This window comes from Alligator mississippiensis, chromosome 11, assembly GCF_030867095.1.
Source record: "Alligator mississippiensis isolate rAllMis1 chromosome 11, rAllMis1, whole genome shotgun sequence".
NCBI classification, from domain to species: Eukaryota; Metazoa; Chordata; order Crocodylia; family Alligatoridae; genus Alligator; species Alligator mississippiensis.
This window is the reverse complement of record NC_081834.1, coordinates 27,735,089-27,849,405: the sequence shown is the minus strand read 5'-3', so window position 1 is coordinate 27,849,405 and position 114,317 is coordinate 27,735,089. Positions and strand designations below refer to the sequence as shown.

The 114,317-nt window shown below is 46.6% G+C and overlaps 2 protein-coding genes across 5 annotated transcripts; both read right to left on the bottom strand.

The window, feature by feature from the left end:
- Positions 1 to 41,568: 41,568 nt before the first annotated feature.
- LOC102566050 (mucin-2) lies at positions 41,569 to 56,924 on the bottom strand. Of its 2 annotated transcripts, XM_014606114.3 has the most exons (13): positions 56,814 to 56,923; positions 50,286 to 54,590; positions 49,439 to 49,497; positions 48,445 to 48,602; positions 47,032 to 47,153; positions 46,528 to 46,586; positions 45,442 to 45,578; positions 45,224 to 45,348; positions 44,543 to 44,601; positions 43,964 to 44,118; positions 43,340 to 43,446; positions 42,601 to 42,723; positions 41,569 to 41,879 (listed from the first exon to the last, which is right to left on the bottom strand). In XM_014606114.3, exons 1-13 carry the CDS (start codon positions 56,829 to 56,831, stop codon positions 41,829 to 41,831), a joined length of 5,478 nt encoding a protein of 1,825 aa, XP_014461600.2. In that variant the 5' UTR covers positions 56,832 to 56,923; the 3' UTR covers positions 41,569 to 41,828. The 2 variants fall into 2 exon arrangements, with proteins under 2 accessions (XP_014461600.2, XP_059570719.1); XM_059714736.1 differs by lacking the exon at positions 50,286 to 54,590 and having other exon boundaries at positions 56,814 to 56,924.
- Positions 56,925 to 65,858: 8,934 nt separating this feature from the next.
- On the bottom strand, positions 65,859 to 91,421 carry C11H15orf39 (chromosome 11 C15orf39 homolog). 3 transcript variants are annotated; one of them, XM_006265439.4, is made up of 4 exons: positions 91,133 to 91,421; positions 76,194 to 79,662; positions 70,904 to 70,937; positions 69,348 to 69,438 (listed from the first exon to the last, which is right to left on the bottom strand). In XM_006265439.4, the coding sequence occupies exons 2-4, from the start codon at positions 79,600 to 79,602 to the stop codon at positions 69,435 to 69,437; spliced, it is 3,447 nt and encodes a 1,148-aa protein (XP_006265501.2). In that variant the 5' UTR covers positions 79,603 to 79,662; positions 91,133 to 91,421; the 3' UTR covers positions 69,348 to 69,434. The 3 variants fall into 3 exon arrangements, with proteins under 3 accessions (XP_014461537.2, XP_059570718.1, XP_006265501.2); XM_014606051.3 differs by lacking the exon at positions 70,904 to 70,937 and having other exon boundaries at positions 65,859 to 69,438; XM_059714735.1 differs by lacking the exon at positions 91,133 to 91,421 and having other exon boundaries at positions 65,859 to 69,438; positions 76,194 to 76,282.
- Between the last annotated feature and the right edge of the window lie 22,896 nt (positions 91,422 to 114,317).

Genomic DNA, 114,317 nt, shown 5'->3' with positions numbered 1-114,317 from the left:
CTACACGTTGACGCATTTTCGGATTGTCTCTTACTGTTTCACTCACCTCCAAGAATGGACCAGCCAATTTGGAGCAAGTAACAACTGGCTTGAACCTTTGTCCAACATTCAGAATGAACCTGAATTGAACTAATTTTTATTTTTTTAATGAATTTTTGCACATCAAGATAATGAACTAGAAATGCACCAGCTCCTCTGAGAACGGCTATTTGCAGAGGTATTGCTTGTAGGTTTTAAGAAGCACTGATAATCTCTTGCTAGGAATCCTCTCCTGCACACTTAGCAGCATGGAAGATATGGAGATTTCACCTGCTGCCATAGCTGTATCCAGTTTAATCTTGTGTAGGTCAGTGAAGGCCAATCTTTTTGGCAGACAACCTTTTCCCAGACAATCCCCAGCTGCCACTTCAATCCCCTTTTACTGCCCAATCTGCTGTTCTGCTTTCTGGTTTCCTGACCCCTCCCCAGTCTGCTGTATGCCACATACAGAGTTTGCTCATGTCACTCATACCCTTGGGTGGCCACCCCAGTATCGGCAATGTGGTGAAATCAGGTTGACCTGGTGACCATAACCAGTTGCTCTTCTGGTTCCTCTTAGGTAGCTAGCAGTTCAGCATTGGCATAGAGAACTGAGACAAAAGAATGGTATGGAAAAAACTCAAAGTTTCTTTGTTGCTTATAGCAGGTAAGAAATTCTTCCATATAAACAAGTATTTTGTTAGAAGTTCCATCAAAGGAACATAGGACTGGCCAAACAGGATGAAATCAATGGCCCATCTAGTTCAAACTCTTGTCTTGGGGAGTGCCTAGCACCAGAGGGCAGGCCAGGCCAGCATAAACTCCCTTGTATACAATGCAGCATATCTACACTGGGGCCTTGCACTGGCATAGCTACTTCAGTGAATAAACACAGCCTAAACATGGGTTAGTGCAGTACAGCGAGGACCTAAGCCTGAGGCATGAGAGGTATTTCATTCAGCAGTCTTATGCTACACAATTCTGAGGGGTGGAGAAAAAGCACTCATTTACTGGGAGGTTCCTCTGAAACGTGACTGATGTGTCCCACAACCCATGATCCCTACACACAGTGTTCTTTTCATTCCGATTCACAGTCATTGGATAGACTGCTCTCCTGAGCATTACTTTCTAATGCAGTTGCCACGGCTGGAGAAATTGAATCCAAGTGGAAAGTCCTGCAGAATCCTCATGGATTCATAGATGTTAGGGGCAGTTTAAGGTTTAATTATGCTGTCTTGCAGACACTTCTGGACGCTTCAGGACACTGCTGATAGCAGTGCTGGACTTTATTTCTTCACATTAATTGCATGTGTAGATGCACTCACTGGCCACATCCAGACAAGCGTGGATGTTTAGTTTCCAGGGGACAAGTAGCTGCAGCACGCTTTGCACCACCACTACTCGTCCCTGGGGAACACCTGTGCCGCGTGCACTTTGATGCATGGCAAGTTACCCTGGGTGGGGTAGGGGAAGCTGGGGCCAGCACTGGGCTGGACCCAGCAGCCTTACCCAGGGTCCTGGGGGCCTTTTGGGGCTGTAGCAACAGTGATTCGGCCACATGGAGCCTGGCCAGCAGCCAGAACATGGCTCTGGGCAGCCTGACTCCACTTTTGAGTGGCATGCACTGACTGTGCATGCGCTGCTCCACTTCTTTTTCCTACAGATATCCAGGGGTAAAAAAAAGCCCACGGAAATAAAAGTGGAGCAGTGCACGCATGGGCAGCATACCCTTGGAGTACGGAGAACATCTAAATGCATGGTATGTGGCACCGCAGATGTGTTTATGGCGCCACATACCACACAGACATGCTCGTCTGGACACAGCCATTGAGTCCACACTTGCCTACCTCTATTGGTGTCGATAGAGTTAACGCTGATTTACACCAATCTAAGTGACAGGAGAATCAAGACCCAAGGTACAAACTTGGCTCAGCTGGGCCAGGTTACACCCACCTGTAGATCTGTCCCCAACACTTAAATTAGCCTCTCTTGCACTCAATAGAGTGAAAAAAGAAAAAGCAATAGCCAGGCAATACTTTGTTTAGATGATGTTCAATCATCATTAAACTGCTTTGCATCTAATAGGTCTTCTAAGAGTTGTAGCTGCAGAAGCAAATTCCTGTGACCACTGCAACAGGTAATAATAGATCAACTACTTTATTCATCTTGGGATGCTAAGACTTCCGAATCAGACAGGAATATATGGCTTCCTTAAAAGACAACAGATATAATTTATACATATCTTGTGATGTTTATATGTAGAAGTCACTGGGGAAGTCCCAGCTTTTTGCCTTTGTGCTGAGTGATCCATATACATACTGACTCATTTTCAATATCAGAAGAACCCACTGTTCTTATATATTACCATGATTATTTTCCTCCTCAGGCCTGAAAGAATGCTTTGCATTTATGAGCTTGTCTAAATTTATCTCAGCTGTGCATTTGGTCCAAGAAAAGATATCAACCAAAAAAATCCTTTTCTTACAAAGTTAAAAAATATTTCCTGTATGCACAAGCTGGGATATTGGTGCCTATAGAAGTTTGGTGTCTAAACCTCAGTGAAATTTCTATTGTCCAACCACCCCTAGCCTCACTTGGCAAATCCTTGCGGTAAATCTTCCTAGTTCAATGAAGCACACATTACCAAATCTGGATACGCAGAAAAAATACAAAGGAATACTATTTTTCTAAAGGAAGTGATAGTAAATGTTGACAAGCAACAACGTAGGCCACTATATTTTTCACTGTGTTTTTTATGAGTTAAAGAATGGCCTACTTTACTTAATAGTGATATTATATAAGTAACAAATATGTTGACCTGATTATTATAGAATATTTCCATATCTGGCTTTTACAGATAAACTCACAAATACTTCTGGAACATTAACACCCAGTGACAGTTTATCAAGTACACTACCCACCACAGTGAAATCATCTTTAAACACTTCATTATTATCATCAACTACAAATATCTCTAATGAAACAAAATCACAGATAGGGTTGGAATCTACTTCTGTTACAGTAGGCTCAAATGCATCAATGCCACAAGAACCTTACAACCATGATAATGTCTACAAATGGTTCTTCAATGAGTACATCAACCTTACAATCTGCTTTCAACACAACCCTGACTGCAGCCACAACAGGCAATGGAATTTCATCATCATTTCCAGCTGCAGACACAGCCTCTACATTATCTGTAAACAGCTCAGCATTTGGAACAGATACATCCTTCAGAGCTGTTTCTTCCAATGTAGCTCGATCTGGCACAACAGACGTTGCAGCACATGTAACAGACATGACATCTGGATCTCCTACTCCTGCAATAACATCTCATGATAAAAGTACATCTGTTCCTAATGTGACAAATGAAACTATATCCACTGCCCCGTCTGCTTCAAGTTTATTCAGTCCAGCAATTTCACCACTCACTGGCATATTAGATTCTATTTTATCCTCATCAGGAACCGCCCTATCTTCAACCAATGCAGCATCAGGGTCAAATAGGTCTTTATCCATTGCAACCTTTTCAAAGTATGCTTCATGGGCATCCCAGGTTCCATCATTAGCTACTAAAATGTCTCTGTCTGGATCTGAAAATACAACTTCCGCTTCTCCAGAAGGTTCAGTTTCAGGGCCTTTAACTACTACTGCCACACCATCACTGCAAGATGCAAGTACATTTAGTACCAGAGCTGCATCTAGTATACTATCTGGAACAAATAGGCTTAGCGACACTCCATCAACAGATATGGATAGAGCATCTATATTTGTTCCTACATCTGGATCCACAGCATCTTTGAGTATGATTTCTGAAGGATCTTCTTCAGGAGTGGGACCAGAAACCTTAACAAGTTCAACATCTGCATCCATGACTATTATAATATCAGAATCTTTAGTAAAAGTTACAAACACACATAATAGTGCACAGATTACTAGTGCAGACTCTCAAACAAGTGGAACACCAATCATTGTATCAACCTCAGCACTTGCTCCAAGCACTTTGAACACTACCACATCAGTAGTTGCTGGAGAATTCAACTCCTCAACATCTGGGTCATACACAAGAGTATCCACAATGTTTTCAAACAATTCAGCATCTGAAGCAAATACTACTTTTTCTGGAGTGGTATCAGCAACACCACCATCTACACAAAATTTCACATCTGGAGTTTTTACTATTGGTTCAATGTTATCATTAGCTAGTACACATAGATCTAATACCATAAACATCTCTATTATGACATCCAGAGGAACTGACTCTTCACTGACTAAAACATCCTCAGAGTCTCTCCCTTCAAATATACTGCAAACTAGTACATCAGCAACACCTGGCGTACTACATTCTCCCACTAGGTCAGCATCCACAGTATCTTCAAACAACATAACACCTGACATAGACAGGCATTCTGCTTCTAGTCCTGCTCCTGAAGAATTAATAACTTCTTCAAGAAGTACAGCCATGTCAGAACCCATGGATGAGTCATTTAACTCTGGATCCATGTCTTCTGTATCCATAGCACCTTCAGCAAATGCAACATCCAAAGCAACAGTATTTCCTATGAGTGCCATACCTTCTGGAACTGGAGCCACAATGTTGTCCTCTACAAGTTTAGTGCATGGCTCTTCCGCTCATGCTGTGATGTCATCATCACAACCCAAAATGAGAACTTTTGCTATTGCAGTCACTTCTAGTAGAAACTCCATAGCCACTGGCTCTTACACCAAAGCATCCTTACTGTCAGCTAGTACAACTTCCATTGGTGCTTCATTCATAACACAAGAACCCTCGGCCCCATCAACTATAGCCACAACTGATTTTCTTGGGGAAGCTACAGACAAAGCAACATCTACAATTACTGCCACATCTTTATATCTGCCAGTTTCTTCAGTCCCCATATTCACCAGTCCCTCTGCCACTTCCGCTGCTAACAATTTTGGAAGTCTGCCTTCCAGTACCCCTCCAGCAAAGGTCACTTCACTTTCACTGGTTCCTGCTACTACTGAATCAGAAAGCATAATTCATGCATCTCAGCCCTTGAGCTTCAGAATTATTAATGAGGAGTTCATTGAGAAACTCAGAGATCCTTTGTCACCTGAGTACAGAAGACTAAGTAAAAAGATTGAAGACAATGTAAGTACTTGCCAACGAAGGTTAGGAGATCAAGTGGATCTAGAGCTGAGCTGATTATATACAGAATTGCAAGCACAGAGAAATGCTTCCCTAGGATGAAAGTTTGCATGTTACAGGTGCTTTCAAAAACAAAGCTGCTCCCAACAACCCAGCTCTTCTCCAGTCCCCTGCAAAATCCCACAACCTAAATCCCTTTTCCAGGACAGCGCCTACCTTTTCACCCCTTGCCAAGAAAGTGTCACTGGCCTATCCAATAGGTTACACCCACTCTAACTTTTGCCCATCTTCCTTGCTGACCTCCAGATGTGCCCTTTCCCACTGCCAGATTCTGGCCAAGTGGCTGAGTCGAGAACCAGTGAGCCAGCAGGCATATGCTGAAAGGGTATTAGTGCAAGGTTCCTCTTTGATATCTGAAAGTGCTGTGGAATAGGAATATGAGACTGTAGGTAGGAGCTAGCAGGTATCATCACAAAGATAAATCCCACTTGACTATTTAGCTCAGTGCTTCCCAAAATGTGGATTGCACCTCCCTGGGCGAGTGTGAAAGGTTCCTAGTGGAGGCAAATGCAAATCACTGGCAATTGCCCCCCACCCATTTCAGCCATTGCTATGCTGTAGTACAGGAGTGGGCAATTATTTTGGGCAGAGGGCTGCTTCCTGAGTTTTGGCAAGCCATTGAGGGCTGCATTACAGGTAGCTCAGGGCAGATGAATACTAATTTTCTAAATTTTTGAGGGACCCCGCAGGCCAGATAGAATGGCCTGGCGGACCACATTTGGCCCCCGGGCTGCATTTTGCCCACCCCTGCTCTAGTACTTCAGCTGCTGCCACCACCATCATCTCCTTCACTCCAGATCTCATCTCCCGCCTGCTCTCCCCACTTCAGCCACCACTGCCACTTTCTCTACTGACGAATTCCCTGGCTGGCCATTACTGCTGATTTCCCTGCTGCCAGTGCTGCTGGTGAGGGGAATCACTGACAAGAGGGGACAAGGGAAGTGGTGGTGGCTGAAGTAGGGGAGCACAGGAGAAGTGGTAGTACGGAAAGCAGCAGCGGCAGCTGATACATAGGGTGCAAGAATGTCTGACTTTCCCAAGGTAGAGCACAAACACACAAGGTCAAGGGAAAGCTGATTTAGCTGGCAGCATTATTTAAAGTCTTGAACACTTTGTGACACCATTTGAAAGACTTTAGGAAACTTTTGTTAAAAATCCCCTCAGGCAATGGCTGGAGATCACAGATCTCCCTTCCATGAAATCACTGGCTTGTTTCTATACCAAAGACCTTATCAGCAGTTCTGTTGTTGTGGTCACTGAGAGCAGGATTGTAACTACACTGCTGTACTCTGGGCTTGCTCATTGCAAACCAGTGTTTATTCATACAAGGCTTTTTTTGCTAAGTTGTGATTGAATATGCCTATGAACAGTGAAGGTTAAAGGACACTTTTTTTCTTTGCCTCCATAGCTTACACCCATCTACAAGAGCAAGTTCCATAACTGTGAGAAAGTAGTAGTGTATGCCTTCAGGTAAGCACTGGATATGTTCTGTGAAGAGCTCTCCATTATAAGCTGGGGCAATGGCTGTGTGGAGATGAACCATAAAAATAATGAACCAAAACAACCTCAGCTGTATACCTGGCAGTACTTTTTCTCTTTGTTATCAGTAGTTTTCTAGTAGCACCCAGAATTCCCATCTGGACCCTGCTGTACTAGAGAATGTGTTGCACATAAAAGACAGACCCTGCTCCAAAAAGATTATGATTAAATAAAAAAATAAATTATTATTCCTTTGGGGAAGTGAGAAAGAGAAATACATGAAAGAGTCCAACCCCTCTAAGAAGGTTTATGAGGATTGTCAAGGTAGTTTAGAATCATAGAAGAACAGAAACTTAGGGCTGGAAGGGACCTCAGGAAGTCATCTAGTCCAACCCCCTGCTCAAAATAGGATCATCCCCAACTAGAACATCACAGCCATGGCTTTGTCTAGCTGGGTCTTAAAAACCTCCAAGGATATAGATCCCACAACCTCTCTGGGTAATCTGTTCCAGTGCCTTACTACTTTCCTAGGGAGAAAGTTTTTCCTAATACCTAACCTAAACTTCCTTTGCTACAACTTGAGACCATTGCTCCTTGTTCTATCACCGTCCACCATGGAGAACAGTCTAGTTCCATCCTCCTTGGAACCACTCTTCAGGTTGTTGAAGGCAGGGTTTGAATTACACTTTGACTCTTGTGGGGGTCTGCAAAAAAAAATTGGACTGCCCATCATGATGCCCTAATAAAATCAGAAACCTCCCAGGTTATGATTTTCAAATCTTATACAGGGGGCTCTCCTCTCTTATTTCATAGTTTCATAGTAGCTAGGATCAGGAGGGACCTGAACAGATCATCTAGCCTGACCCCCTGCCACAGGCAGGAATGAATGCTGGGTTCACAAGACCCCAGACAGGTGATCATCCAATCTCCTCTTGAATATGCCCAAGGTAGGGGCGAGGACCACTTCCCTGGGAAGCTGGTTACAGATTTTGGACACCCTAACTGTAAAATATTGCCTTCTGATCTCTAACCTAAACCATTGTTCCTTGTCACCTCAGGTGGTGCTGGGGAGAAAAGAGCTCTGCCAATTTGCTGTTGATCCCCCATGATGAGCTTGTAGGCAGCCACCAGGTCCCCCCTCAGTCACCTCTTGCTGAGGCTGAATAGGTTCAGGTCCTTCAGTCTCTCCTCACAGGGCCCGTCCCGCTGCCCTCCCACCAAGCGGGTGGCCCTCCTCTGAACCCTCTCCAGGCTGGCCACATCCCTTTTGAAGTGTGGTGCCCAGTACTGGACGCAGTACTCCAACTGCGGCCTGATCAAAGTCGCATAGAGGGGGAGTATCACCTCTCCAGACTGGCCCGAGATGCTCCCCTGGATGCATGACAAGGTATGGCTGGCCTTGCCGGCTGCAGTCTGGCATTGGTGGCTCATGTTCATCTTGGAGTCAATAACGACTCCGATATCCCTTTCCACCTCTGTGCTTTCAAGATGGGAACTCCCCAGCCTGTATGGGGGGAGTGTTAGCCCCCCCAAGCTCTCACATAATTTGAACCCTGGTTGAAGCCTGCTATCAAATCCCCCCTCAGTCTTCTCTTCTCCAGACTAAATAAGCCCAGTTCCCTCAGCCTTTCCTCATAAGTCATGTGCCCCAGCCCCCGAACCATATTTGTTGCCTTCCACTGGACTCTCTCCCATTTGTCCACATCCTTTCTGTAGTGGGTTGCCCAAAACTGGATTTGGCCTCATCAGTGTCAAACAGAAAGGAAGAATCACTTCCCTCAGTCTGTTGGCAAAACTGCTACTAATACAACCCAGTATGCCATTAGCCTTCTTGGCTAGGGACAGACATTCAAAAAGCCTGGGCCTGAATTGATTCAATCTTTGCATGTTAGTCTAACCTGCAAAGCTTGAACTGATTTGGAGGTAGAGAGACATCCTTTTTCATTCTAGAAATGCAAGCACATGCCTGCAGTGACTCAGGCTAGAAGCTGGGGGGTGTTAAAGCAGCCCTCCCTTCCCTTCTACAATGCTGAGCTGAGAGGAGCATGGTCAGGCCCCTACAGGATGCTGTGATTAGGGAGGGCTTTCCGCCTTTCCTCCCTCCACACCTTGCTGTTGATAACAGAGCATTGAGTTAAGTAGCAGGGAGTTTTACACAGGGAGTTGTTAGTATTTATCAGTCCAACAAACAAAACAAAGCCTCTCTCATTCATTCAAGCTCTTCTAAAACAACTTTTTCTAAGGAAGGAACAGAGGGACATTACCAGATACATGTTGATTGTTTCAAAAAAGCCCTAAGCCAACACTGTCCTGTCCTATCTCCCACAGCACGGGCTATAGCCAGCATGTAGTATGCTAGCTAATGCTGAGAGGTGTCTGTGTAAGGCAGAGGGGTGGGGGAAATTCCTGCTTGAGCAGAGGGTGGTGAGGGGGGAAACAGGAAGAAGCCAGGCAGACCCCACTGTACCTGCAAGCTCTGTTGAATCTGCACCCAGGGAGATGAGAGGAGGAGCCAGCCCTGCTGGGCTGGAGCAGAGAGCAGAACTCCACCCAACAAATCATGCTGGGATGCTGGGGGACTCTGGTTTAACTTAAACCAAGAGGGGGTCTGAGACAGACATTGAATTAACTGGTTTGACCAAAATCAGTTAAGTCTGGTACTACATTCAACCAGGTTTATCTCAAACTGGTTTCAGCCATTTTCAAAATGGTTTATGTGCACTGAAGATTTGCTCTGTTACAGGTTTAAACCAGTTTCTGATCTCTTAAACTGGTTTATGTGTAATGTCTGTCCCTAGCCCTTCACAACAAGGCCACATTGTTGGATCATATTCGGCTTATTGTCTACTGTTACCCCTAGGACCTTTTCTGTAGAGCTGCTGCCCAGGCAGTCAGTCCCCAGTCTGTACTGGTACATGGGATTGTTCCATCCTAAGCATAGGATTATGTGCTTGTCCTTACTGAACTTCATGAGATTTCTTTTGGTCCAGTCCTCCAGTTTGTCTAGGTCTCTCTGAATCCTAGCGCTACCCTCCAGCCCCAATGGAGTGGTAGGTTGAAACTAGCTAGCTGTTTAATAGCTGAGTTTTTCCAAATATTCTAAACTCCACTTACTTATCTGGCTGGTCTCAAATATTTCAAGTACCTGCTGCTAGTGTGGGGTTGTCTTCATTGCAGGGAGATGGGAGGGATGGGCCGAAGTCCAGCTGGGTTTGGTTATTCCCCTCCACATGATCGTACAGACAAACAACAGGGCTGGAGTTGAAGATGTATGGGCTAATTATCTGACAATGAAACTTGTAATTATGCAGCTAAGTGGGGGTGGATCCGCATGCGTTAAGGCACAAAGCTGATCAGTGATCACAGCAAGGGGTCGAAAAGGAACATTTCTCTGGATGCAGCCCTTTAAGACTGACAGCAAAATAGAGGGAAGGGAGAGAGTACTTGATATGGGGCACTTCATAGGGACTGGCAAGTACCAGGACTCTGAGTTTGACCCAGCCTGGGAAATCCTGTGTGGTGGCATATATAACCCATTGTTTTCCCTTCCCAGTCCTGGCTCTGTGATCGTCAATGCTACAGCTGTGTTTAAACACAACACAACTGTCCCATCCACATCTGATATGGTCCGTGCTTTATACAGCAAGTTGATGCACACAGGGATGATGCTAGGGGATTTCTCCTTGAATGGTGACAGCATTCAGTCTACGGGTAAGTCCTGGGATATTTTTTCTAAAGTGGGAGATACCATGCACTGGTTACTGCTACCAGCCGGTCAGATGGTATATTGTCAAAAGGCATATTGCCCAGCTGCAACTGCAGCAAACCAAACAAGAAGGAGATGTGTGGGCAGCATTTTGCATAATGTTATCTGATCCTGATCTTGCATGTATATGAGTGTAAAACAGTAGCAAATCTGTTGAAGCCCAAGGCGTTACAGTTTTAAAAGTAGTAACAGTGAGAGGAGTGGGTTGTGGAGAGTCCAATGAATGGAACAAAACTGAGTGGGAAGGAGTCTAGGGTAGAGACACAGTGTGAGAATATTTTAGTCTGCTTCCTAGACATGCCTCCAGGTCAAGGAAGGAGGAGAAGCTGTAGAATTTGATTCTTTACCACTAGCACTTTTCCACAGGCTGCTTTATCAGTGTTGCCTGTTTGTTGCTGTGGATAAAGGCACATCAGTAAGGAAAATCAGGGCACATTGTAACAGAGCTTTGCACATGAAATGCATGTGATACCTCTTTCTCCACCTCCTAGGCTCCACTGTCAAAAGACTGGACCCCATGATAATCAATGTCAACCTCCAAATTAAAGACATTTTCCCTTCATCCATCCTAAACCTTAACTCCATCGATACTCTGAAGAATCAAATGGTGAAGTGGGTAAGTTTACCCCCTTATCAACCAAGGAGAAGCTGGTTGGGAGAGGAGGAGGAATGAGGAGAGATGGCAGGAAGGGACACAAGATCCTCAGACCAAGGAGGTAGACAGATTCTGCACCACTGCTTGCACTGAGTTGAATGATGCAGTGCTGGGAGTCCCAAGGGGATGTAGCAGTTTTGACACCCGGCTCCAGGCATCTCATTTAGAATTCCTCCTCCTTTACTTTCTGTACATGCTTCCATGCGGGAAGAGTGTGGGTGACAGTCTCTTTGAAGATATGTGTTTTAAGAATATATTTGGTAACCGTGTTGGTCTGAGACAAAAAGAAATGCTAACCTCTAGTCTAGAACTAAAAAGGTATAATCTCTGAACCTTTATTAGACCAACTAAGAAATCTCAAAAAAAATAATCTTTTTCTGCAAGCTTTTGGGTGTGCACACCCTTTCTCAGGCTCAGGGAAAATTAAAGATGGTAAAAAGTCCCCATGGGACTCCCCATAGGTAGAAAATAAACTTCATTTTTGCACAGAGGAAGCTGAAGGTAGCAGTCTGTTCCTCTGGGTCTTCCATCTCAGACTTCCACCTTAAGCTTCCTCTGTGTGTGCTTAAAAGTGTGTGTGTGCTCAAAAGCTTGCAGAAAAGATATTTTCTTTGTTATTTCTTAGTTGGTCTGACAAAAAGTATAATCTCTGAACTAAGAGTTTTAGAGTTTTGTATTTCTTTTCATGTTTTAAGAAGGAACTTGAAGAAAGCCTGGTGCAGGTGGGTCTACATATATATATGGCTGTATGAAGAAAGAGCAGCAAGGAGGGAAAGACAGGGGTAATTAGCCAGGAGGCTTAGACAGAGAAAAAGGGGGAACAAGAGTAAGAGCTGGAACTTGGCTGGGCAGGATGTGACAGACAGGGAGAACAGCAGCAGTGGTCCAGGTGGGAGATATCACATATACAGCTTCATAGCATCTTGTATTTGATTCCAGCTTTCGGGATCTCTGGAGAACGCACTGAACGGCACACTGGAAGCAGTACCTAAAATGATCTTCAGGTAGGCTTTTCAGATCACACCTCAGGCCCTGATCTTCCCATGATCTTGGACTATACCACTCACAATAAAGACAGGAAAGGCCTATGCCAAAGCTTGTTAACAGTAATATTAAGCAGGTTTGGGATCAGGCCCTAAAGGCAGAATGGGATGGACCACCAACACTCAGCACTGGCTTAACTCTGTTTCAGTATAATTCAGGGGAGACCATTGCCTTGAAGGGCAGCAGGTCTAGGTCCATGCTAGTGCTCTTGAAAATCCCACCCTCCATCTTCACCAAACCCAGGGAGGGAATCTCTTAGCTTCCACCCTTCCTCTGTGGGGATGGTGCTCTCTGTCTCTCTTCACCGAGGCAATGTCTTCTCCCTAATATGCCAACTTAAATCTGAAGCAACACTACTGACTTAAATGAAAAGGAATGGCATGCTTTGATGATGGAGAAAGCCATGAAGGTGAACACTGGATTAGACATCATGGTTTTCAACCCTTCCTTTCTTCTCCCACCCCATACCCCCTCCTATTCCCCCAGAGGGTAAGGAAGCCTCTGGCTTTTGAAAAGAGGTGACAGTAGAGGGTTCTATGTTGGTGGTGCATGTGGGAGAGATGTAGGTAGGAAATGATTTAGGCTAATGCAGCCCATTCTCCTTTTGCTGTCTTATGGTTAAGAAGGACTGGTGTCAATCAAGGGTGGGTGGGGGTGTTTAGAAAGCACCAGCCCAACACAGGGCTTCCATTCCTTTGGACCTTAGCTGTTCAATATGTGTACATAGTGAGGACAACCAGTTCACAGGACATAACAGATTACTACTGTTACTAGCTAATTGAGCTATACTTTTTAGCTCAAGTATCAGAGGTCTATGTTATGGATCTGAAAAAGCTGAATCCAAACTCATGGGTGCCCCATCCTACCACTGCAGCACAAATGCTGACAGGTAGCTGCTGGCAGGGCTCACTCATAAGAGTTGTCTGAGATTCCTGAGGTCCCTACTGATTCTCACTATTCCATTGCAGTGAAAACAACCAATGGATTCAGATCCAGGCAGTCTTTGTGTTCAACAGCACCAGCTTTCTGAACCTCACCCAGATACTAGATCAGGCTTGGCAAGACAAAGGGAAAGTGCAATACACCATCATGCCGCTCAGTCTGGAAGTCAATGGTGAGTGCCAAGACCAGGGGTCCTCCCAGGAAGGAACACACTGCTTAGAAAGAGGATGACTAGGGATACATTAACCAGCAGCTCCACAAGGGTCAGGGGCCTGGGAACTCCTGCAACATTAACCTCCTATCTTAACCCATTTGGCTAATAGATCAGCTTGGAAACCTTCTTAGGAGATGTTTAGGGCTGGCTGGTTGGAACAACAAAGAAATGGTTGTTCTCTCCTTGCATGGAGGTTTCATATCCAACTGAAATCACATGCAAATGGGGAAGCACTGAGAATGAGCAAGTCGAATTCTCTGGTCCAGCCAAACTGCACTGAAGACAGCAACAGATATAAAGGCTGAGAGAAAAATGGCTTTAGGGCATGTTTGTGGTTCTGATCTCACAGCCAGTTAGTCATTGGGCCCTTACCTACTTTAACATAAAGCAGTCTCAAGTTGCTGTTCTTTATGTGTAGTATCTTAAGGCCTATAGGGGCCATTCCAGCAGCTGTGGAGTCATGGAGCTTAGAGACATCCTTTTTTTCTAACTGCACTCCTTGGGCTAGCTACTGGGTTATACAGGAAAAGGTTGTACAAGAGCTTCAACATCAACCCTACACATTTGGTGCTCCCAGATGCTGGAGGAATCTTCTGCTAGTGAGCAGAAATAGGTTTAGGCTTTCTTTGTGCTATTCGCATGGCATATAGTCTGGCAGGCATTGGATTTGGTCTGGCTTAGTTCATCTTTTTCAAACCTCAGGCTGTATTTGGGTGAAGATGCATACTGGTGACTTGGTTCTTATTTTACTTTTGGAGACATGTCAGATACTAACCAGGTCACATTTTCCTTTTTTTAACTTAGACAGAAAAGAGCACCAGAATCCCCCAGCACTGCATGCAAAGGCTGTTAGGGCTGAGGACAGAAGGGGAATGTTAGCTCTTTCTTGGGACAGCCATAAATCAGACTTGCTCATCAGACTGTGAAAACACATTCTAGTCTGGCCTATAATTATGGTTAATCTCCTGATTTCCACCCCCCCCCCCCACCCCTTATTTCACAGTGTGGTAAAAATATGTTATAATCTAGTCATCATGATTTTTGCAATAACGTTTGTGTAACAGCTGTGTGGTAAAAATATCTCATGATCCCTTGTGCAAGCTGCACAAGGCCTCATGGCTGAGTTATGGGCTGCTTTTGGGCTGCTTTTTCTCTTTTTCTTCCTACAGTAGATAAACCTTAAACCTTGTCATAATAAAGAACAGTCCGGATAACGCTCGATAAGGCTCAAGGCTTCCTGTTAAAACACAAAGATTAATGCTTGCCCTGCACATAAATTAACCATCATCCTTGTCCAATGCGCTAAAGTTACACTAAGATACAAGGTTACTAAAAGACATTAATTTTGCTGCAATTCTGTCTTAGAACTATGAATGTACTAAGCTTTGCCAAGAAGTATAACCAATCACGTATCGCTACGCTAAAACCCTATGTTTATCTAAGCTATAAAAGTGGAACCTCGAGCACGACTCGGGGTCGACTCTGCTTTGGGCGACTCAGCCCCTCTGTCGATCTGTTTGCGCAAACAATAAACTCGAGATGGACCTAGCCTGAGTGTGTGTGACTCTCTCCTTGAGGTGAATTGGAAAAAGCCTCCAGGGGCACGAAACTAGCAGTTTGTGCAACAACAGGACAGAAAAAACTATTTGACCACTTTGATGTAGCTTTAAAAATTCTGAACAGGACTTCTACCCCAGATCTGGAAGACAAATCTAGCAGTGATTATAGGACCCTGAGTAAGGCCATAGAGGATTCAGTAAGTAGATATCTCTGAACATATATAACATCTACCATCACAAGCAGGGATGATCCATAAAGCCTGGGCCTGGGATCTTCTACCAGATCAGCTCTAGGAGGAGCTTCATTTTCTGGTAGCAGTGGAAAGTTATTACCTATACGTGGCTAGTCACTTGAAGAGCAAATGACTTGCACTTTGCCAGTTTGTTACACACACACAACCAATTTCGTTATTTATTGCTGAAGACAGACGAGTTGTAATGGGGTTGGAAAAGTCCTAGTAGAACCGGAGAACAATATCAAGTTAAGGATAGAACATAGATTTTTCAGGGTATTGCCTTCCACCCCCGTGAACCAGGATGGGATTTGTCTATACTATATTACAGACAGCTTTGGGTAGTCTAGTTTTAAAGTCTGGGGCTGAGACAGCACAATAGGGCCCTGATCTCACCTTATGGGTGCTACCATAAAATGTTTAAGGCCAGGTTCTGCTCCACCTCTTAGAAACTTCAGTGTGAGTTTATTCCACTCTGCTCAAGTCCCTAGGGAAACATTCCTACACCTATTTTGGAACATCCCATCATCTGACCCCTAAGCCAGACAAAAGCAGACTCAGAAGGGTGCCCACATGGATATCTGAGTTCACTTTGGTGCCTAACAGGGGGAACAAGATCTGGCCCATAGTACTCTGAATGTAATTTAAAAGTTCAGTCTCTGAACTCCAGCTGAGATTATCCAAACTGATGTCACTGGTGAGTGCCAGCCTCTTTCTTTCTTTAACATTCCCAGACTTATCCTGTGTTTTTTCCTACAGCTAAAGGAAACGTTTGCAAGCCAGAAGCTGGTAGAGCCTATTGTCAGCAGCTTTCAGTGAATACAAACTTCTTTGTGTCACCCTCATCCCTCGTTTAAGAAAACCCTAACACAACATCTCATGTCCATCTAGAAAACTGCAGTCTGATTTTGTTTTCACTAAAAGTCAATTTATTGCTGATGAGCAATTCCAGACAGGTTGCCCTGAGAACTGAAGTGCTTTGTTCATGCATAGGCTAGGCAAGGCCCAGCAACAGGCCCCAGGTAGTAAGAGGAGATTCAGTAGTTCAAAATTGATTTCAAAAGCCTCTTCAGCCCAGGTTCAGCAGTGCTGCTCCTGTTCCCCTAATGGCAGCACAGATGCATTGTGGGATCCATCCCTGAGGTCTTGCCCAGAAGCTAGCACATTCGTATGTCTGCCTTTCAGCATGCGCATCCTTTCTGAAAAATCCTCTTTGCGAAGGCCTTCAGTTGCCCCACTGACACAAGCCCTCTGTGGAGATGCGTGGACAAGAACTGGAAAATGGAGGCCTCTGATTAAATTAGTATTTGGTCGTTAAAATCCCAAATCAGTGTTACATTAAGTCCTGCCAGCCCACCCTCTTGGTACCAATTGATTTTTGACTCTAGTGCTATGTAGCAGCGTACTGTATCAAAGGTGATCAGGAATGCTTTGTAACAGACTCAGAATGACTGACAAAGGGTCTCAAGGTCTGCTGGATGCATCTGGGCATGCTGGCAGTCTGCATGGTACAGACCCCATAGACACTCGGGGTGGGTGCTTCAGGGCCTGTCTCTATCTCGGTTGTTGTAAGGCAGTAGCTGGGAAGATGAGGGATGAACCTATCTAGAAGGCTCCCCTCCTGACTCCAGCTCCACTGTGAACTATGGGCCTTGTCCACCTGCTCCCACTGTGTGCACCAGAGACTAGCAGTTAGGGCCACTCCTAAGCCCCACACGCTGCCTAAGTGGCTCAGACCAGATCTGAGTGCTCTCTTTCAGTTCCCCTCTTGGGAGTTACTCTGAGCCCTCTACAATGCCCCTTCGCTGGTCACTGGCACATCCCGTTGGGAGCCACTGAGTGGACCTAACTTGCTGGCACAGAGCTGAGGTCAGGACATGCCTTAAGTGTTGGCTTATTCTTTTCCTTTCCTCACAGGAATAGATACAACTTCATTGTTGCCAACACAGATCTGTACTTTCCTCCAGGGATCATAAGTGAAACCTTGGTGAGACAACAAATAATAGAAAATCTGGACAAATTTCAGAGCAGGCACGTGATGCTGGATCCGGACTCAATCAGGAATGGTTTGTGTTGGCTGAGAGACCAATGGCTGAAGGAGGAGACAGAGAAAAAAGATGAGCCAAAGAGCTGAGATTAGGGTTGTGCAAATAAATAGTTTTTCTTGTGCTTGCTGGCTGAATCACAAATAATGCTTTTGAGTAAAAAAGAATGTTTGGCTTTTGTGGGGAGGGCTATTATTTTATTTTATTTTTACTTAAGATGCTGGAAAAATCAAGATGTTTTGCTTTGAAAATATTGAAGCATTTTAATATTTTATTTTGGGGGGAGTATTTTGTTGGCCAAAACTAGTCACCCACTTTAACACAAATTTGCAAATAGTTTTGATTGATTCAGATCTATATTTTTCAGATGAATAAGGTATAAGACCAAGTATTTTTGCCCAGATCTGAGGCATAACTGTATAGAGGCAGAAGACAGAGTAGACTTACAGACTAGCTAGATCAGAGATTTAGTATCTCTGGCAGGATCCAGACATGTAGGTACATGTGGTTTGTAGCACCACAAACCACACACTTTGCATGTTCAACCATGCTTGGCACTACTAATTCGCAGCACCAGGGCAAAATTTGCTACTGGCTAGCCCTGAGCTGAGGCACCCAGCACATGGAGCAGCAGCACAATGTGTCCCACTGCAAGGCACACAGGCAGGGGCATGCACTGCAGCACAAAGTAGCAGCACAAATTTGTGCTACTACTGTTCGTGCTGCTGCAAATGCATATCCCTGCTCGTGTGGACATGGCCTCTGATTTAGTCTATAAGGTGCAAATCTACCCTGCCTTTATAGAGTTATGAGAAATAGTCAGTCACGTTAGTGAAGTTAGGCAGAAGGCAGGGTAGAGCCTGGCTCCTATAGAAGTGGCCCATATAGAAGATGAGCACCTCTCTAACCTGATTTGTTATAAATGGTCCATCTGTGCTGTTTTTTGCTTTTTGCAGTGAATGTGCACATCTCCTTCACTATCCTCAGTGAATTCTACACTGCTGTCCTCGCCAATACATCTTCATCCACATGGGGAGGCTTGAAAGAGAAAGCTGTTAACTGGGTACATACAGACAGACTCATGAGCTACTTCAGTAACTCAGTCTCATCCTACTGTCTTTCAGGCCACTCCCTCAAGAGAGCTCAATTAGCAAAGGTGAAGGTTAGCATGCTTCCTTTCTCTATCACAGGATCTAACCTTTGCTAACCTTCACCTTTGCTAATTGAGCTCTCTCAACCCTCTCCAGACATTGCATTCCCACCCGAGTCTGATAACTGAACAGTAATAGCTGTTACTACCCTTCTTGGCCCTGGAAAGGCTACCAAAAGCCAAGGGATCATGAGTTATTTAGAAAGGGAAGCTTTGCTCCTCAATATCATAATGTGTAAATTGTCCTTCAGCATCAGAGATAGACAGGCCAGAACAAGGGTGCTGAGACCAAGCTAGGAGGAAACACTTGCTGTGACTGTGGGGATCTTATATGGGAACTGGACAAGCCTGGAGGAGGGGTCAGAGCATGAGAAAAAAATATTGTTTCTGGATGGTGCATTTACCTTACCCACAGCCTGTATGTTTTTCTTCCAGCTGCCCAGCAGCCCATGCTCTTTCCTATTTGATCTAGTCCTCCTCCAAGTGTTCTCTCTGCAGGTTTGCCATGCAAGAGGACCAAGAGGAACCAACAGATTTTTTTTACCCCTTCTCCAGGTTACACCAGTCTTGTCCAGCTCATATAAGCAAGATTTGAGGCAGGATGCTAATGTCTCCTTCAGGTACGTACAGTTTAGAAATGACTATCAAATCCCAGGCTTGCTCTCCCTTTCCAATGGATTCCACTAAGAAAAAGAAAAACAATCAGCAGTTATTATGCTTTTCCACACTAACATAATGTTCTCCCATTCCAAGTATAAGGAGAGACTGAGGTGGCTCAGGTCCAGATCCTCAAAGGTATTATGGACACAACTCTCATTGAGATCAGTGGAAGGTAAATGACTAAGTACATTTGAGGGATTTAGGCTTCAGCATGCATGAAAAATGACTTCTCAGTACCAGTCACTGAAGGTCACAAACCTGTTACTTCTCTGCCTTCCTAGTCCCTTCATATTGAGAATATTGGCAGTCATTCCACAAAATGAGGAATTACTCATGACATTCCAGACCTGAGCACTTGGGCTAGGAAAAATGTCCCTATGTAAAGTAAGATTTAAATATGATAGGGGACTTGATCCAGGTGAGTTGACCAAGGTAGTGCCCTGACTGCAGGTGAGGGAATGAATCGACAATGACCATATCAATACACTGACAATAAATGTATTGATACAGTTTGAACTAATTCAAAGGTACTAAATAACAGTGCCTATTGCATGCTTCACATGTGTGCAACATAAGTAACAGCACTGATACTGAGCCCGCTGCAGTGATGACACTGCATAAATGCAATGATATTGTATGATTTGATCCACAAGTACTCTATAGATGCTTTTGCTAGTGAGAAAGCACTGGAGGGACTGATATTGGTGCACTGCTGCTAGTGGTGGATTCTCTTGTATTCTGCTTGTCCCTTCTGAATATGTGGATAGCAGTTACTGACTGCTGGTCCTCGCTCAGCTGAAGCAGCCATCAGGATCTTGCGCAGGAGTAAAAAAGAACTTGTGTGCACTGATCAGTTTCTTTGCTGCTTCTTCACAGTAATGATGAGCAATGGGTTGGAGTGTCCATGATATACAAGTTACGCAGCACCTCTGATGTGAGTAATAAGGATACAGCAAATTTTCTGTCAGAGAAAGTTGATCCTCAGATTCGTAAATCTAGCATTACTGTAAATGGTGAGTCTGGGAGACACGGGGTTCCTCTGAGATGCTAAGGAGAGAAAAGGCAATGGCAGTCTGGGTTCAGAGTGCAGTCATTTAATTATAGAACCAAAGTGGCTTATGGTATCCTGCAAGCAAGGGACTCACTTAATGAGTGAGCAAAGGTCCATCATGTGCCAATAAGAGAGAAAAAAAGTTTCATAGTAGCTAGGGTCAGGAGGGACCTGAACAGATCATCTAGCCTGACCCCCTGCCACAGGCAGGAATGAATGCTGGGTTCACAAGACCCCAGACAGGTGATCATCCAACCTCCTCTTGAATTTGCCCAAGGTAGGGGCGAGGACCACTTCCCTGGGAAGTCGGTTCCAGATTTTGGCCACCCTAACTGTAAAATATTGCCTTCTGATCTCTAACCTAAACCTATTCTCCATCAGCTTATTACCATTGTTCCTCGTCACCCCAGGTGGTGCTGGGGAGAAAAGGGCTCTACCTATTTACTGTTGATCTCCCCTGATGAGTTTGTAGGCAGCCACCAGGTCCCCCCTCAGCCTCCTCTTGCTGAGGCTGAACAGGTTCAGGTCCCTCAGTCTCTCCTCGTAGGGCCTGTCCTGCTGCCCTCTCACCAAATGGGTGGCCCTCCTCTGAACCCTCTCCAGGCTGGCCACATCCCTTTTGAAGTGCGGCGCCCAGTACTGGACGCAGTACTCCAACTGCGACCTGACCAAAGTCACATAGAGGGGGAGTATCACCTCTCTGGACCGGCTTGAGCTGCATCTTTGGATGCATGACAAGGTATGGCTGGCCTTGCTGGCTGCGGTCTGGCATTGGCGGCTCATGTTCATCTTGGAGTCAATAATGACTCCGAGATCCCTTTCCGCCTCTGTGCTTTCAAGAAGGGAACGCCCCAGCCTGTATGTATGCTGTGGATTCCTTCTCCCAAGGTGCAACACCCTGCATTTGTCTACGTTGAACCCCATCCTATTCTCATCTTCTCACTTTTGTAGTCTGTCTAAATCTAGTTGCAGCCTCTCTCTCCCTTCAAGTGTGTCCACCTCGCCCCACATCTTAGTGTCATCAGCAAACTTGGACAGCGTGCTTTCCACCCCCTCGTCCAAGTCGCTGATGAAGATGTTAAACAATGCGGGCCCAAGGACTGAGCCCTGGGGTACCCCACTGCTCACATCTCACCACTGCTGACAGTTCTCACCCTGTGAACTGTGATCAAGTTCAGACCTTTGTGGCAGTGGAGAGGCAGCATTGTATCAAAACCATAGCTCAAGCTTTCATCTAGCATTGTCTGTCTCCAGTCAAGGCCACGTGCAGTTCCCCTGTTAACAGAGACTGGGGAGTAGGGACTGGCTGAGCCTTGGGCTGCCTCCGAGATTTGTAAGTAGAGTCTTGAAGAATATCTGAGGGGGGTAGTCCACCTCGCTGACCTAGAATGGCTCCAGAACCAGGAGAACCCCATACAAAGGCAAGTCTAGTTTTGAGTTTGTTTCTAAAAACCACACAACAATAGCATCTCCTGTGGTGCTCATAATAGTATTGTGCATTTACAAAGCTCTTTGCAAATGCTGGCTTAGCCTTACAACAGCAGTGTTGCTGTAGAAGACCACAGTGTCTACTTGTGACCACATTGCTCCTCAGCTCATGAGTGATTCCTGCTAAGACCCCAGTCAGGTGCAAAAGGTCCTTCACAACTTTCAAGCAGGAGGCTTCCTGCACAACTGTCAAGTCACTTATAGGAAATCAGAACAACAGTTTACCTCAAGCCTATTTTCCCTCAGGGAGGCTTGGCAAATAGGACCCTCTAACCAGTTCCTGATCCCAGCTGGGCTTTTCTCACACAGCAAGATCTGGGGGTTTCTATTCCTTCCTAGCCAGCCCAAACAAGCTAAGCTCTCCCCTTTCAATTCTTCTCTCCAAGCCTGACACCAATCATTGGGCAGGACTGATCAAGTTTGCAGCAGCTGGCCGAAGTTTTCCTGTACAGTTCAGGGCTTGCAGGGCTCATCACATTCTTACATACCCTTAAGGATACTGAGACATAGTGTGATCTCTGAGCTTCCATCAGGCAGATAGGACAGATCCTCCTTCCACTGGAAATGATTCCCCTTCAAAAGCAGGGAGTGGGGGATTGGCTTTCACCTGTATCCCTGGTCTGTCCTCCAATGACCAGGCATGGCCTCTGATCTCCACTCTCTTATAGTTGGCCTATTCAGTCTCACATATCAGAATTAAACAAACCAAAAACTCAATCTTACACTGAACAATTTTCCTTCCATTGTTCAGGTGAAAAAGCTGATCTGACCCTCTACAACTTCACCCTAAGGATCTTAGACCGGATGTTTTCAGAGTCTCTGAATAATAAAATCAACAAGGACTTCCTGGATCTTCAAAGAGCAGTAACCCGTGGGGTAGGGAGCACCATATCTGTATTTTCAGTGGGGATTCCCATATTTAAAGTGCATGCACATTAGCCAGACCATGAATTTGCCTTTTATTCCTTGTGTTTCAGCTGACAAAGATCCTTAACAAAACTGACCTGTTCGCAGAAGTGGTAGTGGAGCAGTTCACGTGAGTTGTCCTTCAGAATCAGAGACAGACAGGACAGAACAAGGGTACTGAGATCAGGCTAGGAGAAAACACTTGCTGTGACTGTAGGGATGTTATGTGGGAATTAAAGAGGCCTGGAGGAGAGGTCAGAGCATGAGAAAAAATATTCTCTTCTACATTACAGTTAGAGGACTGAACATATAGAGGACTGAACATATAGAGACTTCAGTGTCACAGTGGATCCTTTCATGGGGAGCAGAGAGCCTTGTCAAAGCCATGAGAATGGTTGGATTTTCACATATAAGGCTTAATGTCATATCAGGCTGCCAGTTCTACTCCCAAACTCTCAGATTTGTATATAGCAATTCATCTGCCCCTATGTACTTGTCTGCCAAAATGAGAGCTCAGCAATGGAGCTGAATCTGCCATAAGAACTGGTTTCCAGAATACAATACAGTGAAATAACTCTGCAGAAGTAAAGATGCGTGGCTACTTAATATCTCCAGTTTCTTCACTTGTGATTTTTGCTTCTTGTGGCTTATTGCTCAGGAAAGAACCCCCTAGCATGATGAGAGTCAGGTTAATAGAAAAGAAGCCAGAGATGCCAAATCATTAAATAATACATAAATTATGGCCTGTTCAGCACTGTTTTTCTTATTAAGCGTTTTCCTTCATCTGTGCAGGCCAGGATCAGTTATCGCAACCATCACACCAACATATTTCCAACCATCCCCAACAGAATCCAGCATCCAGGACCTGATATTCCATCACCAAAATATCTTGAAGGAGGAAGGCCTCACTATAGACCCCAACTCTGTTCTAGGTAAAAACACAAAGGGAACGAAGGGGTTTGGGATTGAGAATGGGCTATGGAAACTTTCATAGCTGGGTTACTAGTTCAAATCCATCCCAAGGTGGCAGCTTCTTAGTTGGCTGCTCTAGCCAAGGAGCAGGGAGACAAGGCTAGTGGTTGTCATAGGACTGTCATCTGCAAAAGAACCGTGGGGATAAATAGACCTTGAACTGTGAAGACTCTACCACTGCCAGTTCTTATGTTTATTGTCTTGACTTAGCTCCCGACTCCCAGATTGGGGTCAACTCCCCCACTCCAGGAGGGCTTCATACCACTGTCCTGCCTCCTATGGTAGATACTACCATCTGGGCAGACAAGTGATGGCATGTACAACTTCCCACACCCTTACGTTGTTAGCCCTTGAAGAACATGTATGTAGACATTTGTGTAACTCAAGGTGGAAAAGCATGAATCCTTGTTCCTGTCTGGTAGCTGGCCCATTTAAGAGTGCAAAAGTTTAACTGCCAGCTAATGGAGTTATTCCTTTAGCTTATGTGGAAAAGGCTCTACTTTTTAGAGCTAGTATCAGGTTAGAGTGTTAGCAACTCATAAGAGGTTAGTTATAGTCGTGTGCACATCACTGAAGCATGTGTTTTGCAAATCATGCTCTAAATGCCACTGTAGACCAAGCACTATTTTGCTAGTAACTTGGCATACAATGAATTTGGCCCCTGCTGACTGCCTGGATACAACCCAGATTAATGGTGGCATAGAATACAGAAAAGACCTGCTAAAAGGAGCAGTGAATATTTCATGCTTTCTTGTTTTAAACACAGGTGCTCCCTCATTGCCTACAGTGCCTCCGACAGAAAGAAGTTTTCCAAGCTATGCCATTGCCATCATAGTACTCTGCATCTTGCTGATCATTGCTGTTCCAGTCGGGATTCTCTTGGTGAGTCATGGAATGCCATTTTGGTCAGCCAGCTATTAATGCAGCCTGGTCATCCAGTCAGGATGTACAAACTCTTCCTCAAGCAGAACTAAAATGAGAGGCAGGCCTTGCATTCAGAAAGTAAAGACAAGTCAAAGGCCTCAAATCAGACCCACTATCTCCCTTTTTCCCTTGTCGGCTAGCTTCTTAAAATCTCTCCTGAATAAACTTGACTTTCTAAATGAGGGAGACTAAACTTCCCAACCATTGAAGAGAAAAAAAGAAACAGACTTCACTCCTGAATCACTAGGGTCATCTTCCTTGATGTTGACCTGGGAAAGATTTTGCTTCACTCCAAATGTGGAAAGGGTCTGATCTTTTCAAACAAAACCAAAAAGCTTCATTTAAAAAGAAGGATGAAGAGATTATATGGGTCTTCCCAACCCTCATGGCATATGTCACGCCTTCATTTCCAGGCTAAGAAAACTGACAATTACAGGAGGTTTACCAGTAGAGGGGCCCCACGAACACCTTATGAAAGACAAGACAGTGCCCCTCAATACAAGGTAAGACCTCCTCTCCCTTATACACTGCTCTTTGCTTGCTTGTTGTTTCTCTCCATTGGGGTAGTTTAAGGCTCCCAATTCCAACCTGCTGTCCAAAATTCTCTGGCAATGAATAAATGGAAGCCCAAGAATATGGGAAAAATATAGCGATCAGCCTACACACAATCCCATGTCCACTGTGGGTACATAATATGGGTTGAGCATACTCAGGATTGCTATCTAAAGAGTTTCTGCTTCCCCCAAGAGGTGCCTGATGCTTGGCAAGAGTTAGTACAAAAAGTGCCAGAAACTTTCTTGATTAATTGGCTTGGAATTTGTCAGAGTCCATCCCATCACCCTTCCTGGGCCCTCCACCATATAAGAAGCCGAGCCCAAGCTCACACTGCAGCAGGGAAGGGGTCCCCTCATTGTTCCACCTGCAAGGATATGTCTGAGAGCAGTACAATGGTGCCTTGTCTTTCTCTGTTGCTCATGGCACAGAGACAATGGGACCAGGAGCTAATTTCATGTGTTGATTTTTGCTGTTCAAACAGTGTAGATTAAATATTAAAGATCAAATTTCAATGGAGCAGCTCCAAAGTGCCCTATTCACTCCAGACAGATGCTCAGCAAATATGATGATCCATTTTAGTAGTTACTAAAGAAGCAGCTGTTCACATTTACCAGGGTCTTGTTGAAACAGTTGGTTCTACATTGGGCTACAATCAATATGGGGTGAGAGGGGTCATTACACAAGCCAAGCAGGCATTTAAATGCTAGAAGCTATTCAGATAGTCACAGATGGAAAGCAATGGGCCAAGTCCAAGCTGCATAAGTCAGGAATGCTTTGTAGACAGCAGTGAACCTATACCTGTATACATATGCTGAGAGTCTGGCTTCATACTACTTTAGACTCAGTGCCTTGCCAGTGAAGGTTTTTTCATGCTGACAAGCTATGTGCTTCTTCTCTGCGGACATAGCAGTTGAGTTCAGCCTTTCATATCAATTGGTTATTTTGGTGTCCACTCAAACTAGTGCATCACTTGCAGCAGTAGGGTCTTCCACAGCTGTTACATAGGTTATATCATGTCCAACCAGTTCTGAGCTTAACATTTGTATCACATGCCATAAACTACACACAGCATCTTGATGGAGCTAGGGATGATCAATTTGGTTTGGCCAAACCAGAAGCCCAAAGCTTTTTTGTTGCTTGAAGTTTGGTTAGAAAAAAAGCTGATCTATTTTTAAAGTTTTCTAGAGCTGCTGTTGGATCAATTTCTGTCCATCTGTCTGAGCTTGTGTGCAGTGTTCCCCATCAGCCTGTTAGATGTCTTTCACATTTGTTTTGGACTGTTTTATCCTCTGTAGTTCAATGACTGCAACTTTTTGCCAGAGGTGGTTGCCTTTCAGCAATGGATGACATCAAATTGCCAAGAGCTCTAGGATGTTGAGCAGCAAACATCTGTTTTCTAAACATGTCAATTGTTACCAACTGCCTCATTGTTATGTGGTTTCTATCTGAGCCTAATGCATAGATCACATTTATCCCTGCAGATTCACTTGGATAAGCTCCTGAATTAACCTGTCCCCAGAAACATGAGGTCATGAAACCAAGGCCAGATGCAGCAAGAAACAATGAACCATACAAAAAAGACATACCAAGGCAAACACTAGACATTATGAATACTACCGGCTGGTGAAAAGCTCAGCTCAGCTCAGCTGGATGGACCCAGCCATCTTGCTCTCTGATTTACAACAGGGCAGATCTTCACCATGGAATAGGAGACCTGAAAGGGTGCATGGCAGGTGAGGTCAGGGGGAAGGAAAGACATGCACTATGACAGACAGGGTATCCAACCATATTAAGAACACTGAGGCCCCTCCAGATATCCACAGCAGCAAAGCAAGTTGCTGCTGAAACCCAGCCAGGCTTCCCCTAAACACATGTACACTTTATTCACATCCAGGGAAACATGCATCCTCACTCCCCACCCCCCACAATCACATGGCTTCAGGGAGCCTCAGCCAGCACTCCCAGGGGTGCAGCCTGTTCCTGGTAGCACAGGTTTCCCAGCAGAGGATGGAAACAAGGTAGAGATGAGGCACCATGCCAGTGCTCAGGCCTCACCAAAGGCTCTCTCTTATCATCATGAACCCCAGGCAGTTTTTACCAGGTGCTGATGGGCTGTTTGCACTGAACTTCCACCTCTCCTTTGCTATAAACCTGCTGGTCTCACCGTTGCTGTCTTGCATACTGTATACATAGACTTGACCTTCTGCCTTTCCCCTTCTCCATTGCTTTAGTAATATCAACTGTTATGCTATCCTATCACTCCTTCTCACCCAGACTACCAGCTTTTCCTGCATAATGAAACACAAAGCATTGTGGGACTTAAAAGCTATGACCAATCATTCACCTCAACCCTGTGCTGCGGTTGGCACCCCCTCTCCTTACCCCCAGTTTATGTTTTATCTTTCTAGGGCATACATTTTTCAGAGCAGGGACAATCGATTTGAACTAAATAGAGTAGGACTTTTAGCTTTTCATAAGACTTCAAGCAAGGCTCTCCAGCTAATCTTCCCTGCTAGAATAGGCTGGTTTTGGGGGGGATGCTGGGACTAAGTCCCATCTATAATTCCAGACACGTTAGCACCCCTGTGTGATATGTACAATGTAGCTGTTATACAGCAGTCTGTAGTGGCAACTTCTGCTGCTGGAGGACATCTGGTGAGACCAGCATTTCTTCAGCCCCCGGGGCAATCTGGTAGTTGTAATGCTATGTAGAGGCCACTGAAAACCACTGAAAAACTTCCCCTGACAGCTCCTGGAGTGACAGCAGCACAGGATGCACATTTGTTAGGGGTAGGCTCAGAATAAACCCCCAGACTAGGGACAGACATTACACATAAACCAATTTAAGTGATCAGAAACTGGTTTAAACCTGCAACAGAATGTAAGCTCAGTGCACATAAACCAGTTTCAAAATGGCTGAAACTGGTTTAAAATAAACCTGTTTAAATGTAGTATCAGACTTAACTGATTTGGGTCAGGTCAGTTTATGCAATGTCTGTCCTAGACCCCTTCCTGGTTTAAGTTAAACCAGAGTCCCCCAGCATCCCAGATGCTTTGCAGCTCTGGGTGGGGCTGTCTGTTCCAGAGAGCAGAGCTGGCTAGCCTCCCTGCTCCCTGGCCAGAGCTCTGGTAGAGACTGCAGGTACAGTGGGGCCTGCCTGGCTTTCCCCTGCCCACCTCCCCCTTGCTGCTCAAGTAGGGATCCCCCTCTCCCTTCCTCTCATTTCCCACAGCATGGACCCCAGCCCCACTGACCCTCAGAAGTAGTCTTTCTGAACTATAAGAAGGCCTTTGACACTGTCTTTCACCCCATCCTCATCAATAAATTAAGTGACTGCGGCATTGATGCCTGCACAGTTGGATGGGTAAAAAATTGGCTGATGGGGCGCACCCAGAAAGTAGTGGTGGACAGGTTGTACTCAACCTGGTGAAATGTGAGCAGTGGGGTACCCCAGGGCTCGGTCCTCGGGCCTGCACTGTTTAACGTCTTCATCAGTGACTTGGACGAGGGGGTGGAAAGCATGCTGTCCAAATTTGCTGATGACACTAAGATGTGGGGCGAGGTGGACACACTTGAAGGGAGAGAGAGGCTGCAACTAGATTTAGACAGACTACAAAAGTGGGCAGATGAGAATAGGATGGGGGTCAACGTAGACAAATGCAGGGGGCTGCACCTTGGGAGAAGGAATCCACAGCATACATACAGGCTGGGGAGCACCCTTCTTGAAAGCACAGAAGCGGAAAGGGATCTTGGAGTCATTATTGACTCCAAGATGAATGAGCCACCAATGCCAGACTGCAGCCAGCAAGGCCAGCCATACTTCATCATGCATCCAAAGTTGCATCTCAAGCCAGTGCAGAGAGGTGATACTCCCCCTCTATACGACTTTGTTCAGGCCGCAGTTGGAGTACTGTGTCCAGTACTGGGCGCCGCACTTCAAAAGGGATGTGGCCAGCCTGGAGAGGGTTCAGAGGAGGGTCACCCGCTTGGTGAGAGGGCAGCAGGACAGGCCCTACGAGGGGAGACTGAGGGACCTGAACCTGTTCAGCCTCAGCAAGAGGAGACTGAGGGGGGACCTGGTGGCTGCCTACAAACTCATCAGGGGAGATCAACAGTAAATAGGTAGAGCCCTTTTCTCCCCAGCACCACCTGGGGTGACTTGAAACAGTGGTCATAAGCTGATGGAGAATAGGTTTAGGTTAGAGATCAGAAGGCAATATTTTACAGTTAGGGTGGCCAAAATCTGGAACCAACTTCCCAGGGAAATGGTCCTCGCCGCTACCTTGGGCAAATTCAAGAGGAGGTTGGATGATCACCTGTCTGGGGTCTTGTGAACCCAGCATTCATTCCTGCCTGTGGCAGGGGGTCAGGCTAGATGATCTGTTCAGGTCCCTCCTGACCCTAGCTACTATGAAACTATGTGGTATGCTAGCTAATGCTAAGGTGCATCTGTATGTGTGTCTCCAATTTCACTGGGACAGGCAGACAGAACAATATTGGCTTTTTGGAGCTAATCAACAGATCAGCTAGTAATGTCCCTCAGTTCCTTCCTTGGAAAAAGCTGTTTAAGAAGAGCTTGAACTAATGAGAGAGACTTTTGTTTTGTTGATGGGCTGATAAACAAAGATAAACCCTGCTGGCTTGCTTGCCTGTCAGTTTGCTTCAGACAGTATGAAAAAGCAGGGAGAGAGAAATTGAAAAGCTCCATATCATCAACAGATGCATGCACTGCACACACCCGCTTTGCCTCAGAGTGCTAGCCCGGGGCTGTGGTCCAGCAACACTGTCACCCCTTGAGCAGGGAAGAGCCTGGGATAGTGCAGGCAGGGTGGGAATTTACACCCCTCCCTAATCAGAGAGCCTGGCCTGGGCCTGGCCACACACCCCCAGCTCAGCATTGTAGAAGGGAGGGGCGGGCTACTCTAGCACCCCCCAGCTTCTAGCCTGAGCCACTGCAGGCATGTGCCTGCATTTCTTCAGTCCAGAGGGGATGTCTGGATGGTTACAAACCAGTTCAGCCTAGCCAGGTTAGACTAACTGGCAAAGGTTGAATCAATTCAGGCTCAGCATTTTTGAATGTCTGTCCTTAGCCCCAGAGACCAGACACACAGATCCTTCTGCTACAGCCATGGAAACACAAGACTAGGAGAGACCCCCCAGGGCAGTCTCCAGTCCTCTGCTGTCACAGGCAACACATTTAAAGGTACAGCCATTTTTCACCCCAGGAGTCAAACGCATAACCTTTAATATGAAAAGCAAGAGCCATGGGCCCATGCCACCAAGTCAGACCTTCCTCAAGGACTTTGTTCCTGCTTCTGCAGGACCCCACAACAGTTGGGTGGAGCAAGATTATGACTGAGAGGGAGGGAAGGGAATGTCCTACCCCGGACGCTGGGTTGAATGCAAGGATTTTCTGAGCATGGAAGGGAGGAGTTTGAAAAAAAAGCACTGAGAGTGGCTTCATGGTTCATAGATTTCATAGACATTAGGGCTGGAAGGGACCTTATGAGATCATCAGGTCCAACCCCCTGTCCAAGGGGCAGGAAGTCAGCTGTGGGGCAGATGACCCCAGCAAGATAAACATCCAGGCCTTTCTTGAAGGTATCCAAAGTAGGTGCTTGCACCACTTCTGGGGAAGTCTATTTCAGACTCTGGAGACTCAAATGGTAAAGACGATTTTTCTTATGTCCAGTCTAAAACAGTCTTCCAGCAGTCTGTGACTGTCGGACCTCATCTTCCCTTGGGATGCCCTGGTGAACAGACATTCTCCCAGTTCCTGGTGCACACCCCTTATATACTTATAGGCTGCCACCAAGTCCCCCTTGAACCTTCACTTCTCCAGGCGGAAGAGTCCTATGCCTCTCAGCCTCTCCTCATAAGGCCTGTTCTCTTGGCCTCTAATCATGCACATGGCTCTCCTCTGGACTCCCTCAAGCTTCTCCACATCTTTTCTAAAGTGTGGAGCCCAGAACTGGATGCAGTATCCTAGCTGCTGCCTCACCAAGGCTGAGTAAAGTGGGAGGATGACTTCTTGGGTTTTGCTTGAGATGCCAGTTAGTCTAACCTGGCTAGATGCAAGCCAAAGTTTTATTTGCTTTGCCAGCTGAATGTCCAGCTTCTTTCCAGAAGTCCCTGCCATACAAGGCGGCCTGGTTTAAGGGTGCTTGGACTGTGGGCCACACTGTTCCTATACTTTCTTCATAGCATTTTGCCGCTCCAAGTGACTGAGGAGTTCTTCAGGGAGCAAACCCATCTGTCTAAGCCAGCAGGATAAGCCACCTGCTTATCAATTCAGCCTTGGGTTTTTTTACTGTGTCTACTTAGTCTCAGAGAGAGAGAATTGAGATTGATCACAAAGGTGTTTAAAACACCTGAAAGCTCCTGTCCAAGACCAAGACTGCCTGTGTCACAGAAAGCAAACACAAAATACAAAAGCAGAAAGGTGGCAGATGCCTTTGATATTAGATAAACTGGGTGATTATTTCTTAAAGAGCTATATTAAGTTACACCTACTGTATTCTTCCCATTCAGTTTGTGTTTTCACAAGCAGAGCTAATAGGCTGTAGTTTTTAGTTCATGACAACAGTTTGTAGGTGCTGTCACACTGCTGTGCCATGCCATCACTTCTTAGATACTGGGACTATTAGCTCTTTCATCTGGAATCTCAATGCCCCTTTCCTATACTTCTCCCCATGTGCTGCATGTCTCCAAATAAAATTACCTGACTAATACACAGCAGTTTGTAGCATATTTGGTATTGGGGCCATCAGATTTGACTGCACTGATCAGGGTAGAAGTAGAGCAGGTCACTTTATGGTAGTCTTCCTGGAATGGCAGCAGCACTTTTGTTCTAATAACTGGCATGAAGCTTGAACATTTAAGAACTGAGGCCTGCATCCTCAGAAGTATTTAAGCACCGTAACGTCCACTAATGGTTTATTAGAATAACCATGTTGACCAAGCATTTGGAGCTCTCACCTGCACTGATTTCCAGTTCTGGTAGTTGATCCTGTTGTGAGAAGGTCCAGCTCAGGGGAAATACTGCCAGATTACTGAGATAAGGATAGTTATTGATGTAACAGTCTGGGCTAATCCAAAAAACAAGTGCAGTTAGAGGTACTCTCCTACAGGGGGGAAGATGGAATTTCCCATTGTACCCTGGGGACCAGAAATAAATCTCAGTGGTAACTGGTGAGGGTTTGGTTTGAGTTCGCTGGGTAGGCAGAGCCAGAGCCATGCACACATGAATTCACTGAGGAGCCAGCTTCATATTAACAACAGAGATCTAACTAGCTGTTTGCTGTTTTGATGAGTGTTATAGCCCATACTGGGAAATGATTTATATTATGATAAAACATTTTTACAGAGTGCAAATTGGATTTGCTAACTAACTCTTAATGCTAGGTCTTCCTCAGGTCAGCTGTTACCCTGGACAGTCTCTCAGATGAGGATACTTTGGTATACTTCACTTAAAACTGCAGCAATCTCTAGTCAACCACTGATCAACTGGGTGTAGCGATAATCACTCCAGACGTACTGCATACAGTACACCCACGCAGTCTTGTAAACTGTGAATCTAGACCAGTCTCAGGGTCCAGCAGCTCTAGCAAGAAATAACACAAGCCCAGAAGATTTTTTACTTCATTAACTACTAATCATGAGCAGCTCTCAGTTCTTTAGTGCAGCAAATGCAGTTATCACATTTTGCTTCATTCTCTAAGAAATAAAGCTGCTCTTCTCCTCAGGCACTCTCAGGAAAGGGGCTCCTTGAAGTGTTTGGTGTGAAGGAGACTATTTCAAAATATCCAGAGCAATTACTTAAAAGCTTTTCAAGCTCCATCAGGCTTAAGGAAGAGAAACATGCGCATAACATTAGGTAGTTAAGAATCCAAGCTTTGGTTGCTTAAGGTCTCACAGAAAAGACTGTAGATGCAACAAAATGCCTTTCACTTAACTTGTTAAAGACTATACAGAAAAAAAGCTTTCTGGAATGAAAGCTCACCTGGCCACACAGCTAATCACAGTCTCCAGTAACACTTCTGATCCTATCGTGTCTTCACTAGATTCAAGATCTCCACAACTTCTCAATCAGTTTAATATATCCTCACTCCAGGCCTTATGGGAAAGGACCACTCCCTGATCTCCATTGGCTATTTGCTAAATAGCTTTCCAAGTGACTTCAAGGCATACCCTGCTGGGTATGGAGAGGGGCTTAAGAGTGTCTCTTGCTTACATGAGTAGTAATTTATTATCGATGCACAATCATGGCATCCTACAGATAGCTTCATGGAGGTAGGAGGCAATACAAGGGTTTGTTGTGCTGCATAAAAGAGACTGAGATGATGGTGTGAGGGGGTAACCCTGCTGAGACAGCTTCACTCTTGTGAATGTTTTATGGCTTCAGTTCTGGCTGTTAAATAAGTACTGCTCCCTACTCCTCCCTGAAGAGGCTGTTTCAGGTAGAAGAGAATGAAGCCAGCATAAATGCCCTTGCTCACAAACAAAGGTGTCAGAAACATGTACTAGGCTAGTAATTACATAGCCACTCAGAGCTTCGGGATGGAGAGGTGCGCAATGCATCCATCCCTGGGTGGTACTGCCTTCAGCTCCATTTCCCATCTCGTAGAATGACTCAGCTTGTGATTAGGGTAATATGTAACAATGCAAATTAACTTTCCAGACTGATAGTCTATGGAAACAAACTCATACTTCCCCTCTTTCCTTCAAGAACTTTGTTTCTGGGGATTGAGTCATGCATTGGGTTCACTTACACATGAAGGACAAAGGCCACTCAGACTAGCACACAGCCTCCTCAGTTGTTGGCCGGGAAGTCCTGGAGTGGAAAGGTGACTTGAGTGCCTTCCCCTTCATTTTTGCACTGCTGGGTTCACCTCCACATGCGACAGCGTAACTGAAAACAGGAACTCCGCTACACTGGATAGAGGAGACTGCCTCTGCCTTTTCATGAGGTCCAAGGCGGTACATGTACGAGGTTGGGGGGGAGCTTCCAACTGGCAGTGGAGGGGCCACTGTGCTAAGAGGGAATCTTATGGGGGAAGAGGCCTCCCTTTGGGGAGAGGAGAAGGGGATCCACCACAATTATAATCAGGCTGCAACATCAAAAGGTAAAACCTTGAAAGCAAAACAACATAAGAACATAGTAATGTCAATGAGCAATATACATCGACCCTCATCAAAACGGAATCGGAGGAGGAGAAAGTAGAAGGATTGTGGGTTAGGTTACATGGAGGTCAAGGAGAAAGGGACTTGGTGGTAGGGGTCTGCTACAAACCCCCACACCAAGGGGAAGAACTAGATTCGGGGCTCCTGAGGCAACTCTTGGAGACCATAAAAACTAGGGAGGTGGTAGTCATGGGGGACCTAAACTACCCAGACATCTGCTGAGAGATGCAGACAGCAAAGTCCCACTGTTCACGCAGGTTCCTATCCTGTATATAGGACCTCCACCTGACGCAGGACGTACATGGTCCCACTAGGGGGAATGCCTTACTGGACCTGGTATTGGCAACGGGGGATGACATGGTAGGGGACCTAAAGATCAGTAGTCACCTGGGGGACAGCGATCACCAAATAATAGAATTCATCATAAGACATCAAGTGGGAAAGGTAACTAGTAGGGTGAAAGTGCTAGACTTTAGGAAAGCTGATTTCAATGAACTCAGGCATTTAATCAAGGACGCACTGCAGTGTAAGCGTTTTGAAGAGATGGGAGCCCAGGAAGGGTGGCTGTGCCTTAAGGAAACGATCCTTCGGGCACAGAGGGAGACGATCCCGATGCGGGGAAAAAGGGGGAAAGGGGCCAAGAGGCTTCCTTGGCTGACTAGAGAAATCCAGAGCAGCCTACGGGCTAAAAGGGGGGCATATAAAAAGTGGAAATGGGGAGAGATTACTAAAGAGGAGTATACCTCCTCTGCTCACTCTTGTAGGGAGGCAGTTAGACAGGCCAAAGCTACCATGGAGCTGAGGATGGCATCCCAAATAAAGGATAGCAAAAAAAAAAATGGTTTTTAGATATATAGGGAGTAAAAGGAAGGCCCAGGGAGGAATAGGACCTCTGCTAAAGGGGCAGAAGCAATTGGTGACAGACAGGGGGGACAAGGCTGAACTCCTCAATGAGTTCTTTGCCTCAGTGTTCCTAAGTGAGGGGCACAACAAGTCTCTCACTGGGATTGTGGAGAGGGAGCAGCAGGGCGCCAGACTACCATGCGTAGACCCTGAGATGGTGCAGAGTCACTTGGAGGAACTGGACGCGTTTAAGTCGGCAGGCCCAGATGAGCTCCATCCGAGGGTGCTGAAGGCACTGGCTGACGTCATTACGCAGCCACTGGCAGGAGTATTTGAGCACTCACAGCGCACAGGCCAGGTCCCAGAGGACTGGAAAAGGGCCAATGTGGTCCCCATTTTCTAGAAGGGGAGGAAGGAGGACCCTGGCAACTATAGGCCAGTCAGTCTCACCTCCATCCTTGGCAAAGTCTTTGAAAAAAATTATCAAGGCTCACATTTGCGAGACCCCGGCAGGAAAAATTTTGCTGAGGGTAAACCAGCACGGGTTCATAGCAGGCAGATCATGCCTGACTAATCTAGTCTCTTTTTATGACCAGGTTACAAAACACCTGGATGCAGGAGTAGGGGTTGACGTTGTTTACTTAGACTTCAAGAAGGCCTTCGATATAGTATCCCACACCATACAGGTGAACAAGATAATAGGCTGTGATTTAGATGACTACACAGTCCGGTGGGTGGCGAATTGGCTAGAGGGTCGTACCCAGAGAGTCGTGGTGGATGGGTCGGTATTGACCTGGAAGGGTGTGGGCAGTGGGGTCCCGCAGGGCTCGGTCCTTGGACCGATACTCTTCAATGTCTTCATCAGCGACTTGGACGAGGGAGTGAAGTGTACTCTGTCCAAGTCTGTGGATGACACAAAACTGTGGGGAGAAGTGGACACGCTGGAGAGCAGGGAACAACTACAAGCAGACCTGGACAGGTTGGACATGTGGGTGGAAAACAACAGAATGCAATTCAACAAGGAGAAATGCAAAGTGCTACACCTAGGGAGGAAAAATGTCCAGCATACCTACTGCCTAGGAAATGACCTGCTGGGTGGCACGGAAGCGGAAAGGGATCTTGGAGTCCTAGCGGACTCCAAGATGAACATGAGTCGGCAGTGTGACGAAGCCATCAGAAAAGCTAATGGCACTTTATCGTGCATCAGCAGATGCATGACGAACAGATCCAAGGAGGTGATACTTCCCCTCTATCGGGCGCTGGTCAGACCGCAGTTGGAGTACTACGTGCAATTTTGGGCGCTGCACTTCAAGAGGGATGTGGATAACCTGGAGAGGGTCCAGAGAAGGGCCACTCGTATAGTTAAGAGCTTGCAGGCCAAGCCCTATGAGGAGAGACTGGGGCACCTGGACCTTTTCAGCCTCCGGAAGAGAAGGTTGAGAGGCGACCTTGTGGCTGCCTATAAGTTCATCATGGGGGCACAGAAGGGAATTGGTGAGGCTTTACTCACCAAGGTGCCCCCAGAGGTTACTAGAAATAATGGCCATAAGCTAGCAGAGAGCAGATTTAGACTAAACATCAGGAAGAACTTCTTCACAGTTCGAGTAGCCAAAGTCTGGAACGGGCTCCCAAGGGAGGTTGTGCTCTCCCCTACCCTGGGGGTCTTCAAGAGGAGGTTAGATAGGCATCTACCTGGGGTCATCTAAACCCAGCACTCTTTCCTGCCTATGCAGGGGGTCGGACTCGATGATCTATTGAGGTCCCTTCTGACCCTAGCGTCTATGAACCTATGAATAATGGCACACAGCCCACAGCAGCAGGCCCCTGCTCTTTCCTCAGTAGAGGATGGGGCCTGGAGCTTCTCAGTCAGGGCTTGCTTACCCTTATACCCAAGGAGCAAGGTCTGACCCCCCCCATTCTTCCCATCTATACTGTTACAGGCATCCCCTTTTTACCCCCACTTAGGACTTATCTAGTAAAGGGGGTACATACATAGATGGTGTGGGAGAGGAAGGTATATCTGGGATAGGGGTGCAAAACTTCAGGCCATTCTATCCACAAAGGTGCTCTCTCACTAGGTCTCTGAACACAGAGCAGAGGTCATCAGCCATGTTAGCCTGAAGTCAGGCAGAAGGTAGGGCAGGGTGGCACTGTAGAGATTAACTGGTTCACAGAGGCATGAGGAGAACAGACGAGCAGAAAGATCTATGGAAAGGAAAGAGACAAGGGAAAGGGACTCCACTAAGGAAGGGGATAAGTAGGATGATTAAATTATTTAACCAGTTAAAACCTGGACAGACACTGGAGTAAACAGCTAGTCTGGTAATTAGTCAAGAAGTCAGTGGAGGAATGCTAAATTCTTTGGACATCATTGACCTTAGAGCAACTGTCCTTAAACCAAGAACTTAAAACAAACCTGAAAGCAAAACTGCAGAACAAGAAATCATTTAGATAGGATTACATTAACCTAGGACTCAACAGGGAGGAGGGATACTTATCCATTATCCAGACTAGGTAACACCTGGAGGACACCAGAGTAAACTGCCTTGCTCAAGTCAACAGATCTAATGGTTCCATTTATTATCTCTCTCAATATCCCCTGCCCACGTCCCTTTTCCTTCTGTATAGGTTCTTTGCTTTCTAGCAGTCCATTCCTAGCATCTGACAAAGCAGGTTGTTGCCTGAAAAGACCTCATTCATCTGAGGCAGCTGGCATCTTAGTATAGAAACATGAACTCAAATTCAGCAATTTTTCCCCATTTTCTTGTAGGCAACATAAAAGGTAGGGCTAGACACTACTCTGCTTCACCAGTGCTTGCAGACAGTCTTTGTAAATATTAAGGGTAAGTTTTGGGGCATAGCAACTACACTTTAGGTTTTAATGGTCTTGCTGAGCATTGCAGAATAAGTTGGCATCCCCTTAGGGGCCACAGACATTTTCATGCTGTAGTCTGCAGACCTCAACTATGTTAAGAAAGAAACTTCCCCACTCCAACCAAGGGGTGGGGGTGGGAATATTGTAATTAAACAAAAAGCCTGATGTGTTGCCAACACATGGTACTGTGTCACTGTGATTAAATAAAGTTTTAGCAATATGTAATGCAAGGCCAGAACATGATAGCTTAAACGGCTTGGCATTTAAATAAGTTATGTTTATATCAAGTACTAACAGCATTATATTAATAGTAATATAGTTAACATAAATGTTTACACACACACATTATGTTATCAAGCTGTGAACTTTTTATATAGTATGTTAATAATAGTAGTGTGATTGATTAAACATTATATACACTTCTCAGTCATTTGAAGTGTGCCCTTGTAAGCAAGAGAAGGTTTGCTAAGGTGCTGAATATGCAAGTTACTAGACAATGAACTGATTAATGGATGATTAAAGAACCAGTCTGTGACCAGGTAAAAAGGAAATAAGCTAAGCAACAGGGTAAAAGAAAAATTCTGCATGTCCTGCATTTTAGCCTAAACAACTTTCAAGGCTGACTTTTATGACAGGAATGACCTTGAGCTGAAACAAAAAATATGAGAAACAACATCTGGATAGAGAAGTGTGGATAAAAAAAAACCCCACCTCAACTTTAAACAAAGACTTAAAATCCCTATAAAAAGTAGGATGCAGCAATGCCAGAGTGAAAAATCCACACTCTGCAGCCTCTACTAGAGTACAGATGCGTCTGTTCATCCCTGCTCCCATCACCCTCAATGAGCCTGGGATGGCCACCCACTGCTACTATTAAGCAAGTAAGCTGGTAACTGTAACATCACCATAAAGTGTGTTTGTCTATGTAAATAATCACTATTTGTTTTTGTGTTTGTCTCTGCAAAGTCTTTGTATGTTTTTGTTCTATGTAATCAATAAATGCAGCACTTTGCTTTATCCCCCCCTCATAAGGTCTTGCTCGTAATTTAAGCAGTTGGCAATTTGTATAACAACTGCATGCCACGTTGAATGCAGTTAGCAAGATAGCAGCTTCCACAAGCAGGGAGAACTTGGGCTGGAAATAGCAGTTCAAGGCTAGGCTGCAAGTTAAGCAAGGCTTGTTGGTTTTTCATTAACAGTAGGTGATGCTCTGTACCACTGCTGCTTCTCTTCATTGTGCACGCTGTTCTTCTTATTGATGGAAGTAAGAGGAGGCCAGAAGGTAGCAATACAGCAGGGTACCTATGCTCATCCAGCACAAGTGCTACCTCAAAAGAAGTTCCTACCTACCACATTTACTCAAGTCCAAGATAACCCCAAATTTGTTATCATTTTCCAGGTACAGAATGCAAGTATTGGAAAGCTGTCTTGATTTCATGCTCCCCAACCCCACAGTAGGGAAAGCATGCAACCACCTTGGCCTCAGCCCTACCTATTTCTTCCCCCAGCAGCCTTCCTGTCTCTTCCAACAACCTACAGCTGTTCTTCTCCCCTTGGCCCCCCAATTTCTGCTTTCCCCCCCTTACCTGTCAGATGCTTTTCAGGCTCCATTCCCTCCCCAGAGCACAGCACAGAAGCATAACCCATGCCAGCTATGCAGCAGTATCAGCACTGCAAATTGTCTGGGGAGGAGACAGTTTCCACATACTCCAAGACCAGGAAGGAATCCAGCCCAAGCTGCAGCCAAGCTGTATCCGACAGGAAGATTGGAGGCAGAAGCTGCAGAGAGCAAGACAAGGGGAGGCAGGCAGCTGTTGGGGGTCCATCTCTGGCCCCATCCTAGGCTTGGAGCCAGGAATCAGAGCTGCAGGTGCTCTCTGTCCTCCCTTATCCCCATCGCAGCTTTATATGCAAGGGACTCACCCTACTCCTCAGCATGCTGTTGGGGGGGGGGGGGGGGGGGAAAAAGGATAACCCCCTCAGAAAACTTTAGATGTAAAGTATGGCACTCTTGCTGTATGATTCAACCTCCTCACCTACCTCTAGCAAGGATGCTGTTGTACACAAGACTCCAATGAGCATAAGCCAAATGAATTTTATTTTCAAGTGGTTCCAAATAAAAGGAGTGACATCCAATACAAAAAATACACTTTAAAATTAGCTACCACAAATACATTCTTTTTTTTTTTTTAAATGTACATATTAAACTATTTTGTTGCCAAGTTGCTTGCGTGACCTCAGCTGGGTGGGGAGGGGGAAGAAAATAGAAAGAGGAGGAAATAGCCATCTTCCAAAAAGTTTGGGGGTAGGGAAGAAAGGGTCCTACACTAGAAACTAGTGTTCTTGAATATGAGCCAGCTCAACCCAACTGCCTGGCCCTCCTTCCTCTATTTTCCTACCTGTAATGAGGGAGGAAATTTAAAAAAAAAAAAAAAAAAATCACCCCTCAGATCTTTTAGGGAAAGGCAGTCTTCCCTAGAATCCAGCCATGCTGATACCATGTGGTTGCAGAGGAGACTCATGCTGGTATTTGTTAAACTGCAGTAGCACCGTGTATGGCCCAGAAAACTACTTCCATGTTGGTACTACTACTACTACTACTGAGTAGACAGAGCACAAAAGCTAGTTCTTTAAGAGAGCTCCTCAGCATCCCAAGGTAGTTTATAAACTGAATAAGAGTCACCTTTACTGAAGCTCAGATTCAAGTTAGATTCAGCCATCTTGGTACATGCTCTTCCATACTACATGAATCCCAGATTGGAGGCTTGCCCAGGTGTAGTCAGCCAAGGAAACATGGCCATCAGGTGGGGAAGAGGATGAGTATTAGCTTGTAGTGGGAGCAACTACCACTTTGCACTGAGTGGATGACTTGTGCTCTAAGCATGTGGACAAAACAACCAAAAAAAAACAACCCACAAGACACCCATAGATAAGCTTCCCCAAGTCTGTATTAACAGTAGACTTTCTGCCTCAGTTAAAGAGGAAGGTCACCAGCTGACATGGAGGAGCCACCAGTTCTGACTATAGGGGACACCTATACAGCAAAACAAAAAAACAGTAGTACCCCCAGCTGTAGAAGCCCTGTGATAACTGTTGGTTCCCATTTTGGAAGAGCCAAGTAGGAAGGTCCTCTGAAACAGTCAGTCAATGCCCCACTGTAGCCAAGGATGAAGCTATTGTTTGAGAGTCAATCAAGTTTATTCACACTAAATGCCAACAGAAGTTCTAGCAAATGCTGTCTGTAGTCTGGCATAAGTGGTTACATCATTGTAAGAGACTCAACAACTTTCTCCTCATTGGAGATGGACAGTAGCACCACTGGACTTAAAGTCCCTTACCACTGAGCAAAAGCTTTATGAGCCTTCTCAGTGGCAGCAACATCTGTTCCAAGAAGCAAGTTGACACCAGCGATAAACACTAAACAGCAAACTAAAGTGCAATAGGAAGAATGAATTAAAAAAAAAAAAAAGCACAATTCTCTCTTAAAAGTTATACCCATAATAAAACTCTGCCATCCCATGATGGGGGGAGGAGGAGGAGGAAATTTGCTTGGTTCTGTGAGAACTTATCCAGCTTCATTGGCAAAGTATGGAGACCAGAACTGGCTTTGTGTCAAGAAACTGGTGATCAAGAGTTCAGTCCCATGGAGAACCTACCTCCTTGCTGTTTTGGAAAGGGGCACCTAGTCCTCCGCCTTACACATTTTGTGCATCCCCCAGAGTGATCAAGCCTGTACTACAAGAGCAGTGTTCCTCAGAAGCAAGGGGGAAGACAACTAAGACAGATTTCCCTTTGGTATGTTGGGGAAGAGGGAGAAAAAAAAAAAAAAAAAAAAAAAAAAAAAAAAGAGAAAAAAAAAAATCCAGTTGCAGCTAGTTTCACAGTTCTATAGTGTAGGCAGCATTTATTCATGGTGCAGACAGGTAATTGCTCTTTCATACATCCACAAATTAAAGTACCAAGGACAGTACCAAAGTTAACCAAGTGAGAGGTTGCCTCCACTCAGATACCTTCTTGAGGAACAAGCGCTTTGAAGACTCCCAGAGCAGGTTGAAAGACTTGTATGCTGCATCTTCAGTCTCTGGCACTTTGTTTTCCTGGGGCATACGAACATCTGCCATGACCCTGCAGTTCAGATAAGAGTCTAAGTCATCTCACCTGTTTGGTCTGCCTGGGTTTATAGACACCCCCAGCCTCATTCTAGTCTGTTGGACAGCAAAAGGTCAATCCTGCTGTAGCTCTAGAAAGGGCAAGCCTCCTGTGGAAGGGGCAGTTTCCTACAAGCTAACAGAGATACTACATGCATTAGAACAATTGGTCCATGCCCTACCAAGCAGATATGCAAGTTTAACACCCCCCCCCAAAAAAACAACCAACCACAAACAAAAAAAACAACAACATTGCAAATGCCTCTTAATGCTCCAGGAAGAAATGGAGGAGTTTGTTAGCGTTACATAGCTCTAGATCTTGGCTTGATGTTGGGATACTACAGGTCTTCCCATTTTAGAGGGGGAAAGACTGCACAAGGCAGGAGATTTGTTAGTAGCTTCCAATAAGAGTACTGGATGAGTTTCAGATACTTACAGCTCGTAGAAGGTCAAGTAGGTGTTAGATTGAAATTGCAATGGCTTTTCTTGCATCTACAGTTACAAGGCAAATTTGGAAAGCCCAAAGTTGAGAGGAGATAGGCCAGTTTACCTTTTTCCTGCCCAGCTCCTAGGATCCTACCAGAAGGATATGGCTCCAATCCAGAGTTCACTGCTACCAAACCTCCACAAAAATCACAGCTCTATAAATACTACACAGAAGTCCAAGGCTACACAGAAGCCCTTCCCATGTCACTTGCCTCTGGAGTGGTAGAGGAGAATCCTGGACGGTCCATTTCAAAAGTTTGCACTCCTGCTTCAGGATCTTTCCTGCTTCCTATTTTGATCTGGTCACGCCAGCCAAAAACTTTGGGCTTTAGACACTGTCAGAACAAAATGGCAGAGATCTTTCCCAGCATATTGGAGACCAGCGATGTACCATGGGTCTCCAGGACCCAGTGCTTGCATTTGTGTCCCCTCTCCTCCCCCATCCTTCTCATAGCAAGGAGGTCACATCATGTGATAAGAAATCTGAAAGGCCTGACTGGTGCCACCCTCAAGCTTGGCCCCCTCATTGGTCTGCTGCTGCTGAAGACTGGAGTTCCAGTTACTGGAACAGGATCCGTGCCTGGGCAAAGTGGTTCCCACTCTGACCTATACCCTTCTGTAGGCCCCTCAAGTTAGTGGGGCAGATTTCTAGATAAGTTTCCCATTTCTATGTGCAACCTTTGCACCAGGAGCAGTTCACTGCCTGGCAATTGGGACTGCATGCACATAGTCCATACACCCACTTTACTGCTAGATTAAAGCCCATTTCTAGGAGTCTTCATTAATATCAGCTCATTTTTATTCAAGTTGCTCAAGAATGCCATGAGCCAGAATCATTGGTTACCCCACTACAGTGGACCCCATGACTTGTAGTACAACAATGCTTGGTAGCACAGGTTCAGCTTGCGACTCAGAAGAGATGTCAATGGAACATACTGCTTTACATCTTACCAGCAGAGAGAGGATGACAGCTAGAACAACAAGCGTGCACACAACAATGATTGCCACTCCATATCCAGGAAGGCTTGGATACACAAGAGGCGGTTCCAGCTGGCTGTCTAGAATGAAGGGCCACAGTTAGACACAGCAGAGCCAGATTTTTTTGATCTCTCCTCAAATGAAGGCTCTTAGTTTGTTTAGCCACCTGTTAGAGGGCATTAAAGAATCTTTCCTTATGGGTGCACACTTTATTCTGCAATTCCCCACCTTCCTGGTTGTCATTTCTTCACTCCACACCAAGCCTCATCCACAGGTACAGGATGCACAAAAACCAATAATTCCATTTCGGTAGGCCAAAGCTTCCAGCAGGATTTTGTGCAGTGGTAACTAGATATGTGAAGCTTCAGACAAAACCCAAATTCATCTTCCTCTGCCAAGACGAGAGCAATCATTCTTTTGCAAGTGAATGCAGTAGTTAAGGTCTTTTGCCTCTGAGAGGAGAGGAGCTATGGATTTTGTTCCTACCATTTAGTGCACCAACACAGGAAGCCTCACACTGGAGGTTCATTTCAGTGTTTGGTTTTGGCTAGGGCAGACCCCAGTAGTCTTCCACCTAGATCCCTAGGGCAATCCTACCTGCCACAATAAAAGAGTATGGGTCCACCTGGAAGTGCGACCCAGCCAAGGCATCATTTGGACCAACTGAATCAACAAGAGTCTTAAGGACATCCATGCTGGAGGGAGCAGAGGGCTGGAATATCACATCACCATGACACATCAGGGAGCCACTTCTGCAAGAAAGGAGTAATAGCAGGTTTTCCAGTATTCAACAGACAATGGCAGTCACCCAGATGACATAGCCACAGGTCTGGCTAAAGTTCTGAATTGCTCTTTTCAAGAAGTCCCAGTCAGACAGGGGCTATGAGACTAGCCATGTAGTCCCCTTCACTGGGAAGGCCTGTCAGCTGCTTATTGAAGCAGAGTATATGAGTGGGAAACTCTTGGAGCAAAGGAGGAAATGTTTCTCAAAACAGTCACTTTTCATGTGGGTGAAAGGAATCAGATCATGTCATACAACATGCGTACTAAGGAGGTGAGAGTTTCCTACAGCATGCAACAAGCCCCATGAGTTTTTTCCCCCCTACCCTAGGGAAGTGGAGCAGCAGAGTGCTTTTTTTTTTTTTTTTTTTTTTTTTTTTTTTTTTTTAAACTCACAGGAGGTCTCGAATCACCACTTGCAGGAGAGTGTTGTATGTCCTCAAAGCATGCATCAGCTAAAGAGAGAGATGAAATAACAATTAAGTCAATTTAGTTCTTCCCCCATAGGGTTTATTTACCTGCCTGTGCAGTGAATGTTAACATCTAGTAACTTCATAGCATGCATGTGGAAGCTCCAAGGAAGCTATCAGACCAAACCTCAGGAGTGAACTAGTGGGCAAGCTAGGTTTGGGGAGTTATTGCAAGAACATGAACATCAGAAGCTACTAAGGCTTCCAGATGAATCAGTGTGGCAGCCCAGGAACAAAACTGAAGTACATTCTGGTTTCCTACTGAAGGAAAGGCCCCTTCAGGACCCCATGTTATAAGGAATTCTGCAAAATGGCTCTAGTGAGTAAGGGGTAACCACCATCCCAAGGAGTCTCACTTAATTGGAATATGGGCTTGACCATATCCCATGTCCATGAATGAAGTAGCAGTCATAACATGCACTCAGATTCCACAAGCAGGATGCAAGAGAACTTCATACAACAGAATGTGCCAAGGCCTATTGAGAATTACTGTAAGCATCTTGGATGTGACATTTTCTAGCTTCCTGCCTCCTGTCCTAGAAATCCTCTAGGTTTTCTTCCTAGAGGATTGCACAGCAACTCTTATCCAAAAGCTGGGCACACCTACCACATCAGCAAGATCTCTAGTGAGATCCTGGTGTTCCACCGAGGAGTGGTCCACCAACTCCTCTTTCAGCATCTTGTTGGTGATAGTGAAAGAGATTGGGAAGACCTGCAAGCTAAGCCTTGACCCTGCAGTGGAAACAAAACAAGGGAGGATTAGATGAGCATTTGCTTATTTGCCCCCTTCTTTTGGCTAGCATGGCTGAGATAGAAAGTACTGACCATCCACTGAGAGAGAGGTCAGGTCCACGGAGAAATTAGCAAGCCCCTTCAGTGCTTGCAGAACCTGGCCAACATCAGCATGGGCATGTGTGTCAATGTAGACTTCTCCTCTAACCTCCAAATCACCTTTGACATTCCTAAATAAGAAGAGGCATTAGTAGAAAACAGATGCAAGGAGTTCACTAGAGAGAGCTCTGAGGCTGAAGTGGTAGGTAGCAAGGTTGTATTGCAGCCACTCAAAACTGGTTTTACCTCCACCCAAAAGTGGGGGGGAGGGGGGGGGGAAAATGGTGCTTATGAAGCCCTATATTTCTGAATGAACACACTGAGACAGCTGGAGCCAAGTCTGACTCCAGTCTAGCTACATGAAAACATTACTACATTAATAACAACCAGCTCCATTTTAGAATTGTAGTGAGGACAAATTAAACAACTTGTTTTTCCAGCACTAAAATACATGTCATGTCTAGTGCTGCTGCTCTGCCCTACACAGACAGATGGGCCTTTAGCATGCAATACACTTTGCAGCAATGTACTTCCAGGTCACATCCAGACTAACCAAGTCTGGAAAGCATTCCTTACCAAGTACTTAAACTAGGAGGCCTTGGGTCTTCTCCCCTCCCAACATACCTCTTGAACTCGTCACAACCCTGATTTGCAATGGCATCACTCTTTGGCTCCTGGTTATTTCAGGATTATATTTCCTAGGACATGAACTGTAGTATCATGAGATATCAGTGCTTCTGCCCCTCCCAGCTCTTCCTCCTGGGAGACTGCACAAGGCTATGGAAGGCAGAATAGCTGCCAAAGTCAGAGGCCCATGGATAGTCCTTCATGACAATAGTGTCTGAGTCAAACAGAAATTCTAGGTCAGGAGTGACCCCTCGTGGCTGGCCAAGTGTCTTGCCAGGTCCTCATATTCCAAGAGGAACAATTCAGGTTTGGCCAACCGTTCTAGGGTCTGTGCAAGGGCCTTGCACAACTTTAGCATTGCCAAGCTGTCCCATTAGCTCTCACCACTCGAGTGCAGCAAGAACTGAAGCAATGAGAAAAGCTTCCCCCCCCCGCCACACCCCTCCTCCATACCTGAGTCTAACAAGGGAGAGATTCCTCACTTGATACAGAGCACCCAGAGACTGGATAACCTATAGGGAAGAGGTATAGTTTAGATTTAGCCCCAACTTGAGTTGACTACACAGAATAGCTTTCACTGGCATCTTTTGCCTATTCTCTTCAGGCTGATGTATTCATTCCCCAAGCAGAAAATAGAGTCCCTCAGTCCTCAACATGCAGTTGAGCATCCATTCCACTGCACCATTTAAGTAGGAGCTATGTTATGATAGCTAATCTACAAATGTACAAAAAACACCATCTTAAAGGCAGAAGATGTAATGGAAGCAGCTACAGCAGCATTTGCTTTGCAGAACAGGCACACATTGTCCCCCATTTTACAAGTTATGCAACAAGTCTCGTTACCAACTCCTTGAGAAGCCAAGCTCTGGGGCTCATGCCACAGTGGGCAGAGCCCTGTTCCTAGCACACAGGAGGCACGTGTCTCTGCAATTTGGTCCAAGTCTATTACTACCATACCTCATTTTTTAGTCTGTACAGAAAGCTTGTGCCATCCACATCACCAAATACTGTAGAGCCAAGTCTCAGAGCAACAAGCGAGATGGACAACTTCTCTGGTTCTAGGTTCTTCACACTGAAGCCTAAAGAGACATGGGTTTAAGTAGACAGTGTGTTTAAATGCTTTATTCATTCTTCCGGTACTGTCCAGCCAGTTGGTTTGACAGCATCTCAGTACTAACTTTCCCCATTCAAATTAGTTTCTCAAACACACTGGTTTCAAAGTCCTGCCCCTCCCCTATTCCCTCCCCTCCTGCAAAAAACAAAAACACCCCCAAAACAAACAAACCCCCAAACCCAAGCACTTGTATTATACGTTACTCAAGCCAGGTTGCTACCCATTTGTCTGGCCGAGAAGAGACATAGTAGTACCAGCCTCATGTTAGCAAATTCAATTCCAGGATGGTGAGGCCAAGACAGGAATGCTATTCAGGTATCTTCCCAAGTCCAAATGGAAGACCCCATGAAAGAAGCCCCCAGTATCAGCAGATACTAGTGTCTAGATGACAAGCAGTCATACAAAAGACTCCTACACATCGCATTAAGTGGTAGGTATGCTTGATCTTAGTCTAGGTATCCAGGGACTTGGCACAATGGCTGTCACTTGTCAAGAGGAGACAAAAAATGGTACCTTCTGGAAGTGGGACCTCCAACCTCATTAGTTATTTGGATGGGATATAATTACAGCTGTTTTCTTTATCCCCCTCCCTGCCCCGGATGGTATTAGGGCTGCGCAGGTCCAAAACAACACCATTTCATTTCGACAAGACAGCATTTTGTTCTGAACCCACCGTTCCGTTTCATCAAAACGTCAAAATAGTTTTGCCCATAGGCTGTAATGGGGAAGCACAAAACTGCCTATAACTTTATCATTTCTTGCTCAATTTGGATGAAACTTGCAGGGATGGTAGCCCCTTCTGAGGCGATTAAGTCTGACAGGTTTCAAGGAGATAGGTGTAGGGGTTTCTGGGAAGCTGCACTTCAGGCTGCAAACAAGCAGAACTCATGATGGGTGCTAGAAAGCAGGCCAGCTCAAACAGTGCTGCCTTTTATGCTGCTTTCCCATCCCTCCCCCAGAGCACTGGGATTGGAAGGGATCTCAGGAAAGGATCAGTGTCACTGGCCAGCTACACATGTCAATATGACAGCAGTCCTTCCCCCTCCCTCTCCTTGCTTTGTTTCCCTGCAGGCAAGGCCAGCTTGAACTTTGAAGCTTGAAATGTTTTGACTGCCCTTGTTTTGTTTTGAGGCTGTTCTGAAGCCCTTCGTTTCAATTTTGCTGTTTCAAGCTCAAAAACTAGTTGAAACAGTCAGCAAAATTTTGCACAGCCTTAGTAAGGGTAGAGCTGATAGCTGCCATAATTCAAGGCTTACCATTTGACTGAATAGACTGGACATCCACTCTCCAGTCAAAAAAAGTATCCATTTCTTTCTCCACTCCCGTCAGCAAGGTACGGATAAGGTCAGAGTTTGTAGGAACTGGGCCACCTCCCTGGAATAGAGCCTCGCTCTTAACGAGGACAGAGCCGTTCCTGTAAGAGGACAGGGAGACAGAGGAGAAGCACTCTTTCAGTGGATGCATTTCAGATGTCCCTCCCAATATAAACCAATTTTCCAATTCTATTTTGGAAGTTTGAGTACAATCAAGAAGTGCTTCACTCTCTGGTTATCCAGATTTCCATCTGCAGACTGGTCAGGGTGCTAGGGCAGGGATACTCAGACTTCCCTACACTGGGACAGTTTGGGTCATGTTCTCTTCCTCACAGAGACAAGTGTTCCATAGAGAGCTGCTATGTCCGTCTTTAGAAGGTGATGAAGGGCCTCCACTCCACCAGTGCGAGGTCAAGATCAAGTCCTTATGTGATGGTGGTAACATCTTCTTCCCCACCCAATTCTAGATACTCAGGAGCATTGCAGGGAGCACCAGTTGACACATCAGCCTAAAAACCCAATCTCGGAAGTTGCTATCATCCACTTCCATAGACAAGGAAGTGACAGCCTCCACCACTACTACAGCAAGCCATTTTAGAACCTAGCAGAACTATTTCTAGTTTTTGTAATTGGCACTTATCCCTTTAGGTTGGGACTCAGTATTTGGCATCCAAATATAGTCAGCCAAGTGCTATATGCTTTATAATGTCACTGTAGTCCATTTTATTAGTCACCTAAATTAACATGTATTAGAGGTGATCAACACTAGAATCATAGAAGTAGGGTTGGAAGGGACCTTGTAGATCTTCAGATCCAACCCCCTGCCTGGGCAGGAGGAAAGCTGGGCTCAAATGACTAGATTAGTGGGATTGAGTGCCTTCCCATTTCTACCTCTACTTCCCCCCCCAAACACAAGGTATACACTGTGCATACTTACACAAATTTAAGAATGTTTGTTTGGAGAAAGTTCTTGTAGGTGGAAAACATTTTGTTTAGCTGCAAAAGAAAGAAGGAAACCAGTTTTTCAGTGCTATTTCAGGGTGAATGGGGACACTTGCTGAAAGCAGTGCCATGGAAAACTTTTAGGAATCTAGGTTGTTGGCACAAGAGACTCCGGAAGGGAGTTCAGTTGCACTACAGTTTTGCCCATGCCAAAAACCTCAAAGCTGTTAAGAGGAGCATTTTAGTTTACTTCAAAAGGCAAGATTTTTCTCCTACTTAATGATTCATTAAAGTGGAAGTGTTAGTGCATTAGAAGTTGTCATCTCCTTTGTCATGCACAAGACACAGAAGGTTTTGCCTTGCTAGTTTGACTTCATACTCTATTTTAATCAAATTGGTTATAAGCTCAAGCCACCTTCAAAAGTTTATGGCAGACCAGGTCAGAAAGGTTTATTTCACTACACCTGACTGGCCACTCTAAACTCTAGCTTGTGCAAGCAAATCCAAGTAGCTGTTTAGTGGCATGAGAGAACAGTCTATTGCCTTTTGTCCAACACACAGGCAGCTTTATAAGACAGCTAGTTCAACTGCACTTCAGATGCAAATATCCTACTACAGTAAGGGAGATTACATTAAGAATACTCTCTCCCACTCATGATTGGTTCCTGTTATTGCTTTCCTCTTAAGAGGTCAATATTAGCAGTGCCAGCCAGGCATGAGCTACAAGTAGCTGCCCAGCTCTGGTTTCTGCTACCTTATGAAGACAAAGCAGGTTTTAGGAGCCAGACTGAACCACAATGACTCGCTGTTGGAGTCTTCAGCATTTTAGAGTCCACACTTACAGTTAGCATCACTTCCCTCTCCAGCTTCTTGTAGCTTCTAGAGGACTTGCTCTCCAGGAACTCTGTGTATGTAATCCCTGTGAGGCAGAATTGCAGAGGTAAAACATGTACAGCTGTTTCCTGTACAGAAGATGTAGTCTGGCTCCCTCCCTCAGTGGACCAGCTCAGTGTTGGAGGATGTTTTTGGAATACTGGTTGCTTGGATGTGGGACCAGTTTCAGTTGTAACTTCCTGCTTGCTTATCTTGGTTGTCACTGCAGTTGTCAAGTTCCATCTTGCAGCCATTGTTCTTTTTAAGATACGGGGCTCTCTTTTTGCTGTTGAAGGAGGTGGGGAAGTTGGAAGCAAGTGGGTGGACACAGCCAAGGTAGGATGAATTGTAGGCCATGCTGGTACAGTGGTCCCATTGCAGAAGGTCTCTGTGCAGTTTGTCAACCAAGTTGGCTCTGAGGCTGTGGTAGGCAGTGTCGCAGGAAGCTGCATACTGGGGCCAGTGTGCACTTTGACACCAGTTGAAGCTATTGCAGGTGACGCTGGTAGAACGCTGGAGGGACTAGGATAGGAAGTGACTGCCATAGGCTTGGCTTCAGAGAGAGTCTCCAATATGGGAGCTGTAGAGCTCGAGGACTGGGTCAAGCTTGTGCTAGTGAACAGTGCACTTGTAGGAACTGCTGCCCCAGCAGTTACACTTCTGACTGGCTGAGCCTTGGACTCCATGTGCATGGTTGTTGCTACTTCAGCAGCAAGGACAGGAAAGCTGATGGAGATTGACATACTTGGACTGGCTGGCTTGGCAGGCACATCTGTGACCTTGTGTTCTCTCAAAGTTGGCAGTGTGGGTTTCCATGTAGATGATGCAGCCACATTAGTGACAGCTGCATTTAGATGTAGGCGATAAGCTTGTCTAGGTAGAGACTGAGCTAGGCCATCCGTGCTCTTAGATGGGAAGGCAGTTACATGTGGGGCTTCTGGTACACTGGAGGCCATAGGACTAGAAGTCCTGCTGAGCACAGTCACATTCCTCATAACAGCCAGGAAGGCATCTGTAACCCTAGAGCCCACAGTCTGGGTAGCAGCATGCCTGCTAGTCTTGGAGGGATCAGCAGCTGTAGAGCTCTGTGCAGGAGCAGTGGAAGTGCTTTGCAGCTCCTTTGCTTTGGGAGAGGTCAAAGCCATTGAGAGATGGCCGACAAGACGATGATCCCACTCAGGAGGGATCACACTAGACAGGTCAGTCAAGGCACCAACTGTGGTTGCAGGTCCCAGAATGGGTTCTGTTCTAGCAGCAGTGAAATCTGTGAGTAGTATCCTCCCAGTGCTGCCCAGAGTACCACCTTGGAGGAGAGGTGCATCAGTTTCTGTTACTGTAATGCTTGAAGCATGCCCGCTCATTTTTGATGGCAGTGGCACAGAGAAGGGCTCCTCCAGGGCATTAGGAAGCACCTTCACTGGCATAGATGGGATGCTGCTCACACCTAGCAGAGATGATGGTGAGCGGGAGGAGGTGGAGCCCACTGGCATGGTTGGTGTTCTTAGTCCTGCTTCAAGTGCATAAGGTCTTCGCCTCGGTGGCACTTGTGGTTCAGCAGAGCTGGAAGGCAAGTCAGTCGATGGTCCAAGTAGCTCTGAGGCAGCAGTTGGAAGTGCAGTTACTGCCTTAACAGCTGCAGACATCTGTTCTTCCTCAGAGAACATTGTGTTTCCAGCCAGCTCACTGTAGGGAGTTGCACTAGTGGCATTTGCAGATGGGTTGGCTTCTGAGGTACCAGCAGATGGTCTGGGGTAGCAAGCAAACAGGCTGGACTCTGCTTTTGTGTTTTTGCTGACAGGCAGCACGTGGTAGGGAGAATGGCTTGTAGTCTCTTTAGGCAGAGAGTCAACAGCAGGGCTTACAGCAGACAAAACGCTTCTCTCATTTAAAACTGCAGAGTGTGTCAGAGTCCAAATGATGCTGGCTAGAGTCCCACTAGAACCAGATACTCCCACCTGGGCCCAAGTGGAAGGTACTACTGTTAAGCTGTTAGAGGTGTGTGCAAGAACTGGTCTAAGACAGCCAGTTTGCACCCCAGCAGGGCCAAGATCCAACACCTGGCCCAGCGAGGTAGTGAGATCAGAACTGGTACCTGTCAGCATAGCCATGTTGTCTTCAGGTTCATAAGCCAGATGCTCCCCAGCTGTACCCAGATCCAATACCTGGGCTGATAAGGCAGTAGGATCAGGGCCAGTACCTAACCACATATCAGTATGGTCTTTCAGTTTGTAGTCCATATGCTCCATAGGCAGATAGCTCTCTATAGTGGGAGGCACTGTACCAAGTTCTCTTGGGCCAGAGGGATGTTTGACTGTAAAAGTGCTGAATTCAGGCATTTCAGCTGTATCTGCAGTGGAGGCTTCTGCAGCAGCTCTGGTCAGATAAGGGGCACTGCTGACTGCTGCCTCAGCAGGAGGGAGAGGACTACTTACTACACCAGAAATTCCAGGAAGGGTGGGTGGCTCAGGAGTCACTACTAACAGAGAGCTTGGTATAATGTCAACAGGCATCTTGGAGTTTGGCAGGCTGGTAGTCAGGGCCAGGGCCCTTTTGTCTCCTGACAGAGTGGGAAGGAGGTCCATTCTTGCATCATGCAATGAGGGAGCCTCCACTGAGTCTTCTACTGAACTTGCATGGTGCAAATCAGCAAGAGTGGTTGCAAGGGGCAAAACAAGAACATCTGATGGGATACTTGACTCCTCAGTAGCACCAGCCCATTCAGGTTGCATTGGCCACCTGGTTGTGGTCGCCTTTGTCAGCCATGCCCTACTAAATCTGGCTGTAGCAGGCTTCTCTTCACTTTCTGCTTCCTCAGTGGGGCCTTCCGATGCATTTAGCAGCATCACAGACCTAGGAGGTGGTGGTTCAGTGAAGTGGGTCAGATCACCTGTCTGCAGTGGTGCAGAAGACATGGTGTCAGCCATTAGCTTAGCAGAGAGCAGCGTTGCCACAGAGGCTGTGGCTGGGGGTAGATTAGTGGACTGTGGGAGGCTAGCAGGAAGATGGGTTGTAGTCGTGGCCAGCTTATGAGCTAGTTCAGTTGGAAGGGATTCCTGGTCAATCGCTACTACACTGTCAGCAGAATCCACAGTTCTCTCTTTTGCTGCAGGAGATGGGATCAGAGAACCTGGCTGTGTTTCAGGGACAGAGTCAGACTGTGCCAAATCTGTGGGGCCATGACCAGCCACATTGCTTAAGCAGGTAGGGGAAGCTGACCTTGGGTTGCCAGGGAGGGAAGGAGAACTTGCTATCACAGCAGAGATGCCATTTGGGAAGTTTGTTTCTGTGGTCCAAATATCTTGCATGGAAGCAGCAGCTGGGTTGGTTGGCACAGATGGACTTGTGATCAGTAACACCAAGTGGGAAGTTTCTTTTCTTGATCTAGATGGCTGCCACACCTCACCCACAGGTGGAGTTGGGATGCTAGTTGAACTAGATTTAGTGGTCATCTGATCTAGGCCAGGGGCGGAAGCCATTGTTGTAGGAAAGGACTGGCTTGCTTTAGACAGACCCCATTCCTCATTTGGAAGGCTTTCTACAGCCACTTCTTCCTTCAACTGAGAGGCAGGACTCAAGTGAGCAGTAAGAGATGCAGAATCCAGGGATGGTTTGAATAGCTCTGCAGTTGGAGTTGGACCCGTCATACTCATTTCTGAGCGAGAAGAACCAACATCTGCCAGAAGTGATGGTATTTGGGAGAATACAGCTGTTTTGGCCAGTAGCATTTGTGCTACCAGGTTCTTGGCTGCTGAAGCTTCCAACTTTCTAGAGGCACCTGTACTAGCAGCAGGTGTACCAGAGTCTGTTCTCCTAGCATCAAGACCATTATCTTCTGGGAGGTATAGCTGATCTGTGGCCCTTACCACATGCACCAGTGAGCTTCTAGCTGTTGAAGAATCAGTTTGCCTTTCTGTAGTGCAATTTAACACTTCTTGGTTAGGCTTCACTAGTGTGCCATTGGTCAGGTTCTGGAATGGGAGCAAGTCAGGCTGCAAGTATGACAGCACTGGTATCGAGTCAAGGAGGGTCTGGTGAGGAACAACTGAAGACCCTTCATCATGTGCAAGGATGGTAATGAAGAAACAGGAAAGGATAGCCAAGAGGGCTTGCCACCAACACCCTTTGTTAACAGTCACTAAGGCAGAGGCCAGAGTTACTCTCAATCCTCCTTTTCTTCTTTTCCTTAAGTGAGCCATTGTAGTATCCTGCCCTGTAACATCCCTCTTTGGGGGTCCTGCCCCTTGGCTTATCATGGGAAATCTTATGGAGCTCAGCTGTGAAACATTAAGAGACAGGAACAGCTTTAGTTTGCAGTTTTACCTACTTAGTGGATACCCATCCCCTTCAAACCCTCCCTGTGGGTAAGCCCCAAGGGATCCACATGGGTATTACATGCTGAAGGCCTATTTTACTAGAAAAAGAGTTTGGTAACAGATGGCTTTTGTGAAACAAAGCCACTTGGCCCCATGAAAGGCTAACATTAGCCAGTGGTAATTGAGACTACATTATTCTATGCAGGCAGCTTCCCCAGGCAACCCAGCTCTTGAAAAAGACTCTCTACAGCTTCAGCCACTGGTACTTTGAGCTGGGTTTCAAGCTGGTGAAGTGATGGAGTATTGGTCATCTCAGTCAAGATGCTATTGTTCAGTTCCGATGTCAGATAGACCAGTCTGCCTTAGGGTCTTCCCTCCCACCTCTTGAGGGATCAGGCTCCCCTGGCAGTGGCAAAATAAATAAAAACCATACCACGTCACAGAAGTACACGCAGCTGACCCCAAAGAGACTTCTTCTTGGTCTCCCACTGCCCTGGGTGGCCAGTCTTATTGAGGTGGCAACTGATACAAGACCTAGTATTGCACTAAGAACTTAAGTAGAGTTAACTGTGGTCTCCAAGGCATTTAGAGCTCAGAGGTATAATACAGTAAAGTACGAATATGGGATAACTTAGACCTGTTTGATTGCCACCACTTAGAGTGAAGAGAGGTGCCTAGAGGTGGTTGGACAGGTGCCCATTTTATCCTTCTGACCTAGCTTGTTACTCAAAGCATTAGATCTCATGTTTAGTATATCTGGAGAGGAAGCACATGCTCACCACTTCACAGGTATTCTGACATGTCAGTCCCTCAGGGAACGTTTGAGGCCTCTTTCCAAAGCCGTTTGACATCAAGGAAGTTATCTGGGGCAGTTTGCTAAATAAGCCAGTATATGCCAACTGACATCTTAGCTATAACCAATACATAGGCTCAAGAGGGGATTTGAAAATTGCAGCTGATGAAGTGAGCACCCTGTACCACTAACTCATTCTCCAAGGGGCCACCATCAGAAGTGAGAGAAGCTCATGGAGGTGAGGGGTAGGGTTGCACTGAGTGCAGATCAGCATTTGAAATCCAAGAAATAGATAAAGTTATACTTCCAGCTGCAAGAGTTGTGTCCTCACCCTGAGGGTAAGCCAAGGGTGAAGGTAGAGTTCACCTGCTTTTCCCTTACAGCAGGCTAACAGCTGCAGCCATGTTAGGTGCAAGAGCCTATGCTTCACAGGAGACTTGCTGTGCAAGTTTACCCTGCAGCAAGGGTGAGGATAGTCACACTGAAGCTTTTACTAACTGCCTTCTTCATAGAGAGAGATCACTCCCCAGGAGTTATAGCCATTCTCAAGTGCAGAAACAGTTCTTTTTATTAAGAAAGAAACAACAAGCAGTCCTATCTAGGGGTAGATGAGAGGAAGCAAAACAAAACAAGAGACAACCCAAACACCCTCCCCCCAACAAAAAAAAACCCCAAAAAGAGTGTTTGCAGCAATTTGTTTGCGGTGTATGAGCAGGACTCAGAGTACTAGTAGTATTAACTTAACTGAGGACAGTCCCTTCCAGAATTAGGTCCACCTGGCACAAAGCATGGGGAAGGAAGAGAAACTCCTTTTAGTGCCTGACTGCTTGGTTTCAGTTACTCTCTTAAGCAGTAGTTGCCTAGTTTAAATTTTCCAAACAGTATTTAAATGCACAGAGCTTCTTTCCACACCCTTCTGTGTGCATCCTCACTACAGAGGTAACAGAGTGAGTACAAGCCTAGGAGAGTAGCCAAGGAGGTTTACCAACAAACTGGCACTCAAGTACAGCTATACTCCAGGCTTCCACTTTCCCCACCACTGCCTCCAGAAACAAGAAGCAACCAGCCATTTCAGGGGGCTGAATAAGGCAACACTAGATTGAGAATGACTTTTACCATGAAGGGGTCAAAGGACTAGCTAACAACTGTGATCCCCTTGCACTGCATATCATTTTTTTTAAAACACAATGCAGAGAAAAAAAGAACTGCCTTGTTGTACCATTAGATCCACTAGATTCTCCCAGATAAGCATAAAGTTACACTATTTGTAGATATTTCACAGCCAACTTCACATCCTGACCCAGCTCTAGTAGTCTTTGCAGGAAGGCAATAATATTTTGGAGTCAGACCAAGTCACTAAAATATTACCCAAAGCATATCCTTGGCCTTACCTTTGAGCTGCTGCCCATACACACAGAGAAAGGTACAAAGTAGCAAGCTAGGAAGCTACTCTTTTATTCCTTTCCTTCTATGCTTCTGGAGGATGGGAGTATCTACAAAGTCCCAGATGGCCACCTTCCTTATTAAGCCACTTTGCAGCTCTCCAGATGAAACCCCTCTTATGCATAATGAGAGGGAAGGAAGAATCCAAGCTCTGTTCCCTGACTGTAGAAACTAGGATATTTGTGGTTGACTTTCTCTGGTTCTACTCCCCAGTATTTTGTGTTCCCCTAGAATCTTTCCTCCAAACATTGCACACTTGCAAAATGTCATGTTTGTCAGAACAGGACTTCATGAGTTACTGGGGCAGATCTCAGGTGTGGAGGGAAACAGCAGCTGGCTAGTCTGATAGAAGCATAGGAGGGAGTTAGAACTATAAGGCAGCAGTGCTCTGAATTTGCTTATGGAGAAAGATAGACTTAAGATCAGAATTCAGTGCTGCATGGAACAAGCAAATATGCAGGGCAAGACAGCAAATGAAGCAGCTTAATGAGATCTGGGTATGTGGCTCTGGGGTTGGTACTACCTCCTGTGGTCTTGCTGCTGAGTCCCCAGTTTAAGCCCAGGCTACCTTTGTTTTGAGACCAAAGCATATACTTGTGAAGGTGTAAAAGATTGGAGAGCTAGAGTGACAAGGTAAAAGTCTTCCTGGGACATCAGACTGTCTCTACTCATAAAGGTTAACAACTGTTCATTAGGGTCATATATCTGGCTGACTCCTATTGGATGGGTGACTACCTCATGGCACTATTGTTATTCTAGATGGCCCCATTTGGGACAATTTGAGCTGGAAGATTTGAGATTGGATGGATCATAAAGAGTGAGTCATCCCCTGCCCCCTTCTCTCTCTCTCTCTCTCATATATATATATATACACACATATATATTATTTATTTATTTTTAAAGGAAAATTTTTCATGTCCAAAGTCAGCTAAATCAATTTCAAATCTGTGAGTCATTAAAAAAACATGTGTGGCCCTACTATTAGCAAGCATCCTCCACCCCCACTGACCCTTCCCCCTACTATATGCCTGGTTCTGTAGTTATCTCCATGTAGAGTAATGTTTACCTACAACACTGAGTTTTTTTATAAGACACATCTCCTTAATGTTTGCAAAATATTTTGAGTCATCTGATGGGAGGCACTATAGAAGGGAGGCTGTTACTACAGCCACCGCTTCTTCCCAGGTGATCATTTTTGCCTTACGTTTGAAATCAAACTGTGGCTTGTCTCTCTTTAACCATTTGCTTTCCTGGTAGGAGCCCCAGGACCTAAGAAAGGTGATGTTTCAGACTATGAGTGTGGGGCAGGGCCCACTACAGCATCCGGATTCTGGATTGTCCTGTTCTGGCAAACACACACATGAACCTGCTGATTCAGCACTCACATTTCCTATATGAATGAAATGGTAACACTGGCTTGCTGGCCTCTAAGTTCAATAATCAAAACTGCTGAGCTGATTGTTAATCTTTGGTGCCTGTCACACTTCTATCTACATATGCCATGTCTCATCTAGCCTCATCCCTGCCTTGGGTCTTCTGTTTTCGCCTTTGTCCCACCTCCCACGTTTTACACACCCATCTTGTCCCTCAGCTTTCAAATGCTGCTCCCCATCATGCAATGTCCTCCTGCCCATTACTGCTATGACATGACAGCCAGTTAATTCTGCTGATTCATAGATTCATAGATGCTAGGGTCGGAAGGGACCTCAATACATCATCGAGTCTGACCCCCTGCATAGGCAGGAAAGAGTGCTGGGTTTAGATGACCCCAGCTAGATGCCTATCCAACCTCCTCTTGAAGACCCCCAGGGTAGGGGAGAGCACAACCTCCCTTGGGAGCCCATTCCAGACTTTGGCCACTCTAACTGTGAAGAAGTCCTTCCTGATGTTTAGTCTAAATCTGCTCTCTGCTAGCTTATGGCCATTATTTCTTGTGACCCCCAGGGGTGCCTTGGTGAGTAAAACCTCACCAATTCCCTTCTGTGCCCCCATGATGAACTTATAGGCAGCCACAAGGTCGCCTCTCAATTTTCTCTTGCGGAGGCTGAAAAGGTCCAGGTGCCCCAGTCTCTCCTCATAGGGCTTGGCCTGCAAGCCCTTAACCATACGAGTGGCCCTTCTCTGGACCCTCTCCAGGTTATCCACATCCCTCTTGAAGTGCAGCGCCCAAAATTGCACGCAGTATTCCAACTGCAGTCTGACCAGCGCCCGATAGAGGAGAAGTATCACCTCCTTGGATCTGTTCGTCATGCATCTGCTGATGCATGATAAAGTGCCATTAGCTTTTCTGATGACTTCATCACACTGCCGACTCATGTTCATCTTGGAGTCCACTAGGACTCCAAAATCCCTTTCTGCTTCCATGCCACCAAGCAGGTCATTTCCTAGGCAGTAGGTATACTGGACATTTTTCCTCCCTAGGTGCAGCACTTTGCATTTCTCCTTGTTGAATTGCATTCTGTTGTTTTCCACCCATATGTCCAACCTGTCCAGGTCTGCTTGTAGTTGTTCCCTGCCCTCCGACATGTACACTTCTTCCCACAGTTCTGTGTCATCCGCAAACTTGGACAGAATACACTTCACTCCCTCGTCCCAGTCACTGATGAAGACATTGAAGAGTATCGGTCCAAGGACCGAGCCCTGCGGGACCCCACTGCCCACACCCCTCCAGGTCGATACCGACTCATCCACTACAACTCTCTGGGTATGACCCTCTAGCCAATTCGCCACCCACCAGACTGTGTAGTCATCCAAGTCACAGCCTCTTAACTTGTTCACCAGTATGATGTGGGATACTATATCGAAGGCCTTCCTGAAGTCTAAGTAAACGACGTCAACCCATACTCCTGCGTCCAGGTGTTTTGTAACCTGGTCATAAAAAGAGACTAGATTAGTCAGGCATGATCTACCTGCTACGAACCCGTGCTGGTTTCCCCTCAGCAAAATTTTTCCTGCCGGGCTCTCGCAAATGTGAGCCTTGATAATTTTTTCAAAGACTTTGCCAAGGATGGAGGTGAGACTAACTGGCCTATAGTTGCCTGGGTCCTCCTTCCTCCCCTTCTAGAAAATGGGGACCACATTGGCCCTTTTCCAGTCCTCCGGGACCTGGCCCATGCGCCATGAGTGTTCAAATGTGACACAATGATGTCAGCCAGTGCCTTCAGCACCCTCGGATGGAGCTCATCCGGGCCTGCCGACTTAAACGTATCCAGTTCCTCCAAGTGCCTCTGCACCATCTCATGGTCTACTCTTGGTAGTCTGGCGCCTTGCTGCTGCCTCTCTACAACCCCAGTGAGAGACTTGTCCTGCCTCTCTCTTAGAAACACTGAGGCAAAGAACTCGTTGAGGAGTTCAGCCTTGTCTCCCCTGTCTGTCACCAATTGCTTCTGCCCATTTAGTAGAGGTCCTATTCCATCCTGGGCCTTCCTTTTACTCCCTATATATCTAAAAAACAATTTTTTGTTATCTTTTACTTGGGATGCCATCCTCAGCTCCATGGTAGCTTTGGCCCGTCTAACTCCCTCCCTACAAGCGCGAGCAAAGGAGGTATACTCCTCTTTAGTAATCTCTCCCCATTTCCACTTTTTATATGCCCCCCTTTTAGCCCGTAGGCTGCTCTGGATTTCTCTGGTCAGCCAAGGAAGCCTCTTGGCCCCTTTCCCCCTTTTTCCCCGCATCGGGATCGTCTCCCTCTGTGCCCGAAGGATCATTTCCTTAAGGCACAGCCACCCTTCCTGGGCTCCCAACTCTTCAAAACGCTTACTCTGCAGTGCGTCCTTGACTAAAAGCCTGAGTTCATTGAAATCAGCTTTCCTAAAGTCTAGCACTTTCACCCTACTAGTTACCTTACCCACTCAACGTCTTATGATGAATTCTATTATTTGGTAATCACTGTCCCCCAGGTGACCACCGATGTGTAGGTCTCCTACCATGTCATCCCCCGTTGCCAATACCAGGTACAGTAAGGCATTCCCCCTAGTGGGACCATGTACGTCCTGCGTCAGGTGGAGGTCCTGTACACAGGATAGGAACGTGCGTGAGCGGTGGGACTTTGCTGTCTGCGTCTCCCAGCAGATGCCTGGGTAGTTTAGGTCCCCCATGACTACCGCCTCCTTAGTTTTTATGGTCTCCGAGAGCTGCCTCAGGAGCCCCAAATCTAGTTCTTCCCCTTGGTGTGGGGGTCTGTAGCAGACCCCTACCACCAAGTCCCTTTCTCCTTGACCTCCATGTAACCTAACCCACAATCCTTCTACTTTCTCCTCCTCAGATTCCGTTTTGATGAGGGTTGATGTATATCGCTCGTTGACATAGAGTGCCACCCCTCCCCCTCTCTTTGCCACTCTATCCTTTCTGTACAGCTTATAACCCTCAATGTGTACCGCCCAGTCGTGGGAAGAATCCCACCAGGTTTCTGTTAGCCCTACTAAGTTGTACTTAGTTGACTTAGATGTCGCACTTCCTGCCCACCCATGTACTTGTATGTGACTGGGGAGTTAGAGCAGGCAGAGCAAGGCAGCTGATTCAGCCCTGTGAGGAAATTGGTGGCCCACAGAATTGCCAGGGGACCCCTGTTACCTGCCCACTAAAACTGCTGGGTGGGTTGGTGCTGCCCAGCATGTCATGTGAGACTACATGTGCTTGGTTTAATTGGAATGTGTATGTATACAGGCAGGGGTTTTGCTAGTACATTTAACACACACAGAGTGATAATAGTTTCTCCTGGAGGGGTAGAAGAATATCATCAGAGGGTGGAAGAGAAAGGGTCCACAGAAAGAGCCGAAGTCTGAAAACGGGGCTCTGGGTTGGGTGTAAGGTGGTCATGTTGGATTTATACATGACTGCTTGAGTCTGGCTTCTAGGCTGTGCCCATATAAGTCAAAGGACTATGTCTGTGGCATAGCCCGAGTAGCCATTTCCTCAGAATATTTTCTGTGCCACCATGTTTAACCTCAGATACTGGCCTGCTGGAGAACAATGAGGCTACTGATTTATTTTTCACTCCAGCCCCAGGTGGGAAGTAGGGTAAAAATAGGGTCATTGGCTCTAATGGGTGATTAGTAGACTCCATTCAAGAGAGACCCTGAGCTAGTAGCTGGGTGCAGCAGGTCAAGACTGTGTTGCCCCAACAGAGATGTGCAGGGGCTTGGGTCAGTAATAGCTGTTGGGCACAGATGAAAACTAGGAGCACACAAAAAACACAGGATTGGCAGAGCCCCTCAGACACCATGTGACCCAGCCCCCTCCCCAGAGTAGGAGCATGCCTTTGCCATCCTGACTTCAACTGTCTCTGGGGACATTAGCCAGAATGCAAACATCGGATTTGTCAGCCCTCTTGGGGTCCTGTTTTTCCCCTGCTGAGACCCCCACCCACTTCAGACAGCAAACCCAAAGGAAGGTTTTGGAACTGGTACAGTCACAGAGGGAGGGGAGCAGTGTTTCCTCTAAGCTGCGTGCGTGTGTGGCCGTGCACAAGTAAAAATCTTGCTGCGCATGAACTCTTTCAGGCTGCGCACCCGCCCGGAGAGGAGCTGGGCGTGGAGTGCGGCGAAGGCCCCGGGGCCAGCGTGGGACACTTACCGAAGGTAAGCTCCTCACTCATGCGGGGCAGGCAGCGGCTCCTCCCTGAGGCGAGGCGGGGACAGGGCTGGGGTGGGCTCTGCCGGCTCTGGGAAAATGCTCCGCTCCCCCGCATTGCCTTGGGGAGCGAGGAGGCACATGTCATCAGGGCTGGGGAGTGGAGCAGTTCCCCAAAGTCAGCAGAGTGCACCAGCCCCATCCCTGCCTTGCCTTGCCTTGCCTCACCTCAGGGAGGAGCCACTGCCTGCCCTGTGTGAGGCTCTACCGGCTCCGGGAAATTGCTCTGTGGGCTCCGTCAGCTCCAGGGAACTGTCCCCAGCCCTGACACCATGTGCCTCCTCGCTCCCCGAGGCGATGCAGGGGAGCAGAGCAGTTCCCTGGACCTGGCAGAGTCCACGTTAGCCCCAGACCCCATCCCCACCTCACCTCAAGGAGGAGCCGCTGCCTGCCATGCATGAGGAGTGAGGAGCTTACCTTAGGTAAGTGTCCCACACCGGCCCCGTGCCTCCCTTTTAGTTCTATCGATTGATTGTGTCCGGCCCATGGCTGGGCCACAGCACTCCACTGCACTGCTCTGGGCAGCAGTTAGCAGGGAGATGGGTGGTGGCCGAACACTGTCCGCTCCCACCTGGGCACTTACTTTGGGATACTTACTGGCAGACCACACCACGCCGAAAGGGGGAGGTGGGACCAAAGTGGCATGCTCGTGGACCGCTACTCCTTACAGGGAACATTGGAGGGGAGCCTCACCTCTATGAGTGCACGGAGGCTATTCCCACCTGGATGGCTTTAAAACCATCAGAGCCAAAGGAAGGTCAGACGGAGAAGATCTATTGCTCAGGGATACCATTAATATTCTGGAGTCATGGCTGTTTTCTTCACAACTGGAGCAGTTTTACCACCTTCTTCTGGATCTTGACCCCTCCACTTGTAAAGAAATCTTGGTTGAAATATTTAGCTGAAGGTATGTGGCTGAGGCTTTAAAGCTCTTGGGCCTGTTGAAGGATGTAGTGGGTGGGATAAATTAAACTGGAGTGGACTGGCCAGTGGAAGGAGAAGTGGAGTCAAACATCCTGCATCAGCCGCTTTACTGGCTGTTTTGTGGGCATGTTAACACTAAGTGAAGATAAAATGTTAGCAAAATTCTGCTTGTGGGATATGGAGACACGTTACAGTCTGGGACTATACTCCTACAGCATGCAGACAGATGGTGTCTAGAATACATGGGCATGCACGCTAACCCAAAGAAAGAGGCCTTATTCCTTTGTGTGAGGTAGTGGTCCCCGATGGCACTGCCGTGATTCTGGATCCAGAATGGAATCCTTGCAAGCAGCGTGAATGCCACAGAGGCCCGCCATCGTTTTATGTCTAGCACGGATTTAAAATACCTTGCCTGGCAACAATGCACATGGGGAAAAGTTTACTCTTAACTAGAAGTATTTATTTCAGGTTGTGGCCAGTCAGGAACAGGGATGCTCCAAGATGAACTTAATGATTTACCACATAGTTTTATTACAGCTTCCATCCACGCTCCTAGTCAAGGCATGTTTCCATCAGACTGTGGCAGGCCATCTGGAAGTGTTTCATCCTCTTTCCCATTTCAGTATCACCTCATTTAAACCAGTCTTCTTTGTACTATAAAGGAAAACAGACTGCATGGGAGGGAGCTTCCATGACTGCTAAAGATATGCAAGAAGTCAGAGAAGCACACTCTGCATGTACTCATAACTTCCTTACAAGCGTCTCTAACTTCAACAGCCAGTCTATCTATTTGGCTTACAGATGCATGATCACAGGAGATAAATTTACCTGCCTTGTAAAGGTGACAGACTGAGCGATCACTGTTGATACCAGCAGGACTTGGGGAAACAGCGTCATTTACTTAATGGATACAATGAAGCAGGAGAACAAAGCAGATTTTGCATGTGTCCCCACATCAAGCTGCTAGTGTAGAGACCCTTGAGAGTTGTGGAACAAAAAACAGTAAGTCTGTAGCAAATACAGAGGTAGGACAAATTGGTACACTCTGCTTCATCATCCATGTTACAATGATGGCTGAAAACTGAAACATATTTATGATGGTGTCTCTTCTTCAAGCTGAGGGTGAAAATAAGCCACCATTTCAGGTGCCATATCTGTTTTAGCTGGGCAAACCTGATCCTCTCTGCTCCAGTCCTCACTGCAGAGGCTTGCTTTAGCAGTCCTGTCAGTGCATCTCTTACCTTGGCTTCTTCCAGCAGCTTGGAGATCAGAGAACACAGGGCTACTGCTTTTTAGCACTTGTGGAGAAATGTTGGTTTATACAGATCAGTGTGGACTGATACAGCGCCCATGGTGGGGGTGGGGGAGAAGAGAGAAGGTGCAAATGCACATACTCACCTGACATGAAAACAAGCAGTTGGGGAGTTAGATCAACTCCTCTAGTGAATACTCCAAGGGAGGGAATGCAGGAGAGAACTAAGCCATTATTCAGTTATGGGACAGGTCTGGGCACAGATTCTGTGCAGCACGTTCTGGGAGGTACAGCAGAAAACTGCACAGGGAGAAGGGTAGAGGTGGCACTTCACACAGGTTACCTACAGATTGCCCTCCTGTCCCTTCTTTCAGCAATCCCTGCTTTGGCGGCTGCGAGAGGGATACACTATGGCCATGTGCACTTGCCCTGTGCAGTTCCTCTGCTGACAGAATTTTCTCCTGGCTTCTGGCAGCACTCTTAATATCCATCCTGCACTACTGGAGCTGGTGGCTGAACATGGAGTCTAGTGTTGCATTTTCCTTTTCTCAGCTCTTTCCTAAGGACATATGGGTCAATGGCAACAGCTGCCAAACAAGATGAACATCAGGACAAAACCCAGGCTGATTCTTCTCACCAGTTTTGTTTTTCAAAGGAGTGGGACACGTATATGTAAAACCCAATCCAGTGCTAAAGGGAGAACATGAGAGCACAGGCCTTCTCTTGCTTCCTTTGCACACAACAGCTGCAGCACCATTCTCAGTTCAGTAGAAAAAATGGTATAACTCTGGGGTAGCCCTGCTGCTTGCATGCGCAGAGATATATGCAAGTGCAGTAGACAAAGTCAAATCCTGCTCATTTAATTAATCACAGGAGCAGCCCCATGGAAACAAGCAGGATTTGGCCTATGCACCATGCTCTAACTTATGTGCACCAATATAGACCCTCCTGAGTCTTTGGAACTAGTCCCAGCTTCGTCAGAGGCAGACACCAGGCAAATCATTCCACCTGGGTGCTTCTGCTTCTCCTTCCTGCTGTGGCCCTGTGTGTGCCTTGCCTGTTCACACTAAGATCTTTGGGGAAAGAATCCTTTTTTCCCATGTGCACATCCAATGCCTTACACAATAGCACCAGCAATAGCTTGGGGGAAAAAAAATCAATAATGAAACAGTGAAATGGAGAATGCAAAATACAAACCCTTTAATACAAACATTTTAATGAGGGCAAGATGCCTCTTCAAGTTGCAGTCTTACAAAATATTAAATAAAGGACTTCTTCCTTTAGGACTTTGTACAAAAAAAATTACAATATTATTAACAAACACTGGTTCTGAATCACTTTACAACCTACTCACAGATTCCACATGGCAAGAGAGTGCAAGGAGAACTGCACCAAGTCCCCCTCCTTCCTAGTCACCTGCAGGTTCAGTACATACACTTTCACCAATAAACCTGTACTAAATGCAGCAGCAGTGACTGCCTCCAGTTGGAAAACACAGTCCATTGGTTTTAGGTTTTTTTTCTTTAAAATAAATACTTCCTGTAGTGAAAACATCCTCTATCTTTACTAGTTCCTCTCCACCCTGATAGCTGGAAATACCTGTGCGTATTAAATATTCCAAGGCATTCTGCTTGTATTCATCCTTCTCCATCAGATAGGTGACAGTCAGCTGGACAACTGGTAGGGCATGATTGTTGTAAGTTCTTAGGCATTCATTTCAGCTTTTCAAGGGGAGAGACTTCACTGTTGTGTGTGGAATCATGACAGTGTTCTTGGAATTGAAATGATTGCTGTTCTGAGGATGTATCTGAGGTCTGTCTCCTCATCCCTACTTCCATTTTCATGTAAGTAACATCACTACTCTTGATAGCCACCATTTCTTTGTCAAGTATAAAGGATCGTCACCAGCATAAGCATGTCATAAGCTCTCCTTAAAGACACTGGGGAGCAGGCATCCAGGATCTGCATTGTAATCTGATTTAAAAAAGAAAAAATCAATCTTTAAAATACCCCTTGAAGTGTCTTACAGACAATTCAAGAATGGAGCTCCTAACCGGTGACCCTGTAAATATATCTAGTGCTAGTCAAAAAGACTCAAGCTAGCTCAGGCACCAGAAACAGGTTAGACAGGTTAGCTCAATGCTCCCCCTGCAAGGCAATCCATCCTGCTTCTAAATAGCCTCAGTCAAGTGCTAGACTGCATCTGGTAGTTGAGCTGACTTGCTTAGAGCTAGTTCTGGTATCCTAGCATGGCACTGCATTGTGCCACATAGACATATTCCATCTCACTCCACCTTGACTCAGCAAAGTAAAACAGGTGATGCCAGAAGTTTAAATAATAATAATAATAAAACAGTATAAATTATACATGTTAAAAAACACCTGAAAGCAGCTCCTTATAAAGGTAAAAGTTATAACATTTTTAAAATGTCTTTGCTTTAAACAACAAAAAAAATCAGTCCAATAACTATGGAAATCATAGTGCCATCAACACTGTGTTCAGTATCTGTAGCCCTTCAAGATAGAAAAACCAGGAGGGTTAAAACATCAAGCTATAGTCACTGAGCACAGCATATACTCAGAAGGAAAGATGAGTAGTGGGAAGATGGGAGATATTTAGGGGAAGGAAACAGAACCCACAACACTGAACCCAAAATCTCCAGCTCCAATAAAAACAGAGCTGTTTCTACAAAGCTGATTGGACATAGACTGGTCAGTATAAGCTGAAAGAGGAAAAGCTTTGAAAGCTTAGCAGTGAAAAATGGACCAGCTACAATGCATAACCCTGATTTGCTGAGCAATCTGAGGACTTCTTACAAGCATGGCCATGCCAGAACAGCTCTGAGGACCATATTGAGGTTCCATGAGTTGTGTTTCCCGCAGAACAGCTCCATCAGAAATGTTCATGTTTTAGGGTAGGGTCTCACAGCACATTAAACAGCTACACAAAAACAACATATAAAAATAAACCACAACTCCACTCCAATGGGGTGAAGAGGGTATAGGAAATAACCACATTAGAATTAAGTGTCAGATCCTGCCCCAGTGAACCCATGACAACACTCTCATTGACCTCACGGGAATGGAATCCAGCCCTGTGCATCTATTATTAATTTAACTTCCAGGATTTTGCCTCTACAATTAGTTCAAGATATACACCAGAAGGGTTTGGCTCTTAGGATGCATTCTTTATAGGAGATGCCACAATATCAGCCAGATGGAGCTGAAATGCTTTCCATTTGAAAATGAGAAGGGAGAGAGAGAGAAAAAGATTATGCAAAGAGACAGGTGAGGTGCTCCCACAGAAGCCCATGGATGAGAAGGAGAAGCTGAAAGGTGTTTAATAGAAGGACAGCGTGCCAGAATTTCCCCTGCTGTGTTCCTGAGCTGTGCATGCTTGGTGTGGTGCTCTATACACAGGCTGTTGGGAGTTCTGCCTCTAAATGGCATGTCCATTTGAATACTGAAGGTGGCCTCAACTTGTGAGCCCAGCTTCTAGGAGGTTACTCTCTCCAGGAAGGGATGTCTGTGGTGATAAGGAATGATGGTAGGTCATGAGGAAGGCTCAGCCAGACAGAAGTAATTGTTTTGAACAGATCCAAAGAACAGAAAGACCATCTCCTCCCACAAAACCACACACATGGACCTCCTGTGGGTCCTTTTTCCTCCCTATTTTCTACTACAGTCACAAGGCACTGTGGTGCTTTGGTGTCCATTTGGGAGAGAAAAGGCACAAGGGTAATCTGAGGAGGAAGGAGTGAAGTCATTTGGTTACACGGCATTTCTCTCTTCCAGCATGCTCTAGTGATGCCGAGTATGATAAGACCCATGAAGGAGGTGGGACTTATGGTGGGGAAGACAAACATCAGCCCTGGAACTCTTTATCCTTCCCAAATTGTAGTTGCTCATGCTGCAAGTTGTCAGTGCCATCCCAGGTCCACTTCACTCATCCACTTTCAGCCAGCCTTTCTTGTAGTCCTGCAGGATCTCCAGGTAGTATTGCCACTCTGGTTCACTGTCATACTTCACCTCATACACAGTCTTCAGAGGGTCCTTGTGTTGCTTGTGAACCCTCAGAACTACTCCCTGGTACCAGGCCTCCGTCTTGTCTTTCTCTTCATACAGGTGCCGAATTCGCTTGCCCACCAATTCTGGGTACCTGGGTGGTGAGGTAGGCATCTCTGCCTCATGTCTGCAAGGCCCAAGAGTCTTGCTCAGCAGGGAGCAGTCTCTCCTTGGAGCCTGCTTACGGTGGCGGAGAGGATTCCTCTGTGATTGCTGAAGGACCCGCTGGAATTTGATCTGGACCACTGAATTCCGGAGATGGAGAACCCTTGAAGTACTCCTAGTCTTCCTGGCAGCTTTACTGGTTAGCTTAAGCTGAAGGGTCCTGCCTGGCTTGTGGCTCTGGAAGACTGACTTCTTGGCACCTGAAAGCAATGAAAGTCTTTTGGGTGTTAAATCTGGAAAGCCCGCACCTTCTTGGGGGCACACACTCTCATCTTTGACCAAGGAGCAGCTTTCCTGAGGCTTCTCATCAAGTGGCTGGTTCTTCTCAGGTTCCACGGCAGCAGCCTCACCCTCGGAGGAAGACCCCTGCTTGGAGGCAATCAGAAACTTTCCTTTCTTGCGCTTTCCCTTGAGCATGTGGGTGGACAGCTCAGGGGTTTTATTCAACACAGTTCCAGGCACTTCCTTTTTCTTCACAGAATCTGATGCTACTGTATTTCTTTCCACTTTCAAAGTCTCCACGTCAGGTTCACCTAGGAGGGGAAGACAGTACATGGTCCATTAAGTTAGCAGCCAGTGATCAATAACTCCTTAAGCAGTTAATTCAATGCATGGATTTTGCAACAGTAACACCTGCAAGACCTGAAGCCATGGAGACCCCACAGAATGTCAACCTCTGTCTAGTAGCAGAGGCTCCATCTCCTTCCATGGGGCTCACATCCAGTGCCCTGAAAGAGAACTGGTAAGAGTCCCATCAGATCCAGCTCCAACAGAGGTGGAGCACTACCTGCTGCATTCCTCTAGCAGCAGTGCCTGGAAGAAGAATGTCATTACATTGATGAAGAAGACAAGCATGCTGGTTACCCTCAAAGACATTACTAGGAAGGGGGTTCTGCACCTAGTTATCAGTGGAAGCTCTGCTTTGCGTTTCAAATGATGCTGACAATGATGCTTTGATGATAAAAATGGGTTTCACTGGTTATTGCACCTTTCCCAAGGTAGGACTGGGCTATGCTTTCACTCTCCAGTTGCCCTTGGGCAACCTTGTTCAGGTAAAAAGGTCAGGGTAACCTGCACAGCAAGGATGGCAAACCATATCTGCTTCACTCCTTTCCTGTTCTGCTCAATGCTTCTGGGTCAACAGCAAGAGGTAGTGATAGCCGTAATGTTCAGTTGGCTTCTGACACAGCTGGGGCTGCGCATCACCCACCAGGGTGGGTGTGCAGCAGCCCCAGGGCCCTGGAGATCATCCTGGGTGACGGCGCCATGGAGCTCAGCAACAAGACCTTCTTCCTGTGCCAGGGTCAGTGTGGGGCATGGGGCCCCCTCCGCCCAGCCCCCTCCATTCACACTATAACCATCCATCCAGCACAAGTGGTGCAGTTGCCATCCTTGGAGGTGTTCAAGATGAGGCTAGACAAGCTCCTTGTTGAGCTCGGTTGAGCCCAGTAACTTCCTACCCATGGCAGGGGACTGGACTTGATTATCTTACAGATCCCGTCCAGTCTTTGAGTCTATGATTCTAAGTAAGTTAAAAATTGAATCTGCCATGACGGTTAATATCTTCTTAGTGTATCTTCAGAAGCTGCAATGCAGCTAATGACCAAGCAGTATCCAATTATTTGTTTTGGTCAGGATTTTCAAAGGAACCTATGGGAATTGGCCTAACTCCATTAGGTTCCTTTAAAACTTGCCTATTTTACCTGGGATTTTTTAAGACCACATTGAGAAAAGGAAAAGGATTGAGTGATTTTGTCATGAGTTGCTTTTATAGTGCTAATGTACTTTAAGATCTTTGATGGCTCACACTGTGTGAATGCACACAGGGCTACACTACATGAAGTAGATGGGAACCTACTGTCCTGCACTGTGTTGCACAACTGATCTCAGTGCCACTCAGCCTCCATGTCCCATCAGGAATTAGTGTAGTCTCCCCAACTTCATGGTTTAAACGTTTCTTTTTTAATATATAAACACACACAAAGAACAAATACCTACTTGGAGGCTTGCTGGACAGCCTGTGAACTTGGACCTGTAAGAAATAAAGTTATTGATAATCATCTGAAGTAGAAAAAACACTAAGAGCTAATAGGAAGGGGTGACAAATTAATTACTATGGGATGACTGTCTCTACTGCAGAACAAAGGGAATTATGCTTTGTTTCACAGCATACAGCCTCAAGAGGATCACAAGCGACTCTTCTCGCCTGCACACACTCTTGCTAGGAGAGAAAAGGGCTCCAAGTCCTCCCTGGCACAATCTCAGTCCATTTCCATTGTAACTGATATGGAATTAAGGACTCAATCCTTCGAAGGCCAGAGAATCCTCAATTGCATATGGGACACACTTGTCTCTGACAGGATGAGGCTCTAAAGTGTGGCATTTCCATTGAAATGAAAATGGGAATGGTAGCCCCCCTGTGCTAGGGGCAGGGTTTAACAGGCCCTCCACACAGGTCATTTAAAGGTAAGAGATGCTTGCCCTTCAAGAAAACAGGTGCTGGCTTGGGTGCCGAGCATATGTAGACCACACCATCTACAGAGGCTAGGAAACCATCACCTTCTGGTCCTGAATGGCTTCAGAGGCAAATAAATCCAAGAAGTTCTGCATCCCTCCTCCTAGACAGATAACAATAACTCGTCTCTGAGGGCTATTTCAACCACGAGGCATCCAAAAGCATTTTTTGTACAATGAACTAGGGGTTCTGCTGTGACTGCAGTGCTGAATGCACCAGTGATTAAACAGCTCACACACAGCAGAACCCATTTGAACAGTGTGCTAGCTAGGGTGCTACCACTGCTTATGAACTTCACTGTGGACAGATATCCCAGCTACTAGGAACAGAAAAAGGATCACTGAACTACATTGTAACCAGTGGTCTCCAACAATGCACTACTCCTCTACTGGCAAGAACCAATGAGAACAAGTTTTCAACGGTAGGTTTCTCTCTGTAGAAGCTAATGCCAAGCAAGAGCCCTGCTTTATACCCAAGCTAACAGAATCAAGGGCAACAGGAAAGGCAGCTGCCCCACTGGAATCTGGTAGTGACCAGAGGTGTACCAATATGTCAGTGCTATATTGGATCGGCACCGATAAAAGGAAAATTAACATTACTGGCTACTGGCTTTTTTTTGGCTGGTGTAGCCAATAATGTGCCAATAAATATAACACGCTTTCTGGTTGGGGCCCCTGGATGCCGTGTGCACATGCAAAGCTGAACACATGCACGTGGCCAGGAATGCAGCCAGGCAGTGAAGAGAGCAGCACCCGCAGGCAAATCTGTGGAAGGGAAGGGGCGGGGGTGCGGAGGGAGGGAAAGAGATCAAGGACCTCATGGTGACAGAGTGGGGCCGAGGTGGGGGGGGACGGGGGGAGGAGGAGCAGGATGGAGTCACGGGCGGCTCATCCAGGGGATCAGTATCCCGGCACTTAAAAATCACAGCAGGGGCCATTGAACTAAAACTCATTCAATGAGCTTTAGTTCAAGTGCCGCTACCACCATTTTTAAGTGCTGGGACACTTCTAACCAGAGCCACATGCTGGCCCCGCCGTGTCCCCTGCCTGTCTAGCAGTGGGAGGCACAGCTTACCGCTGCCATTGCTGCTGGATGGGAAGGGGATTGGCATGGCAGCATGTGGCCTACTGGGGCAAAGGCAGTAGGGCAAAGAGACATAAGTCCACAGTGGGCAACCTGCCTCTGCCCTCACCCCGCTCAGCTCTGCTCCAGGTAAAAGCATCAAAGCATCCCATCACTTAAAAATTAATTCAAGCACCCCTGCCACCATTTTTAAGTGCCGGGACACTGATCCCCTGGACGAGCCACCTGTCACTGCCCTGCCCTGGTCCCTGACTCTCTCTCACCACGGGGGCCTTGATTCTGCACCCCGCCCCCCCATGCCTCTTCCCCTCCACAGACTTACCTGCAGGGCGCTGCTCTCAACACTGCCCGGCTGCATTCCTGTAAATTGGTTATTGGATCGGTATCGGCCTGGTGAATAATCGACTATCAGTATCAGCCAAGAAAATCTTTAATCGGTGCACCCTAGTAGTGACCAAAGCCTCAGTTCAGCAAAGCCCACAGTAGATTGCATATGTTTAATTAAACATGTACCTAACTGTTCTAAAGAAAAGAAAAACTGATGTAAGATCACATGTGGACTGTTATCTTGAAATCTCTACTTGCCAGACTGGTTAACAAAGATAATCCCAAAAGCATGCAGAAGAAAAACAACCACTGGAAATTAAACTGTATGCCTCCACAGGGATAGAAAACATCCCTTTAAAACTATGAAGAACCCAGGAGTACAACTGGCCACTTAAGATAAAAAGTAACGTTCAGGGAATACAGCCATCTGCTTGGCATAGGCAAGCCAGGAGAATATATCTCCCTTATACAGCCTGCTCTGAGTAATGTGAGCAATTTGTTCGCCTCTTCTGTGTGCCCAGAGCCGAGATAAGACAGTCTCTCTATGATCTAGGGAGGAACATCTTGATGCAGCACAAAGCCCAAATCACAAGAGTGGGGCAAGATAGGAATCTACTTACAGCTGGGTCAGCTCAGGGCAGCTTCCAGTGAGAGTCAGGTATAAAGCTTGGACACACACTTCTGGATCTCAAGTAAGATGCCCTTACAGCTCAGGTAGATAGGATTAATGAGGAACTCCAAGCTATGCCTGGTTACCCTGCAGTACCAAACAACGTTTGCGGATCTCTGTGGTCATGCACAGGGATCCACGTGCTTGATCATCATTTTCTTTTTTATATAGATTCTACAACAAAAAAGTCTCCTTTCCACAGGAGTCACCCAAGCCCATTGTTTCCCACCATCCTGCCAATGCTGTGTGGAGATGACCATTCCAACAGCAAGAGCTGTGGATGGTTCTCCTGCGTTGATAGCAAAGACACAGCAGAGCAAAGCCAGGCTCTCTCAGCCCTGCTGGCAAATTGCATGCATGCAATTCTATACCTCATACACTCAATTTTTTAGTTGGCCTATCACAAAGACCGTGTGTCCTGTCCTTTCATCTCATGCCACATACCCTGGCCCTTGGTCTGTCCACCCATTCCATTATCAGCTCCTCCCCTGCCTTGCCAGCAGGATGTTGGGACAGCCAGCAATAGCTATTTGCAACATGTAGGTTTGTAATCAGAAGGGAGAAGGGCAGAAGAAAGGTAGCACAGCTGCCTGCAGTTCCCCAAGAGCCCCAGGAGGTGGTCAGGAGAAGCACCAACAGTAAGGTCCATGCACAGCACACAATACACCAAGCAGGCTTGAGGGTAGATGCGATAAGGATTGCCAAATGCGCAACTGTCACAAAGATGCCCAGCACACGGCAGCCTTGATTAACAGAGCGAAACTACTGTGAGATCTGAATCTGGTCCGTGACAGTTCCAGACCCATCTATCTTGTCTAGCAGCTGTGGGGCATACCTATCAACTGCTGCATGCCACCATCCACGATAGTCCCAATTCAGACTTTAATGTCCAAATTCAACTTCTTTAAATTACAGTTTTGAACCTCCAGCCCTATTTTAGTATTAAAGCCTGGGGTGTTGCTGGCAGTGGAAAGCAAAACTGAAAAGCTACAAACACGTCCCAAACAATTCTGCTTAGAAAAACCTCAAGTGGGAACCCTAAATATCCCACTTGCAAGTGGAGATGAAACCAGGCTTAGACAGAAGGTAAAATAGATAAAATTAAAAGCTCCCATCTATTTGTGTTTCCCTGGACCTTTTAAGAACCTACTATGTCACATTTCCAAGACTTTCACATTGAGCTAACTCTGCTCCTACTGAAGTCAATGGAAGCTAATGCAGGGTGCTTTTGAACCCCCCCACAATATAATCTTCTACTTCATAGGATTCCCTTTCCCTTCTTCCCTCCTCAGTTCCTTGCTTCTCAACTCTCCTGCCCTTCATTGCTATCCTCTGCATTCATGTTTTAAACATATTCATAAATATTTTTACTAATCATGTCTCCAAAACTGAAACAATAGGAGAGTGGAAACGTAAGAAAAGAGGACAGAGGATCAAGATCAAGCAAGAACTGTGGCCATTTTATATCCAACTTCTGTAGCCTCTCTAGTCATCAAAAATGGCAGGGAAAACTGGCTGTATCCTCTCCAGAGCCAAGAAGAAAGTTTAGCTTAGTTACAGAGTGCTCTGCTCTCCCTGATGGATGCATTACATACCCCACTGCACAGAAGGGAACTTGGTAACAGAGAGCCTGGGATGAGCTGTCATTCCCCGACATCACTTCAGAGAGACTTCTCAAAGAGACTTCTCAGCAGACTCAGAGAGACTTCTCAGCATGAATTTCACCACTGCCAACATGCCAGACCACAACCCGTTACCAAGAAGTTAGGTAATATACCCTTACGTTAGCATCTGGGAAAATCCCACAGCCAAACAGGAATTGGTCTATACTGGAATCTGCATAGCAAGATATTCTGCAAGTACTACACACCAGGAACTGCTTAATTAGAGTGGCATTTGCTCTATTATAGGCTGAGAAAAAGATTTTCAAAAGCACTCAGTGATCCTGGGTGCTGCAGTTTCTGAGTACCCACCTTGAGCCACCTCAAAGGGGTCTGACTTTCTCAAAGTGCTGATCACAGGCTGCCTAAAGCTCAGTCCCCTTCAGGGAATGCCAAGGAAAGCATCACAAAATAGAAGCACACAAAATCACTGGTTGCTTTTGTGGGCCTTGGTCTATAATTTTACAGAATCACTACCCTAGCAAGGCTGACTTTAACAGAAAGAGGTTAGTATCCCTCAAGTTAGTCGCCACATAGCACTTCCAGGTTTTCTCCCAGTTCCAAATTATCTGTACATCAACAGCAATTGCCTCCACTCTAATCAACGTGTATCTCTTGCCCAACACATCCAGGAAGTGTCATCACCCAGGAACCGCCAGTTCAATCCTTTCCACAGAACTGTTATTGGGATGTTGCAAATATTAATTGTAACAGTGATGAATGAGTCAGATAGGGCCAGAGGGGAAGGCAGACTTCTTGGAAAGAAGGCAATTCTATTGACCAACTATTTTATTCAGTTAGCTATCTGGATAGGAAAATGGACACAGGCTTTTGATATATTTCATTATGAATTCCTCATCTGACTGCCCATGTTCCTTGGCGTGCATCAGACCTTCAAGTATGGGGTGGACGCTTGCTTCTGGATATGTGTAATTGACCCCTTCCTTTGAGAGCTAGTCACATATAGAAGTGTCCCATGGGCAGCAAAAATCTAAAGGGGAAAAGACTTCCTGGAGGTTTAACACCACTTACCAAGCTGCTGCTTGATGCAATCATGCCAGTGGAGAGTCAGAAGATCAGGATAGATGTCAGGCAGCTGTTTCAGGGCCAGCAGCTTCAGCATCCTGGAAGTGCAGCACTTCAGCTCCAAGTCCCTCAAAAGCTTCTCTTCTGAGAGGGTGGTAGGACGCAGCTCCACCTTGTGCTCCTGTAGCACTTGGTCAACAGACAGTCCCAAGAGCTTAGGGAACAGCTTCTCCTTCACCACATGGATGGGGATGAAGATAGCACCTGCTCGGACCACGTGTGGAAAGGGGCACTTGCGAGTAAACATGAAGGTCTCTAGCTGAGACAACAGTTTGCTGAGGAGCATGGAGGCATCCTTGAAATCCAGCCAGATCTCCTTGCTTTTGGTAGGTTTCTGGGCTTCCAGTATCCGGGACCCATTCTTGTGTTTGGGAGGTGATTTTGGCCTCTCTTTCAGCTCATCTGGCTCAGCCCTCTTCAGCCATTCCTTCAGGAGCTCTGGCGGTGCTCCGCACACAGAATATGAGATGACGTTGCAGAGAGACACATGCAATGAGGTGAAATACTGGCTGGAAGAAGTCTGTTGGGCAGGGGATTCACAGTTGCTGGGCAGTGAGACATTGGCCTCTCCTAGCACAGGGGATACCTCTGGTGCGCTGGGGGGCAGGGCCTCTGAAATGTCTGGTAGTTTCAAATTAAGGCACGTGATTTGCAACTGCTGGGTGTTGGCCTGAATTGCTGCTTTGGGGCTTGGCTGCATGGGGGCACTGGTGAGAGGAGTCATAATGGGGTAGCTTTGCTGCATGGACGGGCTGCTGGGCTGGACTGAGGGCACTGTCCCTGCAGGGAGGGATTTCAGGATTTTGAACTTTTTGAACATGAAAGCTGCCGAACTATGGAAGTTGCTTTTATCCCGAGAGCCATTTCCTGCTTGCAGGGGCAAGGCCTGTGTCTTAGACCCCTCGCACACCTCCTGCTTCTTCAGGGATGCCTCTCTCTCTTGTTCACCCTCTTCTCTTTTTGGCATCCCCTCTGTCTGACCAGCATGCCTCCCAGCATCATCAGACTTCGCTAGCTTTTTTTTCAAGCTAAGGTCTAGCACTACCTCATTGTGGATGACCTCCCTGCTCCCACTGGCAGCTGGGGCACTTTGCCTGCCACTCCGAGGCTCAGGGTCACTCTTCATGGACAGGCTGTGTAGGAGCTGCTTTGGCTCAGAGCTTGTTTTGTAACAATCCCCTTCCTTCACCCTCATTTTACCAGGTTTATTTGCCCTGCTCTCTGCTTCCTTCTCAGCAGGTAACAACTTGGTTTTTTCTGAGACATTCTGGATAGCAGATGGCTCCGAGACAGGCTTAGCAGAGTCTCCACTTCCCAGGGTGTTAACAGTGTTTCTGATGGCTGGACCTTCTCTTTGTTGATTTTTGGAGCAGGGGCTCTCTCCTGGCCCTTCAGAGGGTCCTTCCAGGTAGTCTCGATAAGGTGCCAGGCTGAAGACATTGTTGATAACTGGCATGGGTGGGGAAGGAGGAGAACCCCTAGCATTTCTCAGGCCTTTCTGTCTCTCCTCAGAAGACACAATCGGAGGGGAAGCTACAAGCCCCTCTGTGAAGTCTCTGACTTTGGAGGATTCCCATTTACTCTGGTGGTGGTGCGGGACTGGACTATCAGCAATGACAATGGGAGCTCCTGGCTCAGCTTCGCGAGTCCGTGTGCTCCTTGGCTTGGTTTCTCTGCAAGTTAAACTGGACCTTCTCTTGTCAGGGTGTGATGGCTCCAGCCCATTCAGGCTGGGCTTGTGTGCTGGACAGAGGCCCAACCCATAACCCATCTCTCCTTTAGGCAGTACTTCTGTGAGCCTGTTTAGAGAATGCACTGCTTGGAAAGCACTGTGGTGGCTAGCCATCTGCTTGCTTCTAGGGCTCTCCTTCACCAGCTGAGTCCCATGAAAAGTAGGCACTGTATCATCCACATGTTGATCATGGTGAGCATGTGAGCTGCCCAAGGAGGTGTTGTACAAAGCCAGGTCAGGGGAGGCAAAAGGAAAGGAGGGGCTCTGTGGCAGGAAGTCCATTTTGCAGCTCGTGTTTTTCTGCAGTTCAGGCTCTCGGGAAGGAGCACTGGGCTTTGAAGTGGGAGAAGCTGTTGGAATTGAACTGGCTGCTCTATAGACATAGCTCTCCAGAGGGCCAGGATAGTAGCTTTGGGGCAGCTGTTGTCTAAGGTAACTACTAGGAAATGCCCGAGGATCCCCACTACCTAGAAAACCAAATCCTTTGTAGCTGCCTGAAGATGGCAAGGTCGACAGGGAGCCGTTCTGCTTCTCAGCATGAGGGCCCTCCTGATGATATAACAGTGTCTGCTTCTGCAAGGGTAGAGGGTAATGGGAGAGGGGGTAGCAAGGGGGTGGCCTCTCTTGATAGACTGATGCTGGGGAATGGAGTCCAGGGCTGGTTGTAGAAGGATACATCTTGGACCATGCATTTTGGGTTAAGTTGCTGCCCACAACCTCTGTGCAATTTTTCTGGTTATACACAGCAGGGTAGTTTGCTTCAAGAAAGGAGGTGTTTTTAGGTGCCCTGTACTTCTCAAATGCTGCAGAATAAGGTGAGAAACCTACTGTGGATGCTAGTGTCTCTTTTGTAGGAACCCCTGTGCCTTGATGTGGTGGCAGGAAATTGGGCTCAGGGTGATGGGCTTTCTTGTGCACGGCCATTCCACAGTGCTGCTCACTGAGGTGGGGGTGGTGTCCTGAGGAGACTGGGGCTGGTAAAGTCCATTCCATTTCCATTGACCTCTTCTGCAAGCTTTCCATGCGTGAGCCTAAGGACACGGAAGTCCTGGGATCCACATAGCAAATGGGGGTTCTGTACACTGGCTTGGGCACTGCCAGGGTGGCACAGCCTGTAGGTGCCTGAGCAACTGCTTTGTTCATGACCACAGGTTTTGGCAGGGGGAAAGCATGGCCCTGAGCTTGCTGGAGTGGGTCCTGGTGCCCCACATGGTTTGCCCACTTTTCCCGAGCCATCAGGAGGTCTCGGACCATACTGTCCTTGCCCTTCTCAGCACCTGAGCTTGGTAAACACCCCCCCATGCTCTCGGGCTCCCGTCTGTACAGAAGGCAGTTCATTACAGCTCCATCTGTCCGGAGGTGCTGGTTTACAGTATTGCCTGCATACTGCATGTACGCTGCTGCTGAGGTCCAGTGGGCCAGAGACTCTGTCCCATCATGGTTTTGCAGTGGGTATGCAAAGTAGGATCCCTTGTAAGTTAAATGGTTTTCAGAGCCAGGACTTGGCAAGGGGCTGGATTTACACAAGCCTCCGGGGAGGATGCGATTTGGCTCTGTCTCCAGCCGAGGTATCTTGTTGTAAATCATGGGGTCCAGGGACTCTAAGTGTCGTTTCCCAGCCATTTATATGTCACTCTCTGCTTCTTGTCCTGGATGCACAAGGAAGGATCTGTGTTGTCTTTCCTGGAAGGGAGAAAAGAAAAAAAGAAAACTTTAGTGATCTAAGCACATCGCATTAATATTTTGCCAGGTAAACCTAGCCGTGAAAGTGATCACTGTTAGCAGATGGAGAAAAGTGTTGAGAGATTGTATGGATGAAGCTGGTAGACTGGGTTCATACGGAATACACACTTCTGCTCCCAACACCATAGTATCATGTCAATGAGAGGTTACATTGATGAAGGATCTTCACAAACTCAGATTCCCCACCATGGAATTACGAGGATGGGAGCTGCTCATTTACAGAAGTGTTTTGGTGAGAATTCAGCGGAGACACCTTTGTTTATAATTATAACCATTGCTACTGTGAGAGTTGTGCAGCGTAGTTATAGCATTTAGAACTCAAAGGCCATTGCCCACTAATGAGAGCTGTTGCTCACTGGCAGGAGAAGGTGTAAGGGTCATTTGTAATAGTAATAAGGTAATAGTTTTGGCATGAACTCATGACCAATGCCATTTGGGAAGATATAAGAGATATTACACAATATCACAGTCTTAACACGAGCAACAGCCTTAATGAACCCCAGCTGGAGAAAATGATTTTACTACCAGTATGAAAACCTTTAATATCAGCTTTTGGTAAAAGCCAGTCAGACATCAAAATGCCTACACAGTATTGCCAACCCCTGCTTTCAAAATATCAGGATCCAAAACTTTGAGGTTTGTAAAAGTAGTATATTTGAGGGGTTGTCTTCTACTTTTTGAATCTTCAGAGATTGCATTTTCAAACTTCTCTCTGCAGTCATGAAGGCTAGATTTTTTTTAATGCAAGTCCATGAGATCCCATGACTCCAGCAGTTGGAGCTTTAAAAAGGACATCAGTTACTGAATGACCTTGGATATAAAAAACACAAGATTTAGCAATGGGGGACAATTGAGCCAAAATTCACTCTGAAGTCTGAAAGTAAATATTTGAATGGTCTCTTTTAATGATTTAAATGTTTAATCATATAATCATATGCAGGTCAATTATTTTATTTAACCTTTCAGCATTGTTATTTATGTTTCACACAAAATGTAATAAAGTTGTTTACAACATTTAAAATGCAGAAGTGAAACTTCAGGGAATTTTTAATTAGCCTTTATTTTACTATACTTTCTTTTGATCAAACTTTGGCAACAAATCATGAATTATTTAAAGTGGCAAATCTCAAATTGTTTTGTGCTTGTGACTAGAGAGAGAAAAATACCATTATACTTTATACATACTTTGCTGATCAGCAAAAGAGTGAGGCATTTTGCTTGTTCTAACAGCATCCTTCTTTGATGTCAAGGGGTTGACGTTTTGTTTTGAAAATACACCTGATTTGAGGTATATTACACTTTAAATAAACTTGGACACCAGAACCAGTCTAGCCATGGGAGTGTGAACCTCCTAATGCGTTAACTTAACCCGCCAAAAAGCAGCGTACCTGAGCAGGCTCATTTAAACCTAGCTTGGGTACCTCTCCACTACACTGTAGTCCATGGTGTGGGCATCCCCTCGAATGCTCTTGTTATTCCTGTTTGGGGGAGCTGTTCCCTTTCCAGAGCGTGAAGTGTTACAGGTGTTACAATAATATCATTCCAGCAGATGGCATTGTAGCACTGTCAAAGCAATGGCTGCACACTAAAAGTTTGGAAAGCCTGCTTAGTTTCAATGTCAGGGTGATGGATTTCTTTGGTCTGTTATCTGGAATCCAACATTCTTTGTAGCAAAATCTAGTGCAGAAATGAGACCAGGCCTAGGAGGGATCTGAAGGAAAAGGAAATGGAGATAAAGATAAAAGCCTTGTCTGCATAGGAGAAATTGGCCAGATAGCTATTCTAATATCAAATAATTTTTCTTCTGAAATAATTACTCTGCTTTGTGAGTACAGTAATTATTCTGAAACACTGCTTTATTTCAGAACAGAGCGATCATATGGAAGGAGATTCAAGAACAGCTATGGAGATCAGTTATTCTACCCCAGTTCTTCCAGTCAATTTCCACTGTGTAGAAAAGCCCACATATGCATATATACACATACTTTTATATAAAAGGCAGACTAGGAAAGGTTAAAAAAAAATGTTTGCAGTATTTATGATGTAAAATAAGTTATTTAAATATCCTACTTCTCAAACTCTCTTTATACATCATGAAGAAGTAGTGATTTTAAGGCCAGCATGATTTCCTAGTCTTAACTTGTATAAATGCAGGCCAGAGAATTTCACTCAGCATTTTCTGCCTCACACCCAAACATCTGCATTTGAATTAGTGCCATTTTGTTTACACAACATCCAATCTTTGTTTAAAGGCTTTGAATCCAATTTTTGCTCACTGCATTTTTCTTCTCCCCAAAGGAAATTCAATTTTTAATATTCCGAAGGGCTCCTTCAGTTAAAAGCCAAAAGGTAGTTTATTCACCAGCTGTCCCATCGCAGCGTAATGGGCACTGCATTCTGCACCCAGAGTGACTAGCAGAGAACTGAAACAATTCTTTATTAATCAACCATTTAACTTAAGGGCTAAAGAAATCAGTTGCCCATTACGAAATGACATTTATTCTCACCCCACCCCAATGGTTTAAAACTCATACTGTATTCTCAAACTGACACTTTTGTTGTCTCTAAGTACATTTCTCTCTCAAATTTGCTTTTCCCCCACATACTGTAATTTCAGCAACTTCTCCTTTTTCTTAGAGAAACTGTTTCCCCCAAGTCACGGTCCTTATCAGAGCTTGCAGGGCAAGGCGGAAAAACTCCCTAATTGTTAACTTCCTCCCTCACATCTGAAAATCACAATATTTCCGCCTTTACAAATCAAGTACAAACTAACATAGCAAATGGTGGATCTTCTAGCGCTTGAGGTCTTCAAACCGTGAATGGATGCTTTTCTGAGACAGATGCTTAGTTAAACACAAGTATGTAGACTAAATACAGAAGCAACAGCGAGATTCGAAAGGAAGGTCCATCTAAGCATAGCAGTCTATTGATTAGCATGGTTAAGGCGCACCAGTTTCTTGGCCAGAGACAAGGAAGTGAGGTGGCCAACATCACAACTCCCCAGCTTGCATCTAAGCATTTATGTTACAGAAGGGCCGACTAGGGGTGACCTCTGGCACAAGCGCAGAGCAGGACTTGAGGTGATGCTGGTGGAGTCATAGATGCTTCATCTACTCTTCCCTCACACCCCACATACAGGAGGTCAGATTTCAGGACCCAGTGGTCCCATTTGAACTCAAATTCCCCAAACAAAGCTTTCTCTGCCAGCTACCTGAGACCTTTTTGAGAAGGCCATACAATTAGCATTGTGGTTTGTGCACAACAACAGAAACTCTTGTAAGATGCTGGATCTCCCTAGAGAAAAAAAGGGGGATTCTTTTTTGTAGATCATTGGAATTAGAGGATAAAATTGGTTTATTCATTTTAAAAGGGCAGAACACAACTGGGAATAGGGAACTGCATACCAAGAAAATTTCTCCCCTCCCCTAAAGCAAAAAGGAAAGCAGTTTTTTTGGGGGAAATCCATCCTTGGCTTCTCTTCACCGATGATGGGGACTCAAGTGGCCAATTATCTCAGTTGGGAGGCTGTTGAGCATTCACTCTGCCACTGCTCTTGATTGCTATTCCCCACACATCTTGGAGCTGGACACATTTACAGATAAATGCTAAGAGGAGTGCAGGAGAGGGAAGAAAACTGTGCTCTCAGTACAGAGGCAGCAGGAACTGTCACAGCAGAAGTTGGGGCTTTGCTGTTTAATTTCTTCCTTTCTCTAGGAAGCTGTACACAGCACCTATTTCCTTATGAGAAGAATAGAGCGATTGTTAGGTAGGGTCCAGACCACGACGTGCCCATGTGGGCTACGTCTGTATCAAATTATGAACTCTAAGTTGTGTTATGCATTTGCCATACTACTACACTTGCCCAAAGCAAACCTAGTGAGCTGCATTCCAACAGCTCTGCTTAGGAGAGGTGCTCAATACCTCCTTGAAGGACTGGATCAATGTCCACACTAGGAGGTCAGCTGACAGCCCATGGGTTGAGTTACACCAGCAGCCCTGAACCAGAGGTTTTGCTGACAAAAGCTATGTAGGCCATGAGGGATTGGTCAACAGAACTTTGTAGGGTAGGCTTTGCTGGGGCTGGCAGATTTGAGAGATACTGCCCTCAAAGCAGACACACCTGAATGAGAGTATCTATGCCGCAGAGGCTGGACTGGCAGCAGATGAGCTGCTGTCACTCAAGTTGCAGATGCACCTCCATTACTAGCATTACCAGCTCCGGGCTCAGAAGCACTCAAGACCTCACTCAAGCCAACAGGTCAGATAGCTTCAGCCGACAGCAACATCCTGAGGGATAGCCATCACGGGTTTGTTGCGGGTAGGTCTTACTTGACCAATCTTATTTCCTTTTATGACCAGGTGACCTCTTACCTGGACAAGGGACAGGAGATTGATGTCATATATCTTGACTTCAAAAAAGCCTTCGATCTGGTATCCCACGATCACCTCTTGGTAAAACTGGCCAACTGCAGTCTTGGGTCCACCACAATCCACTGGCTGAGGAATTGGCTCTGTGGTCGGACCCAGAGGGTGGTGCTTGATGGAAGTCAATCATCATCATGCCCTGTGACCAGTGGGGTCCCTCAAGACTCTGTCCTTGTACCTGTATTGTTCAACATCTTCATTAATGATGTGGACAATGGAGTCAGAAGCGGGCTGGCCAAGTTCACCGATGATACCAAACTCTGGGGTTAAGCATCCACACCTGAGGACAGGAGGGTGATCCAGGCTGACCTTGACAGGCTCAGGAAATGGGCGAATGAGAACCTGATGGTGTTTAACACTGAAAAATGCAAGGTTATCCACCTTGGGAGGAAAAACCTGCAGCATCCTTATAGGTTCAGCAGTGCTACGCTGGCTAGCACTACGGATGAAAGGGACCTGGGGGTCATGATTGACCACAGGATGAATATGAGCCTTCAATGTGATGCTGCGGCTAGTAAAGTGAGCAAAACACTGGCTTGCATCCATAGATGCTTCTCAAGCAAATCCCAGGACATAATTTTACCATTGTACTCGGCCTTGGTGAGGCCTCAGCTGGAGTACTGCATCCAGTTTTGGGCTCCACAATTCAAAAAGGATGTGGAAAAGCTTGAGAGAGTCCAGAGAAGAGCCACGTGCATGATCAGAGGTCAGGATAAGACCTTACGATGACAGGCTGAGAGCCATGGGACTCTTCAGCCTGGAAAAGCGCAGGCTCAGTCAGTGATCTGATGGCTGCCTATAAGTTTATCAGGGGTGTTCACCAGGATCTGGGGGAAGGATTGTTCACTAGAGCACCCCAAGGGATGGCAAGATCTAACTGTTATAAAACTCCCGCAAGACCATTTCAGGCTGAACATAAGGAAGAATTTCTTTACTGTCTGAGCCCCCAAGGTCTGGAATAGACTGCTGCCGGAGGTGGTTCAAGCACCTACACTGAATGCCTTCAAGAGAAATTTGGATGCTTATCTTGCTGGGATCCTATACCCTAGCTGACTTCCTGCCCCTGGGGCAGGGGGCTGGACTCGATCTTCCGAGGTCCCTTCCAGCCCTAATGTCTATGAAATCTATGAAAAGCACCCCTTAAGTTAGAATCCTATGGGTAAATGAAAGTCAGATTGGAGAACACTTGACGATGCTAACAACGCACTGAAAACAGGCAGCACAGAGAAGCAACTGGGCATACACACATCTAAAGGTCCATCATAGCTGGATGGTGGTACTCCATGCCTAAGAAACGGTGTCACTCAAGAGACTGAAGCTCCCAAGAGTGACCTAAAGACCCAGAGCTGGAAACACTGACTAGACGGCCCATGTCCCAAGTCAGCTGATCAAGAGGGCTAGATCCACATACACCAGACTGGTGACCATACAGACAGATAATGGACCTGGCAGTAATACTGCCATCACAGCCCTCCAAGAAAGCTTCAGCTAGCACAGTCCTGGACCCTGCAGTGACAAGTGGCTTTTGTGCCCACTTGTGCAGCTCAAGTCAACAAACAACCTTTGCTCATGAGGCAACTGCCAAAGAGTCACGTCCCTTTCTGATACACTTGTTTACCTGACCGTTGCCCTCCGTTGCTATCCCCAGAAACTGGGGCTTGGGTGAGGCAGCATAAAAAGGAGGTTCCTTAGCAGGTTCCTTTTAACTCTTTGTGTGCAACCTAAAAGCTCCGTAATGATGCCAGGTGTTTGTGGTGCCAAAGTCCTCTACAAAGAAATCCCCAACTGGCATGTGCATTGAAACACCTCTCCTACATCCACTCCCTCAATACAGTCTTAAGTCACTTAAAGATGAGACATGGCTAACACCACAGGTATCAGTCTGATATGTAGTAATATGCCTTGCATTCTGGTCAGGACCTCCAGGGTTTTTGCAAGCTCCCAATTTGCTTCACAACACCCTTTTTTATCTGGACCATGGGGAAACTGAGCCATGGAGCAATTCCATGTAATTTGCTTAAAGGTCACAGTTGAGTTACCTGCAGAGCAGAGATTAGAATTTGCCAGTCAGAAAGCAGCCCTTCCTTCAGCTACTAGACACTACACTTCCTCATCAGCTGTTGGGTTAGGTGAGCTGAATCAGAAGTGGGTCAGATATTTTATGGCCTCCAGTCTAGCACTAGGTGTCATCTTCATGCCCTACAATGTTTAAGATGGGCTAACACTTCAAAATTCAAACTCCAACCAAAACTTAATTGATGCATTTCAACGACACTAACTTTGCAGCATATAGCGAAGAAGAGAGACCAAAGGATCCAAAAGGAGATTTTTAGCAGCCTGTTTCATTGCCACATTCTCCATCTTGCAAATAGTATAGAGTCCAATCAGATACCTAGCAGACAGCAACTTTTAGAAGGTGTTTCAAGAGCAGCACAGTTCAAACAGATCTTTGTTATCATGACTAGTCAAGAGCCAATGTAGTAGTTTCCATTGTCATTCTCCTTCCTTGTTTTCACCTTCTGAGCATAAGAATGTGAAGAGGGGCACCTGGGATTAGGAGGCCTTTCTACTAGGCTTGCGCCACAACCCACAGCTTTCTGACAATTCCAACTGAAACAAACCAAACTTGTGCAATCCACCTTGGCATCACACTGATACCAGGGAACTGAGTTACAGCACAATTCCCATTTGTAGCTTAACTAGGGTCATTGCCTCATGTCCAAATATCACTGAAATCATAACACGGCTTCACTACAGGGGTTTGGGACAGTAAGATCCTGGCTGCACAACAAGTCAGCATTAGAGCTAGGACCCCCAACCCTGTCATAATTTTAGCAGACAGGTCCCAATTCATATGAGTAGCCCTCACAAAGAAGTCAGATGAGCTCTTGCAGTCAACTTGGAGAAGCCTATAGCAGCTACAAGAATGGAAATATTCCTGTCCTACCCATTCTCTTTAATGGGATAGGATGAACTTCAAAGCTAAACAATGTTATTGCGGTCAAGTGCATTTAAAGTGAATGAATTAAGCAAAGCCAATTTCTTGCTGGGGGGGGGGGGAAAGAGGAGGGGGGAGAGGTTAAGTGCATAATCCTGCAGTGTAAATGTTACTGACTTAAGTGCACAAAGGATCTTCTCTTCCTAATTCTCTGTGTGTGTTTTTCAATGGATAATTCTCATTTTAGACTGAATGATCAGGGCTTTTCCCATTTGATTACACTGTAACTTTACAGCTATTCCTTCAAGCATAGGAAACTTGGCAATTACTAGCAGTCACTGAACTATCAGGATCTAACTTTTTATTATAAACCACATTCTTGATGTGAGAGATTTCTTTTGCCCCTTGAGGAAGTTAAAGGAGAAGAGGGGGAAAAAGCAGGGCTTTCTGTTCCCATCATTAGTGCTGTCCCAAGCCGCTCAATTCACTGATTCCATGGCCCAGATGTGTGAATTGCATTGTGGGTAAATACTTTTCATTTAACAACAACTGCCAAATACATGGCCCATTACTATCTATGGTTGAATTTGGGACAAGTGGCACTAACCACAGATTCCAATGTATGTTATTTATAAAGTGTTCCAGGATGAAAAGCTGTAATAAGCACCAAATCTTGTTAAAACCAGCTTGAGTATACATTTAAGTCATATCCCAACACTTTGGAGATGTAGGAAAACTGGCTTCTTTCTCTCTCCCCTGCCCTCATTTCCTTTCATAGTTCAGGTATCCCCTCTGGGATTACTCCTTTAGGGCTAGATCCTGCCTTAACCATGCAAGCCAACGGGAAAACTGGACAGGATTGGGGTGCTAAGGGTTGCAGGACAGATAAGCACTAGGTTAGGCATGGCTCTTTATGATTCATATTCTATAAAAACAAAGGCGACTGACTTGTCACCCAGCCTTGTGCGTGTAGGAAGCGGGGGCAGGGGAAATGCCTGAATGAATTTCAACACGTGCAAAGTCTTCTGTGAGCAATTTTGAAACCTCTTGCAAATAATGGCTGGGGAAAGAAGTGGGCAGATTAAACCAAATCGATTTATTCCTGTTTTCAGATGGGTTTTTCCCAGAAGCAGTAGTTGCAGAAGGGGGAGGGGCAGGCAGGGAAAGGGCAAAACTCTAGAAAACAAGGAAATGCATGTGACCAAGGGGCAGGGGTTAGATCAGTCCTCAGTAATTAAAAAAAAAAAAAAAATGTTTGCTGGTCACAGCCTGCTGGACCTGACGTATTTCTCAAGTTTAAAAGGGCATCATGAGATTCCCAACCCATTCCCTTCTACCTCTCCCAGAGCAAGAGGACTCCAATGAGAGCCTGTTCTCAAGATGTCCAGCCCTAGGACTTATTATAAGTTTATTTTCACTTTGACAACTCTGAACAAGGACAATTGTGTCTGTTATCATTTCAGCCCTTGGGGGCCAGCCAGTCACACGGTCTCTGCACAGTGCAACTGCCTTGCATTTCCTCCACATGATCAGATGCCCTACAACTCATTAACAATAAAGCAATAATAAGTGGGAGTCTCTCACTTCAGCCTCTCCTCCTTTTACCACATGATAGTTAAGAAAAAACTGCCACCTCCCAGCCAATCCCAAAGAGACAGGTATCAATAAACCCAGAAATCTTTGTAGTTATTATGCCCACGAACCAGTTGTCTGGAATGAAGGGCAAGAGACTTCTAGCACATCAGGTGTAAGTGGCCCTAGCTTCCACATGAAGCAGCTGCTCTCAGCTCTTCTAAGGTCCATGGTAGTTATCTGCAGCAGAATGTGACTCATTTCTGTCAAAGGCAATGATTTCATAAGGCGATATTTTTTTTGGACTCTGTAGTTGGAATAGAGTTAGACAGGTTTTTGAATACAAGACAATCTTCTTCAAGCTTGTCCAACTCTATCCCAGCAACGTAGTTGCTCCTTATGAGCTGCTATGACAAACACTGCAAAGAGCTGCCTTCAAAGCTGCTGGACCTTGCGGAGCTTCATCCGGATGGACGAGAGGGACTCCGGGCCTCCTCTAAGGGCAGCTTACAAAAGGGAGGACAGGAGGCAGAGAGGCCACATGAGGCACCAGGGGCCAGAACTCCGGCCTCAGAACGTCTGTAACCATTTCACTCAGTCCCACACAGGCTGTTCAAAATACAAGCACTGCCTCCCATACCTAGAAGCTGTATGAACTAAAGATTGGGAGGCTTTTTATATTACGAGTCTCAGAACTGGAATACAATACAATCTAAAAATACGTAGCAAGGGGGGGGATGGTATAACCCAGATTCATGACATAGCCAAAGTAGCCAACTGGAAGATCCAACACTGGATTGCTCAACCCATGTCCAACTAGATCCAATCTGGAAATGTAAATTGTTTGAAAGCATTCTCAGAGTTTCACTCTGATAATAAACTACTCTGTCCTGCTGCAATACTGGCTTAATGATCTCGGAGACTTTAGGTCCCTAGCAAAGGAAGTCACCTCTGCAGTCACAGAGGTGAGGTCTCTGGTGGGCTCTGATTGAGGGCTCGACCCTGAAAGCCCCACTGGGAGCAGAGCTCAGCAGTCTCCCGCTCAGTTGCCTTTTTCTCTTAAAAGCAGAATTTCAGCTTTTGAGCTGTCAGAGCAAAACTGAGTCTTCCCTTTAACCAAATGAATTTCTCTCTCAGTTGCTTTTTAAGATGATGTGTACTCAGGCATAACAACATCCCCCCACCCCACCTACTTACAGAAGCTATCATTTTTATTTAAATTAGGATAATTATTTCCAAGAGAACTTGGGCAATGCAACTAGTAAAGGAACACCCTTTCTTTAAGCGTGTGGCTGGTCCCATTGGTAGGAGCAGATGAGTTTGATCTGCATCCAACTTGGGTGCAATCTGAATCTTTATAGCTATACATACCTGAACACAGACCTGATTTGGAATTTCAGTTTGATATAAAGGTATAACAAACAAGGCAAATACATCCTAGACCTGGGGACCTCTTACAGACAAAGAAAAAACCAAAGCACTAAGTACTGGTCGGACTTGAATTGCTGCAGTGATCTATGTTAAAATCCACCAGTCGTGACAGCAGCCAAGGCAGCAATACAGCTAGAAGCACATGCCTGCATATCATGGTCAGGCTATGAATTCAACAGATGCATTCACACATATGGTATTTCCTAAGTTCTGCCCATTGAGCACATTTGTATACAGAAGTGCTATAGTTACCAGAAAAATAAACTGGATGGGCCAAACTCTGCCCACAGATGTGTTCATGCAATGCCTGCTGGTTTCAACGGAGTTGAGCAGGCTCGGAAAGCAGTGCTGAGCCCTACATACACCCTGTACATAAATCACGTGTCTGGTAAAAAGCTGGAACCAAAAGCCTGGAGCCCATTATTGCCTTAATCATCCAACAAGAAACAGATGATGTGCAGGAATGAACAAAACCCCCGTGCAGCCTAAGGAGTGCGTGGGGGAGCGACTACTACACCAGAGGAAGCTGCAGCACGTTCATAGGGACAGCCCTTCCACAGGGGTTACGTTACCGCTTGCGGACAGAGCTATTCCCACTGCCGAGTCCAAGCTGCGCCGGCCGGCTTTAGCACTTCTCCCGGGCGACAGCCGGCGCAAACCCGCCGCCTCCGATCCTCCTCCCCGGGGCCGGCTCGCAGCCGCAGTCCTTTCAGGAGACAATTCCGCCCCTCGGCGGGGCTCGCCTCATCCCGGGGAAAGGGGGAGCAAAGGGGCGCTGGGGGACAAAGACTTCCACCCGGGTCTGAAGCTGGGAGTGGAGAAGAGGAGCGGGCGAGGAGGCGGAGGAGGAAGGCGCTCGCCTGCCAAGCGCGCTTCTGGCGCGGGCTCCAGTCCGCCCAGACGGAGCGGGCGGATCCCAGCCTCGCCTGTGCCCGGGCAGGGTCGGGCCCCGCGGCCGAGCGCTCTGCATCCCCGGGCGAAGACAGCGGGTCGCGGCGCCCCAGGCTGCTCCGGCAGGCTCCTGGCGGCGGCGGCCGGACTCACCTGGCGCCGCGATTCGCAGCTCTCAGCCCGCGGGCGCATCCTCCGGCGCCGGCGGGGCTCGGGCTGAGGCGGGAGCCGGCGGGGAAGGGCCCAGCCTGGCGGCGGCTGCCCCACGGGAGCGCGTGTGTCCGCCCGCAGCCACGGGGCAGGCGGGGCGGCCGAGCTCGGGCCCCGCTCCTGCTCCTATTCCTGCTCCTGCTCCGGGGCGAGAAGCGCTCGACGAGAGGGACACGCGCTGCTACTGCGGGCGGGAGCGGAGCAGGGCCTGGCTGCGCGCATCGGCAGGCGGAGCCGTCGGAGGAGAGGGCGGGGGCGCGGGCCGGGGATAAGGGGCCGGCGGAGGGGGGCGGGCCGAGGCGCCGGGAGGCGGTGCCGGCGAGGGCCGGGCCGGGGCTCGGGGCCAATCTGAGCGCGCAGCGGTTTGCCCGCGCAGAGCTGGAGGCGCGCAGCCGCCCCCGGCGCGGGCTCTTCCCTCGCTGCTCGCCTGGTCCCTGCTCTCCGGCCCACTCGGAGCCTCCCTGTCCGGGCCGGGCTTGCAGTTCAGCAGCCACGTGCTGCCCCCGTCCCGTCCCTTCAGGGGCCCCAGCTCAGGTGTGAAGGCCACGAAGGCCCAGCTGCAGACCTGGGAGGTGAGCAGAGGAGGCCGAGGAGCTTTGCACCCTATAGACTAACCATGTGCGTGTACTTGTGTACACACACACACTCACTATATAGACATATATACACACACTGATATATTGCATATGACGTATTACACATGCATACCTACATATACAATGCATGTAGCATGTTTTCGTGAGCTTACGTCATCAGATGCAGCGTCCGGTACAGCCCTGGAGTGACTGTGAAGAGTCAGTTGTCTACAACGTGGCTGCAGAAGAGGAGCTTCCTCTGTGGGCCACTGAGTCCAGGCAGCTTGGACTTGGGCCAGGATCACTTTGGGATTGTTTTTCCTTTGTAAGAAGGGACCCTAGTTACCACAGCTCTTACTGCTCTTTTCTGTCCGGGCCCATGGCCAAAAGGGTCTCCACATACTGGCAGGGTGTGGGCTGACTAGCCATGGTCCTCTGCTACCCACGTCTGAGAATGCAGGTTTATGTTCAAAATTAAAAACCCCTCTGGTTGAAGAAAAGCCAAACCACAACTTCCAGAATACATTATGAATTATTCCTTGCTCACTGGGTTGACTCTGGAACCTACAGATGACTCCTCTTTTCTGGTTTACCTGCACATATGTCCTGCTGCCCTAAGGGATGTAAGCAAGCTTGTTGATTTGGGAAAGAGCTCAATTAGAACACTTTGAGTCTAGATACCCCCACCAAACTGATTTTTGGGTAGTGATTTTGCACTGCAGCATGGCTTTGCGATAAGTACACAAATGCAATAACCCACACATCAAAATTCTCTCTTCCTTGTGAACTGAGCTGTAAACTGGAAAGTGATAACACAATAGAGGTCAAGGTCATTCTTCCTTTCCCATATGACACACAAATATTTATATTTTTAGAATCCTCTGACACATGGCAACTTTTTTGCCTTTAGCCAGCAAGAGGTACTTGTTGCATCACCATGATACACTTCCTGATGTTTCATCAATTCACAATGATGTCTTGTTCTCACCTAATGGTGCAACAAGCCCTTGTGAGGCCAAAAGGCCATTGTATTTGCAATGCTGGGCAATTCAAAATAAATGGGACTTTTTCACTGACCTAAGTGGCAGACGCAGGTAATCTACGGCAGTCCTGTACATTTCCTGGCAGACAATAGCTTAAATCTTCACTAGAAGGGAGCTCAGCAGGATCTCCCACCAAAACATTTTGAAAGCAGTACAGCACGCTACTGTGTCTTAAGGGATCTGCAAAAGATTACTATGATCAATCAAAAGTATGTGAATACACATACTTACAATTCAAAGGGGTCTGCACCTCCATTCAAACATTTTTAGGGGTCTGCAAATGAAAAAAAGGTTGAAAACCACAGGTTTAGAACAAGGGCCTCCTTTGCAAGAATTGCTGAGCACCAGATGTTCATACTGAAATGCAGGGGGCTTTGGATGCTCATCAGTACTGCTGCAAACCAGCCATTACCATCAACAATCTGAATGTTACAAATCTGAATGTTACATAAAGGACTAGGCCTTTGAAAGGGAGGCCAAAGATCTGATTCCCCACTACTTTGCCCCTCGTGACTATTTACTCCCATGTGAAGTTTGCATAGACTCCCAGTCTGATTCAGCATCTGTTTCCACCCACTTAACAAAAGTCATAAGGTTGAAGAGGAGCAGGCCCTGGGTACCTCTACAGGCATATTGTTCAGCCTTTATCCAGAAACTTACATTTTTGAAGGACAGCACAAATATTACCTAATAATTAAGCCTCTTATACTCCAATAAATACTATTTTCTCAGTTAAACAGAAGGAGAAACTAAGTGACTTGCTTAAGGCCACATGGTTAGCAAGTAGCAGAGAAAGAAGTAGGCCACAGCCACTTCCAGCTTCCATTTGCATGCTAATTCCATTGAGGCATGTTGTGTCTTTGTCATGACAAATAACACCACAGAGCAGATGCAAGACAGTTGCAAAGACATTTCATTATGGCCCATATGGGGAAGATGCTTCTATATCCCCAAGGGTCTTGCACCTCCATGTCAGGAACCTTCCACTTTAAAAACATTCCAGCTACAAATAGTTCAGGTTTGGAGTGGTATCAAGGGAACGCCCAACTGGCTGCTTTTTCTCACTGACAGCCTTCTAGTCTCTCCTCATTCCTGTACTGCAAAAACACAGATACTTGCCAGAGAGCAAAGAAGGCAACACACAAGGATGTGGGGAGACCAGTGGATGTGGTGTACCTTGATTTTAGCAAGGGTGTACTTGGTAGCCGTGTTGGTCTGAGACAAAAAGACATACAAAAAACTAGAACTCTTGGTTCCAAAATGATACCTTTTATTAGACCAACTGGAAAATGGCAAAAAATTGTCCCTTTCTGCAAGCTTTTGGGAAAGCTTGCAGAAAAGGACAATTTTCTTGCCATTTTCCAGTTAGTCTAATAAAAGGTATCATTTTGGAACCAAGAATTCTAGTTTTTTGTATGTCTTATTGATTTTAGCATGGCTTTTGATATAATCTCCCACAACATTCTCACAGGCAACCTAAGGAAGGGTGGGCTAGATGAATGGACTGTAAGGTGGATAGAAAAGTGGCTGGAGCGTTAGGCTGAGAGACTAAGAATCAATGGCTCCATGTCTAGTTGGCAGCTGGTATCAAGTGGAGTGCCCCAGGGGTTGGCCGGTCCTGCAGCTGGTTTTGTTCAATGTCTTCATTAACAATCTGGAAGATGGCATGGAGTGCACCCTCAGCGAGTACGCAGAAGACACCAAGCTGGGGGGAGTAGTAAATATGCTGGAGGGTAGGGCTAGGATTCAGAGTGACCTAGATAAATTGGAGGATTGGGCCTAAAGAAATCTCATGAGGTTCAACAAGGTCAAGCGCAAAGTCCTGCACTTAGGACAGAACAATCCCAGGCACCAGAGCAGGCTGGGGATTGACTGGCTGGGCAGCAGCTCTGCAGAAAAGGACCTGGGGCTTACAGTGGACAATAAGCTGAATATGAGCCAACAGTGTACCCTTGTTGCCAAGAAGGCATACTGGGCTGCATTGATAGGTGTGTTGCCAGCAGGTCAAGGGAAGTGATTATTCCCCACTCTTCAGCATTGATGATGCCACATCTGGAGTACTGTGTTCAGTTTTGCCACACGCGCCCCCCCCCCCCCCCCCCCCAGTACAGAAAGGATGTGGACAAATTGGAGGGAGTCCAGCAGAGGGTGACAAAAATGGTGTGGGGGCTGGGGGACATGACTTACGAGGACAGGCTGAGGAAACTGGGCTTATTTAGGCTAGAGGAGACTGAGAGTGGATTTAATAGCAGCCTTCAACTCTCTGAAGCGGGGTTTGAAAGGAGATGGAAATGGACTGTTCTCAGTGGTGGCAGATGACAGAACAAGGAGCAATGGTCTCAAGTTGCAGCAAAGGAAGTTTAGGTTAGATATTAGGAAGAACTTTCTCACTAGGAGGGTAGTAAAACACTGGAACAGGTTACCCAGAGATGTGGTAGAAGCTCCATCCTTGGAGGTTTTCAAAACTTGGCTAGACAAAGCTTTGCCTGGGATGATCTACTTCTGCTTTGAGCAGGGGGTTGGACCAGATGACCTCCTGAGGTCCCTTCCAACCCTCATTTTCTATGATTCTTTGATTTTTGAAGTGATATGCAATCATGCACTTGTGTTTGATCATGGCTATAGACTGCTTTCTGTGGCCAGATCAGGTGAAAATTGTCACTTGTCTGCACCCATAATGCCAGTCTAAGTCTATTTGAATTCACACTCAGTTAAAACCAACGAGTTGGAAAGTGATAAGATTATTTGTACCTCCTGTATAGTAAGAATTTACTGAAGTTTAATTTTGTGTCTACGGATTGCCCACATTTTTATTTGCAGGCAGTGTGGTTGATAACTATGATCTAAATCAGAGATACTTTATACATCATTTAAGCTCATTTACTTATTTAAGTTTACTTTATGGGAAAGTACTCCATTTGCTATGATCCAAGCTTGTAGTTCAGCATAAACTTTTAAACAGTCAAACAATTTATTGCCAACCATATCTTTCCAAAACATTCACCTGGTATAGAAGAATCACTCCACATTCTCAGAAGCCTTTTCTGAATCTAGAGAAGTGATGTCAGCTTCCTAGGGCATTGCTTTAGGTGCAGTTGCTAATAACGGTTACCCTCATTTTCAAATGTTTAGACAGTTTTTAAGTTAGGAGCCTTATTTCTCTTTTGAAAAGTGACTATAACAATGGTATTAGGATGACTTCCATGTTTTTTGCCTCTGGGTAGCATTCACAGAAAACTTGTCTGTGAAGTGTATTGTATGTATCCAGTTATATATAATTATAATTATTATATATAATTAGTTATATTCTAATTATTCACCTGCTATCCCTTTCATAAAGATCATTAAGTCTTTCTTACTTAAATCTTTCTGCTTTACCCTTTGTAATTTTTACATTGGGCAGATTATTTTTCTCCTTACAGTATTTTATTTCTGAAAATATCATTTAACCCAATAAAAAACTGCCAAGAATGGCATAAAGTTCTCATTTCTGTTTTTGCTAATTTCCATAAAATTCCAGACAAAACCTGTCATAGTCTTCATTCTGATTGCTTCTAAGCCATATATATATATATATATATATATATATATATATATATATATATATATATATATATAAAATACTTTTTTCATACAAGTCTCATCTGACACATAGGAAAGCATCTCTATGCTATTCTGTTGTGGCTCTTACACCACATCCACTACTCTGATATCTGTGGGCCATGTGTAGTATCTTTCCTTCCCTTTCTCTCAAGGCTTATAAAAATGAATGTATACCCTTTGGCCATCATCTTTCAATTGTGACCCACTGTGGGGCTGCTGCCCTCACCTGGTATCCCAATGAAGTTAGCAGGCTCTACATGGGCTCCTCAGCCTATCTGTGTGGATCACATTACAGGATCCAGGGTTTTATTAGTTATGCTTAGAGATGGGCCAAAGCCACAACATTTGAACACAGATACAGGCATAAACTTCCCCAGGGTTCAGGGTGATTTGGAACTGAGAACTCAATATAGGGCCACTGCTATTCGTAATCCCCTTCCCCTCCCCTCAGCCCCCCTCCCACAGTTAAATATCCTGCATGAGCCATGCACATTCATTTCACATATGTCCAGAAAAAATAATTAGGCTGCCTGACTAAGAGGAAGGTGAGCTCCCAATTCTGTTTTCTAAAGCAATTACTAGTAGGAACCTAATCCTGTCTGGTTCCTGTGCAAGCTGAGGGACACTCATCATTTCACATAAAATACTCCACATGTTCTCTTACACTGTGACAGCTAACAGGGCAGTGCAGGTACTTGTTCTATTTAAATCTGGGGTATTTCAGTTTAAATAGAACCAAGATACGTCATTCTTAAATCAAAATAGAAGTGCCCACTTAAAGGTCTGTATTGCTTTTAGTAAATCATTTTAAAGCCACCTCTTTAGTAATACAGCAGCTCTGAATGTATCTTTTATTGGTAGCTAAGTGGTTTTAAGACCCTGTTTGCTACCTTTTTGCCTATGCATCTTTTTTCTTTTCTAATTTTGCTCTAAGTATAGATTGTTTTTGCTCTTGCTCTTGCTCTTGCTCACTCTAATTTTGTTTCCCTTAGTACTTCCGGTGTGATTCATCTTTTTAGTAAGTTCCCCAAGAACCGCCTAAGTGGCTACAAAGCCAGTTGCTGCTGCACCAGATCAACCACATCTCACTCATATGGGTGCAAGGCAGAAGTCAGGGTAGGGATAAACCTTATGGACTAACTGAATCAGAGATTTTTTTATTTGACAGGTGCAAGAATCTGCTGGGAGCTGGCAGCAAATCAGAAGCTAAAAGGATAAGAAATAGTCTGTAACAAGGGGAAATACACTGGAAATAATTTCCCACATGATCAGAGATAGAGGGTTGTTCTGTACCATTGTGCCACCTAAACCTCCAGATTGAAAACAACTAGTATGCAATAAAAGTAGGGCTGCATCTATAATACACAACTAGGCCAAGATTAACCAGGCTAACTACCTTGTCACAAGGTCCTGTTTATGACACCCTCAAACTGGTGCAGAAACCCAATTTGCTCTTCTCCATGTAGAAAGCTAGCTTTTGATCTGTTGCAGGTAGAGTTAAGTGAACAGTAGCTGCTTAAATATAAGTTTCTAGCCCTTTGCTTGCTGCCCTGCAAAAATGCAGAGAGTGAAATAGTTGCATTCTCCTCACTAGATAGTTTGTTTTCATTTTCCAGGCCTCATCCCAAAGCCAAGTGGGCTGGGCCTGATTGTATTCATGGATTTTTGTGTGAGAGTTGGTTTTGATTGCAGAAATGGTCCATCAAAGGCTGTTCCTCAAAGGCACTCAATCTGGGTCTTCAGCCCTTGGAATCAATCCCTTGGTCTTTCCTCTCTTTTCAGGAGCTCTTTCTCTTCTGAGACACCATGGACAGGTCCAGGGTTCAAATTACACTTTGACTCTTGGGGGGGAGGGTCTGCAAAAAAAATGGCACTGCCCATCATAATGCCCTAATAAAATTGGAGACCCCCCAAGTTATGATTTTCAAATCTTACGGGGGGGCTCTCATCTCTTATGGGGATGGGGCTCAGCCCCCCAGCTCCCTTGTAACTCAAACCCTGGGTGCCCCAAATCAGTCCATACATAGAGTGTTACTGCACAGTAAGGAGTCTACACATGCATAGCTAATTGGGAGTAAATTTGATAGCTGCATGATATGTGTAGACATGCTCTGCATGTCCTTCTTCAAGGTTATGTCCCTGCAAGAAAAATGGGAATTTTGTTATTTGATAAAGACTCTTCTATGTTAGCTATCACACTGTAAAATCCTTGATGGAGACAAAGCAAGTGTAGTTTCTATTGCAAAGTAGGTAGAGCAAGATCAGCACTGCACTCAGCACCCCCTCAGATTGATCCTGTCTATTTACCTTGCAGTAAAACTAGGGTGCCTGCTCTCCACCCAAGTTTTACAGCAGGATTGCCAATGCATGATAGTTACCTCACAGTAAAAACACATCTAATTTAGCACTGAAGATAAAGCCCATCAGCATTATCAGATGTTTTGCATGAATGGAGCTGCATCAGTAGGTGCATAATGTGGTTTCCAGCAGTGTGATTTACTCCAGTTGAACCCCACCGTAGACCTGCTTTGCAGCACTGCAGTGCATCTGTATGGCATTGACAGATGCAAATTCCCCTCCTGTAAGCAAGCCCTAAGTTCCTTATAGCATGATATGTCACCAGGGGAAAAGAAACAGCAAAGGGACATGAGGGCTGCCTGTATTAGTCAAATTTTGGACGTGTGGTTTCTAATTTTCTTTTTGAGGCTTCTCAGTCACTGCAGTGATGACTTCTATCTTCAGGTTCATCACTTGGTTGACTCTCTGTGGTTTGCTGTGTTTAGGCTTTTCTGTGAGCACTCAGGAAGCAGGCTGGCTTCAGATTTCTGCTGTGTGGCCTCCATTCCTGCTGAACGGCCATCTCAGTTTTGTCTCCCTTATACTGGTGGCGTTGCTGATTTGTTTAGTCCTGACCAAAGCTAACAGTCCTGGGCAGACAACACCTATGACTTGGAGGAAGATACTGGTAAGCTGTTGCAACGGTGAAGTGATCACTGATAGTTTCTGTTGTGTCTTACTGTGTACTTACTTGCACTGTCCCTTTAAGGCCAAAGCCCTCCTGGTCAGCACTGCAGGGTTCAGTTTGCTTGTGGCAGCCTTGCAGCACTGGCGACTCCATTGTTTCTGTCCTTAAGGAGCCAGGGGCTTTCTTGGTTCCTCTCTCTCCACAGGACAGGACTGGGTCAAGTCGGAGGTAGAGCAAGTATAAGGTCTGCATACATAGACTGAGGGCAATGGTTAAGATCCACCCTGGGTATGATTCTAGAGAGTTATAATAATGAATAACTGTTAGTTCAACCCAGCAGTGTCCAGAGTGATGTTACTGAACTCACAACTTGTCACCTGGCAACGAGGATGGGAACCTTTGCTGAGAAGACCTTGCACGGTTGTGGGACAACATTCTGAGGCCAGGCTGTGTTTTGTGATTGGAGGGAAGTTTTTTTTCTTCTTCTTCTTCTTTTCTCTCTATTACAGCTGATGTTAGCTAAAATGGCTACATTGGGGCATATAGCAGAATTCAATGCGAGCCAGCTGGCTTCTTGGGACTTTTATGTGGAAAGGCTATCCTATTACCTGGAAGCCAATGAAGTAGAAAACCCAGAACAGAAGCGTGCAATCCTCCTGACAGTCTGTGGTGCCAAAACATTTGCCACTGTTCATTCCCTCACAGCACCTGCCTTACCAAACACCAAGTCTTATGCTGAACTAATTGCCCTGCTAAAGGCACATTTTTGCCCAAGGCCATCTGTTACCCTGAAGAGATTTCATTTTTTTAAGTGGGACCAAAAGGCCAATGAAGGCATAGCAGATTACTTGGCTGAGCTCTGTCACCTTGCAGAATTTGGTGAGTTCGGCGAACTCCTGGATGGCCTGCTTCGTGACCGTCTTATCTTTGGGTTTCAAAACATCGGCGACTGATGCTGCCTCAGTGAGGGGGGCATGTGCCCCCCCCAGTGACCAGTCATCGACCAGGAGGACCTCGGCTGATCTCACTGGCCAATCACTGAGGCCACTTTCAGAAGTGGCTGCGTCCGCTTCTGGGAGCAGCTGCAGCTGCTTCTGGGAGTGCAACAGTGCTCCATTCCCTGGCCGGCACTTTCAGGGGGGGCACGTGCACCCCCTACATGTGCGCCCCCTACCTCCGTGCACCCCCTACATGTTGCGACTAGTTCAAGATGAAGCAATTCAACATCGCCTGCTCTCTGAACCAAATTTGACCTCAGCTACTGCACAAGAAAAAGCCTGGGCAGCTGAAGCAGCATCCCATAATGTGAGAGAAATTTGCCAGGTGTTCTCCAGCGAAGTCCAATTACTCCAGAAAGATCAAGAATCAGATCATCACCAACAAATTCAGCGGATTATACCCTTACCAACAGCCCCACATAAGCCAATTAATCCACAGATATGTTTGAGTTGTGGTGGCCAACGCAGATAAAGGGAGTGCAGGTTTAGGAATGAGGAGTGTCATGCCTGCAAGAAGAGCCACACAGAGAGGGTTTGCTACTCAAAAGCCAGTTCTGGGAGACAAAAAGACTGGCAAATGTATTCACTTTCAAACTACTCACAGATTAGAGTCCTCCCCAGAACGTGAGGTACAAAAACTATATTTGATTTAAAATGTTGGTGTTGAAACTCAAGGTTCTGAGATGATTGCAACTATAGTAATAAATGGAAAGAAGTGCAAAATGGAAGTGGACTCAGGTTCAGAAATATACCTCATAGATGAAAACACATTCTTCCGGTTGTCTCGGCACCCTCTCCCCAAGTTACTGAAACCTGGATGTCGCCTGCGTAACTACAATGGACACATTGTGGAAATTTTGGGTAGCTGCAGTGTAGGTGTCCGGTATGGATCTGTTAGACAACTTCTACCCCTCATTATTACTAAGGGTTCCTGCAAAAGTCTTCTGGGGAGAAATTGGTTCTCACCAGTGGGAATCAGTATTCAAGGTGTACACAGTCTCTGCACAGAAAGTCTGAAAAGGCTTGCAAGGGAGTTTCCCCAGGTATTCTTTGAGGAATTAGGAACTTACTCAGGTCCACTGTGATGTTCCAAATGGATCCTGCGATAGCCCAATCTTTATGAAGGCTCGGAATGGTCCTTTTGCACCGTGGCTGAAAATTGATGCAGAATTAGATTGACTTATCATGCAAGGGGTCCTCGAGCCAATTGTACATACAAGCTGGGACACACCAATTGTTCCTGTTTTAAAACCCAACAGCAGTGTTTGCATCTGTGGGATTCCAAGCGCACTGTTAACAAAGCACTTAAGCAGGACCCACGCTGAGTGCCTGCCATTAACCAGTTACTGTCTGTTCTTGCAGAAGGGAAGGTTTTTGCCAAACTTGACCCTGCTCAAACCTATCCACAGCTGATAGTGGATGACAAGGCTGATGAGGCCCAAACAATAATTACACACCAGGAAGCATTCTGTGTCAAGGGCCTCCAGTTTGGAACTTCTGTGGCACCAGGAATTTTCCAGCAGTTCATGGAGAAAATGCTAGCAGGAATTCCCAGGGTTCCATACTTTGTTCCATACTTTGATGATGTGCTGATCGTGGGGCCATCTAGAGAGAAACTCACTGACAGATACAGAAAAGTTTTACAGAGATTCGATAAAGCAAGTATCAGACTAATAAGAGAAAAATGTTAACTGGGAGTTTCCAGTATCAACTTTCTGGGATATCAGATTGATGCTCCTGGCATTCACCCAGTTGAAGACAAGGGAAAAGCAATACATGATACCCCTATACCAAAATGCAGACAGGATCTTCAAGCATTCTTAGGACTTCTCAGTTTTTATCACATCTTCTTAAAAGACAAAGCCACCATAGCAGAGCCCCTTCATTGCTTACTGGGTAAAGGAGCTCAGTGGAAATGAACTTGCCAGCACAACAAAGCCTTCCAGGGCATCAAGAGGTTGCTGACATCAGACTCTGTCCTTGTTTACTATTATGAGCAGAAGCCACTGTCTGTTACTTGTGATGCCTCGCCATTTGGTGTTGGCACTGTCCTCAGTCACACATTGCCTGACGGCACGAATGCACCTGTTGCTTTTTACTCAAGAACAATAACTTCAACCGAGAGGAATTATGCACAGATTAATAAAGAAGCATTGGCAATCATTGCAGGAGTTAAAAATGTTCACAATTATGTTTATGGTCACAAATTCGAAATCCAAATGGACCACAAACCCCTTCTTAGAATTTTTACTATGGACAAACCATCTCCTCCTATTTTGTCTCCCTGAATGCAATGCTGAAGCATCATGCTAAATGCATATGACTATACACTCATGTACAAATCTGGGAAACGATTGCAAATGCTGATGCATTGAGCCTCCTACCATTACAAATACCTGATTGTGCTACTCCTCTGCCAGCAGAAGTCCTCCTGCTGGAATCCATGCCAGACGCCCCTCTTCAAGCTGATCAGATAGCAAGGATGACTGCAAAAGACTCTATCCTTGCCCATGTCATCAACTGGGTGTGGAGGGGCTGGCCTGCAGACAAACTGGCTGAGGAATTCAGGCCATTTTCATCAAATCAGCATGAGCTGTCTGCCCACAAGGGTTGCCTCTTGTGGGGAAATTGTGTCGTAATTTCAGAAGCAGATGCTAAATCATACTGACAATACTGCACACAGCACACCCAGGCATTGTGAGGATGAAAGTGCTGGCTAGAAGTTATGTATGGTGGCCAGGTATGGACAATGACAGAGAAAGGGTTGTGAGGGAATGCAGCATTTGTCAAGCCACCTGTCATAATCCACCAAAGGCACCAGTATGCTCTTGGGAAATGACAAAGGAACCCTGGTAACACATTCCCATTGATTTTGCTGGCCCTTTTCAAAGTAAGAACTTCTTAATTGTTGTTGACTCATACTCAAAATGGCTTAAGTGATTATTGTCTCAACTCTTATATCAACTGCTACAACAACAGCTCTCTCTCAGCTGCTTGCAACCCATGGGGTGCCTGACACTATCATTTCTGATAATGGCAGTGCATTCACCTCAGCGGAGTTCCAAGATTTTGCCAGCCACAACCTCATTTGAACTGTTACCATTACACCTCACAGGCCACAGGCCAGTGGGCAAGCTAAGCGAATGGTGCAGACTACAAAAGATGCACCGAAAAGGATTGCTGTAGGAGACTGGCCTACCAGACTGGCCAGAGTTCTCTTTGCTCAACATGTAATTCCTCGCCCTACAGTGGGGTCCAGCCCATCAGAGCTTCTTATGGGTTGTTGTCTCAAGATATGCCTTGACCGTCTTAACCCAGACCTTGTGAGAGACACGCAGTTTAGGAAAGAAAAGCAGTTGGACTCTGCATTGGTATCTACTACCATACGTCTTTTCATTCCACAAGAGACTGTTTGCTCAGAACTATGGGACAGCCCCACCGTGGGTTCACTCTAAAATGTAAGCGCCACAGGACCTGTATCATATACAGTTCAGACTGACTACGGACAAATTTGGAGACATCATGTGGACCAGCTGTGTGGGCGTTCTCCTACTGATAACCCTACACCTGAGCAATCTCCAAGCACCAATCCACTGCCAACAGACATGGATTCACTGGGGAATTGCCTTCCCGCTTCCACCAAAGCAAACCCTTTTCCATCACCGTCACAAGGAAGTGTCATTGTTGAGTCTCCAGATAGGCTGACAGGGACCATCATCTGCTGAACCCTTCACTGAGTCCGGTACTATGGGAAGACCACAGCAGAAGTGGAGTCCTCCCAAATGGTTGGCTGAGTATTTGGTCTAGGAGCAAGGGGTGTTGTGTTTTATTGTGTTTTCCTTGCACTGCTCCTTTAAGGCCAAAGCCCTCCTGGTCAGCACTGCAGGGTTCAGTTGTATTGTGGCAGCCTTGCAGCACTGGCAACTCCATTGTCTCTGTCCTGCAGGAGCCAGGGGCTTTCTTGGTTCCTCTTTCTCCACAGGACTGGACTGGGTCAAGTCTGAGGCAGAACAAGTATAAGTTCTGCATACATAGACTGAGGGCAATGGTTAAGATCCACCCTGGGTATGATTCCAGAGAATTATATTAATAAATAACTGTTAGTTCAACACAGGAGTGTCCAGAGTGATGTTGCTGAACTTACAACATATTAGTTTAATTTATCTGGAGTCTGTGTGGGGAATTTGTATTTACAATTTCCTCACACCAGCTTCTCCCTCTTGGCTCTAGGAAACATAATCTATTCAGTGCTATATACAGCAGACACAATACATGCAGTTCCTGTCCCTATGTGGCTTACACTTCAAGCAATACTGACCACCTGTAGACAAGATGCACAGAAAACCTGAAAACAAAGCATGATATGTTATACCTACATACATACTCAGGTGCACACTCACAACTGGACAGGAAGGGTGGGAACTAGTTTGTTAAGGCATGGGGCAGGAATCAGGGGATCTTCATTCTCCCGCAGGCTGTCTGTGTGACCTTAGGTTGTTCATAGTTGTCACAACCCAAGGGTGTGATTTTGTGTGTGCGCGCTTCGGCACTGCTAAATTATTTCCCACCATGAGGAGCTTTCTTTGCAAGGTGCATTTCTCAGTTGCAAAGAGAAAACCCCAGTGCAAAGAAGTTCCCGCCACCCGCATGCAAATTTGTGTCCCACTATTGGCCAGTTCTAAATTATTCCCACGTGGCGGCTAGCGATTGGCTTGCTAGCCGTATAAGAGGCTTGAGCGGTTTCCGCCCGAGTTGGAGAACTCCAAGGAGAACCCCACAAGGGAGGACTCCACAACCATCTGGAGGAGGAGGACTTCACGTCTCGTGAAGAACTTTAAGTGCTGCGGAGCCTAACAGGCCCAGCGTGTACTTTAAGAAGGCTATAGGGGTCTGATCAACCTCTGGCCTCTCCCCGTCACCGAACGATCCCTCGATGAACCCCTTCCCTGCGCGCAAGTTCCACGGAGCCTAGCAAACTTCGTGTGAGTGTATCCAGAGCTCTTCTCCGAGTTGTTTTCTTCAGTTGACACGACGGGCTCGTGTTTTTAGAGCCTTCAGCCGGATTGGGCTAGAGTTCGCGAGTTTAGAACTCTTGTCTGCTTTTCTTCTTTCCTGTCTGTAACTGCAACTCAAGCAAGTTTTCCTGCCTGCACCGCGACCATCTACGGTGTAAATAAAATAATCTTTAATCAACCGCTAAGCATCCGCGCCTAATTCTAGTCCGCCGGCCTGCACTCCCCGACCTGCATGCCAGGGCTGCTGGCCACGGCCTGCCGCGCGCCCCCGAGGTTAGATGAGTATCAGGGCAATAGCGATCACCACTTGCTGGATTTTACTATCCAACGCAGGGCGTCTAGGGCTCACACCAAGGCTAAAGCCCTTGACTTCAGAAGGGCCAACTTCAATGAGCTTAGGAGACTAGTGGGGGAGGCACTGAGGGCCCAGAAGGCAGAGGAGATGGGAGTCCACGAGGGATGGTCATACCTTAAGGGGGCGATCCTCCAGGCCCAAAGGGTAACAGTCCCTGAGAGAAGCAAGTGGGGTAAGAGTGCTCAGAAACCCCCTTGGCTCAGCAAGGGCATTCAGGAATGCCTGAGGACTAAAAGGGGGGCGTACAACCAGTGGAAGGGAGGAGCTATCACCAAGGAGGAGCACTCCTCCTCGGCCCGGGAGTGTAGGAGGGCTATTAGGAAGGCCCAGGCAGGGATGGAACTCAGGCTAGCATCCAGGATTAAGGACAACAAAAAGTCCTTTTTCAAGTACATTGGGAGCAAGAAGAGGGCACCAGGCAATGTAGGGCCCCTGCAAGACACAAACGGTAATCTGGTGGTTACGCCAGACAAGAAAGCTGATATTTTTAACAGTTTCTTTGCCTCTTTTTTCCTGAACAGGGACCAGGATATCCCACCTACCAGAGGTTGGGACAATCTTGGGGATAGCTCTATCAAGCCTTTAGTCAGTGCAGATGTAGTGCGGGATCTTCTGGAAGGGCTAGACATTTTTAAATCTGCAGGTCCAGATGCCCTCCACCCAAAGGTCTTGAGGGAGCTAGCAGGGGTCATCGCGGAGCCTTTGGCCCAGCTGTATGAGCATTCGTGGTCATCTGGCCAGGTGCCGGGGGATTGGAAACTGTCTAATGTGGTCCCTATTTTTAAGAAGGGGAGGAAGGAGGACCCAAGCAATTATAGGCCTGTAAACCTCACCTCGGTGCTAGGGAAGCTCTTGGAGAAGATCATCAAGGAGCACATCTGTGGGGGGCCTGCAGGGGAGATCATGCTCCGGAGCAATCAGCATGGGGTCACCAAAGGCAGGTCCTGCCAGACCAACCTGATTGCCTTTTATGACCAGGTGACTAAATCCTTGGATGATGGTGTTGCCGTGGACGTAGTCTTTCTAGACTTTAAGAAGGCCTTTGACACTGTCTCTCACCCCATCCTCATCAATAAATTAAGTGACTGTGGCATTGATGCCTGCACAGTTGGATGGGTAAAAAATTGGCTGACGGGGCACACCCAGAGAGTAGTGGTGGATGGATTGTACTCAACCTGGCAAGATGTGAGCAGTGGGGTACACCAGGGCTCGGTCCTCGGGCCCGCTCTGTTTAACATCTTCATCAGCGACTTGGACGAGGGGGTGGAAAGCACGCTGTCCAAGTTTGCTGACGACACTAAGATGTGGGGCGAGGTGGACACACTTGAAGGGAGAGAAAGGCTGCAACTAGATTTAGACAGACTACAAAAGTGGGCAGATGAGAATAGGATGGGGTTCAATGCAGACAAATGCAGGGTGCTGCACCTTGGGAGAAGGAATCCACAGCATACATACAGGCTGGGGAGTTCCCTTCTTGAAAACACAGAGGCGGAAAGGGATCTCGGAGTCATTATTGACTATATCCCTATAAAATGGCATTTTCTCCTGGGATTAGCAGGGAATTCCCCTGCTTAACATTACTATTTTGTATGGTGGGGTACACAGTGTTATACAGGGCTTGGAGACTGCATGGCTTCTGTCACTTAATCAAGGCACATCATGCAGGTATCTGGGTCCCTTGAGCATAGTTTATAAAATTTACAGCAGCAGGACATTGGCTGCCATGGTCCTGCCACTTTACCTATGACAGGTTAGTGCTTTATGTCTTGCGTGTTGTCAGGGTTGACTGTCGTTTTGCTAGGAGGTTAGACAATGGATCTGTATAGGATGGTTTGGATAGGGATAATTAAGCCTCGGGTAGCGGGGTGGACTAGATAACCTATGAAGGTCCCTTTCAGCACTACTACTCACCGATTCTATGAAAAGGCTCTAGTTCAGCAGAAGGTAGATCTCCTAGATAGCAGGGCACTGGGAATTGTGATAGCATGACATGGATGGTAGATTGATGCCAGTAAGCTTCATGAAGGAAGCATGTTTGGAGGGGAGATCAGAAAGAGGGGAGGGGCTTGCCAGACCAAGGGGCCATGGGAGACTAATGACCCCCAGTGGGAGTTCAGTGCCTGAGAGTCGGTGGTGGGGTTGGGGCAGGGAGGGTGGCAGGGGGGAAGGATTCCAGATGAATAAAGCAGTGTGGAAGAAGGCACAAAGAAGGAAGGAGAAAGGAGAGGAATACCAAGGGCTGGCAAGGTGAGAGGTGTAGGCAGAGCCAGAATGAGGAGAGGCAGCCTGGAAACAGAGTCTAGCAGTTGAACGAGATCAGTGTTGAAGATAAAAGGACAGCAGGGGTCAAATGAGAAAGAGGGAGCTATGTTATGGATATAGGAGGTGTGGAGGTCAGAGAAGGACTGTGAGACTGGATGAGGGTAGGTAGAAGTGAATTAGGGAAATGAGGTGAGGTGTTGATTGCGTGGAGGGAGTTCTGAGAGAGAAAGAGGGAGGTCCAGCTACTGAGTACAGCCATTGAGCCAGCACTACAGTCCAGGAGAGGATATCAGAGCAGGGAAGTGTGAGGCAGCAGCAAAGTGGGTAGGGTGATGGCAGGGGGTCACTAGAGAAGAGGGCATGGGGCAAGGAGGCAAACAATAGGCTTGAGGATGTAGTTGGAACTGGATAAGGAAGAAGGGAGACAGCAGGAAGGACCCATAAGCACTAGGCCTGTGTGAAGCAGCTAGTAGCCAATTCGGGGGACAGTGATATGATTTGGTGATTCGAATAACTGTCCTGATTCGATTCGGCTGCTGCTGCTGAATTGCTGAATCTCCTAATCAGCCAGGCCAGGCCCATCCCCCACCCCTCTCCCAGCCCAGCAATGGCTGCCCCACCTGCCCATCCCAGCTCCTCTACTTCTTAAAAAAAAAAGCCCTGACTCAGCAGGTGCTGCCAGGAGAGGGGATATCCCACCTACCAGAGGTAGGGACAATCCCATTGTCTGCAGAGTCCATAAAAGCTAAAGAGGCAGTAGTCATGGGGGACCTAAACTATCCGGACATCTGCTGGGAGACGCAGACAGCAAAGTCCCACCGCTCACGCAGGTTTCTAACCTGTGTACAAGACCTCCATCTGACGCAGGAGGTACATGGTCCCACTAGGGGGAATGCCATACTGGATCTGGTATTGGCAACAGGGGATGACATGGTAGGGGACCTCCAGATCGGTAGCCATTTGGGGGACAGTGATCACCTAATAATAGAATTCAACATAAGACGGCGAGTGGGTAAGGTAACTAGTAGGGTGAAAGTGCTAGACTTTAGGAAAGCTGATCTCAATGAACTCAGGCGATTAGTCAAGGACGCACTGCAGAGTAGGAGTTTTGAAGGGATGGGAGCCCAAGAAGGGTGGCTGTGCCTTAAGGAAACAATCCTTCGGGCACAAAGCAAGACGATCCCCGAGCGAGGCAAAAGAGGGAAAGGGGCCAGGAGGCTTCCATGGCTGACCAGAGAAATCCAGGGCAGCCTAAGGGCCAAAAGGGGAGCACATGAAAAGTGGAAACAAGGTGAGATCACTAAAGACGAATATACCTCCTCTGCTTGTGCTTGTAGGGAGGCAGTTAGGCGGGCCAAAGCTACCATGGAGCTGAGGATGGCAACCCAAGTAAAGGACAACAAGAAATTGTTTTTTAGATATATAGGGAGTAAAAGGAAGGCCCAGGGAGGAATAGGACCCCTGCTAAATGGGCAGAAGCAATTGGTGACAGATAGGGGGGACAAGGCTGAACTCCTCAATGAGTTCTTTGCCTCAGTGTTCCTAAGTGAGGGGCACGACAAGTCTCTCACTGGGGTTGTAGAGAGGCAGCAGCAAGGCGCCAGACTTCCACGCGTAGATCCTGAGATGGTGCAGAGTCACTTGGAAGAACTGGATGCGTTTAAGTCGGCAGGCCCGGATAAGCTCCATCCGAGGGTGCTGAAGGCACTGGCCGACATCATTGCAGAGCCACTGGCAGGAATATTCGAACGCTCGTGGCGCACGGGCCAAGTCCCGAAGGACTGGAAAAGGGCTAACGTGGTCCCCATTTTCAAAAAGGGGAGGAAGGAGGACCTGGGCAACTATAGGCCAGTCAATCTCACCTCCATCCTTGGTAAAGTCTTTGAAAAAATTATCAAGGCTCACATTTGTGAGAGCCCAGCAGGGCAAATTATGCTGAGGGGAAACCAGCACGGGTTTGTGGCGGGCAGATCGTGCCTGACCAATCTAGTCTCTTTCTATGACCAGGTTACGAAACACCTGGACACAGGAGGAGGGGTGGATGTCGTATACTTAGACTTCAGGAAGGCCTTTGATACGGTATCCCACCCCATACTGGTGAACAAGCTAAGAGGCTGTGATGTGGATGACTGCACAGTCCGGTGGGTGGCGAATTGGCTAGAGGGTCGCACCCAGAGAGTCGTGGTGGATGGGTCGGTCTCGACCTGGAAGGGTGTGGGCAGTGGGGTCCCGCAGGGCTCGGTCCTTGGACCGATACTCTTTAATGTCTTCATCAGTGACTTGGATGAGGGAGTGAAATGTACTCTGTCCAAGTTTGCAGATGACACAAAGCTATGGGGAGATGTGGACACGCCGGAGGGCAGGGAACAGCTGCAGGCAGACCTGGATAGGTTGGATAAGTGGGCAGAAAACAACAGGATGCAGTTCAACAAGGAGAAATGCAAAGTGCTGCACCTAGGGATGAAAAATGTCCAGCACACCTACAGCCTAGGGAATGACCTGCTGGGTGGCACAGAGGTGGAAAGGGATCTTGGAGTCCTAGTGGACTCCAAGATGAACATGAGTCGGCAGTGTGACGAAGCCATCAGAAAAGCCAATGGCACTTTATCGTGCATCAGCAGATGCATGACGAATAGGTCCAAGGAGGTGATACTTCCCCTCTGTCGGGCGCTGGTCAGACCTCAGTTGGAGTACTGCGTGCAATTCTGGGCGCCACACTTCAAGAAGGATGCGGATAACCTGGAGAGGGTCCAGAGAAGGGCAACTCGTATGGTCAAGGGCCTGCAGACCAAGCCCTACGAGGAGAGACTAGAGAAGCTGGACCTTTTCAGCCTCCGCAAGAGAAGGTTGAGAGGCGACCATGTGGCTGCCTATAAGTTCATCACGGGGGCACAGAAGGGAATTGGTGAGTATTTATTCACCAAGGCGCCCCCGGGGGTTACAAGAAACAATGGCCACAAGCTAGCAGAGAGCAGATTTAGATTGGACATTAGGAAGAACTTCTTCACAGTTCGAGTGGCCAAGGTCTGGAACGGGCTCCAAAGGGAGGTGGTGCTCTCCCCTACCCTGGGGGTCTTCAAGAGGAGGTTAGATGAGTATCCAGCTGTGGTCATGTAGACCCAGCACTCTTTCCTGCTTATGCAGGGGGTCGGACTCGATGATCTATTGAGGTCCCTTCCGACCCTAGCATCTATGAATCTATGAATCTTGGAGATAGCTCTGGCAGGCCTTCAGTCAGTGCAGATGTAGTGTGGGATCTTCTGGAAGGGCTAGACATTTTTAAATCTGCAGGTCCAGATGCCCTCCACCCAAGGGTGTTGAGGGAGCTGGCAGGGGTCATCGTGGCGCCCTTGGCCTGGCTGTATGAGCATTCGTGGTCATCTGGCCAGGTGCCGGGGGATTGGAAACTGGCTAATGTGGTCCCAATTTTCAAGAAAGGGAGGAAGGAGGACCCAAGTAACTATAAGCCTGTAAGCCTCACCTTGGTACTCAGGAAGCTCGTGGAGACAATCATCAAGGAGCACATCTGTGGGGGGCCTGCAGGGGAAATCATGCTCAGGGGCAATCAGTATGGGTTCATCAAAAGCAGGTCCCAGCTGACCAACCTGATTGCCTTTTATGACCAAGTAACTAAATCCTTGGATGATGGTGTTGCTGTGGATGTAGTCTTTCTAGACTTTAAGAAGGCCTTTGACACTGTCTCTCACCCCATCCTCATCAATAAATTAAGCGACTGTGGCATTGATGCCTGCACAGTTGGATGGGTAAAAAATTGGCTGATGGGGCGCACCCAAAGAGTAGTGGTGGACAGGTTGTACTCAACCTGGTGAGATGTGAGCAGTGGGGTACCCCAGGGCTTGATCCTCGGGCCCGCGCTAACATCTTCATCAGCGACTTGGACGAGGGGGTGGAAAGCATGCTGTCTAAGTTTGCTGATGACACTAAGATGTAGGGCGAGGTGGACACACTTGAAGGGAGAGAGAGGCTGCAACTAGATTTAGACAGACTACAAAAGTGTGCAGACGAGAATAAGATGGGGTTCAACGTAGACAAATGCACGTTGCTGCACCTTGGGAGAAGAAATCCACAGCATACGTACAGGCTGGGGAGTTCCCTTCTTGAAAGCACAGAGGCGGAAAGGGACCTTGGAGTCATTATTGACTCCAAGATGAACATGAGCCGCCAATGCCATACCACAGCCAGCAAGGCCAGCCATACCTTGTTATGCATCCAAAGATGCATCTCAAGCCAGTCCAGAAAGGTGATACTCCCCCTCTATGCGACTTTGGTCAGGCCGCAGTTGGAGTACTGCGTCCAGTACTGGGCACCGCACTTCAAAAGGGATGTTGCAGGCCTGGAGAGGGTTCAGAGGAGGGCCACCCGCTTGGTGAGAGGGCAGCAGGACAGGCCCTACGAGGAGAGACTGAAGGACCTGAACCTGTTCAGCCTCAGCAAGAGGAGGCTGAGGGGGGACCTGGTGGCTGCCTACAAACTCATCAGGGGAGATCAACAGCAAAAAGGCAGAGCCCTTTTCTCCCCAGCACCACCTGGGGCGACGAGGAACAATGGTAATAAGCTGATGGAGAATAGGTTTAGGTTAGAGATAAGAAGGCAATATTTTAGTTAGGGTGGCCAAAATCTGGAACCAACTTCCCAGGGAAGTGGTCCTCGCCCCTACCTTGGGCAAATTCAAGAGGAGGTTGGATGATCACCTGTCTGGGGTCTTGTGAACCCAGCATTCATTCCTGCCTGTGGCAGGGGGTCAGGCTAGATGATCTGTTCAGGTCCCTCCTGACCCTAGCTACTATGAAACTATGAATGCTATGTATACACATGCTTAGCTTTAAGCAGAGCTTAAAGTAATGGGTTACACAGCTTCCCTTCACTGCTAAAAGCAATGGGAGAGTGCTCTATCTCCTCTTTTATTTCTGTGGAAAGAGCTCCCTGTCCTGTTTCTTTCTACTCAGAAGGTTGGGAGACGTGTTGTTTGTTTGCTTCTTTGCATTAAGTGCAAAATTCAGCAGAAACCTTTAGGGTAACTAAAAATCTGTAGGAGGCCTTGTACTCAGCAGAATCCCGGAGATTCTGCGGGCACAAACACCTACAGCCCTTACAGTCTGTTTATACAGGGAGTGGCAGATGATGCACACAGTTCCTGGCATGATCAAAGGCCACACTTGCACTTCCCTGCTGCCTTGAAAACACCCTGTTAGCGACCTCCAAGGCCTGGAGAGCATCCCCTAGGGGATTCTCCTCCCTACCCTGCCCCCACTTGTTAGCAGTCTTTGCTAGCGCACTTAATGAGGGATTCATTCTTCCATCAAGGAGGACATGTTCTCAAGTACACACACACACAGCATACAGAGTAAAAGGCAGTTGGCAGCTGTGGAAGGCTGACATGCTGTTCATGAGCCATTTCCTCTCAGGATCTCACCTTGATCTGCACATTACTCCCAGGCCCAGATTTGAGTGGGATGAAGGGGAAAGGTTACTGTCATTGCCATGTGCTCCTGCCCTGTATCACAGAAAAGTGTAATTGAATTAACGAGCTGCTTCCTGCCTCCTGCATTTATTTCAAAATTCTCAGTTTAAGTGGCCACACTAATGCCTGCTGTCATGAACACAGTTTCTCATCTGTTGCCCCACACCCCAGCCTCCCTGACCCCCACTGTGCCCTTGTGAGAAAGCCTCCCAGGCACCCTGGCAGCTCATCAGAAACTCAGAGACTCTTGCATCATCCTCTGCAGCTCCCTCTGCTCTCCTTCCCTTTTCATTATGTGTCCCCACTGTTATTTGTGAAAGCCTGGGAAGGAAGGGCACAGACGGCAGGAGTGACTTGTGCTGGCTTGTTGGCAACATCAAAGCACCATGGCTGTAGACAGTGACCCTCATATAGAGAGAGGATTTGCTGGGACTTTCCTGTCACATCTGTGACCAAAGCAGTTTCTTGGCAGTGACTTTGTGCTTTATGGAAGTATCCAAGCAACATCATCAGTGAGTGCTCTGAGATTTGAGGCTTAAGTGAAGAGGGCTCAGTGACGGAGCTACCCAAGAGGCTCAATGTGAACAGAATCTTCCAGTGGAGAAGCAGGCCCCCAGTTGCTGTGCAGGACTGGGTGAGGACTCCCGCCAGTCCTCTCAAGGGAGGCATCTTTCAGAACGGTGCAGGTGCTATATGGTCCGGTCCATCCACAGTCTATCAGGAGAGGGGAGCAGCCCACATCTTTTATACACAGTAAAATCCTGAGCTATATCAGACCCTGAGCAAAGCTCTCCTTCATCCCACAAATCATTGGGTGCCTGTAGATGTGC

Bases quoted from the DNA above. Each gene is read 5' to 3' on its own strand.
- LOC102566050 (XM_014606114.3), bottom strand. The intron at 45,349-45,441 runs GTCAGTACTTTC...TTTCCACTGCAG, and splicing joins GACCTCTCTCTCAGTGGATG to GGTCAAGGCTTAGCTTGCAG. The intron at 43,447-43,963 runs GTAGGATTGCCC...CCTTCATTCTAG, and splicing joins ATACTCTTTTATTGTGGCAG to ACAGCCAGCTGGAACCGCCT.
- C11H15orf39 (XM_014606051.3), bottom strand. From the start codon at position 79,602: ATGGCTGGGAAACGACACTTAGAGTCCCTGGACCCCATGATTTACAAC. The intron at 69,439-76,193 runs GTAAGTGGTGTT...TTCCCCTCCTAG, and splicing joins TTGCATCAAGCAGCAGCTTG to GTGAACCTGACGTGGAGACT.